The following is a 139848-nucleotide window of genomic DNA, read 5'->3' as shown; positions in this document are numbered from 1 at the left end:
TGCTGCGGCTCCTTGCTCTGGGCCCTGGGGCGTGGGTGCGGGCACGGCCCGTGCGGCGGCCTCCGGCGCTGGGCTGGGCGCTGCTTGGCACCTCCCCGGGGCCCGGGCTCGGACCGCGAGTCGGGCCGCTGCTGGTGCGGCGCGGAGAGGCCCTGCCAGTTCCCGGACCTCGGGTGCTGGAGACTCGGCCGGCGTTGCAAGGACTGTTGGGCCCAGGGACGCGGCTAGCTGTCACTGAGCTCCGTGGGCGGGCCAAACTGGGTCCGGAGACTGGAGACAGCAGCCCGCCCCCACCTCCGCCCGTGGTGTCCTCCTTCGCGGTTAACCGCACAGTCCGGCAACTCTGGGGAGTTCTGGGAGGGACTGGGGATTCACTGGGTGTAAGCCGGAGCTGCCTCCGTAGCCTGGGCCTCTTCCAGGGCGAATGGGTGTGGGTGACCCGGGCCGGGGAGTCGTCGAACACTTCCCAGCCACACTTGGCCAAGGTACAGGTCCTAGAGCCTCGCTGGGATCTCTCTGAAAGGCTGGGACCTGGCTCTGGGCAGCCAGGAGAGCCCCTCGCTGACGGACTGGCCCTGGTGCCTGCCACTCTGGCTTTTAATCTCGGCTGTGATCCCCTGGAAGTGGGAGAGCTCAGAATTCAGGTAGGATACAGGACTGAGGTCAGGAATGTTTCCACCCCCTTATTCCCTCTTCCTTACCTCAACTGAATTGGAAGAAAAGAGCTGTAGAATTTAGGTCCCTTACTCCTTAGATCCTAATGTCTCTTAGTCTCATTTATCTGTTCTCTGTAATCAAAATATAACTCTCCATGGTGTGGTGGTGCATGGGAAGGGATTTCCTCTATTCAGGGGAAAGAAGAGAGGCATAGCAAATTACCAGGTGTTTACAGTATGTTAATCTACTCAATTATTTGTTGAATTGCTGCAGTGTGTCCAGAATTGTACTGAATAATATGGAGGATGATACCTCGTTGTTTTTGCTCATGCTTATCCTTGACTTCAAGTTCCTTCCTGTTCTTGTAGCCTCATCTGTTAAAATCCTACCATCCTTTCCTTTTAAAGACCATCTAAAGATGCCACCTTCTCAAAGCCTTACATAATCTTACCACACATTTAACATGAATTCTTCCTCCTGTAGCATTTTGTATCTTCCTTAGGGTATTTATTTTCTGCCCTGTTATGATTATGTACTCTAATTCTCAGTTGTATATTGTAAATTCCTTGAAGGGGAGGGCTCTTTATTATCTTTAGTGCCTGGGGTTGAATTTTAATATTTTTTAAAAATGTACCTAAGAGAAGTTTTTGGTTTAGATTACTTCGAGAAGATTGTTGTATTTGGGGGAACAAATACAGTCTAATATTTAATGAGGCACCTAGATGTGTGGTTTAGGCCTGCACTGTCCCATATGGAAGCCACTAGCCACATTGTGGCTTTTTCAATTAATTAAAACTAAATAAAATTTAAAACTCAGTTCTTTGATTGCTTTAGTCTCATCTCAAGTGCTCGATAGCACATGTAGATAACATCTCTTAGCACTGTGGAAAGTTCTGTTAGATCATGCTGGCATAGCCAATTAGTGCTATGAGATGTCAAGAAGGATATAAGATATGCATGAATAGGAGTCTGGTGTGGGTTTCCTTTTGAATGGAGGAAAAACTCTGGAGTCCTCAGACTGAAGCTCATTCAGCTGAACCAATCCTGTCAGCTTTCCTGAGATCATATCCGTTTCTCACAGCCTGAATTCAGAGTGTCCCCACTAATGTCCAATTAATATCAATCCCAGTTTTTGCCTGGTGGCTACTCAAAGGGCTTGTGGGAATGAAGTGTCTTTACCACTTTACTGACTCAGGGCCAACTTAAAGGTATCACAGAAAGATTATTTTTAGTGGGGAACTGTTTGGAGCCAGAGTCAGAAATCTCTTCCTGGTGCCCGTTAGGAGGAGAGGTTTCTGTTTCCAGGGAAGAGATACAGGTATTCAGTTCTGCTGCCTTAGGCCTCCCCTCCCACGGGCCTTGTGGATAGAGGATGCAAATAGAAATATGGGCTGCTAACGTTAAGGTAGGGCAGAGCCTGACTCCTTGGAAGAAGGTTATAAGGTGGTGGTTATTTCTCTAATAGAGGTACTTGGAAGGCTCCAGCATCCCTGAAGACAAAGGAAGCTGCTCAGTGCTGCCTGGGCCTCTGTTTGCCAAAGAGTTACACATCGAAATTGTGTCCTCTCCCCACTACAGCACGAATGGAAATTATGACCATGTTCTTTACCGGCACTTTCAGACACCCAGGTTAGCTGCTTCCCCCTTTCAAGAAGATAGCATCTCACCCTTGTTGCTCTCCTCCTATCCCATGCCTTAGATTCAGGTCCCACAGAGCCTTTAACTTTACAAAGCCACATTTTAAGCAGTATTGCGGCTAGATGCCTCTTGGTGTAGCAGGCGGTCCATAGAAGAGAAATTGGTACCGTGAGGTGAATCTGGACATTCTAAACTGAGGAACCTATGAATTGAGAGGGCCCCCAAAGAGCCAGGACTCAGCTTCGCCCCCTCACTGCTCTCTGATCCTCCTTTCTAGCCTCTCTGCCATCTCCCGCCCCCCCCCCCCGCCCCGGTCCCCTGCCCTGGTTCATTCTAGGTCAGACTTGTTCTCTGAACAACTGCTTGGGATCTCTGGGTGGGCAGTAGGTCCCTATGGTCTGCAGGTTGGGAATGGACATGTGGGGATATGTCAGGCCCATGTTCTTGACTCTCATTGTGAGCTGACCAGGGCCACTGCTGTGTTGCAGGGCAGTCCAGGAAGGGGATGTTCTGTGTGTGCCAACAGTTGGGCAAGTAGAGGTCCTGGAAGGAAGCCCAGAGAAACTGCCCAGGTATGCAGCTGCCTCCTGTCCTACAGTTGGGATTCTTAACCTGGGTGCAAGAGTTCTACGATCCCCTCCCCGCAAGTTGTGTGGAATAATTTTGTATATAAGAAAATTCTGCTGTTGTTGTCATGTACATTTTTCTAGAGAAAAGGTACATGCTTTCTTCGGGTTCTCACATGGGTGCAGGACTGAAAAAAGATGAAGAACCACTGCCTACTGCCTGTGGGAGGTGTTTTATCCTCAACTTGTTGGGTGGTCATAGGTAATGTAAAGCATTAAGAAGTTTAAGAGCCTAGACCAACATGAGACTCCTTGCTTTTCCTTCTCAACCACAGTGTTGTTTGCACCAGGTTTCGGGCCACGCTTCCCATATACTCAACATAAAGAGACCCAAGCTTCGATTTCTGCCCTAATCGATAGTGTGTGCACGTGGAGCTTTTTGATCCTGTCTCCCAAAATGGGGGAAAGAGAGATTGCTGCTGTTATTGAGGGGCCTTCTCTTTTTCTTTATCCTCAATAAAGAGAAATATAAGCATGACTGAGCCAAGCACCCAAAACAGGGAGTCCATCCTTTTGCCACCCTGTCGACTGATCACAGGGGTTCCGTGTAAAATGGTGAGGCAGAGAATTCAGAGACTGCTTTGTGAAAGGGGAGAATGTGTAGCCTGATACCCCAGGACTGATTTCCTATAGTGATGTCCTAGAAGGAGAACACAACTGATTGACACGCTAAGCCAATGTTCAGGGGATTTCAGTGAGGTGATGGGACCAGCCTGAAGGAACTGAGGTTTAAGAGTGGGCATGCCCAAGGTCTCTGGCCTAGTCAGCTTGGGTCCTCTGCCAAGGCAGATGCCTTGTTCAGACATCTGATTCATCCTTGGTCAACGTTCAGAGCTTGGTTCACTCAGAGTTGTGGTACTCAGATGAAGCACCTGGTAGTGCACGTTGTAATCCCACTTGGTGCTCACGGCGCCTCTTTGAGCTTTCCCAAATCAAATCTACAACTGGGGCCTCGTAGAAAGTGCCAGGCCTGTATTAGTCACTTCTGTCTCCCATCTTAAATATAGCAAACATCTGTGAGCTAGCTTTCTGTAGGAAACCTACAGAATGCCCACCCTTTGTACCTTCAGAGGAAAGTAGGCACTGGACCCTTCTGAGATAGACCAGCAAGCCTGTTCTGTTCCTGGATGTCTGCTGTTCTGGCCCTTTAGCAGCCTGCCTTTCTCTGGCTGCTGAGCACACAGTAGGTCCTGGAAAGCAGGGTTGGGGTCAGCAGTTTGGCCTAAGGACAGATAGAGATGAGTGCTTTAGCCCTCCTCCCCCAGACCTGGCAAGGAAAGCCCTGCTAGGAGGCTCCTGAGATCCCTGGAACAGAATTCCAGTGTCGGTAGTGTAGCTTCTTCAGGCTCTTCCACGGTTCCACCTCCCCAAAGCAGGCCAGCGGGATCCAGCTGCACTGTCTCCTGTCTGGCTCTTAATAACACACAGCATTCCCCAGAAATATCCAGATGTGTTCTAGAAGTCTGCTCCTTGCACTCACTGAGATGGTCCTACTGCTGTCCATGGAAGGGAAGTTTCCCCCTAACCCTCCACAGTGCTGTTCCTCCTTGGATTCCACTGCTTACCACGTGCAGTGGCTCAGGATTGAGATTCCAGGTTATAGACCCACCCACTGTTCATGTATACTGAATAGTAGTAAGACACAGTCTTCCTTAGGTTCTAGTTTTTAACCACAATAACTGCCCACCCTAATAGTTGCAAGAGTTCACAATACCAGTCTGGTATGCCTCTCCCCTCCGCCTTGAGTTATTCCCACCAGTCCACTTTGCTGCCGGAGTAAACAGTTTTATGACTGCGAGACACGGTGAACAGCAATTTGCACCGATTGGAACTTCGAGAGGCCCAAGTCTGGGCCAAGTCATTGCCTTTCTACCTGAGGATTAAAGAGGAGGGTGGTTCATCATTTTTATATGGAAATTGGGCTAGTAACTACTACCCGCTCCCCCACTCTGCACCCTTAGGACGCTGAAGAGCCCTAATTCACTCTGACACTAGCAGTGACTTGCACAGTCTTGGTTATGGCTGGGGGAGCTTTTGAAAAATACAGATGCTTGAGCCCCCTCAGACCTATTGGAGCAGAATCAAGGTGAAGCTGGGGCCTGTGAAGTTTTTTAACTTTTTCCAAAGGAGAGAAAAATGCTAACATGGGGCACCTGGCTGGCTCAGTCTGTAGAACATGCAATTCTTAATCTCGGAGTCGTGAGTTCAAGCCCCACATGGGTTTAGAGATCACTTAAAAAAAATTGAGATATAATTCATATGCCATGAAATCCACGTTTGAGGTGTACAATTCAGTGGCTTTTAGTAGATTCACAAGGTTATGCAACCAACACCACTATCTAATTGCAGAATATTTTCATCACCCCAAAACCCTACCCATTAACAGTCATGCTGTACTCCCTCCATCCCTCAGCCCCCAGCAATTACCATCTGCTGAATGGAATCATACAACATGTGGCAGATACTGATTTTCAGAAGTTTTACAGACCATTCTAATGTGCAGCCAAAATAGAGAATCATTAATCATTAGTTGTCTTTAGGAAGGTATCTGCAATTTGATTTTGTGGATTGTTGAATAAGAACCAAGGAGCCCTTCCTGCTGAGGCTTTGGAAGGCCTTGGGAGGTATGAATTTGAGGGGAAGACAGTAGTCTGAAGCCAGTGAAAATGGCCAGATGATCATTGCTTAGTGCAGCTGTGTCTTCTGCCATCGGAGTGGGTGGGTAGGCCATTCACCCAGAGAATCACGCCCCCATGGCTCCCTGATGGTTGTCATGAGGGATGTGGAGGACAGTTATAGCTCCTGCCCTCAAAAATGTACATGGGCCAGCCTGGAAGATGAGGAAGACCATTTGCTTTCTTCTACCCTACTCCTCTCCCCTTCCCCACCCCCCACCATGCCATAACTCTCATGTCCGTTACTCATGCTGCTCTTGAGTTTGTCCCTGCTGGGGACCTCTATGATTGAGACAGCCGCCTTGTCCTCAGGGAGGGGTGTATGTGGGCTCTGGGTCTGGGATTCATGGGGCTTCTTTCCTTCAGGTGGCGGGAGATGTTTTTTAAAGTGAAGAAAACCCTTGGGGAAGCTCCGGATGGGCCAACGAGCGCCTTCTTGGCAGACACTGCCCATACCTCCTTGTACTTGGTGAGGCCCTGGGGATGGGAGTAGACCTGGGGAAAGAAGCAGAAACAACTCCCAGACACTAAAGCTTCCTGCCACCTTTCACAGGTGGGTTCTACCCTGAGCCCTGTTCCAAGGCTCACTTCAGGAGAATCCACTCCCTGGAACAGCTTGTCTCCTCCGGGCCTGGAGGCCTTAGTGACCGAGCTCTGTGCTGCCCTGAAGCCTCGCCTCCAACCAGGGTGAGTGAGGCTGTGGCCTCAGGGTATGAGGAAAGCCTGCTCAGAACATCTCTGGAGGGGCAGGGGGCTGGACAAGTAGTTCCTAATGTGCTGGCCGGAGTCGGATTGGGTGGACCTCCCTCAAACTAGTATGCCCAGGCCACTCGCCCATGTCCTTTCTGTAAGCAAATTCCTAGGCTCCTTTCTGGGGATAATCTCCATCCTCCAGGGTCGGCTGGGGAGGAAGAATCTCTACCAGAGACAGCTGTCTCTGAGACCGCCCTTCCCCTTGGGGAGCCCACTAGCCATTCTGTCCTTCACCACCCTGGCCCCAAAAGATGCAGTTCCTCATACCACTGGCCTAAGTGTAGACACAGACCCTTCCCTAATTCCTCGTGATTCCAGACGAGACATAACAGTCAAGGCTTTACTGAAGGCCGTGACGACAAGGGAGTTGTCCTGGCTGGTGGATATACTCCATGCCCCCGCCAGAGCACCACGGGTGGTATGGGAAATACAGCCTCACCATATGCAAACAGCCCTGGAGGAAGGGGGATGCCTCAAGAAAAGAGAAACAGGCTATCTGCTTTCTAGATCCAAGGACCCCTGCTACTGAGGGCTCTTAACTTTGAGAGAATGGAGGAGACAAGTGTCTGTTCTCTGGTTGCAGAGGTGCCCTCTTGACAGGAACCAGCAGTGTCCTTCTCCATGGTCCCCCAGGCAGTGGGAAGACCACAGCTGTCACTGCAGCCTGCAGCCGCCTTGGCCTCCACCTACTGAAGGTGAGGGTACCTGGAGAGTAGAACCCCAACCACATTTCCCCAGCCCAGATTCTCCTTCTCCCCTCCTCCCTGGCCTGGCCCTAATGCCTCGGCCCAGTGGGCCAGTTGGTCAGGCAGATTCCCATGATTCTCAGCTACTAAGAGAGACTTTAAAAAAGGAAGGAATTTGGGGGCACCTGGGTGGCACAGTCGGTTAAGCGTCCGACTTCAGCCAGGTCACGATCTCGCGGTCCGTGAGTTCGAGCCCCGCGTCAGGCTCTGGGCTGATGGCTCGGAGCCTGGAGCCTGTTTCCGATTCTGTGTCTCCCTCTCTCTCTGCCCCTCCCCCGTTCATGCTCTGTCTCTCTCTGTCCCAAAAATAAATAAACATTGAAAAAAAAATTAAAAAAAATAAAAGGAAGGGATTTGAAGATTTTGTTGGACAGTCCAGGGAATGAAGTTAGAGTAAAGAAGAGGTAGGACTTGGCCAGTGTTACCTTCTCCCCCATCCCTGCTCTCTAAAAAGAAGATGGCTGGCATCTTCTGGCTACTCTCCCCGCCATTCCTGCCTCAGTCACACCTGCCCCTTGCTCACAGACCATCGGGGTCTCCTCCCCAGGTGCCCTGCTCCAACCTCTGTGCAGACAGTAGCGGAGCTGTGGAGGCAAAACTGCAGGCCATCTTCTCCCGGGCCCGGCGCTGCCGGCCTGTGGTTCTATTGCTGACAGCCGTGGACCTTCTGGGTCGGGACCGTGATGGGCTCGGTGAGGACGCCCGTGTGGTGGCCACGCTGCGTCACCTCCTCCTCGATGAGGACCCCCTCACCAGGTATTATACAGAGCTGGGTCTGTAAAGGGGCAGGGCCAAGCCACCCTCATCTCTCTTCAGCCTTTTGCCCTCTCTTCCTCAAATGGCTTCTCAGACATCCCACCCATTTGGCCATTCTCCAGACGGCCCTGAGCAGAGGAGCTTGGGGTATTCAGAGGGAGGAGGATGTGCTCCCTCGTGTTTTGTGGGGAGCACTAGAGAAAAAGCACAGGCTCTACCCTCAGGGAGCTCCCTGTGTGAGGGGGGAAGCATAGGTCCCCCTCTCAAGGTATGCCCATGGAGCCCCATCCAGGAAGCTGTGGGGTGCTCACCTCTCCCATCCCAGCACCCACCCACCTCCCTGCCCTATGGCACCAGCCTCCTGACAGGACAGGGCTCAGGGGCTGCCAGCCACATTCTCGCCCTCAGTGCCCACTCCGTGTCTGCAGCTACCCGCCGCTGATCACTGTGGCCACCACAAGCAAGGCCCAGGACCTGCCTGTCGACGTCCAGACAGCATTTCCTCACCAGCTGGAGGTGCCCGTGCTGTCAGAGGGGCAGCGGCTCAGTGTCCTGCGGGCCCTCACTGCCCATCTCCCGCTGGGCCAAGAGGTGAAGCTGCCACAGCTGGCACGGCGGTGCGCAGTGAGTACTGAGGCGGGCACAGGCCTCCCCGCACTCTGAGCCGCGGTGGTACGATCCAGCTGCCCTGCGAGTGAGGGTAGAAAACCCCGAGGCTTCAACAACACTGGGGCCTCTGCGCCAGCTGGGGGACTAGCCTCCTGAGGGCTCTTGCCAACTGTGCCCTGCTCATGTGTCCTTTCCTGTGGTTCCCAGGGCTTTGTGGTAGGGGATCTCTATGCCCTTTTGACCCACAGCAGCCGGGCAGCCTGTGCCAGGATCAAGAACTTGGGGTAAGGAAACTGGGCACAGAAGGGAAAGGAGGCAAGAGGAATTGTGGGTGGGTGGATGGGTGAGGGCTGGGGGGGCGCGGGGAGGAGAAAACAGGACCCTGATGTACGTCAGGGTACGTACGTCAGGTCCTCCAGAGGCCTTCCTGGGTTTCTCTTTGCAGTTTGGCAGGCGGCTTGAGTGAGGAGGATGAGGGGGAGCTGTGTGCTGCTGGCTTTCCCCTCCTGGCTGAGGATTTCGGGCAGGCACTGGAGCAGCTGCAGACAGCTCACTCTCGGGCCATTGGAGCCCCCAAGGTAGAGACTCCAGGTCCTTGGAGGTAGGACTGCAGCTCTCTTCACCACCATATCCCCAACCATGCACTTTCCGTCTCCTAGATCCCCTCGGTGTCCTGGCATGATGTGGGCGGGCTGCAGGAGGTGAAGAAGGAGATTCTGGAGACCATTCAGCTCCCTCTAGAGCACCCAGAGCTTCTGAGCCTGGGCCTGAGGCGCTCGGGCCTTCTGCTCCATGGTCCCCCTGGCACTGGCAAGACCCTCCTGGCCAAGGCAGTAGCCACTGAATGCAGCCTTACCTTCCTCAGGTGGCGAGGGGGTGTGGAAGGGATGGTGGGCAAATTGGGGGCCGCAACAGGCTGGGGAGCAGGAGGGGCTGGCTGAGAGGTCACTTGTGTGTTTAGGCATCTGACAAATCTCATCCTCTCCTTCAGCGTGAAGGGGCCCGAGCTTATCAACATGTATGTGGGCCAAAGTGAGGAGAATGTGCGGGAAGGTGAGTGGGTGAGGAGGGGCCCAGGTTCTAGCCCTTCCCAAACCCCGATGGCCCTTGTGCAGCCTACCAACACCCCCAGGCTGCTCCTGGTCTTTCTAAGGTCTCACGGTCCTTTCCACAAAGGACATGCCCAGGGTGGCCTAGTACCTGGAGGGATGAGTTGTCACACCTGGCTCTTCCTCCCCTATCTCCTGACTTTAGACCCCCCTGAGCTTCCCCCTCCTGTGTGTCCCTTTCTCTCCTCAGTGTTTGCCAGGGCCAGGGCTGCGGCTCCATGCATTATCTTCTTTGATGAACTGGACTCCCTGGCTCCAAGCCGGGGGCGAAGTGGAGACTCTGGAGGTGTGATGGACAGGTGGGGGTCTGAGCCAGAATGGAGTCTGGGGTCCAAGACGGAGGGATGGGAGACAGGTTGCAACATTGTTCAGCACCCAGAGTACCTGTCATTCCAGTTCTGAAATAGGGGCCTTGGAGTTGGGTGGGGGATGTTGAATGGAATGGGGGGCCTGCCTGGAGGGGTGTACAGGGCACAGCAGAGCAGGTGGCCCTGTGGAGAAGACCTGTAAGGACAGGCACTGCTGGTAGGGCAGGGGCCGAGGAAGGGCCAAGGACTCTCTTGCCTTCATGTCCTGATTTGTAGGGTGGTGTCTCAGCTCCTGGCCGAGCTGGATGGGCTTCACAGCACTCGAGATGTGTTTGTGATTGGGGCTACCAACAGACCAGACCTCCTGGACCCTGCCCTTCTGCGGCCTGGCAGGTGTGCACCCCATACCTCTCACCTCTACCAGGCCCACTGGGGCCTCTCCCCTGACCCCCATCCTATGCCTCCTCCACCCCCATGCTGGGCTCCCTGACCCTTATGCCCGCCTATTTCCCTAAAGATTTGACAAGCTGGTGTTTGTGGGGGTGAGCGAGGACCGCGCCTCCCAGCTACGCGTTCTGAGTGCCATCACGCGCAAGTATGCCCTGTTAGGGGGAGACTCCCAAAGGGCTTGGGCCTTGGGCCTTGGGATGGTCCGGGGATAAATGCAACATGCAGAATAAGCTGGTCAGGGATGCCTCTTGACAAAGTAGGGGATGCCAGGTAAAACTGTTTCTCTCCTTTCCTGTATCTGCACAACAGATTCAAGCTAGAGCCCTCCGTGAGCTTGGTGAACGTGCTGGACCGCTGCCCTCCCCAGCTGACGGGGGCAGACCTCTACTCCCTCTGCTCTGATGCCATGACAGCTGCCCTCAAACGCAGGGTTCAGGACCTGGAGGAAGGTGAGTCACTTGCCAGCCCCAGAGGTCAACCAAAAAGCTAATGGGAACCAGGCCTGGTCCTAGATTTCAGAGGAGGGACTGTTGACTTTTAGGGGACTCTTGGCAAGAAGATGCCTACCCAGGGCTCTGCCCTCCTCGGACATAGACCACAGCCTCTGTTGCCCCCTATCACCCCCTCCCAGGGCTGGAGCCCGGAAGCTCAGCACTGCTGCTCACCATGGAGGACCTGCTGCAGGCCGCTGCCCGGCTGCAGCCCTCGGTCAGTGAGCAGGAGCTGCTCCGGTACAAGCGCATCCAGCGCAAGTTTGCCGCCTGCTAGGAGCCTCCTGCAAGCCGGGACCCTGCCCACAGTGGCTAAAGGTACTCAGATGTCCCCACAGAGACCTGAGAGAGCAAGGGGCCCTTTCTCAGTGTGCTGCTATTGCACCCAAAGTTGGCCTACCTTCCTGAGAACCCCGAGGTGCCGAGTAGCCCCACAAGAGCTCAGAGGCATCATCCCCTGCCTACCTGTTCGTCCTCCCAGGCCAGCTCCAGCTCCAACACCAAAGACCCTCTGCTCAGAAGGAGGGGCTTGGGCCTGGAGTTCTGGGGTGGGGCACTGAGGGAGTCCAGTCTTGGCTGAAAATAAAATGTATGCTGCCCCCTGCTGGTTGTGGTCTGAAAGGGTGCAGTGGGAAAGAGCAAGATTGTGGAAGGAGTGAGCCACAGGGGAGGGCAAGGCGGGCACCACAGGAGCCTGATCCTTCTGATATAAACACCAAGTGTGCAGGAACTGAAAAAGGCACAGACTATATTGCTCACACTTCCATTTGCCTGAACCCAAATCCCCGTACCCCCAGCAGCAGTCTGCCCCTCCCCACACCCCAAGGGTCTGCACCAGGGGTTAGGCTTGGTATGGGGCTGCCAGTCCCCACCTCCCCAGATGGATCTGGCAGTGCCTGGGCAGAGGCCATGCTCAGCACTCAGTCCGTCCTCTTGAGCACATGGATGAAATAGCAAGGGATGTAGGCCTGGCCAGGCTTGTAAGGCTTGAAGTCCCCCAGGACACTGTGCTGGCACTTGCCCCCGAAGGCTGCTCGGAGCAACTCCGTGAAGGAAGCCAAACGGTGCGGGTAGTAGGAGAGCCGGAACTTACTGCAACAGAGCCCCCAACCAACCATGAGGGCTGGTGGCCTCAGCACCACCCCTCCTCACCCCTACCTAGCCGAGTGGGTACCTCAAACCAGGAGAACCATCCTGGCCAGCGCCCGGCACCTGCACCGTGTAGTCCAGGGTCACCATGTGGGCCTTGTTGTTCACCATCAGCACTGATGTCGTGATATCCTTGGTCAAGTCACTCTGTAGGTGGTGGTGCAGGCTGCATTAGCCTCTGCAACCATTGTGGGGCCTGGACCGCAGGATCACGTCCCCCATCCCCCACTCTGGGCCTCCCCCCCCCCCAGGGGCCCCACCTTATAGTAGATGTTCTTTCCTGGGGGTGCACAGCCTGTGCTGAGGATGTGGTCGTAGTTGCGATGATCGATGACCAACAGGCCCCCAGACCGCACCATGCTCGCGATGTTCCTCAGTGCCAGCCGGTGCTCACTCTGGTCTCCTGAGCTCCGGGCAGGGGCAGAGAGGCTCCATCTGCTCAGGGCTCCGAGCACCAGTCTCCCTCCCATCTTTCTCCTCCCCAGGGATACAGATGCCAAGGCACAGAGGAGCAGAAAACAGTCTGCTCTGTCAGGAGAGCAGGCACCCAGGGGTCTGTGGAAAGAGGTACAGCTCAAAGCAGGGGCCATGCTCAAGGCCACGCCCTCTCTCACCTCTGCAGTCTGGCAAGTGGGCAAAACTATTGCCAAGGCAGATGACCGCATCGAAGCCGCCCCCTGGTGGCTGGGGCACATCTTTGTCCAGAGTCATCCAGTTGGCTTCTTCAATGACTGGGACCAGGAAGGGGAAGAGGGATCAGGGTGGCACCATGGCACCAGCAGCACTCACCTCCACCAAGTGCAACCCAGCCTCAGTTTCCCCTTCAAGACACACAGGGATTCCCCATCCGGTTAGAAGGAGGAGCTCACCATGGACATGGAGGGGGAAGGGAGAAGGGGTCAAGGGAGGAGGAAACCAGGGATGGGAAGCATGGCTCCGTGCTTCTGTGTTTTTATTTGGGAGGAGGGAGAAGACTCATCACCAGATACCTCATTCTGGTGCATAAGCCTCCCTTTCCAGGGAAATGAAAGTAATTTTGCTGTCCCCCTTAAGGAAAACAAAGCACACCAGCACAGGAGCTGAAGGAGCCCAGGGCAGAGAGTACCGAGTCCCTGGCGGCTGGGTGGGGAGGGCCTGACTGGACCTGCATACCCCACTTGTCAAAGGCCGGTTCGTGCCGCCGGTTCCAGCGCTCTTTAAGCGCGTATTTCAGCATCTTGTCACTGGCATCCACACTGGTCACGGTGAAGCCCTCTTCCACCAGCATGATGGAGTCCACCCTGGGCAGGGTCAGAGATGAGAGGCCAAGAGGGGCAGTCAGGGGGTCTGGGAAGGCAAGGAGGAGGCTCTGTGCTGGGCACTTCTGTCTCCTCCACTCTTGAGACCATTCCTCTGCTTCCTCTCCTTAGGCCTTCTCCACTGACCTCAAATGACCTGGCAAATCGGTTTATCACCAGGTAGCAAATTCTGGGTTTGGTTTTTTAGCACCTCTTCAGAGCCGGGCGCTCTATAAATGTGCATTAATTCTCATGGCAACCCTGTGAGGTAGACAATGTTATCCCCACTTGAGGGACGGGGCAAACTGAGGCTCCTGGAATTTAGGAACCTGTGCAGGGGAGGTAGTGCAGCACGGTGTCTTGTCTGAATGTCCTCTCCACTAGGTAGAAGGCTTTCGCTCCTCTGAGGCGGGATTTCCACAACTGTAAGTGGGGTATCACTCCTTACCTCATGAGGTTATGTGAGGATCTTAAAAACGGATGTGCCAAAAGCTCCTGGCACCGCGCGTGGCGGCACGGGCAAATATTGAACAAATGTTAACTGTTAACACTGCCCAAGGCCATCACTTCGGGACCAGTGCTGCAGCCAGGACCCGAGCTTACGTCGGTCTGGCGCCAAAGCCCGGCCGCCGCCCTCCCCGGCGAACCGGCAGGCCCCACCCTGCGGTGCTTACACGCCCCCTCTGCCCCCGGGTGTCTTCAGCCCCTCCTCCCGCCCGCTCTGCCCCCCTCGTCCCGCCCCGGGCCGGCTGCGGCTCGCAGGTGGAGGCTGCCGGACCAACCAGGCCGAGGTCCCACACCCCCCGCCCCCCCACGCCGAGCCAGCGGCTCCCTGGCCCCCGCCCCGGCTCACCCGGTGCCGCAGGCCACGTCGAGCACCCGCTGGCAGCCGTGCTGGCGCAGCAGCCCGAGCAGCCAGGCCTTGTACTCGGCCGTGCGGCTGCGGGTGTCCCCGATGTAGAGCTGCCACACGCGTGCCGCCTCTCCGTCCGCGTACTGGTCCGGGAGTCCTTCGGCCGCCACCCCCAGGGAGCGGGTGCGGTACACACTGTCCACCATCGTGCAGCGCGCCTGGCTCCGCGGCGGGCGGCTCCGCATTTATAGTACGGCTCGGCCGCCCCACCTGTCCAATGGCAGGTGAGCGCGGGGACACGCCCCTGCTGGGCTCCCAGCCTCGGGGAGGGCGCTGCCCGGCGTTTTGCACCAGCCCTTCTCGCCGGCGGGAAGATCCAGCCCTCTGGGCGACCCCGTGGCGGGAAAGGGCCCTCCCAGCCCCCTACCCTCTTAAGCCAGGTATCAGGAGGACTGGGGAGGGGTCAGAAGAGGTGGCAACTGTGAGATCGCCCACTCCACCCCTACCCAAGCTGGGAAAAAAGGAAACTCCCCAGTCCACACAGAGATCAGCGCCTAGGACTGGACCGTCCCTAGAGGAGGAAAGTATTAGCATATTTAAAGGAGGATCGTCTAGCTGAAAGAGGGCCTGGTCGGCCAGGAAAGGGATGAATAGCGAATATCTGGGGATAATGCAAGTCTGGCCACCCAAGTCCAGGAGCAGTTCTGGCTCAGGGGATCGTCTGCCTACCCGGGGGCAGGTGCTCCTCTGTCCTGGAGGTGACGCATCAAGCTTTTCCCTGAGCCGCGTGAGGCGGAGTCCGGCCTTTCCTCCCAATTCTTCACCGACTGACACGCTTCTAAAGCGCTATCTGCTGTTTGAGACCCTGTTCGATCTCCAGCGTCTCCACAAAAAAAAAAAAAAAAAAAATTAAAATTTTGTTTTTAAGTAATCTCTACACCCAACAGTGGGCTCTAAGTCACAACCCGTGATCAAGAGTCACATACTCTAGAGGCGCCCGGCTGGCTCAGTCCCTGGAGTATGCTACTCTTGACCTCCCGGTTGTAAGTTCGAGCCCCAGTTGGGTGGAGAGATTACTTAAAAGAAAAAAAAAGAAAAAAGAAAAAAGAAAGAAAGAAAAATAAATCTTAAAAAAAAAAAAAGTCACGTGCTCTCTCAACTGAGCCACCTAGGTGCCCCTAAAATTTTTACTTTTTTAAACACTATGTGCTTTCCATGGAGGTGACCACAGGGTAGGAAGTCAAGGGTTAAGGGTGGAAGTGCTTGGTGCCCTTGCTGTTATATTGTTCACTGTCACTTCATAAATTGGCCCTTTGGTTTGGTTATACATCCACCCTTCCTCCCCAAAGCAGAAGGTCTTTTCCTAGGACACCACCCTGGACTGAGATGGATTCAGCAAGATGATACCACCCAGTGAAGCTCAAGACAGGGAGAACAGCCTTCCCTATCTATCTTGGTTTGTCTGGCTTCAGAAAGAGCTATGTATAGAGTTTAGAATGAAGGAGGCTCTCCTCCCCCTCCCCCTTTTATTAGCTGTAGAATCTGGGAGCTGGAGGAACCCCAAAGACCATATAATCTTTTTTCAAAAGTTTATATATATATATTTTTGAGAGAGGCAGGGGCAGGAGCACAGAGTGAAGGAGAGAGAGAATCCCAAGCAAGCTCCATGGTGTCAGTGCAGAGCCCGACTCCATCCTGAATCTTATGAACAAACCTCAGGACTGTGAGCTGAGCCGAAATCAAGAGTTGGATGCTTGACTGAGCCACCCAAGTGCCCCCATTTTTTTAAAGTTTTATTTATTTAAGTAATTGCTACACCTGACACGGGGCTCAAACTCATTACCCTGAGATCAAGAGTCACATGCTCCTCCGACTGAGCCACGTAGATGCCCCCATATAATCATTCTCAGCTTCCTATTTGTAGCACACAGATTGCCTCAAATGAGCCTGTCCTGCCCAAGTAATAGAGTCTTGTGCTCATGTTGACCCTACAGACAGGTTTTTGGCAACAGGCTTAGAAGGGCACAGAACTGGGAGTTATAAATACATAGATAAGTGGCCTAAGGCAGTTTATTATTTTTTTCCTTACTATTGATTTCTTTTCCATTTACTTTTTTTTTAGTTATTTTTTTAACGTTTATTTTTAATTGAGAGACACAGAGCGTGTGCCTGGGAGGAGCAGAGAGAGAGGGAGACACAGAATCTGAAGCAGCCTCCAGGCCGTGAGCTGTCAGCACAGAGTTGGATGCAGGGCTCGAACCCATGAACTGTGAGATCATGACATGAACCGAAGTTGGACGCTTAACCCACTGAGCCACCCAGATGTCCTCTTTTCCATTTACTTTTTGCCTCTTAACCCTCTCTGAATACATCTGAGGTAAGCCTGGGATTTTCTCAGGGCTCAAAATGCTGCTGGGAAATGTCCCCTTTAGGGATGCCTGGGTGGCTCAGAGGTTAAGCTTTTGACTCTTGTTCCCAGCTCAGGTTTGATCTCGGCTCAGGTCTTGACATCAGGGTAGTGAATTCAAGCCCCACATTGGACTTTAGAAAGACCAGGATAATCATTTCAATAGATCACAAGGTTTACCCAACTCTTTGGGTCTCAATATTTAAAGACAAGTATTCTTGTGATTTGGAATACTTTCTTCTCCTGATATTTACATAAATAATAGTACATCCTGAATGAAGGGCATTGATTTGTAAATTTAGATATCTTTGCACACCCTTTCATTTAGAAACTGCCATAAAGACACTGATTCCAGAATCATTCCATAAAACTAGTCCCCAAAAACAGCATTTTGATTTTGTTCTTACCTAGGAGGAAAAAAAGGAAAAAAAAATTACCTAGAACAACTATTTAAGAATCTTGCTTTTGGGGGCACCTGGGTGGCTCAGTCAGTTAAGTGCCCAACTCTTGGTTTCAGCTCAGGTTATGATCTCACAGTTTTGTGGGTTTGAGCCTGGCATCGGGCTCAGCACTGGCAGCCTAGAGCCTGCTTGGTATTCTCTCTCTCTCTCTCTCTCTCTCTATTCTCTCTCTCTCTCTCTCTCTCTCTCTCTCTCTCTCTGTCTCTGCCCCTCCCCCACTAGTGCGCGCATTCTCTCTCTCTCTGAAAATAAACTTAAAATTTTTAAATAATAATAAAAAGAATCTTTCCTTTTGTTTTAGTGTTACATGATCCCCCACTCCCTCTTCCCCAGGAACTTTTTCTTGTACAGCATTTTTGTTTGTATAACATTTTTGTGATGGGTTTGCAGCCTTTGGAGGCTAAAAGCTGTACTCTCCATACTGATAAGGAATTTTATTTAAATATTTGGTTTTTATTTACATACTGATACTTAACGATTTTTGAGAAACATAGCCTTTTACCCAAAGACCTATAATACGATTTTTTAAAAATAATATGAATACTGGTAGTAACTTTGGATTAAAAAAGTATAGGTTGTGAGTCACTTATAGATGTACTTTCCATTTGAAAACAAGATTTTTGGTGTGAAGTTAATAATGATTTGATTTCTTTCTCATCCAGAGGCATTTAAAAAAATGTCAACATCATAAAGCACATGAAATTTCATGGACCTTTTTACTTCTTTTCTTTCTTTTATTTTTTTTTAAACTTTTAACTATCACAATCTTGTTTTCTTCTCTTGACCTTAAATTACTTGGCATTAAGCATGCTTTCAATGGCTACATTGAATAGATGTGTTATGACTTGTTTAATCATTCCCCAAGTTCTGAGTGTTTAAAATGCTCTCACAATTTTTCAACAGAGTGAACAGTTGGATAATTATGATCAAATCATATCCCAAATGGAATTTTTCTATTAATTGATATTGTCACCCAAAACAAATACTTGTTTCAATTCTTCTCTATGCGAAGATGTTATTCCTTGATATTTTACTAGTTAGAAAATTATATCTAATTGTTGTAGTCTTCTTTATTTGCCACCAAAATGTACCAAGTAGTTTCACTCCTTCATCTCTAAATTGTCCACGTCCTCTACCCACCGAAATATATTGAAACTGCCTTTTGTTTTACTTGTTAGTTCTGGTGAGTTTTAGAGAAACAGATGTGAGGCCCTGGGCCATGCAAGAGAAGATCCCAGAATATGAATCAATTTACAATTTGACTTAACTGAAAACAAGAATAGAGGATATTTTTATTTTTAAATGTTTATTTTTGAGAGAGAGAGCGCGCGTGCAAGTGGGGGAGGGGCAGAGAAGGGGACAGGGATCTGAAGTGGGCTCTGTGCTGACAGCAGCAAGCCCAATGTGGGGCTCGAACTCACAAACTGTGAGATCATAACCTGAGCCAAATTTGGACGCTCAACTGACTGAGCCACCCAGGTGCCTGTGATATTTTTAATATGTGGTGCTTATTTGACATTAGCTGAAAAGAGTAAATTCTTCATCCCCAAATGTGTGATGTTTGCAAAAAGACTTTAGCTTGGGAATATGGCTGCAACCAGACAAACTCTCAAGCTATTCCAATTTGAGGACACATTAAAATTCTAGAATGGTGAACTATGCATGTACAGTAAGTACAAATGGAGGACATCCTGTTTTTGTTTAGATTCAGAACAGGTAAAATTAATTTTTCAGATGATGGACGCTAATTTCCAAATTCCAGTCCAAGGTGCTGAAAAAAACTCTTGTCTATGGGGCACCTGCGTGGCTCAGTCTGACTCTTGATCTCAGCTCACGTCACAAACTCATGGTGCATGAATTTGAGCCTCTTGTCAGACTCAGTGCAGACAGTGCAGAGCCTGCTTGCGATTCTCTCTCTCCCTTTCTCTCTCTGCCCCTCCCCTGCTTGCACGTGTGTGCACATACGCACATGTGCCAGTGCACTCGCTCTCGCTCTCTCTCTCTCTCTCTCATCTGCTGACCACGTCTACCCAGATGGAACACTGGAATGTTGGGGGGAGAGGAGGGAAGCCACCCACCCACATGGACTCTGTTAGCAGATATATCACAATGGATCCCTTTTTGGACTCTTTAATATACCATATAAGACTTAATCTGCTTTTTTTTTAAAAAAATTTTTTAACGTTTATTTATTTTTGAGACAGAGAGAGATAGAGCATGAACGGGGGAGGGTCAGAGAGAGGGAGACACAGAATCTGAAACAGGTTCCAGGCTCCGAGCTGTCAGCACAGAGCCCGACGTGGGGCTCGAACTCACAGACCACGAGATCATGACCCGAGCCGAAGTCGGCTGCTTAACCGACTGAGCCACCCAGGCGCCCCTCATGTGGCATTTAAGATACAAAACAGGTGAGGGGCGCCTGGGTGGCGCAGTCGGTTGAGCGTCCGACTTCAGCCAGGTCACGATCTCGCGGTCCGTGAGTTCGAGCCCCGCGTCAGGCTCTGGGCTGATGGCTTGGAGCCTGGAGCCTGTTTCCAATTCTGTGTCTCCCTCTCTCTCTGCCCCTCCCCCGTTCATGCTCTGTCTCTCTCTGTCCCAAAAATAAATAAAAACGTTGAAAAGAAAAAAAATTAAAAAAAAAAAGATACAAAACAGGTGAACATAAGGGAAGGGAAGCAAATATAATATAAAAACAGGGAGGGGGAAAAACATAAGAGACTTAAATACAGAGAACAAGCTGAGGGTTACTGCAGGGGTTTTGGGTGGGTGGGGGGATGGGCTAAATGGGCAAGGGGCATTGAGGAGGGCACTTGTTGGGATAAGCACTGGGTGTTAAACATAGGTGCTGAATCATTGGATTCTATTCCTGAAATCATTATTGCATTATATGTTAACTTGAGTGTAAATTAAACAAAACAGAACAAAACAAAAACAACATGAATAAACCTTGAAGACATTGTGCCGCGTGAAATAAGCCATTAATAAAAAAGGTAAGTACTGTATGATTCCACTTGTATGAGATATCTGGGGTAGTCAAAGTCATGGAGACAGAAAGTGGGACAGTGGTGAGGAGAGCCTGGAGGAGGGGAGAAGGAGGAGTTTTCAGTGGGTACAGAGTATCTGTTTTGTAAGATATGAAGAGTCTGGAGAATGGTTGCACAGCAATGTGACTGTGCTTCATGCTACTGGATTCTACACTAAGATTAATACGGTAAATTTTATATTTATGGGTAGTTTACCACAGTCTTTTTAAAAATTAAAAAAATGCTTTAAGTACATAAAAAAAAAAAAAAAGTCCTGTTAAGTGAGTGTAGAATTGGTCCCTACATCAGTGGATTGCAGCACTAACTAATGGTGTAAGAATTCCACCAATGTGTAAGAAGAGAGGCTTCCTTTGATCATTTCATACTATTAAAAGCCGTTGTAAGGTGTGCTCATGCTCAGTAAGATCTCTTCTGTGTATACCAATCTGCTCACTGAGCTGTACTCTTCCACAGGAAAATGATATACTATTTGAGCCCTGGCAACATGCTAACTAAGCACTGCTCAGACAGGCGATTTACACATGCCATCATGTCTGGATGAGACGAATGGTAAAACACCAAGACACTTTGGTGCGTAATTCTGAACAACATAAAAATCTAGCTTTTTGAGTGTCTTTTTGTTTTCTTCCCCTTTTTGGGCTGAGAACCTTTTATCTTTTGGGGTGATTGGTGGTGGGAGGAGGTGTTGCTGCCCTTGGAACTGGTGACGGAGTCAGCCTGCTTCTCTCTCCTCTCAATGGGCAACACTTCCTTACAAACAGTCATGATCGTGTTAAAGGAAGCTTAAGTTCTCTTGGCCTGTACAACCTTAGTAGATGGAGAGCACAATTTTAAAGAAAGAATGAGTAACGTTGGATTCCTCTTCAAGAAATTGTAAACAGCAGGGGCCCCTGAGCTGCTCAGTCGGTTAAGTGTCTGACTTCAACTCAGGTCATGATCTTGTGGTTCACAAGTCGAAACCCTACGTCTGGCTCTGTGCTGACGGCTCAGAGCCTGGAGCCTGCTTCGGATTCTGTTTCTCCCTCTCTCTCTGCCCCTCCCCGTTCATACTCTGTCTGTCTGTCTCTCTCTCAAAAATAAATAAAACATTAAAAATTTTTTGGGGGCGCCTGGGTGGCTCAGTCGGTTGAGCGTCCGACTTTAGCTTGGGTCATGATCTCACAGTCTGTGAGTTCGAGCCCCGTGTCGGGCTCTGTGCTGACAGCTCAGAGCCCGGGGCCTGCTTCAGATTCTGTGTCTCCCTCTCTCTGACCCTCCCCCGTTCATGCTCTGTCTCTCTCTATCTCAAAAATAAATAAACGTAAAAAAAAAAAATAAATAAAAATAAAAAAAACAACATTAAAAATTTTTGGAAAAAAAAAAGAAAGACATTGTAAACAGGAGCCAGCCCTTGAGGGGTGCATGGCTGGCTCAATGGGTGGAACATGTGATTCTCGATTTTGGGGTTGTGAGTTTGAACTCCATGTTGGGTGTAGAGATTACTGAAAAAAAAAAAAAATCCAGCCCTTGAGGGCAGCATAAGGGTCAAGCTGGCTTTCACCTATATGCAACAGTAAACTCTGAAAAGGGAGAGACTTGAAAGTTGTCTTGCTCCTAATTGCATTCCCCATGTTGAACTTGGAAGACATAGACTAGCAGACTGCATAGCTGGGCTGCCTTCTAGAAGAGAGCCATGTAAGAGACGGGTGGTGCCCTAAGCCAACCCATAGCTCCAGGGTACTGTGGCCTCATGGCTCTGCCTCAGGACACTGAAGCCATTCCGCCTGTGCTCATAACCTGCTAGGGCCACTCGTGTGTGACCTTGGGCAAGTTATTTAACCTTTCATTCAATGGGTATTTATTAAGCAGCTATTCTGTGCCATCCACTATACTAAGTGCTGGGGATACAACAGTAAACAAAATAGATGACATTCCCTGTGTGTGTGTGTGTGTGTGTGTAGGGGGCAATGGTATGAGCTGGGTGCAAATGACTTGGGTTTTCAGTTTGTAAAAACTCATTGAGCTGTAAGCACTTTTCTGTACTTTGAGTTTTTAGAAATCCATGGCCTTGAGATCATAGTAGTGTTAAATAATTATGTAAAGCATGTACAACTGTGTCACATAGTAAGCACTCAAAAAATAGTGGTTACTATTATTCCAGTGAAACTCCTTACTAGAGCAAACTAGGCCATCAGAGGATGTTTAAGAGAGATTCAGCTGGCTCTGCTGCTAGGATTAGTACACAGAGCCCTCCTATAAACCACTTAGGTTTGGACCATGCATCTGTAGCAAAAAGCATGCCTTAAGATTAAAAACAAATAATAATAATCGGGCTCCTGGGTGGCTCAGTTGGTTGAGCATCAGACTCGGTTTCAGCTTAACTCATGATCCCAGGGTCGGGGGATCGGGCCCTGCATTGGGCTCCGGTGCTGAGTGTGGAGACTGCTTAAGATTCTCTCTCTCTAAAATAATATGATTAAAAACTTGAGATTAAAAAAAAAAAAAAGAAGAGGCATTTGCTCACACTTGTGAACAGAAATGATGCGGGGCAGTTGGATACCACACAAAGGTTCCATATTTAAGGGACTGCCATTCATGGGTTTGTAAATTTATTATTTTCTGGCAGGATCCTGGTAGTCAGTCTCTTATTCTAACAAAACTGACATTAAGACAACTTTCTGACAGACGGAAGTCAAAGGTGTGAAGAGCACCATTTTCTAACCTGCAAAAAGATGCTGCATGGAAATACCACCCAGGAACTGGGAAGTTGAAGAAACTTCCTAGCGATTGTCCTCTAGAATAAATACAGAGTCCTTGTGCAGCCGCCCCTGAGACTACAGAGCCCCAAACCCTGAGACTCCACTACCAGGGCCTGTGGTTCTTTTAATCATGGAAGTGAAAGAAATGCTTTCTGGTTTGCCCATCGGCCTTTGTGGTTCTGGATGATGGCTGAGAGACAGATCCTTTCTGGGGTTCCGACAAGTTGTGTTTCTGAGGGCAAGACACTGACCTTGTGATTTCATTGAGGCCCTCTCCCCTCTTAGCAAGACACCCTGTTTCTCCTGGTATAGTGGGGTCCAGCTGGCCTCATCTTGAGAACCATGAGAGAGGCTTGTTAAGCATGCAGACTTCTAGGTCTCCAACCCAGCAAATCAGGTGGGCCCAGACATCTGTATGTTTAACCACCATTCCATGTGACTTTTCATGTTCGGGTGAGTTTAGGAAACCCTGTTTTAACAGGATTTCTAATTAAGGGACTAAAATCAGATTAACTCCAGCTCAGCCAGTACCCTCATCTTATGGAGAGAAGGGGTGTGGGAGAGTGGAAAGCATAGTCAAGTTCAGAAAGGCTTGTAGGTGTGGTAGGGAGAGAAAAAGAAAAACCTGGAAAGCTGGATCTTGCCTCTGGCTCTTCCAGGCTGGGGGCGGGGTGGGGGTGGGGGGGAGGGAGAGGCTGCTTACTGGGGTGGGTGGGTGGAGAGCTAGTGTGTGCAACCTGCTTGGCCTTGTGGGTGGTGGTGGGGGAGGAACAAGGTGCTATTCATGCAGCAGCCACAGGTCAAAGAGCAAAGCAGTCACAGCACTGTCTGCCCTCTGGTCTGGGACTGGGTCTGGATTGGGCCACTGGATCAACACCCCAGTAAGGGGACAGGTCTTGTCTCATCCTACTTTAAGGACCAATGAAGCTCTAGGGACTGATGTAAGGCAGGCACGGAGGTGCTGTGGGTCAGTGACATAATGGGGGAATCAGAGACTAGCCATGAAATCCTGGACAGTCCAGGGGGGCTGCAAACAGTTCCCCAGCCCTGGGCTCCAGCCCTTGAACAAAGTCCCGGGTGGGACCTGAGTCTCGACTGGACTCTCACTGCCCACAGCCCCTTCAACAGGGGGCAGTACTGGTCCTGGAGATGGGTGGGGGCAGAGGGGCTGACCCAAAAAAGCATCGTTCTCCAAGGACCTGTTGGAAGCCTCACCAGCCGGAAGAAAATTTTTCCGTTTCCTCCACCCTCTATGACCTTGGCTGCCCCAACTCAGGGGAGAAGTGGGCCTGAGCCCAGGCTACGAGGGGCCCCACACCCCCAGTTCAGGCCCTGGAACATTTCACCAGAGCCAGAGTCTGCGGCACTTCGGCAGTGCATCTCCCCCGGCCCAGCAGGCCCAGGCCAGAAGCACAGAGTCTGTGCGGGGACCCACAGGGCACCTGGTGGGGGTGCCACGCTGGCAGGACATTCTGCCATCGTCTCCTCCTAAGAAGCCTCCTCCTTTCCTTTGAAAAGAGGCATGCTGGTAAGGGTGGAGTTCTGGCTAAGAAACCAAACCAGTTCAGTGTGGACCACACTGCCAGTGCCAGGTGTTGGGTGAAGGAGCTGGCAGCTTCAGGGTAGGGGAAATACAATGGACCCAGAGTCGTGCCAGCTGCACACTTACTAACGGCAGGACCTTGGGCACGTCACTTAATTTGAGCCTCAGTTTTACCTTCTACAAAATGAGGCTAATGGCACCCACCCCCAAGAGTTGTTAGGGTTCAAGTTAAAGCCCTGGGAGTGCGTGCCGCTGTCCTCACTATCGCTACTGAGGGCCTGATCCCTGCCCTCAGGACAGAATGCGGAGGTGCCTGGGCCTCCCACCCCTTCTCCCTAGGGGCCAGCCTTCCTGTTCTTCCCCTGCACCCAGAGAACGTTGTGTAACCAGCTGTTGTTGGGGGGCTGGGGTGTCCTCCCCTCCAGACTCCAGGCACAACAGCTAGGAAGAGCAGAGTGACCAGCTGTGGTCATCAGGGAACAAGGTTCAAGACCAACAAGTAGGGCAGATGAGGTGGGAAGGAGGGGTGGGATCTGGCGGGGTCACCAGTAAACAGTTTACACAACAAAGGGGAAGGCCTTGCGCGAGAGAGGAGAGGCAGCCAGCGGGAGCCCAGCCAGGTGGCCAGGGCACAAGTGAGGCCCCTCCTGGCCTGGGGAGCTTAGGGAGTCCAAAGGCAGCTGAGGGGCAGGGCCAAAGCCCAGTCCTGAGCCTCACCCCAAAACAACCTGGGCCCTCCTGGCACTTGCTGCCCCCCACAGCTGGCAGGCCCAGCCTCAATAATGGGGGATGGGAGCCGCCTCTCCACCCTTGGCCCCCCTGGGCTGGAAGGGGAGAGGGAGGAGAGCAACTGGGACTCCAGGCCCCTCTGAGGAGCTGGAGGGGACTCAAAAATCAGAACAAAAAAGGCCAAAAGGTTTTTACTCTGTGAGCCCTGGGGAGGGCCGGGCAGAGTGCAAGGTGTCCACAGGAGGGGATAAGCAGGGGTGGGGAGGCCTGTAGTCTTGCTTCCCTGCTGGGAAGGAGTGAGGGGAGGTGAAGGCCGGGTGCCCTCTCCACACCTGCCCCTCCGGAGTTCATACTGGAGTCCTTGGCAGGCGTGAAATCGCATGGCCTGCCTGAAGCCTGGGTCAGGACAGCCGCTTGGCAGAGGGAGGAGGTCGGTAGGCTGACGGCAGCTGATCTGAGCTCTTCCCTGGCCCTGTGTCTTTCCCGGCAGGAAGCCAGCATGGCAGGGAGGACTTGGAGAGGGACAGCCATCTGCCTGCCAGAGCTGTGCCCCAGATTCTTCAGCTTCCAGGTCAGGGGTCACAATACAGGGGGCACTGGGTTAGGCTCAAAGCTCATCCGGGGGGCTGTGTGTAAGGGGGGATGCCTTCTGGATGCCCTCATCCTCATCGGGGCTGGGGTCTTCTTCAAGGCCACCTAGCTCCTTCCTCTGTTTGCTGCCGCTGCCCGAGGCCTTGACCTTGCCGCTCTTCTTTTTAGACTTCTTCCCTCCCAGGGCGGCTGTGTCCCCCTTCTTGCCGGACCACTGCTCTGCGAGGCAACCTGGGGAGAGGAGAGACACCCTCAACAGACTGGTTTGCTGGGTGAGGAGCACTGACTGGGCGGCCCCGGAAGCGGCAACTGGAAGTGGTGTCAGGTCCCCTCCTCCTGCCTCTCTGGGGCCTCCAGGCCCCTCTGGGGGCATCTGAGTTACCGCCATGTTATTCTGCACCTGGTTTCAGTACCTCTTACTCCACGCTGTCCCATCAAGCTCCTTGAGGGTATGGTGCTTTCTAGGTCTTATCTCTTCTCTGTCCCCTCCCTACCCACCTCCCCTGTGGGGGGGGGGGGGGCAAGCAGTAAAGCTGAGGGCCCACCCACCTTGCCCTCTCCCTCCCTCAGACTCACTGGTGTCCTTGCCCTTCAGCACGTGGTTGGCGCAGAGGAACTGAGTCAGGTCTTCCTCCTGGTGGTTCCTGTACCAGTCCTCGATCACCTCCTCAAACTCTTCCACCAACACGTCGCACTATGAATCAGAATACATTGCGTTGGCAAAGCCCCAGCACTGACTCGCTCCCGGGGGAGCTCAGCTGAGCCTCACAACCCACTGCAGGGCAGGCAGGTGGCTGTGATTCTCCTGAGGAAACTGAAGGCAGAGAGGTGAGATGACTTGATCAAAGCCTCCCAGCTCTTGGTGGCCTTCCTCAGCCCCAGACCCAGTCCCCACCCACCCCCGTGGGGCACGGTAGGCTCTGAGGGCCAAAAGGCCCATACCTGCTTCTTAAGGTCAGCCACCTCTGCAGAGGTCTCATTCCACAGCTCATAGGGGATATCCATCACCACCTTGACCCCTTTGTGGACCAGGTTGTGCAGTGTCTCAAAGGTCTCAGACATGCCCTGGAAGAGGCAACCAGGCATGAGAAGCGGAGCTTTCCCTACCTCCCACCCTCCTCTCCAGGTGGTGCTGGAGGCCCAAGGACCCAGCTCTGAGAAGCCAGGACTCTCAAGGCTTCTCACACTGGACCTCACTTTCCTCTCCCCTCTTTCAGGCCTACTCCACAACCCCTACGCACCTACACACCTACACACACACAATCACACACAACCTATCCTGCCTCCCCACACCTCCCCCTTTCAAAAGGGGCTGCTGTGTGGGCGCCTGGGTGGCTCAGTAGGTTAAGTATCTGACTCTTGACTTTGACCCAGGTCATGAACTCACAGTTGTGGGATCAAGCCCCGCGTCAGGCTCTGTGCTGAGCATGGAGCCTGCTTAAGAGTCTCTCCCTCTCGCTCTGCCCGTCACTCTCTCTTCCCCTCTCGCTATTAAAATCATCATCATAATAATAACTTAAAGAAACAAACAAAAATCCCCAAAAGGGCTGCTGTTGCCTTCTGGCCCTTTGAATAGATACTCCTTTCCCAGGAATTAAGTGTGCCTTTGCTCTTTCCCCTCACTGTGGCCAGGAACACTCGCGCCCCCACGTCTAGACCCGCTCACTGCTCTAATTCTTCCTAGGGCTTGTGCCTTTCCTGGGTTGGAAGTGGGCACGAGTGAGGCAGGGAGGACCCAGTTCTATAAAAATATTTCTGCCAGCTACCTAGGTCCTCTCCCTGGAGACTACACCTACACATCATCTACTTCCTCTATCTTTCCAGAGGTAATGCATGCAAATACAAACAAATATACATACAAATCCATCCTGCCCTCCTCACCCCCATTTTTTACACAAGCAATAGTATACAGCAGACACACTCTTCTGCACCTGGCCTTATTAACAGACTTTGGAGATAATTTTAATTCACGCCACAAAGAGCTACCTCATTCTTTGTTTTGTCCACTGAATGGCCACATCAATTTATTTAACCCCTGGTGAATGGTTAGGTTGTTTCTAATTTTACTGCTACGGAAAATAATCTTAAACTTTTTTTTTTTTTTAGGTTTATTTATTTAGGGGCACCTGGGTGGCTCAGTCAGTTAAGTGTCCGACTTTGACTCAGGTCATGATCTCGTGGTTCATGGGTTTGAGCTCCATGTCAGGCTCTGTGCTGACAGCTCGTAGCCTGAAGCCTGCTTTGGATTCTGTGTCTCCCTCTCCCTCTGCCCCTCCCCTGCTCATGCTCTGTCTCTCTCAAAAATAAATACAAACATTAAAAAAAATTTAAGTGTATTTATTTATTTTGAGAGAGAGAAAGCACAAGTAGGGGAGGGGCAGACAGAAAGGGAGAGAGAGAATCCCAAGCAGGCTCCACGACATCAGCGTGGAGCCCAACGCAGGGCTTGAGCTCATGAACTGTGAGATCCTGACCTGAGCCAGTCAGATGCTTAACCAACTGAGCCCCCAGGGGCCCCATAAACATTTTTATATTAAAGCAAAACATGGTTTTATTACTGAGTAGAATACAAAATTCATACAAACTTAAAAAATTTAAGACTTCTGTTGCTTAAGACTATCTCTCTAGGTTTCCCAGGGGTTTCTCACTAACCGACTTCACTGGAAGGGTAGGTGGATGGAGAAATGTGGGAGGCAAGTCTCTTACCATGTGCCAGGCACTGAAGACGTAGAAACAAAGAACTATGGGCCTTGTTGTGAGAAACTCCTTGTTCAGGGACAGAGCCATTCACACATACAGTAAGTGCACTGAATGTTACACAGGCACCCTGACAGCAGTCCAGGTGCGTGCCCAGTGGGCCCAGGGGAATGAGGTATTAACCCCACCCCCACCCTGCCATGTCTTCTGACATCTCTAAAGCCCACAGGTCTGTACTGCCTGAGCTCTCACTGAGCAAGTGATCAGGCCTCCACGGGGATTGCCACCCTGCATTTCAGTCTGAGGCTGAGACAGGGCCCTGATGGGCAGGCCCAGGCCATGAAGAATGTGCCTATCGCCACTGAAAAGCCAGGCCACTCAGAAGGGGAGAAATGCACACCGTGGCCGATGAAGAATGGGAAGAGGCCAAGGAGAGAAGCTCCCCAAGCATGATCTCCAAATCACACCCACACCAGCAGACCACTTAGACACCTCCAGGCCTGGCCCCAGTGGGGATGAAGGACAGCACAAATCCAACCTTGGCAAACCGGTTGCTGCCAGTCCTCTCCTTGTGCAGGCTATAGTCCAGGAGCCTCTTGCAAATGGTCTCAGTGACTTCGATTAACCGTAAGTCCCTGCAGAGACAGCAGCACGAGAGGGGCTGAACTCCTCTCCTAGCCCCAGTGGATCAGTGGTCCGTCCCTCCAGCCCTGCTACCCCAACACCTGCGCATCTCACCAAAGGGAAGTCAGAGCTGGAAGGAAGATAGGTCATCTGGTCTGGGGGCTCTGAAATGCTGGAACACAGACCAGAGAGACAAAATTGTAACAGCTCTACGGGAAGGCATTTTTTATAAAGCTAAATGATTCAGTATTTAGATGATTTTATAAAGCAAAATGTATTAAGTTTTGATGTTAAAATATTTCTTTTTTTCTGTTTTAAGGTTTATTTTTAACTCATCTCTACACTCAACGTGGGGCTTGAATTTATAAGCCTGAGATCAAGGGTCACACACTCCATTGAATGAGCCAGCCAGGTGCTCCAACACATTTCATTTTGAAAGGACCATCATAGCTGATGAAAGTTTTTGGGGGGGGGGTTATTTTTACTTTTAATATTTATTCCTGGCAAAATTAAAGATTGGTAACCCTATATTACCAAATTTTTTTTTTTTTTTTAATTTGCACTGGTCCATGAAATCCAAGAGTCTGGGAATGAGATAAGGCCCAACAGTCTTGCTTTTACAGATGAGAAGTCCAAAGCTCAGTGGAATAAAGGGACTTATGAAGACCACACAAATAGTTGGGGGCAAAACCAGTGGGCAAACTTAGGTGTTGGTCAGAGCCGCCTCCCTTTGGTGGGTCTGCCTAGCTGGAAGGGAGAAGGGAACTCCAAACCTCTAAAGCCGTTACGAACAAAGCAGGCCAGGCTGGTGGGTACCCTCTTTCACTTACGACTTGGTGTATTTGACTCCAGAAGCCTTCCGATCCAGGATGCCATAGCCTGTGTCGATCACCTCCTTGGTCTTGCCGGTTTCCTCAAAAGCTGATTTCAGCTCCACGGCAACGTATTTACACACTGGGGGAGGGAGACACAGCCCAGCCAACTGAGTGCACGTGAGTCTGATAGAAGCCAGCTCCCAGCAAACCACACCAACGTGGATGCCTCTCCCAGACGGAGTCAACACCCCAGGCAGGGAAGGAGTTAGTCCCAGACCACCCCATGGAGGTCACTGGGGGGAAACTTGGCTCCAAGATTCACTGCCCCATGTCCAGTCCTGGCTGACTCCATTTCTCCCAGCTCCCTCCTGCCCCCCACTCCCACCACCCTCTGTAATCATTTTACTTTAAAATTTTCAAACATATAAAAAAGCTGAATGAGTATAATGAATAACTATATACATTCCGCTCATGTCAACAGTTAGTGATCTGCTACATTCTCTCTCCAATATGTAACATAAAATAATATGATAATATAGTAATATATCTCAACAATATATACATTGTTTCTGCTAAACCATTAAAAAATTGTTTTTAATGTTTATTTTTTTTTCAGAGACAGAGCACAAGCAGGGGAGGAGCAGAAAGAGATGGAGACCCAGAATCTGAAGCAGGCTCCAGGTTCTGAGCTGTCAGCACAGAGCCCGATGCAGGGTTCAAACTCACGAACCAGGAGACTATGACCTGAGTTGAAGTCAGATGCTTAACCAACTGAGCCACCAAGTCACCCCTTTGCTAAACCATTAAAAAAAAAATTTTTTTTTAACGTTTATTTATTATTGAGAGACAGAGAGACAGAGCATGAGCAGGGGAGGGGCAGAGAGAGGAGGAGACACAGAACCCGAAGCAGGCTCCAGGCTCCGAGCTGTCAGCACAGAGCCCGACGCGGGGCTCAAACTCACAAACCGCGAGATCACAACCTGAGCCGAAGTCGGGCGCTCGTTTAGCAGGCGCCCCTGCTAAACCATTTTAAAAGTAAGTTGCAGGGACACCTGGGTGGTTCAGTCAGTTAGGCGTCCGACTTCAGGTCAGGTCATGTTCTCACGGTTCAGGTTTCGAGCCCCACATCGGGCTCTGTGCTGACAGCTCGGAGCCTGGAGCTTGCTTCCAGTTCTCTCTCTCTCTCTCTCTCTGGCCCTCCCCTGCTCACGCTCTCACTCTCTCAAAAATAAAATAAACATTAAAAAAAAAAAGATATAAAATAAAATAAAAAGTAAGTTGCAGATATCATGACCTTTCACCCCTAAAAATGTCCTCATGCATCTCTGGAGAATAAGGACGTTCTTCTACCCAACCATACAACCATACTGATACTCGGAAAATTAACAATTCTAATACCACCTAACAGTCCACATTCAAATTTCCCCAATTGTCCCAAATTTCCCTAACTGTCTTGTATGCCTCTTTTATTACTTGATTTCGTATGTTGTTCCACTACCAGCTCTCTGTTCCTACCAAGGTAATTTGCTCCATCCCTTCCAGAGGCCTTATTTCTACTGTTTCTGTACATTCACCTTCTCGTTTCCTCTTACTTTTCCTCAGTTATTAAGCAACTCCTAGGTGTCAGGCACTGCCGGGGATTCACAGATGAAAACAAGGTTCCAGATCCAGTCTAATGGAGTAGAAAGAAGTGTAAACAGATAATTACTACTGCATAAGGAGTACTACCACTAAAAGCGTGACCTGTCCGAGGCCCTGGGAGAGCACTTAATGCCCTCTAGGGGCTTTTCTGCCCATTCTCCCAGCTTCATTTTATTTATTTATTTATTTATTTATTTAAAAAAAATTTTTTTTAACATTTATTTATATTTGAGACAGAGAGAGACAGAGCATGAACGGGGGAGGGGCAGAGAGAGGGGGAGACACAGAATCTGAAACAGGCTCCAGGCTCTGAGCCATCAGCACAGAGCCCGATGCGGGGCTCGAACTCACGGACCACGAGATCATGACCTGAGCCGAAGTCGGACGCTCAACCGACTGAGCCACCCAGGCACCCCTCCCAGCTTCATTTTAAAAGCCTCCTCCTACTGGGAAGTTCTTCTGGACCAATCCCACCTGCTCCTGATTTTATCTGGGTCTCTGCAGGATCCAGGACCCATGCTCTCACTGAGGGCCTTTGGCCATTTTGTGTCTCCCCAGTTAGACCATAAGGGTACCCAAAGTGAGTTACCATGTATTGGATTTTTTTCTGTATTCCTCTAGTCAAGGACTGTGTGTGTGTTGGATACTTAATAAATATTGCTGACAGACTGTGTTTGTGGTCGAGCAGCTTCTGATGCCTCTGAATGAATATGATCTATAGGCTAAACACCATCAGAGTGACTGTAACACTGACAGCAGACTTTGGTAGGAGACCAATTCACCACCAAAACAAATACCTCCCCTGAAGGCTTGCTTGGTAAAATTTTATAACGTACACATTAATAGATGGCTTGGAGAATCTGGAACACATGAAAATTCCAAAACATAGGCTGGGATCTCAGAGTCTGCAATGAATCGAGGTGGCTCACCTCCCAGGCTCTCTATTCAGGACACCTGTCCCCCTCCCCTCTCTGTTCTGTACTCTGTGTGAGCTCATCGCTTTTCTGGCTCTTTTGCTCCTTTCTCCCACGCCCTCAACGTTTAGGATTCCAGGCCCTGGGGACCTGGAACCTCCTTTCTCTCTTGTGCCCATCAACCACAACCTTGCTTCCCAACTCTTCCAAATCTTACCTCTTCAAGACCCCCTCTGGGGATCCCACCCAGAATCAGACTTGGAGGAGGCTCATGGCACAGGCCCCAGACTCTCCTGGACACCCACCTACTCTTTTTCCAGGCAGGCTCTCCTTCCTCTGTGCCAAGGCCTATTCCACTGAGGCTACTGAGCCAGGAGGCAGGCTTTGTGGGCCAGACACAATCAGCATTTAACAACAAAGGTGCAACAATGATAAATAAAAGCAAATACACTATTAAGAGGAGCCTAAGAGTTTGCCAAGCCATCCTGTGACTGAAAATCCATTTTTTTCAAGTTTTATGTATTTATTTTGAGTCAGAGAGGGCACCCATGTGCGCTCAAGACTGTGCAATGGGGGAGGGGCAGAGAGAGAGAGGCGGACAGGGAGAATCCAAAGCAGGCTCCACGCTGTCAGCACACAGCCCAACGTGGGGGCTCAAACTCACAAACCGTGAGATCATGACCTGAGCCACAATCAAGAGTCAGATGCTTAACAGACTCAGCCACCCAGGTGCCCCTGAAAATGCCTTTTAATCTTTATCCATTACCTACAAAATGGGGTTGGACTAGAATGATCTCTTAAAATCTTTGCCAGCTCTCTGCTTCTGAGTCTGTGAATGCCTCCTAATGGAAAGAAATGTGAGCTTCTTAGACGATGAGGATAATCAGAGACACAGTGGAGGCTAAGATTGAAAACAAAGAGAGGAAATGAACTCCGCAAAAGAGTTCTCGAGAAAGAGTGAAAGGAAAGCATTGCAACCCTCTGCCTATTTATAGGGCTGAGGGACAAGGTACAGGCTAGCACCCATACTGGGAGCCCTACTGGTGAAGTCAGGTCGTGTCTGAAGCATCTTATCTTTCATCTCGAAAATGAAAGGATTATGTGTCCCAAACCACCTACCCCACCCCCACTTCCCAGGACTTAGGGAACATCTGGCCTGCTGTATGCTTTGAATTGGGATGAAATGGATTTATAGCCAACTTGCTGAGGGGTTTGGGTTACAGAGATGGGAAGAAAGGAGTGGCTGCGAAGGTCCGGGGAGAAAACAGAGATGGGGGGAGGAAGAATGGCCCTTCATAGTCCCAGATCACTGGCTTGGGTGCTGGTGCTCTTTCTCTCTCTGAAGTTCCACACCTCCACTTCTATACCTTTGGGATTCATTTTCTCCTTATTCCTAAAATCCTCTTCCCTCACCAAATTCCCCCAGGCTCTACTCTTGTCCCAAAGTGGCCCTGTATTCTTCTCCCCTTAGGCCTCAGACCCTTCTCCTTCCTCCACCCACACCCACAGTCCCTGTTTATTCCTATTTATTCCAAAAATATTCACTGGGTGCGTACCAGGCATTGTGTGAATAAATATCTGAGAAAAGGTCCTGTCCTCAAGGAGCTCAGAGCTAGTGGGGGAGTCCATCAATTGCACAGATTAGGTTGTGGTGAGGGCCAAAAGGGGAAAGGACTTTCTCAGGCTCTTCTTCCCCTAAGAACAGTCATACATACTTTCTCAGTTCCTCAAACTTGTCTGTCCTTTGCTTCTTAGCCTATGGGCCTCTGCATCTGTGGCTTCCTAAGACATTCTCTCTTTTCACTTCTCTTCACCCAGCTAAGTCCTAATTATTGTTTGGGCTTCCTGTACGAAGCCTTTCCTGACTCTCCTCTACACACAGCCTTTCCCCCATCCCTAGGCTAAATTAGATGCTCCTCACTCGGCAGAGCCTGTTATCTATCATGGCATCTACCACCCTGGATTATAACTGCTTCTTTTGTACCGATTTGATCGCTCCAGGTGCACCGAGACCTGATCCCTTGCCCGCCCCTGTGTCCTCAGCATCCAGCACAGAGCCAGGCACACAGTAGCTTCAATGAATGAAGAGACTCTAGCTCAGGAGGCAAGGATCTTGCATCCCCCTCACCCCCTTCTCTGCACGCCCCGCCCCTCTGGCAGGATACTCCCCGCCGGCCCCGCCCCCTCACCTTCGCATTTGCTGGGGAGTCGAACCCAGTCGGTCTCCTCGGCTTGCGCCTGGCTCGGGCCCAGCTCCGGGGCCGGCAGTAGCAGCAGCAGCAACAGTAGCAGGGAGAGAAGCAGAAGACAGCGGGGTCCGGGCCGGGGCGCGGGCTCAGGCAACGGCTCCATGGCCCAGCCGGACCCGACCCCAGCGGACCGGGCTGCGCTTCCTCCGACTGCGCGCGCTGGGCAGCTTCCCGGAGCCGCTTCCGGGACTGCACACGTGCCTCGGCGTAACCAGGGCAACAGGGAGCCCCCGGCCCGCTCCCTCCTCTGGCTGCCTCGGCCCGCCCTCAGAGCCGACGAAGGCCCGCGGACTACGCAGCCAATGGGTTTTCCGGGGCTTGCACCCCAGCGAATGGGAGGGCGATCTTTTTTCGGCCTCGACCAATGAGGAAACAGATGGTGTCCTCAGTGTCCTATGGCAGCATCTTACCCCACCCACTAACGGTGGCTCTGGAGCGGCTGGAGGACCAGCACGCCAAGAGGGGAAGCTGTGGGCTAGGCCTGAAAGGGACGAGGTTGGGCTCGTCGGTCCTGCAAGAGGTGCAGAAGGCTGTCTTGACGGCCTTCGCCGCCGCCTTTTTACGCGTCACTTCCCTCCTGGGGTTGTAATGCAGCAAACACTTAAGTGAGCACCTGTTTTAAAATTTTATTATTATTATAGTTGTTGTTATTGTTGTAATTGCTAATCATTGGTAGGCTGTGTAGGTGAGACCATGGCGACTCAGTCCCCAGCCTTCAAGCAGCTTTTTTAATGCCCAGTAATCCCAGCTTTGTCCCCGGAGAGCTAGAACAAATTACCTCCTCTCCAAGCCTTTCTTTCTTCCTTCCTTCCTTCCTTCTCCTTCCCTCCTTCTCCACGCCCTTCCTTCCTTCTTTCCCTCCCTTCCCTCCCCCTTTCCCCTCTCTCTTTCTTTTTCTTTCTCTTTCTTTCCCTCCCTCCCTTCCTTTCTTTCTCTTGCCTCTTGCTTTTTTTCCTTCCTTCCCTCTCTCCCTTTTTTCTTTCTTTTTTCTCTTTTTTCCCCTTCCTTCCTGCCTTCCCTCCCTCCCTCCTTTTCTTTCTTCCTTTTTTTAATTTTTAAAGTAATCCCTACACCCAGCGTGGGGCTCGAACTCACAATCGCAAATTCAAGAGTTGGGTGCTCCATGGACTGAGCCAGCCAGGCACCCTGAGCCTCAGTTTCTATCTTTATGATGACCAAGGATGCTCCTAGCTGCTGTTAAAGACTTGCCTGTGGCTGGCAACCTCAAATAGGTTTGTGGAATTAAAGCTTATTAACAGATTGTAAAAAATTCACACTTTTTTTTTATTAGTATGTAACCTTAGTTCTCTTTTCTACTCTATTATTTATTTCTTGGATTCTGAGCTCCTACAAAGCAGGGACTTGGCTAATGAACAATTGTATTTCCCTTCTGCCTCCCCAGCAACGACAGGGTACCCCACATAAGGAGATGCTCAGTGGGTTCCCATCTCCTCATCAAGAGGAGGACTTTCTGGGTCTTTGGGGCTGCTTCAGACTGCCCCTGAGCTCAGTGTCCTGTGGACACACACACATACCAAGGCTGCTTTTCTGGGAAGTTGTCTGCAAATTACACTTTTGTCTGCAAGGCTCTGTTCCCCAGTGCCCTATGTTTCCTTCCTAGATATTGGATATTTATATTATTTTATGAAGTCTTAGGACTGATACTCAGCCTTTTGACTTGTTATTTCCTGATTTTAGCTTCTTGCTAAAAACAATTGTGCAAGTGACAAGGCACTTTAGATACGAAGGGGCTGTGGTATGTATAATTCTATAGCACACAGGATCAGGACACCCTTCTGCAATGTTGCATCTTCTGTAGGCTTCTTAAGACTTGGGGAGACTCAGAGCCTGGCCAAGTCCAGTGATTTACCTAGGCCCAGGAACCCTCCTGGGAAATAATGTTAAGCCAGCCACAGTAGGCAACTGAGCCCGGGACATTTACTGAGGCACAAATCAGTTTGGCAGGAGCTCAGGGCCGGAAATGGACAGTGGCCGGAGAAAGTCTGAGGTTATGGCCAGACATGCCCTTGCCCCAACCCAGCCTAGCTTATACTTCTTCTCAGTCTGTGTGTTGGGGAAGGAGCAAGCCATGTAGGGATGGTGGACGGATTTGTCCCCAGAAGTTGTGGGATACCCCTCCTTGAAGAATCCAAAAAGAGGCGGGAGTATCTCCTTACCGGCTGGTGAGAGATGAGCTGTGAGGCAGATAGTGAGGGTTTTCATGGAACAGTAGCTGAGAGGGCACAGAGGCTCAGGAAAGATGGAAATGTCACTGACACCATGTGTGTGTGTGGTGGTGGGGGGTGATGTTAGAGCATTTGCTAATACCACCTTGGGGGAAGAAAGACAAAGGTAGCACCACTTGTCCAGCAGACTGTCCTGTGCTGCCTAGGGGACACCTGGATTCACATGAAAGCACCCAGAGATTCCTGCGGGTGATTACTGGAGAGGAACCCCTGGAAAGACTGGATTTCCTGCCAGTGCTGGAGAAACAGAGGCCAGACACTCTACTGTGGGGGCCTCATATACTATCAGTGTAAGAACGCTCTTTAGGAAACAAAAAGACTCTTTAGTGCCTGGCTCAGGGTTGATGCTCAATGAATATTTGTTAAATGAATAATGACCCTTAACTGATTAATAAGGTGTAAGTTTGTAATTAATATCCATGCTCTTGGCATTGTATATGATCCTGTTACCCTGGGATCCTGGCCCTGTTCATTTCTGTCAAGTCTGTACAAAACTTCACATCAGGCCCAGCACCCCACCTTCCTGGCTTCCTGGGCTCCTCGTCCTGACCTCTTGCAAAGGCTGGGTCAGGATGGGGAGACAGAGAGGGAGCCTCACCCCATGCCTGCCTGCGGAGAAGGAGACAGAGGTAGGACAGCATCTTCCCCAAACCCTGGCATCACTCTACAGTTCCCAGAGTCTCACCCTCAGGAAGCCCTCTTCTTCAAGGGAGCCCTCCCAGATTTCTGCTTCTTAAAAATCTGCCAAATCCCCTCCTCCCAGGGCAGACGTGAATTAAAATATGTTTCATTTGTTTATGTCATTTAAGTTCCCCTTTAATTGTTCTCAGTTCTCTGCTCCTCAAGGGTCCCTGTACCTGTGGATCCCCGCCCTCAAGCGGCTCCGGTCTGATGGGAGAGATACAGCCTTCTCCCTCAGAAGGCCCTCAATCCGAGGCGGGAGACAAACCCCAGCGCCGGAAATTTCCATCTGCAATAGGAGGCAGGTCACACACAAAGATTGCAAGGCTTGAGGCAGGAATTCAGGGTGACTCACGAGCACCAGGCCCAGGCTCGGTGGGTAGGGAGCGTCCCCTCCTCCCACACCGGGCTCCTGGACTCCCAGCCGAGAAGGCGGGGCTGCAGCGACAGGGTGAGCCCCGGGCCTGCCGTCCCGCCAGCACTGCAGCGAATCCAGGTGGCTGGAGCTGAAGGCTCTGCTGCGGGGGGAGGCTGCGGGAGACGGCGGGGCTCCAGGGGGGCCCTGGGGGGCGCGGGGAGCCCGGAGTCCCCCAGCGTGGAGGGCAGGGCACGGAGGCGGCTGCAGGTCAGGAGCACGTCAAACAGCAGCAGCTTGAAAAGCAGCAGTCGCAGCGCCCCCAGCCGCAGCGCCTGGCCCCGCGTCCCTGCGGGAGAGAGAAAAGCAGTTAGAGACCTGGAGGCCAGCGTCAGCCCCACCCGCAGGAGGGCGTTCTCTGGGGAAGAGGGGCCTTGTCCTCTGCCCTTGCCGTTCCTCCTCCCCGCCGTTCCCCAAAGCCAGGGCAAGTCCTCCCTGGTGTCTGACCTGAGCTCTAACTGGTAATAATAACGCACACCTTCCCAGCCTTCATTTTATCTTATTCCCCCCAAACCAGGGGGATGTAGGCCAGGCAGAAATTAGCATCTGATGCAGAGGCAAATAACCAGCTCCAAATGCTCTATGTGGTGAGGAAGTAGAACCTGACTCATGACTCTCTCTGCCTGTTGGGTGGTGGGACTATCACCCAGTCTCCCAAGGCTCTGACGCTGACACCATCCATCTGGGCTGCCCAAGGAGAGCTTTAAGGAGCCTCCCGTTAACTCTCACCTACACCTTCCAACTGGTGTCCAGGGAGCACTCTGGGGTCAGAGGACCCACTCCCATTTACCCACAAGTAGACTCAAGCCCAGGCTTGCCAGTGCCCCAACCCAGCAAGGCAGCCTCTTCAGGGAACACCACTAACCCCCCGCCCCGGCAGAGTGGAACCATCAGGCCAGACCCTAACAGAGCCCAAGATCCCCAGTACTCACCCCTGAGAGGCTCCCAGAGGCAGGTTCTGGCTGAGGAAGTCTCTCCTGCCAGTCAAGGAGAAGAGAATGAGTCTTTGGGGATGGGCTCTGCCCTCCACCCAAGCACTATGCTCCCAGCCTGGCACAGGGCAGCCATTCACGGCATGTTGGACAAATGAACCAGCAGTAGGAACCTGGGGCCCATTTGCTACGACTCCTCTCAGGGGCCCAGATCTCTCTCACTCCCCACGGTTGACTGTTCTGTGCCCAGGGGAGGCTGAGGTGCCTCAGCACTTTCAGACAAGAAATGGGTTTTCTTAGCACCCTTCTTTGAAAGGCGGGACCTTTAGTCCACATTCCCGTTTGGAAGGTGACAAAACTGCCATAATCCAAAAAGAGGAAGTAAGTCACCTAGTAAAAATAATAGCTAGCTTTGGACATGTCACTTAGCTTCTCTGTGCCTGTAAGATTGGGAAAATAATATGGCCTAGTTTATGAATGTAAAGTGTTTGTAACAGTGCCTGTTGCAGGGTAAACAATAAGTAGATGAAAACATTTTGTTATTTAATTATTGTTTGGTCCTTATAGGTAGGGTGTCATATATAGGGCGATACAGATATTAACCCTAGGTAATAGGAGGGAGGAGGTATTACCTCTTGGAAGTCATGCATCAGAGTCTGGATTTGAAGGAGATATTTGAAGCCTGGATATTTGAAGGAGTTGCAAATCCAGGACTCAGGGCCCTGAGGTCACCCTGCTCTGATCCTACCCATCGTCACCTCATTCAGATGGTTGGCATGTGGACACCCTCCATGCCCCCATGGCCCGGAGCCTGCCCTGTCTCCCACCATATCCTGTTTCCAGGGTGTGTAGGGGAGGGGCAGGGAGCATCCACAGGGGCCCAGATGCCGTCCCTACCTGACAGCTGGAGGGGCCGTGTGCTCTGGCTGTGGTTGCTGGCCCCGGGCCCAGTGTGGCAAACCAAGTTTTCCCAGGCTGCCAGCTCCTCAGAGGGCAGGGAGAGCTGGGCCAAGCTAGTCCAGGTGCCATCAGCCTCTGGGGAAGGGCCGTAGGTGAAGGCGTCCAGCGAGCTGCCATTGCCAGCTGAGAACCAGATGGGGCTGTCAAGGCCAGGGGGTGCAACATCGAGGACCAGGCAGACCACCAGCGTCTGCTGCTTCCCATCTACCAGCAGCGTGATTGGTGGGGCCAGAGAGGGGAAGGGTGTGCCGCCCACACCTGTAAGAGAGCATGCACCTGTGGGGGGCTTGATCTGTCTGTGCCCTCCCAGGCCAGCACCTCATAATAGACTTCTGTCCTTCCATCTGGGTTTGCTTCCACCATCCATCTATCTTTCCACCCACTCATCCATCCCTCTCTTCTTGCATCTACCCATCGATTCATCCATGTTTTCCCCATCATCCGTCTTTCCTATACCTCTTCTACCGTCCATCTGTAGATCTGTCCATGCATCCGTGCATCCATGTATCCATCCTTCCCTCACCCAATATCTGGCATACTCTGTGCCAGGAACTGGGGATAAAACACTGGTGAAGACATTGTCCCTGCCCTCAAGGAACCTTTCCTATGGGAAAGATAGCAGGTGCATAAACACATTCTTATAATACCTTGTTGTGCCAGCCTCAGGAGAGTGGTTACCGCTGGGGAGGAAGGGAAGGAAATAAGATCTGGAATGAGATCAAAGAGGGCTCCGAATGTATCTGTAACTTTTTGTTTCTTTTATCTGATTCAAATATGGCAAAATTTTAACTATTTGTTAATCTCAGTGGAATATGCAGAGGTGTTTGTTGCCCTATTCTCTGTTCTTTTCTGTAGGTCTGTAGTATTAAAAATATTTTTTAATGTTTATTTATTTTTGAGAGAGAGAGACAGACAGACAGGCAGCATGAGCAGGGGAAGGGTGGAGAGAGAGGAAGACACAGAATCCTAAGCAGGCTCCAGGCTCTGAGCTGTCAGCGCAGAGCCCGATGCGGGGCTCGAACTCACAAACCATGAGATCATGACCTTAAGCTGAAGTTGGACACTTAACTGACTGAGCCACCCTGGCGCTCCAGTCTGTTGTATTTTTTAGAAAGATTTTATTTTTAAGTAATCTCTACCTACAACGTGGGGTGGGACTCAAACTCACAACCCTGAGACCAAGAGTCGCATGCTCTAGCAACCCAGCCAGCCAGGTGCCCCTATAATATTTTTTAAAGAGCTTGGTCAGACATAATTTATGTATTATACAATTCACCTATTTCAAGTGTCTGTATTATTTCATAGTTAAAAAATCAAAAATAGGGGTGCCTGGGTGTCTCAGTTGGTTTAAGCATCCAACTCTTGATTTTGGCTCAGGTCATGATCCCAAGGTCGTAGGATTGAGCCCCGAGTCGGACTCCACACAGACTATGGAGTCTGCTTAAGATTCTCTCTCTCTCTCTCTCTCTCTCTCTCTCTCTCTCAATCTTCCCCTCTGCCCCTCCCCCACTTGCTCATGCAAGTTTTTTTTTCTCTCAAAAAAAAAAAGTCACATGGGTACTGCAAACATCTGTCCTATATTTTCTGGGATAGTCTTGATTTTCTACAATCTTATATTTTTCAGTGAATGTGACAATATATATAACGACCAAAATGTTATTCTTGAATAGTTGGATATCTTTTCATATAAATAAAATCTCAAACGTTAAAACCCACAAATTTACCCCATGAGTTAAATGCAGCCAAGCTAAAGAAATTCCCCAGGGCACAGGAAAAGACACCAGAGAATCTTGTGGGGAGGTCAGAGTGGGGGGGGGTGCTCAGGGAAGGTTTCTTAAAGGTCAAAGAACTGATCTGGAAGCATGTGGAAGGTAAGTAGCCTACTCAGGATTGGAACTCAGGTCTCTTTGACTCCTGCTCCCATAGACCCACCCCACTTGGAAGCGTGACTAAGATTTTGCTACATGGCACAGTGGATCAAGCCTGGGACATGGCCTCAGACAGAGTTGGTTTGACTCTTGGCTGGTCCACTTAATTTACTGAGTCTTGAATGCTGCACCAATATAATAAACTTAAAAACACCAGCCCAGTAAAATTGTTGTGAAGAATAAAGGTCATGAATGTCAAACACCTTGGCAGAAAAGTATTAGTATTATTTTATCAATACTAATATTAATAAGGCATGGCAAACAAAAGGAACAGAGAAAGCCGAAAGTGAGCTCCTGAGCCTGTCCAGTTGTACAGATAGAGACACTCCCCCAGGTTGAGTTTAGCATGTGCCTCCTCCATGAAGCTGCCCAGGATTGCTCCTCCTCAGCCTGGCTGCTTCCTTCCCAGACCTTTTGCCATGGGCTCTCCCTGCTTCACATGGATATGGTTAATCTCCCTAGCAAGAGACAGCTTATGAAAATACTAGAAGCCAGCTTTAGATCAAGAAGATGCGGGGGCACCTGGGTGGCTTGGTTGGGTAAGTGTCTGACCCTTGATTTTAGCTCAGGTCATAATCTCACGGTTCTTGAGATCGAGCCCAGCATCAGGCTCCTTGCTGATGTTGTGGAGCCTGTTTGGGATTGTCTCTGTCTTCCGCTCTCTGCCCCTCCCCTGCCTGCTAGCGCATGCTCTCTCTCAAAATAAATAAATAAAACTTTTTTAAAAATTTTAAAAAGAAGATGCCCTGACTCAGAGATCAAGGCCTTTCCCCACCACATAACATGTAAACATGCACATACTTCTATATGGGATTCTATCCCCTAAGTTTGTTTGTTTGTTTGTTTCTTTGTTTAGAGAGGAGGGGCAGAGAGAGTGGGAGAGAGAGAATCCCAAGCAGGCTCTGCACTGTCAACATGGAGCCTGACTCGGGTCTCCAATGCATGAAACGTGAGATCATGATCTGAGCCAAAATCAAGAGTTGGACACTTAACCAAATGAGCCTCCCAGGCGCCCCAGAATTCTCTCCTCTAAACACAAGTCCTTTGGCTCCATTCTTGATCTTTGAGGAACTGAGGGTAATACCCTTGGGAAGTCACTGGGGTCTTGGGATCTCTCCTGAGAACTCACAAAGAAGGGGGAGCAGGGATGAACCTGAGGCATTCTGAGTCCTTTTGGAATAGGGTACTGTTGAGGGCAGGAGTCCAGGACAGGAAGGACAGGAGGGGATCTCACAATGCCGCCCATGTCCCAGCCCTGGCTACCCCATCCCCACCCTCCCTGGATGCCCATCCAGCTTGTTCTTATTATCTACTTCCAAGAAGTGACTGCCCTACTACCAACACTGTGGACTCCAGGGAACAGGAGTTGGAGTCCCAGAGAGAGGTAGCTGGAAGGTGAATACTGTGGGGAAGGGAGTGGTGGGCTTATGGTGAGACCCTTCCCAGGGACCCCACATAGGTCTGTCCTGCCTCCCCACATCTCACCCACACCCAAGGAGGTCAGGAGCTAGGGAGTGGGCTTGGGCAAACGAATGGGGCCCAGAGAGGGATGCAGGGAGGGGGCTCACCTATGGGCAGAGCTGGACACCCGAAGGCCAGGAGAAGCAGCAGCCAAGTCCTGGCCATGGCCCACCTGAGAAGAGGCAGGACTCAGCTGCAGACTGTGGGCTGCGGGAGGAGGTGCCCGCAAGACTGCCTCCCAGGCCACAGGCCCAGCTGCACCTCAGCTGCTCCACCACGGAGCCGTTTCCCCAGTGAGGGCCCCTCCCACTGCCACCCTGGCCCCCAAACCCAATCCCCTCTCAGGCGCCAGGGAACTCAAGGTGCCTCTCCCACAGCCTACTCCCTCCCATCTGAAGAGCACCTCACGGTCTGCAAAGTCTTTTCCCACTCACTGGCCCTGCCATCTACAGGATACAGAGCACCAGGCAGTATTCAAGGCCTTGCATTCAACACTTCATTCTGTCCAGCCAACCGCTCTAAGTTCCATTTCACAGGTGAGGCAGCTGAGGCTCAGAGAGGTTGAGTGACCTGCTCAAGGTCACACAGCTGGCAGGTGGCAGAGCCGGGGCTTGGACAGTTTCCTGATGGCTGACCCCACTGTAGCCAAAAAGCCCAATATACTTATTTCAGTGTTGTTACAACATCCCACCCCCACCACGTTTAAAAATAGAATTTAGTTTTTAGAACAGTTTCAGATTCACAGTGATATTGAGGGGAAATTTCAGAGATTTCATGAATATTCCCTGCCTGTTACATCGACTACCTTAAAAAAAATTTTTTTTTTTTAATGTTTGAGAGAGAGAGAGAGAGAGTGCAAGTGGGGGAGGTACAGAGAGAGAGGAAGACCCAGAACCCCAAGCAGGCCTCAGGGTCCAAGCTGTCAGCACATAGGCCGACGCAGGGCTCAAACTCACAGACCATGAGATCATGACCTGAGCCATAGTCGGCTGTCCAACCGACTGAGCCACCCAGGCACCACTCATCGAATCTGTTTTAAGAATAAACTCTTGGGGCGCCTGGGTGGCGCGGTCGGTTAAGCGTCCGACTTCAGCCAGGTCACGATCTCGCGGTCCGTGAGTTCGAGCCCCGCGTCAGGCTCTGGGCTGATGGCTCAGAGCCTGGAGCCTGTTTCAGAGTCTGTGTCTCCCTCTCTCTCTGCCCCTCCCCCATTCATGCTCTGTCTCTCTCTGTCCCAAAAATAAATAAACGTTGAAAAAAAAAAAAAAAGAATAAACTCTTTAGGGGCACCTGGGTGGCTCAGTCTGTTAAGCGTCCAACTTCTGCTCAGATCATGACCTCAGGGTTCATGGGTTCTGGTCCCATGTCAGTCTCTGTGCTGACAGCTCAGAGCCTGGAGCCTGCTTCAGATTCTGTCTCTGTCTCTCTCTGCCCCTCCCCAACTTGTGCTCTGTCTCTCTCTCAACAATAAATAAACATTAAAAAAGAAGAAGAAACTCTTTTGGGGCACCTGACTGGCCCAGTCAGTAGAGCAGTGACTCTTCATCTCCTTGATCTCCGGGCTGTAAATTCAAGCCCAGGTTGGGTGTAGAGATTATTTAAAATGAAATCTTAAAAAACAAAACAAAACAAAACAAAAAACCCTCTTCATAAATGCCATTTTCAGTGACTCTACTAAATTTTAGCTATAGCTGTCATTTTGACCCCGAAACTTCACATCTAGGTATATACCCTAATGAAATAATAAGGAGTCAGTCATTATAAGACAAAGATTTATGCACAAAAATTTTCTTTGAAGTAGTAGTATATGTAAAAAGCAAGAGAAATTGGAAACAGTGTAATTGTTCAACGCTACGCTAGGGGAAGGGCCAAATGAATTAATGTTTGGTGTACCTGTATTAGTGAATATTATGCAGCAGCTTTTTTTTTTTTTTTTATGTTTTATTTTTTATTTATTTTTGAGGGAGAGCAGGCACGCGCAAGAGAGACAGGGGAGAAGGGGCAGAGAGATGGGGGAGGGGCAGAGTGCCAGAGGGAGAGAATCCAAGCAAGGTCCACACAGGAACCCAACTCGAGGCTGGATCTCATGAACTGTGAGATAATGACCTGAGTGGAAGTCAGAGGCTTAACTGGCTGAGCCATCCAGACGCCCCCAACACATCTGTCTTTCCTAATGGGATTTATCTCACGGTTGTTGTTGTTTTTTTTTTAATGTTTATTTACGTATTTTGAGAGAGTGAGAACACTAGCAGGGGAGGAACAGAGAGAGAGAGAGAGAGAGAGAGAGAATCCCAAGAAGGCTCCCCACTATCATTGCGATGTGGACATGGGGTTGTCTCCCACAAACCATGAGATCATGACCTGAACACAAATCAAGGGTACCCCGCTCAACCCAACCCACTCAGCCACCCAGGCGCCTTCCTCATCCCTTTTAAGCCTAGAAAGTCCTCGCCCTTCTACAGAACGGATACATTCTCCCTTCTACTGTCTTTTTGTGCGTGTGTAGTTTAATCCCCAATCCCCCATCACCATTTAACTCTATCAGGAATTAATTTCGGTGTATGATAGAAGACATGCATCTAAATTTCATCCCCCCCCCCCCCCCCCAGCGCTAATGGGTTATCCCAGGATATCGATTACTTGCGAGGATATCGATTACTATCCCAGGATATGGATTATCCCTATTACTTGCGAGACATTCTCTATGTTAATATCTTTTATGTTGGAGGGTTTATTTCTTCTTGGTTCTCAGGATTCTTTATTCTGGTTCCAGCCTCACCCCATTTCCGTCGGGATGGTTGCTTTAATAGTCCTGTCTATTGCACCCTCCGACGTCCCGCCCCCTTCCCTCAGGGAGGCCTGGAGGCCAGGGGCGCCAATTGTTCCCAGGCGCAGCCCGCGCCCAGGTGCCCAAGGTCTGCGCGGGCTCCCGCTGGGAGGGGGAGGGGGCGAGGGCGGGGAGGAGGCAGGTGTCCCTAACGACTCTCCTGCCTTCCAGCCTGGGGAGGTGCTGGCCCGGGCTCCGTTACCACATTACAGATGGGGAAGGAGCCCTCTGGCCTCTTTAGGGTTTTAAGACCTTCCCAGGAAGGGGGAGGCAGAAGACCCCTTGTGCCAGCCGCCTACCTTGCCGGCTGGAACCATCTCCTGCTGCTCAGCTACCCTCCCACCGGCCCACTCCCAGCTCCGGGCTACAGGTCTCATCCCCAAAGCACTGCAAGCTTTCCTTGCCCGCTGTCACATAGGTAGGTATCCTCCTTCCAGAAGCGCCAAGAATCTCCCTCTGCGGGCACAGTCTTGCGGGTCCTAAAGACGCCCTTGCCCAGGGCTGTGAGGATGTCCTGACATGCTGGGGTTGGATCTCAGAGCTCCTCTGAGAGAAATCCTTCTCTGAGCTCCTCACTTGGGATTAAACTTGGCCATTTGCTGACCTGCCTACTAAGAGCCAGGTCCTATTCACAGACCTCTCCTTAAATCCCCACAATCACCCCATCAGGTGTTCTCATCCCTGTTTCCAGCTGGGGAAACTGCGACTCTGAAAAACGAAGTTCCGAGGATCCCCTAGCAGCAAGTGGTGGAACTGGGATTTCACTCTAGGGATGTGTTCACAAGAGTCTCTCCAGGGCTCTTCATCCAAGGTTGTCCGATAGGAGTACCCATCTGAGTGCCTGGCACAGCAGATGATCTCTCCCTCTCTCCCCTTTTTTTCATATATACACATAGAAAACCAAGGGCTCTTCTAAACTGGGATGAGCCACATAGGCTATGAAAAAGAAAATGAAGGAAAAGCAGCAGTGCTTATTAGACAAAGACCGCCGCGATTCACCAAGCGGTTACCGATTGTAAATCTGACATATCCACTTAGAAGGCTGCAGTCAGAGGGCCAGATCAGGATGTGTGTGTGCTGAAGTAGCAAGTAGAAGTGTCTTCCAGTTAATACTGACAGGGGCACCTATTTCATTGATCAAATAAAAAGTCCTACAGTGATAGGTATAATACAAAATAAAAATCACCTGAAAGTTCAATAACAAGGAAGGAGCTAAATAAACCAGAGTGGCTCTCTAGGATGAAATACTATGCAGTCCTCAGAATATCCTCGTATTGCAAACCACTTCTTGGTGTCTGTTTGATGCCAGGAATTGGGGCTGGGGATGAGACAAAAAGAGCTACTCCCACCAGTCAAGGAAGGAGACAGGCTCATAAACAGACAAGGGACTTGGAGTGTAACAGATGTCACGACTGGTGTGTGCGTGTGTGTGTGTGGGGTCCCGGGAGAGGGAGATTATCCTTTCTGGAGCTGATGTGAGCCTTAGGAAGAATGATTTAGAAGATACTTGAGCTAAGTCTTGATTCTTTCCGAAGAGGTTGTAATGACACGGGGAAATGTTTCAGTTATTATTTTAATTAAAAAAATTTTTTTAATGTTTATTTATTTTTGAGAGAGAGAGAGAGAGGAAGGGCCAGAGAGAGAGGGAGACACAGAATCCGAAGCAGGCTCCAGGCCCCGAGCTGTCAGCACAGAGCCAGATGCGGGGCTCGAACTCACGGACCGCGAGATCATGACCCTGAGCTGAAGTTGGCCGCTTAACGGACTGAGCCACCCAGGCACCCCTATGGTGTTAATTTAAAGAGGATTAAAAGATGCACAGGTAGCACGATCTGACGTTCGTGGAGCCATCACACCAGCTTTGGCTTGCTTGACACCAAGTTTAATTTATAGGAGAAAGAGCTTAGAAACGTTTATCATGTGTAAACTATTGTTATTTTGGTTTTTCTGCTGCTCGCTGCCCAGACAATTCTAACTAAAATATGTACTTTATATCCCAGGGTCCTAGCAGGAACACAGATGGGTATTTTGAAGATGTTAGCTACCTCCAGTGTTCTTTACATAAGTTAGCAGGGGAAATTGGGGGGTACAAGGCCTAAGTTGAAATCACACCTGCCTGCTTTCACTCCAATGACACATTCTTCTTATCCTTTTTGCCAGCACCAGGTTCCTTACCTGGTGGGTGACTCAAACCTTTACTCCTATAGGGTCTGAGTCCTTGGTGGTCTTGACTTTGTTGGGTTGCTGAAGTTTTCGGGACCACTGGTTGGGAGGATTTAAAAAAAAATTTTTTTTTAATGTTTATTTATTTTTGAGAGAGACAGAGACAGAGACAGAATGCAAGTGCGTTAAGGGCAGAGGGAGAGGGAGACATGGAATCCGAAGCAGGCTCCAGGCTCTGAGCTGTCAGCACAGAGCCTGATGCAGGGCTCGAACTCACAGACCGTGAGATCATGACCTGAGCCGAAGTCAGGCACTCAACCGACTAAGCCACCCAGACGCCCCGGGAGGGTTATTAAGAGACACCTCAGTGACTCCTCTGGGCTCCAGATCTAGCCCCATCTCTATTATGCAGTAGCAACCTAATTTTCTCTAGTAATTGGGCTTCACCAACCGAGACATTACAGAGGCGCCTTTCTCTGCCTATTGGATCAGTAGCAGGAGAAACCAAAATGGCCAGGGCCATCTCAGCTTTCAAGTCATCAGTTCTATGATTGTCATATGGTGGGAAGTGTTTCTCTCTGGGGTTCTAGAATCACCACGCCCTCTGAGTCCATTCCATTATTGGAATGGGAAGCAAAAATTCTTCTGGTAGGTTATAGACTTTAGGTGTAATAGTGAGGAGGCTCTGACTACCCCTACCTCTTGGTTATATATGACCATGTATGGTTATGGTTTAAGGAAACACTGCATCGGGTAGGATAGCCCCTGCACCTTGCAAAGTGTGGTTTCTCAGCTATGCTCCAAATGAGCCTTCAGCAGGCCAATCCACCATTCTCTCTTGCCTGCTGCTTTGAGGTCATGGGGCACACGGTAAGATCAGTGAATTCCTTGGGAGTGAGCTCATTTATACATTTCCTTGGCAATGAAATGTGAGCCCTGGTTGGAGGCGATTTTGTGTGGAATGCCATGGTGATGGGTAAGGTATTCTGTCCATCAGAATACCTGATGCTGACAGAATAGTGGTGCTGACAGAAGACTGTAGGCAGAGGAGGTGAATTCATACCTGGAATATGTGTCTGTTCTCATGAGGATAAAGCACATGGAGTCCTTCCATGCTAGGAGGGCCCAGTCAAATCAGCCTATAAACAGGTGAGAATGGTACCCAGTCAGGGACTCAGCATGCGGTTGTAAGTAGGATGGGCATTCAGCTCTGGTCACAGCCAGATTAGCCTCAGAGAAGGGAAGACTATTACTGAACCAAAGCATAGCTTCCATCCCTGCCACCATGAGTCCACTGAACAAGGCCTAAAGTGCCTGGGGAAAGAGGGTCCACAGGACTGTCATTATGTCCAACGGGAAGACCATTCTTTCCCATGTCTTAATGTGGGGTATTATGGCTACCTTTCCTTTGGCTGTTAAACATTGCCACCTGGCCTTTACGCTACCAGGATACCATTGTTTCCACTGAGATCATGGAATCCAGTTCTACTGATTCATCCAGCACCCCCCACTAGCATCTCCAGCCTACAGAGGACAGCCATTAGAGCAAGTCAAGGATGTGGGTGACTCTCACCAATGCATTTATCTCCCTCTTCCTTTCCTTCCTTCCTTCCTTCCTTCCTTCCTTCCTTCCTTCCTTCCTTCCTTCCCTTCCTTCTTTCTTCTTTCTCTTCCTTCCTTCCTTCCTTCCTTCCTTCCTTCCTTCCTTCCTTCCGAGTAAACTCTGTGCCCAACACGGTGCTCAAATTCTTGACTCCGACATCAAGAGTTGCATGCTCTACTGACTGAGCCAGCCAGGCACCCCTCACCAATGAATTTCTTAATGCTTTGGCAAAGAGGTGTTTTCTAGACCCCCTTAAAATATGTCTTGAGGGGTGGCTAAGCAGGTTGCACATAATAAATCCAATCTGGCATGCCCACCTCTCTGAGATTTTGGATTCTTTCCTTTACATTATGCCAGGGAAATTCTGGCATTTCAAGTTTACTAACTATAGGCTACCATTAAATCCAGGCTTTAATTAACCAACCTCATTGACTATTTATGCCTCTCCCAGGTGCTTGAGCCAACACATTAAATCCCAAATCCTGGATGAGCATCCATGGACTTGAGTTTGGGCAAACTGAACCTGACATTCCACCCTCCTGGGTCTATTTCCCTTAGAACCCATTCCCACACATATTGCTGTGGCTCCTGCCAAGACAGTTTAGCAAGATCTGTAATTCCTTCTGTCTGGGCGTCCTCCTCTCAGCGTGGGCCTTGTGCTTCTCTGCCCAGGCTCTTCTGGGATCTGATTTGACAAGGCCCAGGGAAGACTGGAGGTGGGGAGAGTCCTGAAGCTGATGTCTGGGGAGACGGAAGCCAGTGTCTGCCCAAATGTCCCCATTTCATCTCAGAGTCCCTCGGTGCCCTTATGTTAGCATATTCTTATGCTGCCCTAGAGGGCTGAGCACTTAATTAGCACCACAACTTGGCAACCCCTACAATGACATCCCGGTGCCCATCCTCAGCCATGTGGGCTCATTTTGCCTATAGGGGATGAGGGACCCCTCCAAGGTGCCATCAAGGTGTCCTGATTCCACACTCGCATTTCCTGTCAGACATTGATAATTTCCAGTTTTCTCCCTGTGGCCATGAGAAGCCACACGAGGCCACACCATAGTGAAGAAGAGCCACAGCTATTTGTTCTGCCATCTCCCTCCCTCAACAATGCAGTATTATCCACTTCACCCCTGCCACCCCCCACCCCTGCCCAAGGATAATTTGAGTAATGGTGACACCTGTGCATGCAGTGAATCATCTGGGTGTTCTTCCCCCGCTGCAAAGAGGCTTCCCCTGTGCTCTGAATTTATGATCAGTCCAATCTATCTGAGGCTGTTCCTGGAGCCAGTTCCTTTATTGGTGAGTGTGGACAGGAAACAGAGGACACACATGTATTGGATAATTTGAGGAGAATTTAATAAAGGGACTATTTATAGAGGGTGGAAGGGTGAAGGGAAATCCCAAGTGATAATGCAGTGCCTGGAACTGGTAACAGGCCTGAAGAGGTGAGGAGAGCAATGGCAGGGCCATAAAACCAGAAACCAGGACCCTGCAGCCAGTGGGAATCCTGGAGGGAGAGAAACTGAGGAATAAATACCCTGGCCTCCTTCTCCTTCTCCTTCTTTCTTCTCCTGCTCACTCCCACCCCTCCACCCCCCCCCCCACCCCGCATTCGCCAAACCCCAAAGCCTATTGCAATGTCTGTAGATGTCAGTGTGATGGAAGCTGGGTGGACAAGGGTGGAGAGAGGACCTGGAGGGGCCACAGAAGAGAGTCAGCATAGCCACCCACCTAGTTAGAATATTAATAACCATCTTTGTGGGCATCACAGAGACATTTATGATGTTGCCATTTATAAAGCATCCAGGCAGTCATTTGCAGAATGTCTCTCACTTTGCTTTGCTCATTTCTTCAAGATTAGATTCAGAGTGAACCTTTTGGGTAGGAATACTACAGAAGAGATGTATTATTCCTACACCCATAGTGTCCTTCTCAGTGCATCACATCAGGAGATACATGGCACCAGCTTGTTCTATTAGTAGTTAGACTTTGATTACATGATGAAGACAGTGTTTGCCAGATCAGGCTAGCTTTCGATAAACTTACAAACCTGAGAATTGTTTGTACTAACTTTCTGAGCAGCCAGAGGGACTGTAGCACACCTGACCTGCCTTCATCTTCTCTCATCCCCTCTGGGAACACCAGGAATAGAGTCTTGATGGTAGGAAATGGGGAGAGAGTGTCAAGACTTTCTAGTGCTGTCACTTGTTCCCAGTTCTCCTGAGGTCACTGGAAATCTGTCCACAGCTATTTTCTGTCTGGAGCTGCGGAGTCGGTGTGGAGAAGATCCCCCTTGCCACAGGTCTCTACAGGTGTAGGTGCGCATTTCTGCGCATGTGTGAAAATAAGTTTGAACTCCAGGGTCCGGCGGGCTCAGTCGGAGGACCATGTGACATTTGATCTCGAGCCCCAAGAGATTACTTAAGAAAAATAAAAAGAAAAAAAGGAAACAGGTATGTGCACCTTCCTATGCATGTGTGCCAAATTGGGTCTTTTTGTCCGCATCAGCGTGTCTACATGCACGGCCCATTCTGTGCAAGCCTTCAAGTTCCTTCTAAAGCATTCATTGCACGTTGCAGGCTCTGGTGTGGGCTAAGGGTGTGTGTGTGTGTGTGTGTGTGTGCGCGCGCGCGTGCGCGAAGTGTTTCTGCGCGGAGCAGGTCGCAATTCTCAAGTGCTCCCCCCTTTCTGGGCCGGCTTGGTATGGTCTGCGAGCTCCTCTACATTTCCTCCGACGGTGGTTGCACCCACCTCACCCGGAAGTGCTTGCCCGCACGCATGTCAGGCTTGCCCCCCCGGCATGGAGCAGCACAGCGGTCGGGTCTGCCCTGACCCGGGCCCGCCGCCCGCGGAGTCGGCCCCCGCCTCGGTGACCCTGGAGCAGCTCCTGCAGCTGGTCCAGGAGGGCCGGGAGCTCCCGGGCCTGGAGAGGCGCTGCATCACGGCGACCCACGGCGAGCCCACGGCGCCCCGGCTCCCGCGGAGGCCCAAGCCCTGGGAGGCCTCGGGGTCGGCTGAGGCCCCCGCGCCGCCGCCGTAGCCCCGGGAACCCAGATCCCGTCGACCTCGGGTCCCGGTAGAAGAACGCCTGGAGGGGCCCGGCTCGGCGGAGTCAACGACTGCGCCTTCCTGACGGCACGTAGTGGGTTCCTGAGGCTCGTAGTCCTTTGCCTTTTAGACCTGGAGAGCGTGACTCTGTTCTGCATAAATTCGGACCTTGGATGCTGGCCACGGTTATTTATCTTTTATGCATTCGCCCCCGACCTGTCTCAGCTGAACTTAAGCCTCCTGGGAGAGTCATTGGAGTTGTCTTGTATCCGAGTATTTCTGGACCAAGATCCTCATTTTAAAAATCCGGTTTCGGCCCTTACAGATGATTGAAACAGATCTCATACTTTTTACTCTCTGCGATGCATAGATGTGCCTTCATTTTTAAAATGCTACTGAGGACTCACTAACGGGGTCTGACCCACTGAGAACAATTTCGTTAGTAATGTAGGAAAACGTCAGTGCTTATCTCCCGGTTCAGCTAATTCTTGTGAGTTGGGCAAATGAACTTGGGATTCAAGAGGTGTTGATCTTAGCCATTCTCCAGGTCAGCAGCTAATAAAAGGTTTAATGATTAAACTTGGCCCTGGAATGACTTCAAAGATACATTAGACCAACAAAATCCTAAAGCGTTAAAAGAAAAGCCAGTCAACAAAAAACTAGAACCTTTGGCTCTGGGAACCAGTTGGGTCACGATAGAAGCTTAGAACAGAGGGAGAGCTCCTACAACTACTTTCTGAAGTCTCTAAGTAGGCGGGCCACGTGGCTTACTGCTCCTACTCTTGCTTACTGAAACTAAGGTTTTTGTTTTCCCTACATCTAGAACATATATGTGGTGTATGTTGATAGTTTTGTATGTTGACAGCCATGAACAATTCACAGTTAGCATACGCTATCTACAAATCATACGACTAATTTTTCCCAGAAATGATAGTTCCACAACTTGTTCAGGGAATGGTAGATCATAGTGCACGATACAGCAGTACATTAATTTTTTTGTAAACGTTTATTTTTGAGAGAGCGTGCGAGCGGGAGAGGGGCAGAGAGGGAGACACAGAATCCAAAGCAGGCTCCGGGCTCTGAGCTGTCAGCACAGACCCAGATGCAGGGCTCCAACTCACCAAGGGCGAGATGGTGACCTGAGCCAAAGTTGGATGGTTAATCGACTGAGCCACCCAGGCACCCCAGCAGTACGTTTTTTATAACTTATTTATATACATAGAATTCCGAGTTAATGGTTATTTTGCTTAACCTTTTGAACAACTGTGTGAGGCACACATGCTACATTAGTTCCATTTTGCAGGCAAGAATGGAAACGTTTTTCTTGTATTTAGCTTTTTTTTTCCTCCCAGAGAAAGGGGAGTGGGGTAGAGAGCATGGGAGAGGGGCAGACAGAGAATCTTAAGCAGTTTCCACACTCAGCGTGGATCCTGAAGTGGGGCTCAATCCCATGACCCTGGAATCATGACCTAAGTAGAAATCAGGACACAAAGGTGTCCCCTTCCTGTATTTATTATAAAACGTACCTGCAGTAGAAACCCTGGGCATCCACATTCACAAATGCTCTTTTCCCATGGCTTTTGATACGTCATCTTAAAGTAATTTGATTTCACAATGCTTTAAAATATGAGTAAGCTCTAACATCTATTCCTGGCAGGTTAACTCTTGAGCCAACCAACCTAATTAATTACCTCATAACCTGGCGCATTTTAAGGCATTGTTCTAACTCAACCTCACAGCTATGTTTGAGGGCCCCATGAGCCAAAAGTGCAGCAAAGCTGATCATAAGGGACCAGGGGACACAGTGGTTAAACATTTTCAAGTCTTAACCTATTCCTGGCACACTCACCAACTTCTTACATGGCAATTGAGGCAATGACGTGACAGGAACAGAGGAAGGCCCACCTAGGAGGGGGGCACTGATGATAAAACACAAGCAGGATCAGATTCCCTTTCTAGGTCTATGTCCCCAGGAGCCCTAGTGGTGGTCTATACATGGTTACCAGCAGGGTAGAGAGCAATACTTTTGGAGTCTAGACTATGCAAGGAGAGGGTTCAATAAAGGCTGCCTGGGGCCTAAAAGACCTAATAGTACTAATTTCATCCATGCCAAACCAAGAACAACATCCCATCTTGAAGCCCAGCAGAAATAAATGGGGAGTATTTCCCTGAGGCAGATGGTACAGAGGGCTCCGGGATCCACTACTGTGACCCTAATAGGAAATACCCAATTGGCTCCAAGGGAAAAAGCTATCTTGGTAAGCTTTGGTCTTCCACAGGACATGGGACCAGAGGAGACTAACAAGGTCAGGGCCCAGGTGGTCAATCCAGATAGTGCAGGACTTCCTCACAAAAGGTGCATGGTCCCTAAGAGAAATCTATGAACATAAAAATTTCCAAGCAATAATTTGAGTGTACGTATTTTCCTGGGAAAAGGGTCCTTCCCTTCTCATAGACCCAAGAAAAGGTTAAAATCCTGAGCTAGAGAAAAGGACTAAATCGACCGCAGGCTATGATAAGGAAGCCACCAGATACACTTCAGGCCAGCCAAGTCTGAGAGCTCACAAAGCGGTCACTGAAAAGTCAGAACAGACTCACAGCAGAGACAACTGAGAACCGTGTTTGTGCTCTTCTTTGTAACTATATTTTAAATTCCTTCCAAAACAAAGCCCCAAGAACCCCCAGGTTCAAGTATGTCCCTGAGCGTGGCCCACTGCTATCTTGTATTCATGCTTGGATACTCGTTTACTAACATTAAACCCCAGAATGGAAGATGTGACGTAGCAGGATTCTCTCTTCCATGGCATGAGTCCTCTGCTGACTTATGGGGTGACAGTGTAGTCAACGTGGAAAACACACTGGAATTTTTTCTTGGAACTGGGCTGTGATGAGACATGCCTGCCAAGAACGTCATCATCTTTTCCTTGACTCCCCCCCCTCTAGTTTCTGAAGGTATAGCAGAAAATATCTTCTTTGAAGATACTGATAACAATTCCAAAAGACAAAACACACCTCCAATGTGCTGTGCTTTCAGATATTCTGAGGAAGAAAAACATAACTTCATTAATAGAAATTTAATGACAGTTGGCACCTAAGATTAAGCAATTTCAAAAAATTAAGATACCGTCCACAAAATAGATGGTTTGTATCTTCAAATCCTTTCTGAAATTAGTTAATATTCTCTCCCCATTGCCAGGTAAATGACCACAGCAATACAGAAGATTTTTTTTTTGTTACTCAACATTTTCTAGCCTCTGATTGTTGGAATACACACGGGAATGCCCCATGTCCTAACCAGGCATTCACTGTTTCAAACATATTTCCATCTGTTAGACTTGTAGATACCAGTCTCTCCCTGCCCTCTACCACTCAAACGCCAAAGTTACTCTCAGATACTGGTAAATGCAAAAAGAATTTTTAAGTGGCAAAGAATGGACCATCACATCAGCCCAAGGCCAGTTTTCAGCCCTGCCTCACCTGGGTTTAATTCAGCTGCCGAATGAGCTGATTGATGCGTTCGCCTCGATAGCCTGGTAAGCCCACCTCCTTGAGAAAGCCCACTCTATTCTTGGTAGCATGACGGGCCACTGAGAGATGGAAAGGACGTAAGAAGTCACAAATGGCCTGGAAATTCTTCCCCGGAAAGGCAATTTCATGAATGAGGTCTTCCAAGCAAATAACACCGTACTTCCCTGGGAAACATAAGGATACAGATTCCTTTATTCAACATTTCCCCAGTATATACTATGAGGCTGTTATATGCTCAGAGCTGGGCACTCTGGTAGGTTCTTGGGACTCCAAAAAAACCAGTACCTAAATCCCACATCAAGACCACCAGAGATCCTTGCTTTCTGCCCAACTGACCCCTAAGATGCAACACTCACCCAGGTGCTCCTCAATCACTGTGTTGTCTGTCAAAGGGATGGTTTTATTCTTGACCTTGGCTTGTCCACGTTTCAAGATGAGTTCCCGGACAGACTTCAGATTTGGAAATCTATGTGAGGCAGAATAAAGTACAGCCTTATCAGCCCCTGGCACACTGCATACACTGGTCACTCAGTCCTGCAGCCTGGCTGAGGAGGGATTCTCCTACTACCCCTTCTCCCCACCAAGAAGTGCAATCATGCTGCAGCTGGGATGCCTGCAAGTACACAAGCAAGGAAAAAACCAGAGTGGCCCTATGGAATTAAAAATTACAATTTATGGATAGAAATGTTCATTGTGCAAAAAAAAAAAAAAACAACAAAACTTTTCGAGGCAAAAATAAAACAAACACTGGCTTACAATCCAGGACTTTGGCCTTATAGAATCCTCTACTCAAGATGGCTAAATCCAAGCGCTTGCTGGGTTTTAATGTTTGAAAGAAGACTACTTGAACTCATGACCCCAAGATCAAGAGTCACACGCTCTTCTGACTGAGCCTGCCAGGCGCCCATGAAAGAACACACTACTCTTACACAAGCACTGCCCCCAGCTCTGCCCCAAGACCCCCAAGAATTAACTTCTCTTCTACCCATCTTACTCAGCCTTAGCTTACAAGCGAACAAGCCCTGCCATGGTACTTTTCTTGTCACGTCAGCAGCAGCACCACCTCCTGCTCTGTCTGCCCCATGTTCCAAAGTTCTATGGCTGGCAGCTGATTTCTGGGAACTGTGGTCACCACAAAATGTTTCTTCAGCACAGCAACACGAGCCCTGGAGGATAACACTCGCATGCTAATGTTCTCATCAGGCTCACATACAATCTAATATGAATCCACACACACAAAAACCTTACTCACCCCCAGGCCACATACGGTTCCACTATACGCAGCGTTTTTATGGTCTGGGGGGTCACTCTGAAAAAGACACCACTGAAAATCTTCTTCAGGCGAAGCCTTGCAATGGTCCTCTGCACCAGCGAACTCACCCCATTAATCCTGAAATGAACGACAGAGGAAGTCAGGTCCTATTCAGTTTTTGTCAGTCCGACAAGGACCTATGAAATGACTGCCACTACAGGGCATCCAGAGAGCAAGACACAGACTGTGCCTCACAGGTGAGGTCAGAAGGTGGCAGCTATGTAAACAGGTCATTCTCACATGATGTGGGGCAATGCTATAGGAACAGAATGGGCCCTGATTTCTTGTGGGTGTGTATGAGTTGAGTGTGGAGGGCTATGCATGTCAAGCAAAGGAAGCTGGACTCTGCGGGCAGTAAAAGCACGAAAAGATTTTAGGTACAAGAGACACAATCAACTTCCTGATTGACAATCACTGAGGAGAGCATATCAGACGGATCTGAAAGCATGATACCAGAGGCAGGGAAACCCAGTTAGCTAATCCGATGGTCCAGGAGAGATTATGGGAAATGGTAGGGAGGTTAATAAAGAGGGCTCAAAGATATTTAAAGCCCACAGGTTTCTGGTTTGGATGACTGGGTAGGGGAAATAGGAAGAGGCAGTTGTATATGCAGACAGACTGGGTAAAGTACGCCTCAATGAGGAAAAAGCTTAATGAGCTCTCCCCAGCACTGAATATGCTCCATCCACTTGACCTTGGTTAGGTTCCTAGAAGGATGCCTTGATTCCCACAGTTCAGGACTTTCTGCATCTATGCCTGGAAAGTCTTCCCCAACACTCGTGAATTCCTCCCACGTCTGCACGTCTCAGCTTCAAGTTCCTGCTTTAGAGGGTCCACAACCAGTACTGCCCTTGCAGCAGTTGACCCTCATTGCACTTGGTATATTTTCATGTGTATTTGCTCACATCAGTCTCCTTAACCTTAAAGAGAAAAACCCCAAGTTCCTAGCACAACTTGTCTTAGTGGCTTAAAGCCTATTATAAATCTCATCTCCCTAGAAAGGGGCCTAAAGCTGAACCAGTAGTTTGCCCCAGCCTACGGAATCTGGTAAGTTCCTCACCTTTGGATGCGTACAACAAAGGCCAAGGAATGTTTATCCGGCACTTCCAAACCGTGAGGTTTCACTTCTAGTCGTCTGAGGCGCACCCTGTCGCGTTGCTGCCGCCAGGAATCATGTAGGAACCATTCCAGTCGCTTAAACTTGACCTCTTTTCCTTTCTTCTGCTACAGAAAAGGCAGACCACCATCACCATTCTGTGCCCCTAGTTTTACTTCCACAACAGTAATTCATTGGTCACTATCCATAGAGTGTATTTCCCACTATGTTCCGCAAAAAGAAGCAACTATCTTCTATTCTAGATAAGGCAAAAACGAGATACCCAAGGAGTTTTGAAAACGCAGAAACTACAAAAAAAAAAAAAGTCTCTGATTAATAAACAAGTTAGTTTACATGCTATTAGCCAACGCTACCAACAAACATTTATGGAACCTAACACTGTGTTAAGGATCATAAAGTACAGAATAAGCATGAGCTTGTTTCATCTTCCAGACTCCAAAATAAGTATCTTCTCAAAACGTTTAGCAAGTAGCAAAAATTGTTTGGCACATTACAAAAAAAAAAAGTTTTCTTCAAGTAAAGAGAATGTTTGGTTTTCAAATCACTTGGTGTGAACCCAAATAGTACAACGTCTCCTCCACTTTTCCTTAACAAACTACTCAAACATTTTATCCGCAGAAAATTAGAAATATTTGTTAAATGAAGACATGAACTGTATACCTGCTGTAATAGAATCGACGGGGAAAGGGACTGTCCATACCAAATCTAGTTCAACACATGCTAGATATAACTCACCAAATACATTCTAATTCCCTTCTCTTGGTGCCCGCCCCATCATTACCTCCTTCTTGTCCAAAAGTGCCTGCTTCGCTTGAGTGGCTTTAAGGGCCTGATATGCCTTCCTCTTTTTCAGGAGATTTTCTGGAACCAAAGGAATCTTTTTTCTTTGCCTGATACGGAAAATTGCAATCAGAGATCATGTTTAAAGAACATATATATTTTCAATGAGCTTCTAAACCATCTCTTGGGCTTTGAGAAACATTACTCTCTTCAAATTCCGAAAGACAGACTTCCCTGCAAACTGTGGTGTCTGACGCCAGTCCTCAAAACGGACCCCTTAACATTCACTCTTTTCTAAGCAGTAAGAAGTCACGAACCCCTTGGCCACTAGTCCTCCTCTGCCTCCATGAAGCTTTTACTGTCACAGCCTTTTAAAGACACTAACAGCTACACGTTCCTAGTAAAACTCCGTGGGGCTGGGGCGGGTACAGACCTATCTGCACGGGCAATACTCAAGTCAAGCTGGGTGAACCCAAGACTAGCACTCTCCAGCCTGCCCCCAAGGTTAGTAACCCGAATTTGACGGCGGCTTCCCTCCACCTGAGCGGCAGGCCGAATCCTACGGCTCCTTGCTCTTCACCCCACTCTCTGTAATCTGGAGTCTTTTCTATTCTCTTCCTTCAGTCCACAAGTATCCTTATTTTCCGCCACTGAGGAATAAACACCGTGGATGGCACCGGATGCTCAAGACCCCACTGGAGAGACTCAAACCCCAAACACTCACTCTTGCTCCGCCATGTTTCCAAAGCTGTGGCTACCGGCTACTGCTCATGCGCAGCCCCACCACGTGGGGAAGAAAGGACCGCTCTATGTGTACTTGACCATAGAGATGTGTCTTCTAGCTCAAGGTTTATAACACGGGTAGTCCTGCCAGTTAGCTGCAGTGAACCGCTGAGGTCTCGCTAACACAGATTCCTTGCCGAAAATTACACAAAGCTTCCTTCGCACTGCTTTCGAGCACTCTAGGGTCTGTGTCATCTTCGAAATCCCGCCCCCTTCCTTTACGCTAATGCCGTTGGCTGGGCTGTAAATAAACACTTCCCACTTCCTACGACTTCCGGTGTGGAGGGCGCGCCTCTCCTTCCGCTTCCCCTCGGCTGCTCGTGTGCGGGAAGGGAGACCGTCGGGCGGGAGAGGCTTTTTGCTGGATGGCGAGAGCTGGGGCCCCTGTGACTTTGGTTCTCACGTGTGGGTGGAGGTGTTTGTGGACGATTTCGGATGGTAAGGAGTGCAGCTTCCGTTCTGTCAGCCTGGCTCCGTCAGCAGGACCCAGAGCAAGTTATTTAACCCCTCTGTACAGTGGTTTGCTTTACCCATAAAGTGGACCTACGCGATAGCGTTGTGAGGATTATGTGAAATGTTCCATGTAAAGCGCTTAGCACAGTGTCTGAGTGTAGGACACGCAGCAGGAGACACTAGGTTAGTTATCAGTGCTGAATCGAAAACTAGAAATTCCTCTTTGTCATGTCAGAATCTTCTCTCTTACAGCTCTCACCACCTGGAATTTGCTTCCTTTTTTCCTGGTCTTCATGAAACAAAAATAACCGACGTCCTGTATTCTGGAAACCTCTAGTGCAGTGCCTCTAGCACTAATATGCATAGTAGTCACCTGGTGGTCTTGTTAAAATGCAGATTAAAGAAATTTTTTTTTTTAATGTTTATTTGGCGGGGGGCGGGGGGGGGGGCACAGAAAGACAGAGAGGGAGACAGAATCCGAAGCAGGATCTAGGCTCTGAGCTGTCAGCACAGCGCCTGACTTGGGGCTCAAACCCACAAACCCTGAGAACATGAACAGAGCTGAAGTCTGATGCTTAACAGACTGAGCCACCCAGGCGCCCCTAAAATGCAGATTTTAAATTCAGTTTGTGGGGGAGGGGGGAGTTGATATTCACTTTTTTAACATGCTTCAAAGTGATGTCATCCTTCAGGTCTATGGATTGCACTTTAGCAAGACTAGTCTCTTTCCTTTTTTCTAAATTCCTTCATCCCATTATATTTTTAAGATTTCTTCATGATACTAGGAGGGCAGGGACCATGGCTGCCTTGCTCATGGCGGTTCCTAAAGGTCTAGCGTAGGTTTCTCAATCTCGACACTACTGGCTTTTGGGGCCAGATCATTCTCTATCATGGCGGGCTTTGTGGGACGTTTAGCAGCATCTCCCTACATGCCAGTAGCACCTCTGCCCCAGATGTGACAAACAAAAATGTCTTCAGGCATTGCCACATGTTTAGTACAGTATATATATTTATCCCAACGTCATTATTTGACCCTCGGCACTTACAGGCATCACCGCAGACTTTATCCTGTACTGTTTGGCTTATTGTGTCCCTAATTAGATTGGGTGTTCTGAAGGCAGGGAACTTATCTCATACTTCTCCATCTGCTACAGCTCCTGTCACAATAGTGGGCACCTGCAGGTGCTTTTTAGCTAACCTCAAAGCATCATATTGGTACGTGCTTTGTAACTAATCCAACCAGAGAGAGAGAGTGCCATACACAGAGCTCATTACCTGATGAATAAATGTCGAAGGACAACATAGTCTTTGGAATCAAAGACTGGTGTGAGACTCCTTCTCACTAACATAGCACTTCACATGTGTCTTTGTAAAAAGGCAAAAACAAGGGTCACCAAAGTGTAAAACGTTTATTAGATAGTAATCAAAGAACAAAAATAGGTCAATATTTTGTAACTCTCTATCTACAGATAAGAGGTAGGTCCTCTGGTACTGAGGGTAGTAGGAGAGAAGGAATTTCAGGGCTATTAACAGTGGCTGAAAGAGACTTGGAGGCCACAATTCAGGATAGGTTTTCCGAAGCCAGCAGATGGCGCTAAGAGAGTACTTATTCTCAGTGCCAAAGCCATCATTCCACAAGATGCAGAGGAAAAGTGATAGAGGCCTCCTCAATCCAAAATTATTCACTAAGTGAATACATGTTTACTGAGCATTGACCCAGCGTGAGGCAAGATACAAGACTTTTTATTTCGAAGTGAGGATATCGAATGAGAATGGGGAATGGCCTGTTGTCACAGGCCCCTTTTGGGAATGATTAAGACTATGCAACTATACGCAATGAGGTAGGTTTTCATGTCCTGAAATCTTAATGTTTTTCTTCTTTGTTGACTTGCTGATGACCATTTCCATTTCCTAACAGCATCCCATTTCTCTTGTGGACTGGTCTCTACTTCGTCGTGTACAATCATGGAGTAGGGTAGGGTATCAAATCTAAATGTTTGTCCTCCCAACACATAAGTTGAAGGGGTGTCTCTGAAGATCTTTTAAACTCCTTCCATCTCCCTAGTGGGAGGGGGCATGAGACACTAAACTTCTTTGGGTTTTGAATCTTGAGCAGAGTGATAATGGAAGAAACATAGGTTTGGGGCAAGACTTTAAGGATTTCCACCTACTAAGATCTGGAGTTTCCTTGTTCCTGTCTTTCTCAAGCCTAATGGTTCTTCAGTCTTTTCTTCAATCTTTGTCTTTCCTGGGGTGCCTGGGCGGCTCAGTTGGTTAAGCACCCAACTCTTGATTTCAGCTCAGGTCATGATTTCATGGTTCGTGGGATTCAGCCCCGCTGTCAGTGCAGAGCCTGCTTGGGATTTTCTCTCTTCTTTCTGCCCTTTACCCTTGCACGTGCCCTTTCTCACTCTCTCTCAAAAGAGACTGGGTGGCTGACTGGGTGGCTTAGTGGGTTGGGCGTTTGACTTCAGCTTGGTCATGATCTCACGGTTCGTGAATTTGAGCCCCACATTGGGCTCTGTGCTGACGGCTCCGAGCCTGGAGCCTGCTTCGGATTCTGTGTCTCCCTCTCTCTGTGCCCCTCCTCCGCTCACACTCTATCTCACTCTTTCTCAAAAATAAACATTAAAAAGAAAAAAAAAGTCCTTTCAGGGCAAACCTTTGCTGGCTCTCTGAATTGACTCCAGGGTTCTTTTCCCAGCATATTCCACAATAGGTTACTTTTGTATTGTCTGCACTCTGGGATTATTTGGACAGTTGAGGGACAGTTATGAGACTTCAGGAAGTTGACTTTTGTTATGTTTCCAGCTTTCCTTGTTGCTTCCTCAGAGAGTGACATGAGGTTACCAGGACACAGGTGAGAAAGAGATCAGATGAGCCTGGAGTTGGGGAAGACAACGTGGCCAACAGATTTTGATCCTGATGAAAAACAAGCATAAGGAAGCAAAAGTGTGAAGGAAAAAGGAGAGAACATGTGAAGGCCAGCAGTCTTTGAGGGTCCAGGATAGACACAGGCAAGCTAGAGTAGGAAGTACATAGTGTGCAGGAGGGTAAGACCAAAAACAAAACAGAAAAACCGAACCTTTTCTGAATTATTTCAGGGACAGTGGCTCTTAGCTTCTCCCACCTTCCATACTTCTTCAGTAACACCTCATTTTACACCTCAGGAAGTAGAGGACCAGGACAAATCTGCCCAGTTCATAGGCAAGGAAGTTGAGGCTGAAAGTTGCACTAAGAGATCTAATTATGTGTTAGACGAGGTACTAGAACCCATTTCTAGATTCTGCTGCCCAAAGCACTTTCTGCCCACTCTGTGGTACTGCTTTCTCAGACCTTCACACAAGTGATTTTTTCCGAGGATCTTCATGCCTTTCCAAGTGTTTTCAAAGGCTAGGCTCCAGCATATGCCCGTGAGAAATGCAGATTAGGGCTTCTTATAATGGCCTTTCATGGGCAGCAACATAGACGATTCATATTACAGAATCCACTTTATACTATGACAATGCTCCTGATTTCTCCATAATATTTAACCCTATAATTACAAAATGCCTTTATCTTCATTCCCGCACAAAGTATCACACCTTTTTCTCAAATGTAACTAAGGATGAACTAAGAAGCAGGGCACTGGAATACAGATTGCAACTTTACCGAGGTGGTAGGTCGGGAAGAATTTTAGCCCCGGTTTCTTCTCTCCCGAACTCCAGTCACTTCCCAAATGTAATGCAATTATTTGTGTGCTTGTTTCCTCTCTAGACTGTGAGCTCTTTGAGAGTAGAGGTCATACCTGAATTATCCATCTAGCCTGGTGCCTGTAAACTGCTCAAAAAATGTATGGTGGCAAATGCTGTCCACCTTCAGCTGGGTACTCAGGAGCCCTCACTCTGTCTCCGAGAGCATAGAGGCAAGGCTGAAGCAGAGTCAGAGCCCGGACCCAGGGCCTAGCCCCTTGAGGACAGCACAGCCAGAGTGTTGTCTGAGCGATCTGTTTCAGTGCCCCCAGATTGTTTCCTTCCTTTTCTCTTTGCCCCCAGTAATCCACTGGCCCCTTTCCTGGAACACAGCCCCCCGCCCCCCATAAACAGGACCAAGGGCTTTAACCATCCTTAGAGAAGATGCCTGGTCTTTCCTCCGGGCAAGCCCCTGGGGAACAGAGTCTGATCCGAACCAAGCAGCCAGATCATCCTTCCTTCTTCATTCATGGGACACTCCCATTGCAAATGGTCTGAAGAGGGGAAAGAACATCATGTCGGGCACACATTTGTCCTTAGCAAGAGAATCTTGGCATCAGAGCAACAGTGCGTAAAAGACATGAAGGGATCCATCCAGTGATGCAATTATTCTAGCAGTAATTATTCTTATTACGTCCTGCTTCTATGTGGATTACTGCAGAATCTTGATTTCCTGACTGCTGCTTTAGGGGTGGGGGTGGGAGTGCGGGTGGGGCACAATTCAAGCATAAGGGATCCTAGGCCCCAAAGAAAAATGTAAGGAGTCTTATACCTTCACCCCAGAAATACATTTCACCCTATGGTAGTTTCTCTAACAATTTGGGTAGCATCCCTCTTGTGAGGGCAAGAACTCAGAAGCGCCTCGGAATTTACAGTTAAGGTTACAGAGGTATTTCTCAGTGTAGTTTGGTCAAATGTGTGCGAAGAGAAACATGTTAAGTCTGAAACATTAAAAAAAAAAAAAAGTTGGCGCTTGGGTGGCTCAGTTAAGCGTCCGACTTCGGCTCAGGTCATGATCTCCTGGTTTGTGGGTTCCAGCCCTGTGTCGGGCCCTGTGCTGACAGCTTAGAGCCTGGAGCCTGCTTTAGATTCTGTCTTCCTCTCTCTCTCTGCTCCTCCCCTGCTCATGCTCTCTGTCCAAAATAAATAAATATGTGAAAAATGTTAAGAAACATGTTAATTCTGGAGTAAGTCTTGTGTAAAACAGTTTTCTGTACCTATGCCTTAGCCTTCTTGTCCTTAACTGAAACAAAATAAATACAGTGAAGAAAACCTTCTGCAGATTCAGGCTCATTTATCTAACTTCTCAAATGGCCCCATTTTTACTTCTTTCCTAAAGGTCCCACGTGACATCCTTAAGGACCCACGTGACAAGAATAGGGCTGGAGGCCTGACAAGTACATGACTAAACTTTCTCACCGACCAACTCTGTTGAATCTGGAACCGTTTGGAAAGGCCAGTCAATGAAAACCCTATCCCCTCACTAGTTAGGCTCCTGTTTGGGAACAGTAAATCTATTTCAGTAGAACTCCTACTGAACGCTTACTTACCTTTTTCTTCTGGGAAAAGAGCCATTCCTATTTGCAAAATCAAGACAATCACAGTTGCGCGTTTTCCCAAATCTTTGGCTGTATTGCAATGGTTGTTTCATTTTGTAATCTCCAACTAAACATTTCCTAACCATGGATTAACAATATAGTTACTGACTGGTTTCTTTTAACAGTATTTATCCAACATAACAAAATAAACTGCGATTTGTTATACTTTTTTTTACAAAACATTTTATAAATATTTTTACAAAATGTATACAAAGCAATTTCAAGTGAGACATACTATACAAATGAAGGTATTTAAGCAAATAAAGCCCACACCACACTGACAGTGAGTGACGCATCCTCTATAAGTCAAGTCAGTCTGTAAGGCCTCCCTAATCTAACAAAATCTACTAAATTCTTCAGAGCTAAAATAGTTCTTTTTCGTAATTGCCAGTTTAAAATTTGCTTTATCTTTAGGCAGTACTTAAGGACACAGAAAATCAAATGCTTAATAACAAATGCACACTTTTCCACAACAGAAAAAAAAAAAAAAGATGATTTTTGTTACTGAGTACAAGTAGTTCTAAAAAATTAACCTTGACTAATGAACCTGAACAACTCAAAGCTGGCCGTCCGAGGCGGAGCCCTCTGGCCCTTAGCCAGAGGGGGCTCCACATGCGAGTTATGACCCATGTGCGCAAAACCTAATCACAGGAGTAAAATACATTTCGTAATCTTCATTTGTCATTATCTAGAATCTTTCCTCCATAGAAAGTAAACTTACATACAAGGACACAAAAATTTACAAGTTTCATTTTGGTAAATTAGGCTCTCCATTTGCTAGACAAGTGTTAGGGCTCAAAAGACCCTTTGAGATGGTATACAGAAAGGCTGGGATTGGGGTAGCAGGGCAGGATGGGGAAGAAAGGGAGGTGATGAATGTACATGAAGCTTATCTTTTAAGAATTCCACTGATTGGCAATAATTAACGTAACTCATCAGTAGCCTACGTGAAGGCTTCCGGGTAGAAAGTTCCACCATGAGAAGAATTTGATTAGGAGGGACCACCTTTAAGTCTTGCTAGGAATGAGGGGAGCATGAGTCCTAAGAGAAGAAGAGCCTATAAAATCATGGGGTTCAGGGCAGGGTGTTACCCCAGGCGGCCCAAACAGAAAGTTCCAACTGGCAATACCAACTTATCCTTCTAATATGTTACAATACAGGAAAAAAGGGGAAATCTGCAATTTGGACGTTGGCACAAATAAGGAAAACATGGGAACCCTAAAATGGCCCAGATTTTCCAAGTTCTATTGGCCGGCGGGTGGGGGTGGGGAGAAGGAACTTCGCTTTTATGAAGGCTGGCTGGCTGAGAGAGGTTTCTTTGAGTGCAGGGACAGAGGGGCAGGGAGAGAGTCTGGGTCTTCTGTTGCCGTGTTTTCCAATAATCAGAAGCCTTCCTTTCCAACGCAGGCCAATCTGGAAAAGAAGCGTCCAACATGATGACAATGGGGTCATCCCCATTCTGGCAACAGCCAGAAACAGGTGCTGGCAATGTGTCAGAGTGGAGACCAGTGGGTGCAACCCCTCAAGCCAGAGAGATCAACAGGATAAATGAGAGAGTGCGTGCACATGGGAGGAAGAATGGGTGGGTCCACACTGTCACCAGAATGACCTGATCTCAATAGCTCAGATACATGCACGTGCACGTGGGGCAGAGTGCACACGAAATACCGTTACGTCGCTTTCCCAATGACAGGAGAGAAGGGCTGGTTACAATGACACTGGGAATGAAGGTAACAGCCGAGATGGGATGAACTGGGGGCACGAACACAAGGAAGGAAAACGGGGAAAGCTCCCTGAAAAGAAATATAAATAAATAAAGCAGTAAGTCATGTTCACTAATAGGAACACGGGCCACACACAGACCGTGACAGGGCGTGTCCTTTGGCTCTCAAGTGGGAATCCCGTGTCTCAGCTCTTTTCTTTCAGTGGGGGGCTGGCTGGTAACTTTGGTTTGTCTGTGTTTTGGTAATGATTGCTGCCGGGGGGTGACTACTGTTCTCAGACAAGAAGCATAAACAAGGCCAAAGTCCCCTTAGAGTTTAAACTGAAGTATTACAACACAGTTTTCAAATGAAAGTGCTTTGGACGCTTGGCTATTTGTGGGAGAGGGTGCGGAGAGGTTACATGAAAGGAAACCCAGCAACAAAAACGTACAGCATACGTTGACTATATCCAATTACAAAATGCAAAACGCTTGTTTTTTTTTCTCAATAGTTAACATATATATGCTTTTACATATATACATAGTATACTCCTCAAGGCTCTCTCCCGGCCTCCCCTGTACACTGTGCCACTTAACTGGTTTCCATTTTCCTTTATTTCAGCCTGGTGAAAATTTTCTCAAGTCGTGCCGTTGCAACTAAGAACAGAGCATTCCCTAGATGAAACTCAACACGCGTATGCCGAAAAGCATGAGGTTTTGCTCCAGGAGCATCGGAAAAGCGCTCAGATGATGAACAAGGAAGCCCTGCGAATGCCCTGCTTGTGTGCTACTGGCTGCTTCCTCGGGGCTGTGGGGTCCCTGGCGGAGCAGCCGGCAACTTACTGCTCAGAGGTGGCCCGGGGTGGGGCGCGGGGGGTGGGGTGGGGGGGACAACCGTGCGGTCTCCCCTCCAACAACAACAACAACAACAAACCCAAAACAACGAAATTTGGAGATGCAGTGGGACATTCTTTCACAAAGTAGCTTCTATCAGTCCTGTTTGATTTTCTTTAATAAGTCTGTTCTTTTCAAATGACTTAATGATTGTCAGAATTTTACCGAGGGCCAAGTGTACTGTGATCTCAGTGAGTTATGGTGTTTTTTTTAAAAAAAAAAAAAATAGTAATAATAAAACAAGTAAACAAACACACAAAGAAAATGACTATAAGCACTTTCGTAACACTTGAAATGTGTAGGGCCTATCAGACTGCTTTCTAACAAGGATTAATTTCACGAAAGGATCTCCCTGTAACCACCACGAGTATTGCTCTTAAACAAAGAATGGGATTGAAGATCAGAAAGAATAACCTGTGATGAAAGGTCAAGCAGGCTGGAGACAGGAGAACACTTCCATTTGCTTTTGCCAGGAAAGAATGTAACTTGTCCGGGGCGGGGTGTCGGGGCGGGGTGGGGGAGGGCTGCTGCTATTAACACTCTAAGATACTATTTACAGCTGCTTCTAAAATGGAGTCGGTTTCTACAATGCCTTCACTGTGGTCCGGGATGAACTTTTCCAGGCAGTTTTCCTGCGAAGCCATTGGAGAAAAGTTGGGGAAATCTAACTCAACAGAGCCGCTAACCGTGGGGTCACTCTGGGGCTGCCGCCCAGCCTTTTTGAGTTCCAAGATGTTCTTAAATGTTGTTTCTAAACTCTTAGTGAGCTGGAGGTCTGGCTGGGGCTCGCCCGACCCTTTCATGATGTCTGTGTGTAAAACTTCATTCTTTGGAGAATTCCTCAGAGTTTTGTCCTGGAAGGAATTGTTACACGTCATCTCCAAGTGAGAATCTACTAGGATGCTTGAGAGTTTGCTCTCAGTACCGTGATCTGGTCTGGATGAGGTTTTCCGGTGCCCTTCGGGGCCGGGAGAGCACTCGCTGGCCTTCGTGGACTCTCTCCGGCTTGTTTTCTCTTCGGATGCACTCCGGTACTGTGCTAAGCCCACTTTGTCAAATTTCAGTGCTCTGCTGAGGCATTCAGTTTTTTTAGAAACGTTTCCTTCTGCGGAGACCACGATGTGATTAGGCACTAGATGAAACTGGTCATGATTCGTCGGTTCTCGGCTTTGGGCCTTGGCTGTCAGGTGCAGAGAGCTGGGCGCTTTACTGCCATGCTGGTCACTCCGGCCAAACTGTGTCTCATGAGCAGCTTTATCAGGTTTGAAGGAACAACAGAAATCAGCCTGAAAACCCTCTGGGAATGGGAGCAAAAAGAACACTAATGAGTGAATGAGACAGGAAGAACTATATGGCAGACCCCCAGTGGGTCAAGTGCAAATCCAGCCGAGCCCAGCAAACCAGTCTTTCGTGTCCAGGAACACGCAGAAGCACCGCACTTGAGGGGGCTTCCTGTGAAAGTAACCATGGCTTCCAGACAAGAAGCTTAAACCTCTTTGAAAAAGTAGCTGCTTGGTGGGTGACAAATGGGAAAACCAAACAGGCAAAACCTCCACTTTGTCTTGATATCTTAGTGTTCTCTCTCTCTCTCTCTTTTTAAAGTTTATTTACTTATGTATGTAAGTAATCTCTATACCCAACTTGGGGCTCAAACTCACAACCCCAAGATCAAGAGTGTTCTGATCCAGCCAGGCACCCCTCTTAGTGTTATCTTTAGCTAGTTTTTTAATTACTGCTCTGAAATAGTCTGAAAACAGAAATTAGATGCTAGTATCAGCTTGGTTTCTCCCTTGGAGCAGAGGGCTGTGGAATGAGGCTTTAGGGCAGGGTGGGAGTAGATACAACTACTTCTGTCTTTGGGTGATGGCATTTCGGTCCCTATAGACACATGTAAGGGGACCTGGAGTTATAGCTGCACTTTGCCAGGACCACAAAACAAATGGTCAACACGATTCCAAAATGACACCTGCTTGGAAGGACAATGATGTATGGAAGAACCAGGTCTATGAGTGACACTGGACTGTGCCAGGCTTGAAGAGCCCAGGATGACACGAGAAATTTATGAGGATTTAGGAGGTTGAGGGCACGGAAGCAGACTGCTGTTACAGAAGAGGAGAAAAAGTGAAATAGGGCTTTAATGACATCTGTAGAATCAAAATGTGAATTTCTTCATCAAATCACAAAATACGAGATGTAGGGGATACAGCCTTGAAATGTACAAAGAAGACTCCAGGGGTGCCTGGTGGCTCACCTGATGGAGTGTCCAACTTTGATTTTGGCTCAGGTCATGATCCTAGGGTCGTGGGATTGAGCCCCGTGCTGTGTGTGAAGCCTGCTTAAGATTCTCTCTTTCTCTCCCTCTTCCCCTCTCCCCTGCTTGTACTCTCTCTCTCTCTCTAAAAAAGTTTAAAAATAATATTTAAAAGGAAGACTCCAGGGGCGCCTGGGTGGCTCAGTCGGTTAAGCATTGACTTTGGCTCAGGTCATGATCTCACAGTTTGTGAGTTCGAGCCCTACATCGGGCTCTGTGCTGACAGCTCGGAGCCTGGAGCCTGCTTCGGATTCTGTGTCTCCTTCTCTCTCTGCCCCTCCCCTGCTTGTGCTCTGTCTCTTTCTCTCTCTCTCAAAAATAAATAAACATTAAAAATAAATAAATAATAAAAAAAGAAGACTCCATCTGACAAACACTGGCTGTGCAGGCACAATACAGAGGGGGGTGAAGGTGACATGCAGGTCTGGGGGGCTGTGACGAAGTAGGAAGATTTATCCATAAGCCCAACTCATCAAAAGGCAATAGGAGATTTCAAGTTCTAAGAAAAAGAGATAGAATTATATCCTACATCATTCTTTTCCTTTTTGGAAAGATTTGAGGATTCTCCTAAGTACACAGCATTTCTTTCAGATGCTCCCTTCAGACTGAGTGTAAGGATCATTTATTCTCTTTAGAAATTTCATGAGCCACGTCAGACACAAGGCAGAACCTTAATCTTTAACAACTGGAAAAGAAGTTAGGGGAATGGAAATAAAGCCACTGGAAAATAATAGTCCAACAGTAGGGGAATGGAGTAGCTAAATTCTCAAATTAAAGTTACAAAAAATTTATTAGATATTATTTTGAAGACTCTAGCAAATGATAAGGACTTCAGATGTGTTAAATGGAAGCCAATTAGAATAACAAAATCATATTTAGCATATGACATATGGTTATAACTATACATAAATGATGCATGCAAATAGGAACCGGAGCTGGAAGGAAACTTGGAGAAATAAAAACTTTTCTTCTATAGGATGGTGCAAGTATGGGTAAAATTTATATTCCATGAACTGTGATAATGATATTTGATTTAAAACATTTCAGGAGCGCCTGGGTGGCTCAGTCGGTTGGGCGTCCGACTTTGGTTCAGGTCACCATCTCACAGTTCATGGGCTCAGGCCCCGCGTCGGGCTCTGTGCTGACAGCTCAGAGCCTGGAGCCTGCTTCGGATTCTGTGTCTCCCTCTCTCTCTGCCCCTCTCCTGCTTGCACTCTGTCTCTCTGTCTCCCCAAAATAAAAAAAACATTAAATAAAAAAAAAACATTTTAGAGCCCAGGGGCACCTGAGTGGCTCAGTCTGTTAAGTGTCCAACTTCAGCTCAGGTTGTGATCTCACAGTTCATGAGTTCGAGACCCACATCGGGCTCTGTGCTGACAGCTCAGAGCCTGGGGCCTACTCTGGAATCTGTGTCTCCCTCTCTCTCTGCCCCCCTTCCCCTTGCACTCTCTCTCAAAAATAAACATTAAAAAAATTAAAAAAAATTTTTTTAGAGGCCAGAGAAAAGTAAGGAGATTCTTATTTATTTGGAGGATTCTTTGTTTGTTTTCCTAAGATTTTATTCTTAAGTAATTTCCACACCCAACATGGGGCTTGAACTCACAACACTGAGATCAAGAGTCACGCTCCACTGACTGAGCCAACCAGGCGCCCTGGGAGGATTCATTTTTATTTCATTAAGAAAAATTTTTTTAAATGTTTATTTTTGAGAGAGAGAGTGAGAGAGCGCAAGCACATGCGAGCTGAGGTGGGGCAGGGACAGAGAGGGACAGAAGATCCAAAGCGGGCTCCATGTTGACAACAGAGAGCCCCATGTGGGGTTCCAACTCATGCAGTGAGATCATGACCTGAGCTGAAGTCAGATGCTTAACCAACCAAGCCACCCAGGTGCCCGGGAGGATTCATTTTTAAAAGGCAGATTGTGGGTCAAATCTAATGGCATTCTGTAGGGACCAAGGGCAGGCCACCCCAATAACACAATGGCATACTGATTATTTTGGATTAAAACTACTTAAAAAAACAGCTTGTACAAGGATACTCTGACCCTCCTTGGCTCCCTGAGAGCAGGAAATAAATCCCCCGTGTGAAAGGTGCCCTCCCTGTACCAAGAGGCAGAGAGATATCCTCATCACCAGAAACATGGAATTCAGGGCCAAGAAGGATGTATGAACAACCCTTGTTACTTTTCACTAATTTACCATTCCAGTCCAAATTCTGTTTTGAATTCCTTACTAAGTGAAGTCCCAGAGTTAAGTCTCTTTATTGTATCAATTCCTCAGAGATTTATTGTCTCTTTGTCTAAAAAGTAGAAAAACTGCCTGCCTTGGTTACTCTTTGAGTCTCAACTTCATTATTGGACCTTTGTACACATGTAATAAAACTTTTTTGGGGGCGCCTGGGTGGCTCAGTCAGTTGAGACTCTGACTTTGGCTCAGGTCATGATCTCACAGTTGGAGCCCCGCGTTGGGCTCTGTACTGACAGCCAGGAGCCTGGAGCCTGCTTTGGATGCTATGTCTTCTTCTCTTTCTGCCCCTCCCCACTTTGTGCTCTGTTTCTCAAAAATAAATGTTAAAAAAAATAAAATAAAACTTTTGCTTCCTCCTATTAATAGGTCTTATGTAAATTTAATTCTTAGCCCAGCTAGAAAAACTTTGGACAGAGGGAAATCTCTTCCTCCCCTTCAACGAAATTAGTGGGAAACTGACAGAGTGAGAGAAAGGTACTTAAATGGAGTATCTCAATTTACAAGCTTGTGGGCAGGGACCCTACAATGCCTTGCAAATAGTAAGACAACTCAGTAATTTGCTGAGGCTTAAATGCTTTGGGGAAGGCTTCTGACTTAATTTTGTTCTCAAAAACTAGAAAAAGAATGAGAATTTTACGTTTATAATGGGGGAAAATAATCACGTAACAAATGTCAAATTCCAGGTTGGATTTTCTAGGCTATAGGCCTTCTTACAGTATGCCTACACTGCTCTCATTCTGTTTTTTTTTTCTCCCCAGAATTCATTTTATTTATTGTACTGTATTATATAATATTTTAAAGTTTAAAAATTTTTTAAAGTTTAAATTAATTTATTTTGAGAGAGAGGGAGGGTCGGCAGGGGAGGGGCAGAGAGAGAGGGAGGGAGAGAGAGAATCCCAAGCAGGCTCCACACTGTAAACTTGGACCTTGATGTGGGGCTTGAACTCAGGAACCATGAGATGATGACCGGAGGTGAAATCAAGAGTTGGGTGCTTAACCACTGAGCCACCCAGGCATCCCCTCCAGAATTCATTTTGTACCTTCAGGTTTTGTAACCAGAGGTGGTTCAGACAGACTCCCCAAAGGCCCATGGCCCGGACCCCATAAGTCCGTCCCTCTCCTCTACTTTCCCTCTGACGTTTCTTACCAGGGTCTACAAGTGCCAGACGCTTGTCTCGGGACAGAGAAGCTCTTTCCTCCTGGTTGAACATTCTATCGATCATCACCATCTCAGCAGAGGGATTGATCCGCTAAAAACGAGAGAGTCCGGTCATTTCAGATGCCTTTTAACAAGTGCAAACATCCCACTGTGTCTTTGAAACAAACGAAGCAACCAGACATGAGGATTTGGTGTTTAGGTTCTAGTCATGTGCCATTTAGTCACATTTTTTTTAAAGAAATCTTTTTCTTTCAATGTTTATTTATTTATTTTGAGAGAGAGAGAGAGTGCACGCACATGCGAGCTCAGGGGGAGGGGGTGGGGAGGGCAGAGAGAGATGAGAGAGAGAATGCCAAGCAGGGCTCCGTGCTAACAGCACGGGGCTAGATCCCATGAATTATGAGGTCATGACCTGAGCCAAAATCAAGAGTCAGACACTTAACTGCCTGAGCCACCCAGGTGCACCTCTGTTTAGTCACATTTATCCTTATCATGTAGGAATGCATTTTTTTAAATTGTATTTTGGGGGAAAAGATGATTTACACATTGATACAAACTTCAAAAGGTACTAAAGAGGATGTGAAAAATAAGCCTGCTTCTTGGCTTTCCCTGCCTTTCCCTGGGAGCACCTGCACCTACCAGTGTTACTAGACTCTTCTAGACTGATTTTATGCACACACATGCATTGACATTCTTATTTCTGCACACAAATGGTAGCAACTACACACATTGTTCTGTATCTTTCTTATTTCCTTCTCTGCTTACTAATATGTTAAAAGTCTTTTCATTGCATGCCCTTTTTTTTAATAGAAGATAATTTGACCAAATAGGTGGGCCTTTCCTCAAAAATGGTACTCTTTTTTGACATCTCAGCATTTTGTTTCTGAAATGGTCGTTAAAATGAGAACAACTATTTCAGGCTTTGGAGGCACAAATTTAAGTAAATATAAGTAAGTAAATATATATATATATATATATATATATATATATATATATATATCTTAAAAAAAATTTTTTTAACGTTTATTCATTTTTGAGAGAGAGACAGAGTGCAAGCAAGGGTGGGGCAGAGAGAGAGGGAGACAGAATCCGAAACAGGCTTCAGGCTCCAATCTGTCAGTACAGAGCCTGGCGCAGGGCTCGAACCCACGAACTGTGAGGTCGTAATCTGAGCCAAAGTTGGACACTTAACCCCCCAGGCGCCCCAATGTGTGTGTGTGTGTGTGTGTGTGTGTGTGTGTGTGTGTGTGTATACACACATATATGTACATATATACATATATATGTATATATATGTACATATATGTGTGTGCGTGTGTGTATATATATATATATATATAGTTAAGTAAACATAAACACACATGTATTTACACTGTACTGTCTATGTGCATAATGTAGTTCAACTAAGTTCCCAAGGGACATTTTCAGAGTTGATTTTAAATTTAAGACTGCTTGTAAGAGGCCAATTTATAGGTTAAGGCTGATACAATTTTAGAATTGTTTCTAAAATCTCAGAAGAGGTTTGGTCTTTCTACCATTTCCTGAGGTATCTTACATTTTTCTCTAATTAACGGATGCTTTAAAACTAATTTTAGTGTCTATTTAGGGAGATGAAAAGACTCTGGAATTAGACAATGGTGATTGTTGCACAACCCTACAAATATACTGAAAACCATCAAGTTGTACATTTATATTTATTTTTGTCCACATTTATGTTTTTTAGTAGGCTTCATGTCCAGCATGGAGCCCAGCATGAGGCTTGAACTCAAGACTGTCAGGTCAAGACCTGAACTGAGATCAAGTGTCGGACGCTAAACTGACTGAGCCACCCAGGCGCCCCCAAGGTGTACGTTTTTAAATCGTGCAGGGATTTTATGGCATGTTCATGACCACTCCGTTAAAAACAAGATAAAACCAATTTTAACATCTGTTGTCACCTCGTCTTTTCAGATGTCACTCTGAACAACCTTCGCCACATCTCTGGGCTGGTGAGAGGTGGCTGGCAGCATCAGAGTGTGGATGGCGGCTGGGGGGTGCCCAGCCAGACCAGATGGTCCCGGTCTACCTTCTAGCTCTGTTAGTTACTCTGCAAGCTCACTGGCTGTGGAATGTTAGGCAAATGACTTAGCCAAAGCACTGGTTTCCTCGTTTGGGGCCAGGAAAGCCACAGCACTCACTAGGTGTGATCGCGCGTGGAAAGCGCACCAGATGCCAAGTGCTGTAGTATCTGTGCTGGGAAACTATGCTGGGAAAATGTAATTCCCTGAGGTTTTTTTCTCTCTGAATTAGTAGCTGTGACCTGTAGAGTTTTAAAAAAACAACTATGCGTGGTAGCAGCATTTTTACCATGGCATCTTCTAGAAGCAGGCATCTGTATTTGTTAAGCATCGCTTGGGTCCTTTTTAGGAGCTGAGTGGCAACTGTTTCAAATTCGTTGTCGACTTAAAAAAAAAAAAAAAAAAAAAGGAGAGAAAGAGAGAAAATGGTAAGACGGTGCAAATCACCACTAGGGCTTTTCTTTCTTAGGCCCGAAATGCATTACTCTTCCATTGCTCAAACCTGTCTTGTCTGTGACAGTTTTCTCTTCCTAGATTAGCTTTCCTTGTTTAAACAAGCTTCTGCGCTGCTTTTCTCACGGTCCATTGTTATGTGATCAAGCAAGTCATTTCAATACTAGCTTATGTTAACTTAAATCAGGAAGCCAAAAGCATAACGCTTTTAACATCACCTATAAAGGAAAACCATGTAACACAGACGTGCAATAAATATCAATGAACAGAGAATGATCTGCTGGTCTACGTGGCCGTACCCCCTCTCCCTTCAATGGTATGAAAGACGAAAACAGTTGAAACAACACAGTCCTGCTGTCTGGGGTGGGCCGACTGGTTTTTATGTGAGGACACAAACTAGTTCATGATATCCTGCAGGTCATGGTGCAGTGGCTCTGGCCTTTGCCTGCCGGTCTCCAAAGGTTTCACATTTTCTAATCACTCCGAGTCTTCACATCCCTGTATAATGCGGGATCTGGACCCTATTCCCGGGAACTCCCAGGGAAGCTCCCAGGGGACTGACAGGGACACCACTGTACTCAGATCAGAGACCCCAGCCAGGGAAGCAAGACCAGTGGCAGCCAAGGGAGGGATTCAAGCAGTGGAAGGGAACTACCAGAGTCCAGGCTTGGGGACGGTGGTGGGAAGGGTGGCGGGGAGGGCGGGTCCGACTCCGTTGTGCATCTGTGAGAGGCATCGTAATGGCGGGGTTCCAGGTTGGTAATGGGGCTCCCAGCCTTAATCTTTTTTGCCAGTTTCTTGACATACAGCAATGCCCTAGACTCACTTTGGAACCTTGAAGAATGCTTGTGAGGGCTAAAGTATCTCTCTAATTCATAAAACTGGTAGTAGCAGCTAAGGGTATGCAATCTGCCTCAATACAAGAAATCACTGGCTAGAGTACCTGCTTCCGAGGCATCCCGCCTGCAGCCAGTAGTCCAGACAATGCTTTGGACTCCCTGCCCCCAAATCTGTCAATAAAATACTCTGACATCTGCATATCCCTTCACAGAATATTGAGAAGAGTAAGTCACATAACCCTAAACATGGACCGGGAGATTGAGTAAATTGGGAACAAGTTAGGTCTGTGATTAAAAACACTAACGTGCCTACTGTATGGGAGCTACGTGGCTCTCGCTCTTCTGTGGGGCATCCATAGGATGGTGTCTGGTGTCACAGTGGCACTCTGGGGTTATAGCCTGTTTACCTTTCTTCAAGTCTTCCTCGGTGGGCATGGAGCCCTGGCACACGTGGTAGGAGAGTAGCCTCTGCACCGCATCACTTAGTGATCGGAACTGACTTTTATCAGGTGTCACAGCGTGGGCTTGGTCCCTCTGTAACTGCTGGAGAATGCTTTAAAAGAGAATTGCCCATGTCAGTGGAGATCCGTGGTAGGAAACCTAATTGTGATTTGCATGCAAAGAAATTAAGACCTACAGGAATGTTATTATTCACAGTATGGCAGCTCTGTTTTTTTACTTCATAGGCGTTTACCAAACCATGCTTCTCCCAGAGACCCTTCAGCCAATCGAAGGGTATGTGGCATGCTGGAAAGACCAAGAACTATTCTTCTTAAGAACAAAAGAGCCAACAGTAGACTCAAACTATATATGATACACAGCTGACCCTTCAGCAACATGGGAGGCTGGGGGCACTGACTCCCCGCAGAGTCAGAAGCCCACAGAGAACTTGACTTTCCTCAAACTTTACTAATGGCCTCCTGTGGACTGGAAGCCTTACTGATTACACAGTCCACTAATATATAGTTTTTATATTATATGCATTATACAGAGAAAAGAAAACGTTATTAAGAAAATCGTAAGGAACAGAAAATACATTGATAGAAAATACATTTTCTGTATTTATCAGAAAAAAATCTGCGTATAAGTGGACCTGCACAGTTCAAATCCGTGATGTTCAAGGGTCACTGCATTTATAGGTCCTAATAGAAACAAACTATAGGAAATTATTTTCAAAGTACATTAAAAAATATTATATACATTACATACACACACACACACACACACACACACACACACACACATACATTATAACCTGACTTCTGTTGTATATTTATTGAAGGTTAGGAACCTAGAGAAATGATCAAAATGAGTCATTTCCAAGGGTCACTTACAAAGCTCCTTTAGTTAGTTGTTTTGTAGCAGGCCGCTTTTGTCCTCCTGAATGACTATCCACCTAAAGACAAAACATACCTCTTATTACTCCCTTTTGTAGAAACAATAAGCAGAATGTAGTTACACATAGTTATGTTACAGATATTTTCAATTCCCTATCCAGAGCATATTCTTTTTTAAGTTTTTTAAGTTTATTCATTTATTTTGAGAGAGAGAGAGAGAGAGCGCGCACAAGCATGAGAGATGGAGAGAGAATCCCAAGCAGGCTGTGCACTGTCAGCACAGAGCCAACGTGGGGCTCGAACTCACAGACCGTGAGATCATGACCTGAGCTGAAATCAAGAGCTGGATGCTTAACCAACTGAGCCACCCAAACACCCCTTTGTTTCGATTTTAACTAAAAACCTTTGTTTTAATTTTTTATTTTACAGAGAAAGAGTGTGTGAGTTGGGGAGAGGGGCAGAGGGAGAGACAGAGTCTTAAGCAGACTCCATGTTCAGTGCAGAGCCCGATGTGGGACTCAGTCCCAACACCCTAGGATCATGACCTGAGCTGAAATCAAGAGTCTAATGCTCAACTGCCTGAGCCACCAGGTGCCCCTCAAGAGCATATTCTAAGAATGGGGACTGTACCCTGCTAAAAAAATAAAACAAGCCAGTCCACAGACCCATGTAGCAAAGTCACACCGTGTCAAGATTATGGAAAGTTGTACTATCAGTTCCCTGGAAGGGACTGTATTTAAAGCCTGAATCTCCAACTCTATAAATGCATCGTTAGATTTTTGAAGTATATTTGTGGGTACCAACTCCATGAACATCTGAAAATCCATTAGCTATTACAGTCAAGGTATATGATTTAGTAGGGAATTTCTCTTTTTCCTTTAAGTAAACTACACCCCAACATGGGCTCAAACTTATGACCCTAGATCAAGAGTTGTATGCTCTACTGACTGAGCCAGCCAGGTGCCCACACTAGGGCATTTCTTATGTCAATGTTAAGGGAACAAACATGACTTATGTCAGAATCTGAGAATTGAACCAGATCCTTCATGGAGTATTCCAGGCGGGCCCAGACTATAACAAGTTTCATTAAACTATGAATTGGGGTTTGATTGAGAAGAAACTAAGGGCTCAGCAAGCTGAAAACAAAAATATTTTTCCTTCCTTTTTAGATCAGTGGTTGGGTTAAAAGACCACAGAAACGGACTATTTCATATATTCCTGGTTGCTACAGCAGAAAAATAAAAAACTCTTTGTATAACTAAGAGGAACAGATCTACTTCAGTTATGATGAGTGATACCACTGAATAGTAAACTACATGTTTTTAGTGCCTACTATGTATTGGCTACTAGTATATTATTATGGTTATCATTATTGTTTTAATGTTTATTTTTGAGAGAAGGAGAACGCAAGCGGGGAAGGGGCAGAGAGAGGGGGACAGAGGATCCGAGGGTCCCCATTGACAGCAGTGAGCCCAGTGCGGGGCTCGAACTCACAAACCGTGAGATCACGACCTGAGCCAAAGTCGGATGCTCAACCGACTGAGCCGCCCAGGAGCCCCAGCTTCTAGTCTATTATTAATTCATGAGGAAATGACAGTGCTGTAATGTGAGAAATAGAATAGACACATGAATCCCATAAACATTAACAGAAATCAGCCTGGCCTGTCGGGAAGGTCTTCAGTGAACAAGTACACTTTTGTGTGTAGATGATACCAGGCGGGAACCACCAAGCTGGAGATGACACAACTACATTTCCTCACAATTATGCTCAACCTTAGGAAGAAGCTATGCAAATTGTCCTCTACCTGCACAGCTGGCTGGCCAGGAGATGATCCAACTACCTTTTCCTGCTGTGGCTGTGCGGTTCCTAAGGACACCGGTATAACTTTGCTTCCAGAATCCTGCCCTATTAGAATGAACACATAAGACAACAGAAACAGTCAATCGGGCCCCTTATATCACCCCTAGAGGCCAATGGATGTGGGTTACTGAATGTTCTGAGAAGGATTTCTTTATCACGAATGCTTGCTCTGAGGAAGAACGGTGGGAAGTACATTTATCTACAGAAGCCCTAGCGGCAGATGTCAGGATTAGTAAAGCCTACGTGGTAATAAATAGAAAGTGGATACATAAATCAATGGGAATAAATAAAAGCTGCCAGTGCTACAGTTTCGAATTATCGAAGGTCTGAGGAACAGGCCTCGAGCCAGTCACTACGGCAGTATTACTGGACAGCCAGCCAGGATTACAACACCCCAAAATGCTCACGAACGATGTAAGGGATGGGAGGCCCAAGCAAGAGGCTGATTACAAGTGTTCCTGCTTTTGTCTTTTTCAGTATTTACTGAGCAGTGCAGGTATTCAAAGCTTTAGAAGGAACGGAAGACATAGCCCACAATATTTTTAGTCTTGGCGGGGGGGGGGGATTCCAAATATATATAAATAAAGTGACATGAAGATAGTTACAGAGTCCCTTGTGCCATAGGACACTGGATTTTGTTGTTTCTAAGCGGCACATTTCCCCCCAAATTAAGTGCGTCATAATTTAATTAGAAGTGCGTTTTGTTTTTCTTTCTTAGTAGTGTATAAAATGAAAGTGGGGATTGCAACATGGTTTATCATTCGGGGGGAAAGGAGGCAGAAGGAACGGTCAGGGTGGGGAGGAGGCTGAATGGGAAGGGCTACATGCAGGGTGAGGATGGGAAGAGAGTGTCCTTTGGATTTGGGGAGACAGGGGACGGCTGAGGGGAGATTACTGTGAAGGCTCCTGACCTGGCAGTGCGGTGTTCAGGAGGCCAGGGATCTGTGCTTGCCTCAGGCCATCTGTGGTCTTGGAAGCGGATATGGGGGAAGTCTGATTCAAACCTTTTTTCTGAGCCTGCGAAAAATATTGCCAAGAGGAAAAGTTAATTTCGTGACTAAAGGCTGTAACAGATTCCTCAAAACACCAATTAGGCCAGTTAATGCCTACCCGGCATCACCGTCAGGTTCTAGATTACAAAACAAAAGCAGAGTTTTCCGTCACTCTCCACCACGCTGGGAGGACCGCAAGCAGCGCCCTTTAAAAGGCTACAGGCGAGCCGAATTTTCTCAGTGCCATTCACGGGGATGCTGAGTTGATGCCAGACTGCTTTCTTGCCCCAGGACTGTGGTGCCCAGACACAAAGGCAGAGCCAGAAGCTCCCTTTCTATCCGCGGCAATTTTCTAGCCTGCAGGGACTATGATCCCAACTACCAGAACCTATGGGGGCGGGGTGCTGCACGGACTCTGAGCACCTGGTCAGGGCCCAAGCGCCAGCCCCAAACCTACTGCGAGCACGCACTGCTGTGTAGATGATCTAGAGTACGTGCCACCCCTGCCACCACCGGTATGGCTCCCGTTCGCATCATGTCAACATCAGGTGTAACTGGGAAATGTAAATTCAACTGAATATTAGCCTGAGGAAAATATTATTCGGAAAATTAATCTGATGTTTTAAATGGGTGAGTGAGTGCTTCTTTTGTATAAATGAGGACATGAACTGGATGAAGTTTAGGGACTGACAAGTTCCTTTTAGCTCTAAAAAGATCTGTTATCTCTATGATCCATTTAAAGGAAGATGATAAAGGGCTTTTAAATTACTCTCAATTTTTAACCTTCTGTGTCATTACTGCTTCATAGTGCAGTAAGTTTTCAGAGTTTTTTCTTCAGTTTTATACTTTCTATTCTATCAGTGGATTGAGAATTTAGTGCAGTCATCCCCACGGGGGACTTAAACTATGACCTTGGCCTGATTAAAATGTTCCCACCAACCATTCATGTGTGGGCACTCACACAGTCTTTAGCAATGCCTGACCATTGGCCAAGTAAGTTCATGCTGACATTTCTATTCTAAGCGATCAATTATCTATTTGGTTCTCTCTTCTAATATAAAAATGGAGAGGGATTTCTTTTTAGAGCTATACATCCTTTTTGTGTCCTTAATGTTTATTTATTTATTTTTGGGAGACAGAGAGAGAGAGGGAGGGAGGGAGGGAGGGAAGGAGGGGCAGAGAGAGAGGGAGAGAGAGAGAGAGACAGAGAGAGAGAGAATCCCAAGCAGGCTCTGCACTGTCAGCACAGAGCCCGACGCAGGGCTTGAACTCACGAACACTGAGATCATGACCTGAGCTGAAGTCAGATGCTTAACTGACTGAGCCACCCAGGTGCCCTGAGAGGGATGTGACATCACCCCAGAAGGAAGAGGTCACTACAAAGTTGGAAACGGTCACCTTGCTCATCCTTCCGTTAGCAGGGAAGGTCAGACCTACACCATTCTACGCAGACAGATAATACATTTTTAGTAACAAAACCCGGAGGGGAAATTTTCCAGTGTTCACAGCATTTCACCTAGAACATAACTCTGCTCTCCTAGTGTTGGTAGCTGTCCACACGGAGGACACTGGGGTTGCGGGGAGGTCTGGGGAAAACAGTGAGCACCCTCTCAGATATTTCCAGGGGATGAACACTAAGGGCCACCTTGAATAAAAAACAAACAGATAAAAGTTGGGAAAATGTGGCTTCACAGGGCAAAGCTATATACTACGTGGAACTCTGAACTAACCAGACCACCAAGAATAGATGGATCAGAGTGAATATGTTCCTGTGACCGCAGTCCTTACGGTAGTGCTGTTAATACACAGTTTTGGAATTTTTCCCAATGTGCCTAGTTCGCACGAAACAGAAGAATGTCAGTCATCCTTACTGCTTTAGAGTATACAACTTTTTTTTTTTTTTTTAATAAAAATGGCATTACCCAGCCTGATCTTCCACCTTACTTATCAGACATGACCTAAAATGATTCACAGTTACTAAACAGATGAACAAAACAAAATTCCTACAGCAGCACCTGGGCGGCTCAGTGGGTTAAACATCTGACTCTCGACTTCCGCTCAGGTCCTGATCTCATGGTTCGTGAGATCGAGCCCTGCGTCGGGCTCTGCACTGGCAGCTTGGAGCCTGCTTGGGATTCTCTCTTTCTGCCCCTCCTCTGCTCATGTGCTCTCTCTCAAAATAAATAAATACACATTAAAAAATAAACAAACAACCCCCCTGCATACATAAGCGATAAAACTATACAGCAAAGCAAGAAAGAGATCACCAGGAAAGTCAGGAGAAGGGCTGTGGTTCGGAAGGCATATAGAGGGGGCTGGTTTCTGGGGCTACGTGGCAATATTCTATTTTATTTCTTGAGTGGTTACGTGGATGGGAATTTGCTTTTGAATTCTTTGTTAACTGTTCGATCATATCTTCCACATTTTTTTCTAAATGTGTGCTCTTTCACAACACAGAAGAGTGAAAGGGAAAAAAACCCAGAACAACCTCATGTCCAAGCCTGAAAATGTAAGTACTGTTGTGTCTAAAAACAAGGAAACTGGGGCACCTGGGTGGCTCAGTCGGTTAAGCGGCTGACTTTGACTCAGGTCACGATCTCACGGTCCGTGAGTTCGAGCCCCGCGTTGGGCTCTGTGCTGACAGCTCAGAGCCTGGAGCCTGTTTCAGATTCTGTGTCTCCCTCTCTCTGACCCTCCCCCGTTCATGCTCTGTCTCTCTGTCTCAAAAATAAATAGACGTTAAAAAAAAATTAAAAAAAAACAAACAAAAACAAGGAAACTGTCTGAAGGGGACCCTCTCGTTTGAGCACATGTTGGAGTGCTTTGTGGTCCCCTTGCCCACCTGTGTGGGTGCCAAGCATTGGCATCAGTGTGTTTTCATCTTACCCCTGCCTGTGTCCTCAAGTACGCCTTCCCTCGGGAGGAGGATGGTCACTCCAGTTGTCCCACTGTGGGGTAATTGCACAGGTTGGGCTGGGGTGGGTAGGGCCAGGGTGGTGTTAGAGTCAGAATGCATGGGGGGAGCCTAGCCTGGACCCTGCAGTGGCATAACCTCAGTCCAGCTGGTCTGTATGTTCGGAAAGCTCCGTGTCTTAGGGACCAATCTGTCTCCAGAAGTTCGCCGCTCTACATATTTTCAGGGCTGGACTTTGGTCTGTCTGGGTCACTGCTGTATTCCCGGCACCAGAACGGGGCCGGCACCACAGTGAGCGCACAGCAAACAGTTACTCAGTAAAGTGTGTGAATGAATTCCACTGCAGTGTATGTCACGGGGGTCCGTCCCTCCTCCCAGCCCACCCCCCCAACCCCTCAGGATCCATCACCTCTCTCCTGGTCCCCAAAACTTCAGGTTGCCCACAACTGACCATCTTTTCCAGAAGTGAAATTTACCATCTGTCCTGTTTCCTGAACTCTTAGAGAAGCCTTGCTCTTTAAATACATTTTCTTGACAAACAGACTGTTTAAGGATACTTTGTTGAGAACTTGGCTCTAAGAAATCTGCTAACATCAGTATACATTTTAATGCTTTAGATCCTATGGATTATCTTTGATATCATGTAAACATACAAAGAACCCCAACAAATCAAAATATTTGATATGTCAACCTCCCCTTCTGGGGTATACTTTGAAAGAAACCAATTACAGCCTAGCAAGACAATATTCACCTAACAACCTAAAATATTCCCTCATTTACTGAATGAGGGAGACCACTGGGGGGCTCTGTCCAGCCACACTCCCCTCTGGGAATTGTCCTATTGCCACAGAAACGGGTTGGAGCCAGGAAGGTTGGAGAAGACACAAAGGTGTGTTACCTGCCAGAGGCATTGAGGGTTAAACTTTAGGAAAGGAAGGAGCACTTTTTCTCCCATCTAAAAGTGCCAAGCTTGGGGCCCCTGGGTGGCTTAGTTGGTTGAGCACCCAACTCTTTTGATTTGGGCTCAGGTCATGATTCCAGGGTTGCGGGATTGAGCCCCATGTCGATCCCATGCTCAGCATGGAGCCTGCTTAAGATTCTTTCTCTCTCCCTCTGCCCCTCCCCTGCTCTTTCTGTAATAAAAATTTTTTAAATAAAATAAAAGTGCCAATCCTGCCAATGGAGCAGTTTATCCACCCAGAGGGGTACCTTTTTCTATTTTGGCTCAGAGGGGCACTTTTTCTTAATTTGAACAAAGGTCCTGTTATACAGCAGTAGAGGCTCTGTATGGTCACTTCGTGTCACCCTGCTCCTCTGGCTATGGCTTACTTAATGACCCACGGTGGGTCATTAAGCTTCTCCTGGGAATTTTGAGTGGTGGTGGGGAATGGATACCCGAAGGCAGTGGCTCTCAAATGCAGGTTTATAGACTAGCTGCATCAAGATCACCTGGGGAGCTTCTGAAATACCAAGTTTCTGGGTTCTAGCCACAAGATTCAGAAATCCAATGTGGGCTTAAGAATTTAAAATTCTTCTCTGTCTCAAAAATAAATAAACGTTAAAAAAAAAAAGGGGGCGCCTGGGTGGCTCAGTCGGTTAAGCGTCTGACTTCGGCTCAGGTCACGATCTCACAGTTCGTGAGTTCGAGCCCCACGTCGGGCTCTGTGCTGACAGCTCAGAGCCTGGAGCCTGTTTCAGATTCTGTGTCTCCCTCTCTCTGTCCCTCCCCCGTTCATGCTCTGTCTCTCTCTGTCTCAAAAATAAATAAACGTTAAAAAAAAAAAAAAGAATTTAAAATTCTTTTATTTATTTATTTATTTATTTATTTATTTAATGTTTATTCATTTTTGAGAGAGAGAGACACAGAGGATGAGTGGGGAGGGGCAGAGAGAGAGAGGGAGACACAGAAGCCGAAGCAGGCTCCAGGCTCCGAGCTGTCAGCACAGAGCCCGACGCGGGGCTTGAACTCACAAACTGTGAGATCATGACCTGAGCCAAAGCCGGAGGCTCAAGTGACTGGGCCACCCAGGCACCCCAGGAATTTAAAATTCCAAAAAGCTCTCCACTTGATTCTTATGCACTGCTAAGTTTTGGAAACCACTGCATTTGCATAGGAAGCCGGCCTGAGGTGGCCATTTTGGTGGAGAAGAGTGAGAGAGAACAATGAAGGACAGATAAAAGGCCACGCTATCTTGAACAGGCTGAGGGAACAGCAGAAAGCCTGATTTCTGACCTTATAAGGAGCTGCACTGGACTTCCTGAACGTTCTCCTTTTTTGCTAAATGTGTCAGGGCGAGTTTGTTTGTTTTTTAGAAAAATTTTTAATGTTTTTAATGAGAGAGAGAGAGAGGGAGACAGTGCTTGAGCGGGGGAGGGGTAGAGAGAGGTGGGGAGACACAGAATCCGAAGCAGGCTCCAAGCTGTCAGCACAGAGCCCGACGTGGGGCTCGAACCCACAGACCGTGAGATCATGACCTGAGCTGAAGTCGGACGCTCAGCCGACTGAGCCACCCAGGCATACGGTGAGTTTCTGAGAGTTGCAACCCAAAGTACCTCGATGAAGGCACCTGGGTGTCGGCTGTGTACAGGGCACCATGGTCAACCACAGAGAAGGCGGCCGAAGGACACCAACACGGTCTCTGACTTCTGGGAAGTTCACCATCCAGAACTAACCCAGGCCGACCCCAACACGGCTCATCAGCATACTGTAATTATGGCCTCTATCCTCACCTGGGCCCTCACGCCTGTGTGGTCCTTTCTTTCTCCCAGCCAGCACCTTTGCTCATTTTCCACTGAACGCTACTTCACTGTCTTCAAACCCGTAAGCCAGGTGCAATGCGTTCAACTCTACCACCACAGCCACACCCTTCCCTGCAGCCCCACTCGACCTTTCCTTGCTTCTGTTGTTAAAATGGCACAGGCATCCCTCCTCTTTTCTACAAAGAATCCCACCAGTGCCCTGGAATTCATGTCCATCTCCTTCCCATCCAGCTTTGAGAAAAAAAGCTCAAGCCTTCCCCGTATCCTAAAAAACGAATTCCCTCGGCCCTACATCCTGTAGCTATCAGTTACCTTCATTTTTCTGAATGTTGTGTGTGCTCATGACCACACCTTCCAGTCTCTCCCTGGTCTACTTCAATCTTTCTGGCTTCCACACCTGACACTCCATGGAAACAAGTCTTACCAAGGTCAGCAGCTGCCTCCTCATTGCTAAAGCTGTCAGAAACATCCCAATCCTTACCTCCACTGGCTTCTCAAGGGATGCTTCACTCTGTGGACCTCTGTCCTCCTGCCTGTAACATGCTCTTTTCTTAGCGTCCAGAATGCTGGACCCTATTGGTTCCTCCTCTCTGGAACCTTCTGAGTCTCATCTGTGGACTCTTCTTTCTCCTAATCTAAATAGCAAGGTGCCATGGGGTTCTCTTCTGGCCACTTTTTCTTTATTCACACACTCACCCTGATCCATTTCATCCATTTCTACCACTTCAGTTACAATGGATATGGTGGTCAGTCTCATTTTCGTCCACATTTTGGTCCTGTGCTTTGGTAGCTGTATATCATACACTTTGGTTGTCCTACAGGTTTTCAGGCTTGGCAAACATACCCTACACTGAACTCATAATTTCCCTTCAAACCACAACTCCTTCTCATGCTCTCTATCTCAGTGAACCTGGTGTCACTGTCCAGAGTGTCATTCTTATCTCTCTGCTATAGCCAGTCAATCAGAAGGTCTAACCTAATTGTCTTCAAACCACTCCATTCCCACAATCTCTAGCGCCACCAGGCTAGTGTAGGTCTTCAGTCTTTCATGCTTAGATTATGACACCAGCTCCTTAACGTGCCAGATCAAGGTCCTTGTATGATTTGGTCCTTGCTCACCTTTCCTGCCTAAATCTGCTGTTATCTCATCTGAACTTGCTTTGCTGTCTCCTCAGTATCACGGTCTCTTCTCTCCCTAGGCTTTTGCACTGCTGTTTCCACTGCTGGAACATTCTTCACTCAGGCCCTGGCTACCTGGGTAACTCTTCCTTCCCTTAGTAGGTCTCCGTCAGAAGTCACTATCTCAAGGAAACCTTCCCCAACCATTCCATCTGGGTTAGAGGTGTCTTTCTTGAGCCTGGAGCTCTGGATTACTTACTTTTTAAAAAAATTTTTAAATTTTTTTTTTTTTTTTTTAATGAAAGAGAGAGACAGAGCATAAGCAGGGGAGGAGCAGAGAGAGAGGGAGACACAGAATCAAAAGCAGGCTCCAGGCTCTGAGCTGTCAGCACAGAGCCAGCATGGGGCTCGAACTCATGAACCGTGAGATCATGGCCTGAACTGAAGTTGGACACTCAACCAACTGAGCCATCCAGGCAGTCTGGTAGACTGGTAATCTGGTATATTACTTCTACCGGAGTGTCTAAAACAGTGCTCTGTGGCTGTCAGCTTATCTGTCTGCCTCCTGCTCTGCAACTGACTGGTGTAGCCCTGGGAGGTTCTAAAATACTGTTGAAGGCAGGAATGAAGGAAGGAAGGGAGGAAGGAAGGAAGGAAACATTTAACACAGTAAGTGATTATGCACCTGTTGAGCAGTATGAACGAAAAGTGCAGAGAAGAGATCTGGGGACACTGGAAAAAGGCTTCACTCTTTTAGGGGCTTTGGGTGGGGGCCTGAAGGACAGGAGGCATTTCTACCTGTTAGGAAAGCGTGTGTAATGAATGCCCATGTCAGTAAAGACATGGGGCTCACAATGAGTCTGGCCAGTCAGGGAGGTGTGGAGGAGGGGTCAGCCTCACTAAAATGGAGGGTTTTCGACTAGAGAAGCTTAACTAATGGCCAGGGGTTGTATTTTCTCCTGTGGCGATGGGGAGTCTCAGGTCACCAAGCAAACGTTTTAGGAAGATTACTGTGGTGGAAATCTGCCTTTAGGAAGAGGCAGAAGGCAAATCAATCACCCAGATAATTGCTACATTTGTCCACATATTAGGGTCAGATTGGGCCTTGGAAATCATCTAAACTCAGTGGTTCTCCACCCTGGTTGCTCTTTAGAATCACTTGCGGAGCTTTTGAAAAATGCTGATGCTTAGAGTCCTTTCTCCAGACCGTTTAAACCAGAATTTATGGAGGAGAGGCCCGGGCATCCATATTTTTAAAAAGCTCCCCAGGTGATTTGATTGCATAGCTAGGGTTCCTCATTTTAGAGAAGAGAAAATTAGGGCTCAGAGAGTTTAAGACGCAAACTTAGTTCACAAAACCCATCCCTGGCAGAGAAGGACCTACAAGCAAGCTCTGACTGCTTGCCAACTCTTGTTTTCCCCATTACATTGAAGTCCCTCTTAAAGTCTAGTTCAGGGCAAGGATGCAGAAAAGGAGAGAAACAGAAAAGAGTACAGTATAGCCAGCTAGCAGGTACAGTCTGCTTCGCTAAGCAATTTGGCCATGCTCTGAACCTCTATCTCCTAGACTGTGAAGTGGAAACAGTATCTACTTGTAGCCCCAAGGTAAGGATTAGCAGTAATATGGATAGCCCCTGGCATGTACCAGTTGTCAACAATATGATCGTTATTTTTGTTACTATTGGAAAGAATAGATGTGAGACTTTCAAAGACCAATCTGTCGGATTTAGTCATTAAAAGTATAGAAGGAGAGGAAAAAACACCTAGATTTTGAAGTCTGGGTGTCTGAAAACCCAGTGGTTCCACAGTAAGGTTGTCAGGCTGAGCTGGAGGGAAAGGAAAGCAGGGAGGGGCAGGGAGGGATGGGGGGGGGGGGGGCGCTGGGTGGTCACTATGGCAACCAACACCTGCAAGCATGGTGGGTGCTGCCCTGGAAGAATTTACAAGCTACTAAATCTGCTAGTGATCTGCAGAGATTTGGACTTAAATTAACATGTTTTCTTGTGTTTGGCAGGTTAAACTGTTGTAAACTGCCTCCTTTAATCACCGACTTTTGAATATTAATCTGTTTACAAGAAAGTTTAAATCCTGTAAATTATTCTGTGCATTCAGGGACTTCAGTTGACAGGACTCTTTGGAGAAATGGCTGATTCTAGGTCTGAGGTAATAGGTTTAGGTAATAGGAAGACATGCCCACAGCATCTTGGGCCACGAAATTCTCAAAGTAGATGTGGCCGTGTCAAAAGTATAGAAGCGTCTTTAGCAGGCCTCCACTGACCACATTTGGGACATTTTAGCCATCAAAAAGAAAAATAATGAAAGCAACAGAATGCAACATTAACTACAAAAAGAATGCATGATCTTTTAGAGACAGGCACTAAACTATCACAGATGAACTTCTATGTCTGGATTAGCCTCACAATGATGTCGGGCAGGGGGTGGGGGAATTTAGCTGGGGATGGATGAACAAGCACAGCCATGAGTTGGTAAGCACTGAAGCTAATTGTGCACAGGGGCTCACTGCACTATTTTGTTTACTTTTGTTCATGTTTAAAATCCCCCATAATAAAATGTTTAAAAATGAAAGCAACTCCCCCCGCCCCAGACAAACTGAGTTCATAGTGTTATTCAGAAAAAGAGAGAGAGAGAGAGAGAGAGAAGGAAAGAAAAAGTTCTTCTTTCTGGAAAAGTCCCAGCCAATAATTATAGATAGGAGAATACCATTAGAAAATCCCCATTTTGCAACCACCGATGTAATTAATATTCCGGTGAGGCTCAGAGTCTCAAATCACTGGATGAGAGACTGGGAAAGAGGATAGTCACAAGGTCCCAAAGCACCATCCTGGAGATCATTTCTGCTTTACAAAGGGAAAAAATGTACCTTTGAATACCTGGAGGAGAAAAATCCTAGCAGAAGCCACCTTAGCCAAGTAAGTGATCACACCAATAATAGGACAGCTCAACATTCTGTGTCTTGCTGAAACTGTTTAGCCTGACTCTGATTGTGAAGTCACAATCAGAGACCGCCACACTGAGGCCACTCTACAAGACAAATGATCTGGGTTGCTGTGGACTAGAGATGTGACAACAGATGATGTCAGTGCTCTCTGGATTCTGGAATGAAACACTGTTGTAAAGGAAATTATTGGGTCAACTGGAAAAAATCTGATACGACTGCAGTGTATTAATGTTAACTTTTTTGGTTGTGATATTGTGGCTGCGTTGAAGGCGGCCCTTTGTTCTTATTAAATAGCTGGTGAAGTATTCAGGGGTAAGGGGTCATGACATTTGAAACTTATTTCAAGATGGTTCAGAGACAAAAGTGTGTGTGTGTGTGTGTGTGTGTGTGTGTGTGTGTGTGTGTATGTGGGTGGTTGTGGGTGTGTGAGTGTGTATGTAGAGACAGAGAAACACAAGACACACACAGGTGAAGCAAATATTACAAAATATAAACAACAGATGAATCTAGGTGAATGGGTTCACTGTACTCTTCCAAGTTTTCTGTGGGTTTGGGAAGTTTTCACAATACAAAAGGTGGGGTGGGGACTTAAGTTCACCCTACAAGAAACTGGTTACATTGGTTGCCTGCAGGGAACTGGATGGCTGGGGACAGAAGGAGGGAAATTTTCACTACAGTAGATACCTTTCTGTACTTTTTGGATTTTAAACCAAATACATGTATTTTCTATGCCAAAACCAAATAAAATTTATATTTAGAAACTTACTCCTCTGTAGAGTTAACTCTTCCAGGATCAAAACTTGCTGAATTAAATTTCCCTAAATAGACAAACATGGAAGGTCCCTGGGAATGGTGTTGTTATTGTTGTTGCTGTTTTTAATATTTATTTATTTAAGTAATTTCTACACCCAACGTGGGGCTCGAACTGACGACCCTGAGATCGAGAGTTGCATGCTCTTCTGACTGAGTCAGCCAGGCGCCCGGTGTTTTTGTTTATTACAACATTCTATAAAGTAATTTATACAGAAATTTTACATGGAAATTGTAAAGTAAAAAAGAGAGTCACTGTTAAGTGTTCCTGGATGTTCTGGGGGTTTAAAATTGAGATAACACCTCAACATTACTTTTCTAACTATGCGGTCTCCAAGGCTGTGTCCTCCTTACTCCAATATGCCTGATGCAACTGACCTAGTTCCCAATACTTTTTGGCATTAAAGGTCACAAAAAATTACTCTGGAGCTGCCAGTGGAGGCTTCTTGTTACCTCTGGATAACTGAAACTTTTGGGACTCAGACAGACTTTTTTTTTTTCCTTATCAAGGCATTATTTGTTACACAGGGGTTAAAGAGAGATCATGCCGTAGCTGATTATATATCATTAATAACAGCAAACATAAAACAGATCAACACATACTGATATGAAAACAATCCTCAAGTTATGGAATTAAGTAAAAACACCCATGGCGTGTTGCAGAGTTAAGCAGACGTCTGCAGTTATTTGTGCCCGTCCGTATGCATAGAGGCTCTCTCAGGGAGAATACAGAGAAAGAACCTAGACGCGGTGGCAGGCTTTCGGAGAGAAACTTGGGAACTGGCAGGAAGACTTACTTTTCACTCTCAACTCTCTTGGAACTGTTTTTAAGTTTTTACCAGTTGCACATTTTACTTATTTTTTTTTTAAACATTTATTCATTTTTGAGAGACAGAGACAGAGCGTGAGTGGGGGAGAGGCAGAGAGAGAGGGAGACACAGAATCTGAGGCAGGCTCCAGGCTCTGAGCTGTCAGCATAGAGTCCGATGTGGGGCTCAAACTCATGAACTGTGTGTGAGATCATGACCTGAGCCGAAGTCGGGTGCTTAACCAACTGAGCCACCCAGATGCCCTGCACATTTTACTTATTTTTAAAAATGCATAAATGTTTTGATAAATGCTGTCCAGATATCATGTCTCCTGTGTGGGGCAAGTTTTTAAAACTAGAAGAAAGTGAGAATAATCTATAAATCTACTATCCAGAGAACTGCTGTTAATGTTATATTCTGGGTGTTTTATCAGCAAGTGTTTTCTGTTTTCTAATTCAACATATTGTCTCTCCCCATCATTTTTCTAAGAGTGAAAACAAATTATTTATTCAATCTTATACATTTATTTAAAAAAATTTTTTTTAAGTAAGCTCTACACCCAATGTGGGGCTTTAACTAATGACCCTGAGATCAAGTTTCGTACGCTCTACTGACTGAGCTAGCCAGGTGCCCCTCTTTATTATACATTTAAATGTACGTTTTATTATTTTATTTTATTTTATTTTATTTATTTTATTTTTTTTTCAACGTTTATTTATTTTTGGGACAGAGAGAGACAGAGCATGAACGGGGGAGGGGCAGAGAGAGAGGGAGACACAGAATCGGAAACAGGCTCCAGGCTCCGAGCCATCAGCCCAGAGCCTGACGCGGGGCTCGAACTCACGGACCGCGAGATCGTGACCTGGTTGAAGTCGGATGCTTAACCGACTGCGCCACCCAGGCGCCCCTAAATGCACGTTTTAAATATTTCAAATTTAAATGTACACTTAAAAGATTATTTTGTAAGTCTTTCCCCAAATCTTTAAGTTGTTTTTTGAAAATATTTTATTTTATTTTTTTAAAGATTTTCTTTTTTGGGGGGCGCCTGGGTGGCTCAGTCGGTTAAGCATTCGACTTTGGCTCCGGTCAAGATCTGATGGTCCATGGGTTCAAGCTCCGCATCGGGCTCTGGGCTGACAGCACAGAGCCTGGAGCCTGTTTCAAAATCTGTGTGCCTCCTCCTTTCTGTTCCTCCCCCACTCAAGCTCTGTCTCTCTCTCTCTCTCTCTCTCTCTCTCTCTCTCTCTCTCTTTCTCATAAATAAATAAACATTAAAAAATTTTTCTTAAAAAGATTTTTTCTTTTTTTTAAAGTAATCTCTACACCCAATGTGGGGCTCAAATCTACAACCCTGAGATCAAGAGTCACAAACTCCACCAACTAAGCCAGGCAGGTTCCCCTCGGAAACATTTTAAATAGCTGCATAGTTTTCATCACAGCCGATCATTCTTCTATTATTAGACATTTTTTATTTTATTTTTATTTATTTTTGAGAGAGAGACAACACGAGCAGGGGAGGGGCAGAGGTGGGGGGATAGAGGATCCAAAGCTGACTCTATGCTGACTGCAGGAAGCTCGATATGGGGCTCGAACTCACGAACCCTGAGATCATGACCTGAGCCGAAGTCGGACACTTAACTGACTGAGCCACCCAGGTGCCCCTAGACATTTGGGTTTTTAGAAAACTTTTTAGCAACCAAAGTATAGAAGAGTATCTACAGCATGCTATAATTGAATAAGAAGGGAAGGGTGGCGGGCACCTGGGTGGCTCAGTTGGTTGAATGTCTGACTTTGGCTCAGGTCATGATCTCCCAGTTGGTGAGTTTGAGCCCCACATCGGGCTTGCTGCTGTCAGTGTAGAGCCTGCTTTGGATCCTCTGTCTCCCTCTCTCTGCCCCTCCCTTGCTTGCACTCTCTCTCTCAAAAATAAATAAAAACATCTAAAAAAAGGAAGGGAAATTAGACATAACACATTACATATATCAGCTCATTTGTGTAAAAATAAACGTAGGATAAATAACTAGAAACGAATGAGATCAGTGAATACAGAGGGGGCCGAGAACTGGCAGGAGAGGATGGAGGGGTGGGAGAAGGGTGGAGTGAGGTGCTCAAGGTATACTTTCTGCAGAGCCCTGACTTTTGGGGCCATGCTAATGGGTCACACTTTCAAAAGAAATGAAATAGATATAATCAATAAGGGTGGTGGGGAAAGACTCCTACAATTAATAAGCAGGACTATATTTCAAATGAATAGCATAAATACACCAAGGGAGGAGGGAAAAGCACTAACCCAAGTAATTTAGAACACAGTATTTTGACCATATGCCTTTAGGCTAAAGACAGAACTGTAGACTGATGCTGAAGTCTCATTAGTAGGTTTGTTTTTTCATGGTGGTATGGGGTAGCAATTCTGAAACCATTTTCTATGTACTCTAGGATTGAGCAAATAGATATACCTATATCTATATATCTATATCTATATACCTATATCGATATATCTGTATCTATATATCTATATCGATCTATCTATATATCTATACCTACATATCTATATCTATATCTATATATCTGTATAGATATATCTATACCTATATATACACCTATATATCTATATAGATATATTGTGGAGTTGCCTTTCTCACTGTTAGAAAAGAGGAAACATGGGAGATGTTTGGAAATGGAAAAGAAAGAGAATTGAATAATGAACCCAGTGGTCCTGGATTAGAATAGGAAGTATCAATAGGAGCTCATTGCTTTTAATACAGATTGATATATAAATAGCTACAGATGTTGGGGGTGTGTAAATATATATAAGTCCCAGGTCAGTAGCAATGAACGTGTAGTGCTCAGGTCATAGTTTCTAAATACTGCTCTCCACTAGAAGGAATGAGCCTCCTTAAGTAAATGATTGGTTCCAGGGCAGAGTCAGGAAAATAAAAGATAAACACGGAACATCTTGTTTTGCCAGAAATTAAAGAAAGTGCTCAAGGCACAATGGAAATGTGTCAGAAGGACCAGCAGCCAATTTGGAGGGGTGCCCAGTGGCCATCAAAGTAACTTGAGCATCAAGATAAGTGACTACAACAATATATAACCCCCTGAGTAAAATAAGAACCTCTGAGTCCATACTGATATAAACAAACATGTAAGTAAAAGAAGAAAAGGAAATGCTTTCTCAGAGAAGAATGCCAACAATTAATGTAGAACATATGATGGAATCAGAAAATCTCTATTTGGTGGCCATCACAGCAATAGCAGATTCCATAATAATGGATTTGGTCAGGAATTATCAATGGAAACTTAACATATGTGCAAGTTTGATGAGTGACTGGATACTGACATGGTGTCAAAGTATCTCCTAGAAGAAACTTATTAAGAAGCATCGGACACCATCTTAAGCAAGCGTTCAAAGTTTACACCACCGGGAATGGGACAAATCCACATGATGATGATGTATCATTTCTGCGACAGTCCTATCAAAAATGTATGACCTGGATCTAATCATGAGGAAACGGCAGAGAAATGTGAATTGAGGGACATTCTACATAAAAATTGGTTTGCACTCTTCAAAAATATCAGGGTCCTAAAGGACCAAAAAAGATGGAGGAAATGTTCCAGATTTAAAGACATTATGACACAATTAGACAGTGACCCTGGGCCATAAAAACAAAACAATACAAGTTTTCCCCCTTTCGTTGTAATGGGCATTCTTGGGAAAATCAACTAAATCTGGATAAGGTCTGTAGATTAGGTAAAAATGCTGTACTAATGCTAATTTCCTGGTTTTGATAACTGTACTACCTATGGTTATGTGGGAAAATGTTTCCATTTTTTTCTTTCTTTTTTCTAAAATATTTATTTTTGAGAGAGAGTGTGTGAGTGGGGGAGGAGCAGAGAGCGAGGCAGACACAGAATCTGAAGCAGGCTCCAGGCTCTGAGCTGTCAGCATAGAGCCCGATGCAGGGCTCAAACTCACCAACTGTGAGATCATGACCTGAGCTGAAGTCGGACGCTTAACCGACTGAGCCACCCAGGCGTCCCAAATGTTTCCGTTTTTAGACTGAAGTCCAAAGTATTTAGGGCTAAAGAGGCATTGTGCCTACAATTTACTCTCAAAATTGTGTGTGTGTGTGTGTGTGTGTGTGTGTGTGTGTGTATGGGGGGGCAAGGGGAGAGAGAGAGAGGAGGATAAAACAAATGTAGTAAAAAGTTAACATTTGGGGAATCTTGGTGAAGGGTATATGACAATTCTTTATACTCTTCTTGCAACTTTGACTTTTCTAGAAGTCTGACATTATTTCAAAACACACCCACACACAACCTCTGACACTGAAAGTAATACACTGAATGTCCTTGATCATAAATAATCTTTGTTTCCCTAGGACTCTTAGTGGAATGACTAAGTCAAAGGTATACAGTTTGAAAACTATCGATGTACCCAGCACGGAGAGGTTTTTGAGTACATCTAAATATGGAGGAGGGGCACCTGGGTGGCTCAGTCGGTTAAGCGTCCGACGTCGGCTCAGGTCTGATCTCACTGTTCGTGAGTTTGAGCCCCACATCGGACACTGTGTTGATAGCTTGGAGTGTGGAGCCTGCTTCGGATTCTGTGTTCCCCTCTCTCTCTGACTCTCTCCTGCTCATGCTCTGTGTCTCTCTCTCTCTCTCAAACATAAATAAACATTAATAAATAAATAAATAAACATGGAGGAGCAAGGCAGTGGAAATGGAGGACGAAACAGGGTCGACCACAGAGGTGAAGGCGGGGTGTGGAGCTGGAACTACGGACAGTGTTCAGGATGAGTGTGAATTAGAAGCTAGAGGAGGAATTCAAGGATCCACAGATAGGGGTTCAGGACCAAAGCTGATGACATTTGAGACGATTTTTAGAAACATAATCCTTCTGTGGGTTTACCAACTGCCCACGGTAATTTTGGATCCCTCCCTCTGTATACATCCCTCCCGCGCAGGGCAGTTACCCACTGATGAATCGTACTGAATCCCTGAGCCTTTCTGACTGACACCCAAGAAGCAGTCACAACGTCTCCACCCAGTCCATAGTTACATGACCTAGCGGCTTACTATATGATGTAAGTAAATAATCTACCATAAGCTTTCATTTTAAATGCCTGTCATACGTTTCATCAAGTATATGTATTAATTGGCTCTCATCGAGTATTTGCTATTTGCTGTTAGGGACTACGTTAAGTGCTTTGTGTGGATTATCTCATTTAATCCCCCCAATAACCCCATGGGAATATATGTCCATTTCGCTGATGAAGAAAAGTAAGTCTAGAGAGGTAAGTTAAAGTAAGACTTGCTCTATGTCATAAAGCTTAGATTCAAATCCATAAGACTGACTCTAGAGCCCCACTCCAAACCACAATGCTATGATGGATGAAAAATATTAATTAAGGGGGTGTCTGGGTGGCTCAGTCAGTTGAGTGTTCGACTCTTGATTTCGGCTCAGGTCATGATCCCAGGGTCGTGAGATCGAGCCCTGCGTCGGGCTCCTTGCTGAGTGTGGAGCCTGCTTAAGATTCTCTCTCTCCCTCTGTGCCTCCCCTCCCCCCTGCTCGCACACACACACTCTCTCTCTCTCTAAACTAAAAAAATAAAATAAAAAGTAAAAAACAAATCTTTTTAATTAGGAAGAAAAAAGGCAATCAATCACAAGTTGAAAATTGTTAATGAAAAAAAGAATCGTTAGTGAGGGGCGCCTGGGTGGCTCAGCCGGTTAAGCTCAGCTCAGGTCATGATCTCACGCACAGTTTGTGAGTTCGAGCCTCACATCGGGTCCCTCGCTGATAGCGTGAAGCCTGCTTGGGATTCTGTCTCTCCTTCTCATTGCCCCTCTCCTGCTCTCTCTCTCTCAAAATAAATACATAAACTTAAGAAAAAGAAAAAGAGAGTTGTTAATGAATAAATTGGGAGTTTAGGATGAAAATTATATTCTGTGAAATACACATTCCATTTTCGTTTTCTGGAATCCTCCCAACATTTGTGCGATAAAGCAAATGTACCTGACAGAAGAACTGCTGCTGGGTTCCCGCTCCAGGGGTGTTACTGAAGGTGCTGGTAGATTTGGAAGAAGAAACTGGAAGACGATGAGACGCACTGACCGGTACTGGAGTCCTGTTCGGCTGGGTCAGCTGATCTCCCGTGAAGTTTGATCCTGATGCACCCGACTGAACCGCAGACCCAAGACTAGGATGGGCAGTGCTGGATGAGCTGACGACAGGGAACCGACTAGGTCCTGACATGTTGGTCACCGAGGGCATGGTGGTGAAGCCAGGTCTCCCTTGGGACACGCTGCTCTGCCCAGGTGACAGGTGTAATACGGTTGGTGACGCTTGCTGCAAGGGCATCTGTCCACCAACAATCTGAGGAGAGGCATGATTGACAATCACTGGGCTTCCAGAGGCGGCAAACGTTTGCCCAGACACCAACTGGACGGCGGCATTCTGGTTGTTCAGCATCTGTCCAGAATAGGCTTGGTTGGTCCTGAGCATGTTGGAAGAGTTTCTGTTCAACATGACATGCTCCGAGGCCACTTGGCCGGAGATGAGCTGAGAAGGTTGAGTCTGAAGCAGTTGCCCATTTATGGTCTGGACATGATGTACCGAGTTGGAACTGACAGAAAGGCTTGTGGGTATGAGGAACTGACTTTGGGGTGTGTGAGGCTGGCCCATGGGAGAATGAATAACGATACTACCCCCAGCGCTGCTCACTGCCTGTGAGGTGACTGGCTTCCTTGTGTTCTGTTGGTTTACGATGTTCACGGACATGTGCGGACCAACTACGGAGCCCTGGGGTGAGCTGGCGGAGGCAAAGGAGATCCCTTGTTGAACGTGGTGCTGCTGTATTCCCAAATTGTTCACATTGTACGTATTCTGCTGACCCATCTGGATAGGCTTTGGCTGGATATTGATCGGGACTTTATTTGAATTTGGTGCAAGACCCCTCTGTATGATGATGTTATGCACAGGTAGAGACGTCTGAAAATTTGTGCTGTTAAATGGAACGGTAACAGGCTGTGCTACGGGACTGGAACTGGAGCTCCCAAACAAGGAGTTGCCATTGGGAGTCTGTCTGTGAACCAGGAGTCCTCCACTCACATTTGATGGGGCTTGCTGCCCGCTGCCCTTCAATATGATTTGAGATCCGTCTAGGTTATTAATAGTCATCATGGAGGGTTGATTACCAAATGAGCCAATTAGCTGTATCTGACCCGAACTGCTAATCTGACCGCTATTAGACAGATGCTGGCTGGGCACACTGATCCCCACGTGTTGCATAAAGCCATGTTGCACCCCCACCGTATTGCTTGCAAATGATGCTCCAACAGGCACGTGAGTCACCCCTATAGGCTGCAGCGTCTGACCTGAGTAATTCGAAACATTAGAAGCCTGAGTAAACGATGCTGATGAAGAAGGATGAAGCTGGGCTTGTGCAAACTGTTGGCTTGAACCTATACTGGCGTCCAAATATGCCTCTTCTGCCAATGTCTGTTCAGTGATATTGGCCTCCTGCAGGGATTTCTGAAGAATGTCGAAAGGTTGGTCCTCACTGAGATCGGGAAGAGGAGAAGACTCAAGTTCATCTTCAAGAAACTGAAGGCTACTTGAAAGTGGCAGTCCATCACTGGGCCCTTCTCCAAGCTGGTTGCTTACGGCTTTGAGGGATGACTTAGGATCAGCATTCTAAAAAACATACACAAGTATGTTACCTGGCATATCCAACCTTTGAAAGAAGCTCTTAAAACAACACAACACAAACCTCACTTTTGAATAGAATAAAGCCTAACAGGCACAGCTCTTCAAAGTGCTCAGCTTATTCTGATACTGAATTTCCTTCGTGATGATGTTTAACATTATTCCTGTAAGCGTACACATTCAGCACTCTAGTAAATTAGTTCATAGAAAATAGATACATAACAGGATCATACTGATGACTACCTGGAGTTTAGCTCCATTTTTTCAGATACTGACAAAGGCTTTATTTTTCAGGACTACTCCCAGTCCAGGGCTTGAGTGAGACTCGGCCCAGGGTGTGTAAGAATCCAAGAAATAGCCATGTCTAGTCCTTTGCACGACAGGAATCTAAGTGAATTTTGGGAGTTCTGGGTACTATTCTGTTAGAGGTCCAGAAGGTATCCTAGATTCAGCCCTGTCATTCCGGGCTTCTCAGAACATGTCTAGTTCTATCCCTACCACCCCAGGCAAGACCAGTCCAGACGAAAACAAGCTTCCCACATGAGTGAGCGGTCATTCGATTTCTTAGAAGGAATCCGCTTATTACGCCGCTTTCAAAACGATTTCAGTGTCCTATTCAAAAGTAAAAGTCCATCAACATTTTAGTCATCAAGCACCCACTTGTGTGTTAGTTTCTGTCCTTAAGGAATCCTTAGGAATGGGCATTCCAACTAGAGACGACACAGGCATACGAAGAGAAACGAACGTGATAAATAAGATATACTCCACTGTCTACCAGTTTTTCTTGGGACATGTCAAAATTTATAAAAGAAAAGATACGGAATCCACAGGTAGGGATAACACAAATGTACTTCACACTACTGAACTTAAAAATGGTTAAGATGGTAAATTTCATAAGTATTTTAATGCCACTGAACATTCAAAAAAAAAGATGAAGAAAAAAAATTAAAAACAGGTCAATGCAACCTTGCAAAAGTGTAGAGATTTTCATAGATGATGGGAAGAACTAGGTAGAAAACCGAAGACTACATCATTTGACCCTCAACCCTCAACAGTTGAAGCAGGACCAATGCGGTAGGACTTGAGGAGTCCTCCGAAAGGAAATGGGGAAAGCAAATGGAAGCAAGGAGATGTTTTTTTTTTGCGGAACAATATCTAGACAACAATGGATATCTCCTGAATGGTCATACACAGTTTAATGTTTTTACAATGTACAAATTAACAGGCCATAAGTTTAAACAGCCATCCTTGAAAAATATTTCTGCTGAAAAAAAAAATTTCTACCTCACCTCCCATGATGTAATAGAAATTCCCAATAAATACATACTGGCAGTCTGAAAAGTCAGAAGTCATACTCACACGGAAGGGGGAGAGTTGGTAAATAAAAATCATTCACGTCAAGGGACAGGCTAAATATCTACCTTATGTGCTTAATGGCACCACATAAAATTATTACTCGTTCAGAATGAATTTCAAAAGTGCTACTGATTCACAAGCCTTACAGGAGATCAGTGTTGTAACTTCAAAGCCACCTGTAGCATGTGGATGTGTCATACATCCTATGATCTGACACAACTCACACACACTCAAATACGTGAAAGAACTCTGCACTCCCAAGGGCTTTCTGAATACCATTCCATGTCATAGATGAAGGAAATAAAGGCCCTGATGATAACTTAATCTTTATTGAGCACTGTACCAAGTAATTTCCCTGGACTAGTCAATTAATGTTAACCAACCTAGGAAGTAGTTCTGTTATTCTCCTGGTTTCATAAATAAGGAAACTGAACTCTATAGAGATTTAGTGACATATCCAAGGTGACAGGGCTAGGAGGTGGCAGAGTGAGGATTCACACTTGGGGCAGTCTGACTCTGGGCTATCATCCATGATGGAAGAAGGCACTTGATTAAGATAGGCTTGAATGTAGTCATCTGGACATAGTCTGTAGGCAGGACTTCCCTATCCCCCAGGTCAGGTTTCTTGTCTGGACACTCCTAGAGCTTGAGAATATGGAATCCAGAATTGGTGATCTGAGGGAGAATCCTAGCTCTCCAACTCCTGGCTGTATAATTTTGAGCAAGTACTAACCTCTCTGTGCTTTAGTTTCCTCATCCATAAAATAGAGATCATAATAGAACCTACTTCTTGGAGTTATCATGTGTAGTAATGAGGTTAATCATGCTAAACAGTTGGTGCCAAGAACATACTAAATGCTCAGTAATTTTCAGTCATTAATTTTTTTTTCTCGTTTTAAGATGAAAATGTTTGTAATGAAGAGTAATTTCTTTAAAGCTATGTAACAAGTCCCTAAACATCCTAATATGGCTTTCTTAGGTTATAAGTCAGGAAAATGGCAAAGTAAATCTCATATAGTTTATCTTAATTGACTAAGTTAAAAGGAGACAATGTCAACACCATTCGGTAGATTTCCTTCCATGCCAATTATAAGAGACAAGGTAATAACTCCCATCAGGATCCAAAGGCGACTGAAGCCTCCGGACACAAGGCAGCAAGGAGGGAGAAACACTTGACCACTGAATTCAGCTTCCAATACTCACACTGGAGTTGGCGAAAATTGAATTTGAATTGGCTGCAGAATATCCTGTGCTAGTTGAGTCATCATTGCTCTGCAAAGGTACAAATTCAATAAGGTGATTACTTTAACTGTAAAGAAGGAACAAAATTTATATCTGTGATGTTCTAAGTATTACTTACAGATTTATTACTAGGTCCGTGTAGAAAATAGTTCAATGCTTGTGGGTCTCTGGAAAACAACAACAAGGAAAGGAAATCAGCAAATAAGTACATAACCTGTATTTAGGATTCATTCTCACGAGGGTCAAAAGAAAATGACATAGCCTGAGTAAAATTCTCTCCCTGTTTTTAAACGATTTTATTAGTTTTTTTGTTTTGTGGGTGTTTTTTTTTTTTTAGTTTATTTATTTATTTATTTGGAGAGAGAGAGAGAGAGGCAGAGAGAGAGAGAGAGAAAGAGAGAGAGAGAGAATCCCAAGCAGGCTCCATGCTATCAGCACAGAGCCTGATGTGGGGCTCAATCTCATAAACCATGAGATCATGGCCTGAGCCAAAATCAAGGAGTTGGATGCTTAACTGACTGAACCACCAAGGTGCCCTTATTAGTTTTTTGGTTTTATTATTGATTTTCCTGATGTTGTTCCATTTCCTATTATCACTTATTTCTGTCTCTGGGATTTGTTAGAAAGTAAATTTAATAAAGGATAACCTAAGTATGAACCCTATCATATCCAAATATCTTTGTTAATCTATGTTGATTTTTTATTTATTTATTTATTTATTTATTTATTTATTTATTTATTTAAATGTTTATTTTTGAGAGAGAGAGAGAGATAGAGAGAGCATGCACGTGAGAGCCAGGGAGGGGCAGAGAGAGACAGAGATCTGAAGTGGGATCTGTGCAGACAACAGAGAGCCTAATGCAAGGCTTGAATTTGCAACCTGTGAGATCATAACCTGAGCTGAAGTCAGATGCTTAACCAACTGAGCCACCCAGGTGCCCCTTGATTTTTATTTTAAAAACCCACCCAGCTTTTTTATTTTTATTTTTTTTAATATGAAATTTATTGTCAGATTGGTTTCCATACAACTCCCAGTGCTCATCCCAACAGGTGCCCTCCTCAATGCCCATCACCGACTTTCCCCTCCCTCCTACCCCCCATCAACCCTCAGGTTTTTTTTTAATTTTTTTTTTTTTTACATTTATTTATTTCTGAGAGACAGAGAGAGACAGAGCACAAGTAGGGGAGGAGCAGAGAGAGAGGGAGACACAGAATCCGAAGCAGGCTCCAGGCTCTGAGCCATCAGCACAGAGCCCAACACAGGGCTCGAACTCATGAACCGTGAAATCATGACCTGAGCTGAAGTCAGACGCTCAACCCTGAGCCACGCAGGTGTCCCTATTCTCAGTTTTTAAGAGTCTCTTATGGTTTGCCTCCTTCCCTCTCTAACTTTTTTTTCCCCTTCCCCTCCCCCATGGTCTTCTGTTAAGTTTCTCAGGATCCACATAAGAGTGAAAACATATGGTATCTGTCTTTCTCTGTATGACTTATTTCACTTAGCATCACACTCGCCAGTTCCATCCACGTTGCTACAAAAGGCCATATTTCATTCTTTCTCATTGCCAAGTAGTATTCCATTGTATATATAAACCACAACTTCTTTATCCATTCATCAGTTGATGGACATTTAGGCTCTTTCCATAATTTGGCTCTTGTTGAAAGTGCTGCTATAAACATTGGGGTATAAGTTTAAATTTTAGGTAATCTCTACTCCCAATGTAAGGCTTGAACTCATGCCCCTGAGATCAAGAGTCACACGCTCCACTGACTGAGGCAGCCAGGTGCCCCCAAAACCCACCCAGTTTTAATATGCTAGCTTAGTAGGTTGTTTTAGTACGGCAAACCTTACACATCTGATTCACCCTGGTTCTGGAATGAGCATCTTACCCAATAAGATCAAGGAGACACGAGTCGTCGTCATCATCCATGACAACTACACAAAAGGAATAAGAGAACGCTGGTTAGAAAGCAGATTAAAGCCAGTCGTGCCAACGCAACACAAAAATACACTCTATACTTTCCTAAATAACTGTGTAATTCATGGAAGCTTTTTCTTTAACTGCTTGTTTTTAATGGGAGTTTTTTTTTAATTTTGTGGTTATTCAAGAGACTAAATATTCAATTTAAGTTGTTTTTATTGAACACAAATCCTTAACTTACAAGTCATAAAGGAATCTAGATAAATCAAAGATAGTTGGCGGCAATCCTTCCCACACAGATTCCCCAAAGGGACCGTAAACCAGGAACAGGAACTTCCTCAAAACATATCGTGCAAAAGGGGAGAAAATAGTATTTGTTTTAGAGAAAAATCTCATGCATCCAAGAGGTGTTTGAGTTTTATGACTGAGTATTTCCAAACACGGTGAGCAATGTGGATTTCTTGCCATAGTTTGGCTCTCTTTACAGAAACAGAAAAGCCGGTTCTCCCTACTTTTCTGAGACAGAGGAGACACCATAGCTCCAGGCTGGACTGCTACAGGCTTTGGCTTTGGCTTTGGCTTTGCCCCGGAGGTCCCAGGTTCCTCCCCCAGGAGCAGCAGCAGCACCGCCAACCCTTCAATTCCAAACAATCTACATCCCATCACTGGAATCTTTAAAGTGGAAAATCTCAACCCTCAATTCACCCCCGGCTCCCAGCCCCCAGCAAGCTCCCTCTCTCCCCAGCCACCGCCAGCATCAAGCTCAGCCAGCGCGGTGACTGTGCTCCGGGCTGAAGTGGTAACAACCGGACAAATTCCAAGAGCAGTTCTCCCCCTTTCTCGTCCCTCCCCCGAGATCCGGTAAACTTACACTAGTGATCCGACACCTGGCAACACTGCTTCGCACCCATTTCGAGCCATGCGTGGAATAATTTACATCACGGAATGCTGGGGCCAAGAGTTCTGGAGCAGTTGGAAAGGGCAGTTGTGAACGGCAGTTGGACGGAGGAATGAAATCCTGAAGAGATGCCCAGAAGAGGGACACGCCCGAAGAAGGCAGAAGGGATCATTTCTACTCAGTGTTTTTTCCTTGGTTAAAACTGCCATCTCCTCTCCAGCTCCCCCAGACCTCCCATCCTCTCAGTCACGAGGCCAGACAAGTATAAAACTGGCTCCTGCCACATGGAAGGAAACTTGCTCTCCCCAGGAAGGGTCTGGAAGGGGTAAGTATCCCCCAATGTGAGACCTTCCCGCGGGGGGGGGGGGGGGGGAGGATTTGTTCAGGTGCTGAATGGCCTGGGGGTGACGAGCAGGTGTCTGAGTGGAACTCTGGTAGAGAGGCGAGACGGTGGGTGACACAGGAGGAAGAAGAGGGGGAAGGCTGATCCAAGGGTAACATCCAGGCTAAAGTGTGAAAAGGGTGGCAGGCAAGGTGAAATGTGCTTTGAGGCCTCAGATGTGGAGTTACTTAGGAACATGCTAGCAAGACCAGACTTTTGAGAAGTGAAAATGCCACAGCTAGGAAAAGCAGGAAAACGATCATTAAATAGACACAGAGAAATCTGTGGGAAGGGCCTCCCTTAAATCCTGATATTTTATGTGGAAGAACTGCATCAGCCACAGCTCATTACTGGGCCATGAGCTCGTCTCCCAGACATCACAATCACGTGGAATAAATTAGGCAATTAGGACATATCATGAAGCCTATGAAGTGGATATGATTTATTATTATTTATAGTGTCCATAGTTTCTGGAACAAACTAACGAAAATGTAAGGGAAAAATAGCCTATACCACAACAACCTTTCCCAACTATCCCAGCTTCCCTCATGACTTCACACCTGTACACATTCCTCTAGCGGAAGAGACACCCAAAGGTTAACAAACTGAGAAAGGATGTCAGCGCCGGTCACTCTACCAAGGTGTCACTGCCACTGGGACTTTCAAGCACCGAGAACATCTGCTACCCCAAAGTTCAAAGTGACCAGCTACTCCTTGAGTGGCGTAAACAAGAGAACACTTACACAACTTTGGATGAAAGTAAAAGCCATTGTGCATCCTCCACTATCAAACTGAAGGGGCTGCTCCAACACTTGACAGAATGCTCCCTGGGGACATCTGTCCTAGTCAGTGGCATCCATCCAACCACACAAGCCTCTGTCGCTAGCCCCCTGTGGGTAGAACTCCACAAGCCTATTTTATAGTCAGGGGTACCCGGAGAATTCCACTTTTTAAAGGGCCATCCTCTTTTCTGACTCTAAAGAGTTTCAAATTAAAAGAGATGACTCTTATCGCTATGTCCCCAGCTCTGCACACTGCCAAAGCACAGTCATCCCACGTCTAACCCAGTAGTTCCTTTCCCCAGGAGGACACATGGTCCACCAAAGGCAATTTCCCAAAGGAGAGGTGTAGAAATTGACAATTCTAGTGTGGGAAGACAACCTGAGGATCAGAAACTAATGTCTCCAAGGTAAAGAGTTTAGTTTTCTTTGGAGAGGTAGGCTCCCCCTTTCCTGCTGGACTCTTGCTGAGGCTCTTTCCTCCGTAAAGTAACAACCCTGGAATCACTAGGTGAAATTTGGAACGCTCTGTGAAAGAGGAGTCCCCCTAGGTCAATGGTTAAAAACTACTTCTTGGCCCAACACACTTGAGGGAGACATACTCCCCTCAGTAACAGCAGCTGATGACAGGAGGATTTGTCACAGAGGGAAGGGGACTGTATTTCTTACAGAATCCTGACAGGCATCCCAACAGGTCAGAAATCACTGCCTCAGACACCTGATTACACTCTTTTTATGTTTTTAAGTTTATTTTTATTTAGTCATTTTGGGGGGGGGGGCGGAGAATGTGTGCATGCGTACAAACACGGGAGGGGCAGAGAGAAGGAGAGAGAGAATCCCAAGCAGGCTCTGCACGGTCAGCACAGAACCTGACCCGGGGCTCGAACTCACAGACCGTGAGGTTATCACCTGAGCTGAAATCAAGATTTGGCCACTTAACTGACTGAGCCACCCAGGTGCTCCGGATTACCACTCTTAAAAAAATTAAAGCTAGTATTAAAATTGTCCTTATCGGAGTCAACACTTTGAATAGTGGCTTTTAATCAAGAGGACACAGTATAAAAGTGACATTTTAAATCAATGGGGGAAAGGTGTTAGCTGTATGGAGGAAAGATCGGAGATCCATACTTTACATTTATACAAAAATAAATTCTAGATGGATCAAACAATTAAATAGGGGCAGAGAGGGGAGGAGAACCTTAAAGTACTAGAAGAATACATGGGAGAAATAGTTTTTTTGTAATCTTAGAGTAGGGAAAGTCTGTCACGAGATACAGAAGTATCAAAGAAAAGATTGACAAATTTGACATCAGATTTTAAAATTCTGCATGATAAAGGAAAAAAGTAAACAAAGTCAAAGACTAAAAAAACCCAAAAAAACATTAAGTGGAAAAAATACTTCCAGTTCATATCACAAAGGGCTTTTCTCCCTAATACACAAATACCTTCTATAAACACAACAACAACAGAAGAAAAACAGGGACACTTGGGTGGCTCAGTCAGTTGAGCATCCAACTCTTGATTTCGGTTCAGATCATGATCTCATGGTCGTGAGATTGAGCTCCGTGTCTGTCTCCTTACGGAACATGGAGCCTACTTAAGATTCTCTCTTCCCCTAAAAAAAACAAAACAAACAAAACAAAACAAAAAAACAGCTACCCTGCAGAAAATCAAACATATGAACCATCAGCTCACTAAAAAAGGAAAGTAGCCCCTAAACATATAAAAATAACCTCTCTTTGAACATGAGAAATATAAATTAAAATTTCAATGAGATACTACGACTTATCAGACTGGTAAAGATAAAAGTTTGGTAAAGGACCATGATGGTGAGGAAGTGGGGAAACAGCAACTTTTATGCTTTGCCAGTAGAGTGTAAACTCCATAACCTCTAGGGAGAATAATTTAGCAATAGCTTTCAAAATTTTAGGTGCACAAATTATTCTACTTGGCAAATATTTTCAGGTATTTGTCCTACAGGTATTTTTGCACATGTGTGTAAGAATATCCAGTGCAGCGTTCTTGGTTTTAGCAAAAGACTGCAAAGACCTAGATGTCACAGGTATGGGGTTTCTTTTTGGGATGATGAAAATGTTCTGGAATTAAATCACTGAACTGTACCACCCAGGTGCCCCTGCCTGGTACATTTTTATTGGATGCCAGACATTGTTAATTTTGTGTTATTGAGTGCTGGATAGTTTTGGATCCCTGCAGATATTTTTGAACTTTGTCTAGGACAAAATTAAGTTCTTATTAAATCATTTGATCGTCTTGAGGCTTGCTTTTAAGCTCTGTCAATCCTTAGGGCTAGTTTTGCCCTATCCTGAGGCAGTACCCTTCACTTGATGGCGTACCTTGTTGATGTCTCATGGATTGCAAGGATTTTCACGCTCTCACAGGTGGGAACACAAACCATTTTCTGCCCTGTGTGAGCTCTAAGCATTGTTTCCTCTGATCCTTTTGGGTGGTTCTCTCCCAGGACTTGGGTAGTTGTCCCTCAGCCCCCATGGACTGACCAGTCATCAGCTGAGGACTCAGGTGTTTTCTGTCTGGGTAGCACTCTCCTCTCGGGTACTGTGCCTTGTGTTTGAGCCACTTTCCCCTTCCAACCACATCAGCTCATCCCTGGAAGATGATCAGACTCCATCTGGGGTCCCCTTCCCTACGCTGTGGCCTGGCAACTCTCTCCAGACAGTAAGCTGGAACAATTACAAATAGGGCTCAGGGCTCACCTTATCCGTTTGCCATTTCTCAGGAGTTGCTCTCCATGCTGCCTGATTTCCCATGTCTCAAAACCACTGTTTCATATATTTTATCCTATTTTTAACTTTTTTTAATGCAGGAAAGTAAATTCAGTCCCAGTTTCTCCATCTCAGCCCTACAACGGCTATTTTTAAGGTTTTGAAAAAAAAATCACGTTAGGAGGTAACGACAGTTTATATGAATTCATTAGCACAAATTATAAGTCAGAGTATATTAAGGAGGGGGGAAGAGGAAACTAAATCAATCGTACAGTTTTATCCCATGCCTCCTTTTGTTTTCTACCCTGCAGAATAGCTTAGGGAAGGAGGAAAGCTGCTTCTTTAATCTGTATTTTTAATAAAATTGGTCACTATTCATTATTCATTTAGTAAACATTTAGCACCTACTATGTGCCAGGTACTGTATTAAGGCTAGGGATATCAAATGAGCATGACATAAAATGTAATAATAAATGTAAGCACACTTAAAGTTAATAAATGATGATTTATTAAATAAATTAAAAATAATAAATGTAAGCACACTTAACATTTTTGTAGGACTGTAAAAACAATGCTGAAAAGTGAATGACTATGTTTTAGCGAACAATTTTCCAATGAGTGTCATGATCAAAAAATTATGCCATAAAATAACCATTTACCCAGGGCAAGTAGCTGTTTATGTCAATTAAGATATAAAATATTCTTTTTTGGCACACCTGGGTGGCTCAGTCGGTTAAGTGGCCGACTTCAGCTCAGGTCATGATCTCATGGTCTGTGTGTTCAAGCCCTGCATCAGGCTCTGTGCTGACAGCTCAGTCTGAAGCCTGTTTCCAATTCTGTGTTTCCTTCTTTCTCTGCCCCTTGCCTGCTGCTCTCTGTCTCTCCCTCAAAAATAATAAACATTAAAAAATTTTATAAAGTATGCTTTTTTTTTTTTAGTGTTTCTTTAATTTTGACACACACACACACACACACACACACACACAGCGCAAGCAGGGAAGGGACAGAGAAAGGGAGATATAGAATCTGAAGCGGGTTCCAGGCTCTTAGCTGTCAGCACAGAGCCTGATGCAGGGCTTAAACCCACAAGCTGTGAGATCAGGACCTGAGCCAAAGTAGAACGCTTAACTGACTGAGCCAACCAGGCGCTCCCTCTCTTTTTTTTTTAAGCTTATTTATTTATTTTGAAAGAGAGAGAGAGAGAGAGCGCGAGCTAGTAGGGGAGATGCAGGCAGACAGGGAGAGAGAGAATCCCAAGCAGGCTTCACACTGTCAGCACAGAGCCAGACGTGGGACTCGATCCCACAGACTGGCAGGTCATGACCTGAGCCAAAAATCAAGAGTTGTATGCTTAACTGACAGGGGTGAGCCGCCCAGGCGCCCCTAAAGTATTCTCTTTGTACTCCTTTTACTATATGGTAATAGTTATGGGCTATTAAATTTTGTAATTGCAAGACAGTGTGAAACTTTCTGCCATGGTTTCCGATTTTCAGGCACCCACTTTCTTTTGGAAGGGAGACATTCAATAATTTATCACAATGCAATGTGAGAAGTGCTGAGAGTTTTGGCAGGGATTCTCAAGCTTCTTCAGGTGAAGCTCCGGGGCTTTTTTGTGAAATAATATGACATTTTACTAGAAAAGGAAACATGACTGTATTTTCACAATTATACTCGTTTGCAATACAAAGAAGCAATCAAACTCAACACAATGGGCTCTGAGTTTTTCAGTTATTATTCAACAAAGAACTTCCTTCATTTTGATGTCTTCTAGCAGCAATGAAGAGAAGACAGAAAAGACTAAGAAATATTATTAGTGGCACAAAAACAGACACATAGACCAATGGAATAGAATAGAAACCCCAGAACTAGACCCACAAACGTATGGCCAACTCATCTTTGACAAAGCAGGAAAGAACATCCAATGGAAAAAAGACAGTCTCTTTAACAAATGGTGCTGGGAGAACTGGACAGCAACATGCAGAAGGTTGAAACTAGACCACTTTCTCACACCATTCACAAAAATAAACTCAAAATGGATAAAGGACCTGAATGTGAGACAGGAAACCATCAAAACCTTAGAGGAGAAAGCAGGAAAAGACCTCTCTGACCTCAGCCGTAGCAATCTCTTACTCGACACATCCCCAAAGGCAAGGGAATTAAAAGCAAAAGTGAATTACTGGGACCTTATGAAGATAAAAAGCTTCTGCACAGCAAAGGAAACAACCAACAAAACTAAAAGGCAACCAACGGAATGGGAAAAGATATTTGCAAATGACATATCGGACAAAGGGCTAGTATCCAAAATCTATAAAGAGCTCACCAAACTCCACACCCGAAAAGCAAATAACCCAGTGAAGAAATGGGCAGAAAACATGAATAGACACTTCTCTAAAGAAGACATCCGGATGGCCAACAGGCACATGAAAAGATGTTCAGCGTCGCTCCTTATCAGGGAAATACAAATCAAAACCACACTCAGGTATCACCTCACACCAGTCAGAGTGGCCAAAATGAACAAATCAGGAGACTGTAGATGCTGGAGAGGATGTGGAGAAACGGGAACCCTCTTGCACTGTTGGTGGGAATGCAAATTGGTGCAGCCGCTCTGGAAAGCAGTGTGGAGGTTCCTCAGAAAATTAAAAATAGACCTACCCTATGACCCAGCAATAGCACTGCTAGGAATTTATCCAAGGGACACAGGAGTACTGAGACATAGGGGCACTTGTACCCCAATGTTCATAGCAGCACTCTCAACAATAGCCAAATTATGGAAAGAGCCTAAATGTCCATCAACTGATGAATGGATAAAGAAATTGTGGTTTATATACACAATGGAATACTACGTGGCAATGAGAAAAAATGAAATATGGCCTTTTGTAGCAACGTGGATGGAACTGGAGAGTGTGATGCTAAGTGAAATAAGCCATACAGAGAAAGACAGGTACCATATGGTTTCACTCTTATGTGGATCCTGAGAAACTTAACAGGAACCCATGGGGGAGGGGAAGGAAAAAAAAAAGAGGTTAGAGTGGGAGAGAGCCAAAGCATAAGAGACTGTTAAAAACTGAGAACAAACTGAGGGTTGATGGGGGGTGGGAGGGAGGAGAGGGTGGGTGATGGGTATTGAGGAGGGCACCTTTTGGGATGAGCACTGGGTGTTATATGGAAACCAATTTGACAATAAATTTCATATATAAAAAAAAAAAAATAAAAAAATAAAAATAAAAATAAAGGTAGAAAAAAAAAATAAAATCTGTTTCCTGATCTTAAAAAAAAAAAAAGATTATAGACCTATTCTATAATACTTATAACTTGTTTGTATGTGTATGTGTATTTAGTGCATTAAATTCACAAGGAATGTAAGAAAAGAAAATAAAGTTGATAAACTAGTAAAAAAAATATTATTAGAAGAACTTGGGGATTAAAAAATTCCTCCATCAGAAAAGATGACCATTAAGTAGGCAGTATTGGGCCCTGGTTCACCTCATGAAATGTAGAGTTTGAAGGCCTTAAAAAGCTGCTTTAATTCCTATTTAGAATGAGGCAGGATGGAAATAAACCTCATTTTTAAGAAATCCAGCCGGCTAAACAATGTGCCCTAAGGTGGGGGGAAAGAGTGGCCGACCTCAGGGGGTCAGGGTAAAGTCTGGCAAGGTTTACAGAGCAAGGGACATATCGGGGAGAACACTGAATTTGGAAGGCAAAGGGCTTGTTTTGGATACCTGACATTAACTAACTGTGTGATTACCGACAAGCTCCAATCTCTCAGGGCCCATTTGTCCACCCCTAAATGAAGTTAATAGCCACAGCTATGATTTTTAAACTTTGTTCCCTGGTGACCTAGGATTCTCCAAGGTGTCCAGGAGCTTTCTTGGAGGCCTAAATATTGGTGGTGGAGACACTCTGATGTTCCACTTCTCCCCCTTCAATCTTATTTAGCTAGGAGAAAACAAGTTTGAAAACCGTTTAACTTCTCCAACTCCTAAAATGCAGTGGTGTTTGTGCGTTGTGAAAGAATGACCATCGACAGTGGTCAATCTGAAAATGAAAACCCAAGGATCATGGGGAGCCTGGGTGGCTCAGTTGGTTAAGCGTCCGACTTCGGCTTAGGTCATGATCTCACGGTTCGTGAGTTTGAGCCCCACGTCGGGCTCTGTGCTGACAGCTCGGAGCCTGGAGCCTGCTTTGGATTCTGTGTCTCCCTCTCTCTCTGCCCCTCCCCTGCTCATGCTTGCACCCTCTCTCTCTCTCTCTGTCAAAAATAAACACTAAAAAAAAAAAAAAGAAAACCCAAGGATCCATAAAAATCAAGAATCATGATTATTTTAGCAACAGAATAGTGATATTGTTTGATAAACACATCAAACTTCTTTAAGATAAATTCCAACACAGTGATAATAACCTTAAGATTACTGACTATAAAATCATTAACCACACAAATCAGTGTTTCTCAAGCTAGTGTCTGAGAAAATAACCTTGGGTGATCTGAGATCTCAAGTGTGAGAAACATTAACAGATTCTAAAATTGTCCAGAAATAGGGGCGCCTGGGTGGCGCAGTCGGTTAAGCGTCCGACTTCAGCCAGGTCATGATCTCGCGGTCCGTGAGTTCGAGCCCCGCGTCGGGCTCTGGGCTGATGGCTCAGAGCCTGGAGCCTGTTTCCGATTCTGTGTCTCCCTCTCTCTCTGCCCCTCCCCCGTTCATGCTCTGTCTCTCTCTGTCCCAAAAATAAATAAACGTTGAAAAAAAAAATTAAAAAAAAAAATTGTGCTAACCGTGTTTGCTAGCAGCCTCTCAAAATTTCAAGATCCACTTAAGAATCCACAGACAGAAGACCTGTATACACATTGACTGATGCAGAGATGGTCCCAGGGAAAAGCTTTCCAGGCCTCTCTTTGTCATATTCTTTCAGTCTCAGCTGCCAATTTTGCACCAGGCTGGGGGCCCGGGTCCCAACAAAGGAGGTTATCAAAAGAGCATTGGCTGAGTCCCAAAAGTCTTTGCTGCATCTAGATTCAGAGCTGAGGTGGTTCAAGAGATACCAAACTCAGAAAATAACAAAGCCCTCCAGCGATGAGGGGTGCTCTGAACTCATACTGCATAGCTTGTAGGAGTATTAAGTTATGGCTCAATTACAGTGTACTAACACACTAGACTGACTTCAAACTTAAATGTTACTAATAGACTATCACCTAGAAATTAACAGCATAAGACAATATCATAGAGCTATCCTCAAAAGCAGGGATCTTGTCATATTCATCTTCATATTCCCAGCAAAGAGCACATAAACAGGTATAAGAAACACTAAATAAATATTCATTCAGGGTTTAAATATAGTGTAGCTGCATTTTATGCAAAGACTGTGTTCCCAAAGACCTCGCATGATTAAAAACGCATGTAATACTAGTCAAAAAATTTTTTTTAATCTTTATTTATTTTTGAGAGAGAGAGAGAGAGAGAGAGAAAGAGAGAGAGAGAGAAAGCGGGGGAGCAACAGAGAGAGGAGACACAGGGTCCAAAGCAGGCTCCAGGCTCTGAGCTGTCAGCACAGAGCCTGAAACAGGACTCGAACTCATGATCTGTGAGTTCATGACCTGAGCTGAAGTCGGACACTTAACTGACTGAGCCACCCAGGTGCCCCAGTAAGTAGTTTTAAATAAAAATAAAGGCAGACAGAGAGAGAGAATCCCAAGCAGGCTTCGCGATGTCCATATAGAGCTGGGTGAGGGGCTCGAACTCCTGAACTGTGAGATCATGACCTAAACTGAGATCGAGTCGGATGCTTCACTGACTGAGTCACCCAGGTGCCCCCAGAAGATCTAGTATTATTTGAATACCTCATTATTATTCTTCCACAATGGATCATACTTTTCTAGACTAACTGAGCAGCTCAAGCACCCCAACATAATTCTAGTTTAATTCTAACAAACTGACAAATTCCTAGAGAATACCAACATTGAAATTTTGTAATTCCTGGTGGGACTTACAGATATATTACATTCTGTTAAGATTTTTTAGATAGAATAATGAAATTGGGGTTATATTTTAAAAAATCATCCTTTAGAGATCCATATTGAAGCAGGTGTGAGTTCAATTACTATGATGTCTAGGATTTGCTTCAAAATAATATAGACTAAAGTTGGTTATTATTTTTTGTCATGTTTATTTATTTTTCAGAGAGAGAGAGAGAGAGAGAGAGAGAGAGCGAGAATGAGCAGGAGAGGAGCAGAGAGAGAGGGAGACACAGAAGCTGAAGCAGGCTCCAGGCTCTGAGCTGTCGGCGGACAGCCCGATGTGGGGCTCAAACCCATGGACCATGAGATCATGACCTGAGCTGAAGTCGGATGCTCAACTGACTGAGCCACCCAGGCGCCCCTAGAGTTGGTTACTGAAAACATTGGGGGGCGCCTAGGCGGCTCAGTTGGTTGTGTCCGACTCTTGATTTCGACTTTTGATGGTCTCACAGTTGATGGGTTCGAGCCCCATGTCAGACTCCATGCCGAAGGGGAGGAGCCTGCTTGGGATTCTTGCTCCCTCTCTCTGCCCTTCCCTCTCCCCTCAAAATAAACAAACATTAAAAAAAAAAAACCCATGGAGTCCTCGTACACTAAAACTAACATAACGCCATATGTTAACTACACTGGAATTAAAATTTTTAAAAGACATACGAAAAAAAACCTAAAAGGAAATATAGTACACCCAAAAAAAAAAGAAAAAAAAAAAAAGAAAAAAAATCAAACGTGGAATCCTGTTCCTCCAGCTCCCGCAGAGATTCACCAGGAATCGGGGGTTACTATGGAGTTTTCTCCTTGACCCTCTGAGGTTGGTCACTCTTTCCCTCATGTTGTAACACATACTCAGGCAAATTTCAGGCAACCTGGGGAACCTGTCCCCAACTACAGTCAGGTAGGACCTGCAAACAAGGGCCTCTGGTCAGCTCAGAGACACAAATTGAGGCTGCTTACTCTCCAAACTCGGAGAAAGGGTTCAGTTTTTTGGTAGTTTGACTGAAGGGAAATGCTGTAGGTGAAATCTTACTTGGGAGCGTATGACTTAAACCACTTTCAGTATCATTCCTTCCACTCCTTCCCATCAAATACAGGTAATTCCTGTATTTCTCCATACCCCTCTTTCCCGTATTTACTCATATTTACATTGGAATGTCAGCTCTATCAGGGCAGAGGTTTGCGTCTATTCACCAATGAACCTCAGCATCCAGAATAGCACCTGGCATACGTATTACAAAGCCTCAATAGACTTTTTCTTTCTTACCCCTGGCTTTATTGACATATAGTTGACAAATAAGACAGTATAGGTTTATGGTATACAGTGTGATGATTTGATACATGTGTATATTGTGAAATGATGACCACAATAAGGTTAGTTAATATCTCCATCACCTCACATACTTGCCAATTTTTTTGTGTGGTAAGAATATTTAAAATCTACTCTCAACAAATTTCAAGTATATAATACACTGCAATCATCATGCTATGCATGAGATCCCTCAAACTTATTCATCTTATTTTTTCTAAGTTTATTTATTTATTTTGAGAGAGAGAGAGAGAGAAGAATAGAGAGAGAATCCCAAGCAGGCTCCACACTATCAGCGCAGAGCCCAATGCGGAGCTCGAGCTCATGAACTGCGAGATCATGACCTGAGCCTAAATCAAGAGCTGGTTGCTCAACCAACTGAGCCATCCAGGCACTCCCTTCCCCCAACCCCCCTTTTTTAAAGAACTTATTCATCTTATAACAGGAAGTTTGTGCCCTTTGACCAACATCTCCCCATTTCCTAAACCCAGCCTCTGGCAACCAATCACTAACTGAGTATGCTTCTGCAAGTTCAACTTTTTTACATTCTACATATAAGTGAGATCATATAGTACTTGTCTATGTTTGTGTGACTTATTTCACTTAGTTTATGCTATGCTTTCAATGTTCATCCATGCTGTCACAAATGGCAGGGTGTCTTTCTTTCTTATGGTTGAACAATATTCCAGTGTAGGTATATGGGCATGTGTGTGTATAAAACAACTCTTTATCGATGTATCCATCGGCAGATACTTAGGTTGTTTCCATATCTTGGCTATTGCGAATAATGGCGCTGTGAACAGGGGGTGCAGATATCTCTTTGGGACAGTGATTTCATTTCCTTCAGCTATATATCTGAAAGTGGGATTCCTGGCTCATATGGTGGTTCTATTTTTAATTTTTTTAGTAACCTGCATACTGTTTTCCATATTGGCCGCACCAATTTACGTTTCCACCAACAGTGCACTAGGGTTCCATTTTGTCCACATCCTTGCTGACATCTCTTGTTTTTCTGCCATTCTAGCAGGTGTGAAGTGATATCTCCTTGTTGTTAGTGAACATTTTTCGAAATGAACCTATCATCCTTTCCAGTATGTTGGCCACAAGATGGCAAAAGCTCCAACAGGATCAGGCACCCCAGGCCCTTCTCCTTGAAACCTACTTTAGTTTTCCAAGAAAGTGTATTTTTTTGAAGACAAGGTTATTCCTATGGGAGAACAATCTAAAGTGGAAAATAATTCTACTTAAGCCTAGAATGCACAATGGGGCTAAAGTCATTTCCTGCTCTCCCCCTACATGCTATTCTAGCCAAACTGCCACTCTCCTGCCCCCAAACACAACGTGCACTCCCCCCACCCTTGTCCAGGTGATAATTTTCTTACCTGGAATGCTCTTCCTGGTAGCTTGAACCTCTGCGAATCCTTCTCTGACAACCTTAGGATTCTCTACCTAGAATTCTAAAAGCAACCACCATGTCTTTCGACACTGATCAGACATTACTCTCTGTGGTTATCCTCGCTACGCCTATCTTCTATTCTCAACTAAAGCACAGCCCAATTAAGTAAAATGAGTCTAGAGTGCTTTGAGAAGACTGATGAAGAGCAGCTAAGACACCCATCCCGAAGCTGAGCAACTTTTAGACTGCGTCGTGTTTTTTGGCGTCAGTGAACTGGAAACACTGGCTCATTACAGTAGATTCTAGCCGCTTTCTTTTTAAGCATAAATTTCCCCACAAAGGGAATTTTATTGAGGGCACTAGTTTACCTGCCTCTCAAAAGACCAACTGCAACCAAATGAAGGGTACATAACCTCAAGGTTTTATTGTCTTCATGATGTAGCAAAAAATAAGAAGCTTAGAACTGGATCCCTTGGCCCTTTCTCTTATCACCTCCCTGTTCAAAATGCTTGCATCTCTTCATAGCCAGCATTCTCTTAGATCTGGGTTGGGTTCAACACATCCAAGCCTCCGCACAATCTTCTTTTGTAGTTTGAGCCTTTTTCTGGAAAATCGGCTTAGTTTGCCCACTGTAGCCACTGTTTCCTGTCATAACGCCACTTTCCCTGGGCATAAAGAGGATCTTTGCCTTTCTTGTACTGGTTCATTTTGTGGGGTTGGTGCTCACCCCACTTCTTGCATAAAGTGTGGTGGGTTTTAGGAACGTTCACCATGGCTGCAAGAACGCTATTGGCACGGAAAGAAAAAGCTCTAGCCTCATTTTGAATCCCTGCCCACCCTACCCTCCATGTAATGAAGGGACCCTTGGTTCTTTGCCATCTTGACCATGTCCCCCAAACTATCACATCACTTTTTAAATTCTTTGGCTTTGCACTTATCTTTCTGAGAAGACAGACCTTCCTACCCACCTCCAAGTGGCCAACTGACAATGCCTGCCTATTTTTTAAGGCTTTGAGTAAAATTATACTATTTTTTTTAAACCCCCAAGCAAAATTAATTGTTTACTTATTTGTATCCCCAGAGCACATCTGACATGTTACTAGCATCTGACAGGTGTGTTGACAAAACTTTGTTTTTCTGGTCCCCTTGTTAATTTACAAGTTCCATGAAAGCTGGGGCAGTTTCTTTCCATCTTTGTATTATCTGAGTTTTGGACAATGCCTGATATAAACGTGCCTAGTAAATGTCTTTTACTTTATTGAATAACTTTACTAAGATTTTGGTCTAAAAAACTAACTTTTCAACGGGTGATGTCAGTTCCTTATTATTTAGTTGCCAAAAATATACAGCTAGGCTACCCATGAGCACTTTCTCGCATCACAAAGCACAGGATTTGGGATGCAGTGTGGAGCGTCCAATGCCCAGGATCTACTGGCTTATGCTGGGCCCTTACGTGTCTAGACAGCCATTCCTGCTGCGTAGAAAAAGTCATGAGAAGTCAACTGCCTCCCCATCTCTGCTCCAGATCAGATGACTCTATCTCTGAGGCATAAGGAAGTGTCATTTTTTAAGATTCATAGGACAAAAGGATTGTGTATCCTTCCATAAAAATCTATTTAGTATTAAATAAACTTCCCTAAAACAGGGATTTGTGTACTAAACATAAACAGAAAAATTCCTTGGAGTTCCCAAATCTTTAGCACAGTCATTTATCATATTAATAATAGTTGTGTTCCTTAAAAGACTCACAAGTAAAAGTCTAACTTGAAGAATTTCTGGCACAGCCTTGCATGGCTTTTGAGAGTACCAACACTAGACCTTACAGGGAAGAAAAACAACTCAATAATATGGGAAAAAAACAGATGCCCTGCCAAAAAATGTTGTTATAATTTACTATGTTTTAAAAGAGATTGAACATTTTAACGACTATGGAAAATAAATATACAGGAAATTATTGAGAAATGATACAAAGAAATGCTGCTAGGGGCGTCTGGGTGGCTCAGTCAGTTAAGCGTCCCACTTGTGATTTTGGCTCAGGTCATGATCTCATGGTTCGTGGGATCAAGCCTGGGTCGGGAATCTCTCTCTCCCTCTCTCTCTGTGTCTCCTCCCCACCCCTGCTCATGTGCATGCTCAATCTCTCAAAATAAACAAACATTAAAAAAAAAAAAAAAAGAAATGCTGCTAGCCTGATTGCTATTAAATATTAAGTAAAGTGAAATTGAAACTATCTTTATGATAAATCCCGATACTTCAGTATATAGAATAATACATATTAAAAAGATAAGTCAGTTCTCTTCAGTTATACTACTGTTTCAGTTAAAGAATTCTTGTATTTTACTTCCAAATAAAAGGCAAATTTCTGTTTTAATCATTGACTGCCACATTTATTACTTTCTTCCACTAAAAACAGTCATTTAGAGCCTTTAGCTCCAACAACAAGCTGACTTAGCAAAAGGAAGCAATGCCAACATTGAAACTAACCACCCAGAAAGATGAACGAGTATCAACCAAAAACACATTAGCAAAAATTTCAGGAACAGGCATTAAAAAGGAGAAGAGCCAAAGGTAAGTCTTACTTACATCCTCAGATTCTCTGTCTCTCTCTCTCTCTGCCCCTCCCCTGCTTGTGCACGCACTCTCTCTCTCCCTCTCTTTCTCAAGATAAATAAACTTAAAATTTTTTAAAGTTTTATTTATGTAAGTAATTTCTATGCCCAATGTGGGGCTCAAACTCATGACCCTGAGATCGAGTCGCATGCTCTTCCCACTGAGCCAGCCAGGCACCCATCTTTCAGAGAACAGCTTAATGAAATAAAAGTAAAAACCCTACCAATGTGACTTTTTATACTTTTAATAACAACGGGTATTACTGTGCAGTACCAGTCACAACAAATAGTAAAAAAGACTGCTTTTTGCATTCCAATCCTACAGTCAAGAATTCACTGAAATACAGCATGGTAATAATTAAGCTATTAAAGTAAAAAATGCTGAATCTTTTTCTGTATTTCCTCAAAATAATACGATGCCATTGTTATCCATTAGTGTAGTTTGTAGGTACTGTTGTCCCTATGTGTGGAACTGCTTTTAAAAGATACTTTGAAACGGTAGTAATTATAAGCAAAAAACATTTTTTATTAGCATTCTGGTTAAAGTTATTTTGCAAACTCTTGAGTCTCACTGCTCTCTCTCAATGAGTAACATTCAAAATATTTTGGTTTTATGGTATGTTCCAAGAAAAACAAGCCCTATAAAAACAGCTAACAATATTTAACAAACAAAATTCCATTTTACCAAGTCAATGATGTTAACCAAGGAAGAGATGTCCAGGGTGCCCTTTAGTAAAAGTAGATTCACAAGGACGACGTGTACACAAAATAAATTTTTTAAGGGGAAGAAAATGAGAGAAATTTTTTTAAACTTAAAAATGATTTAAGGGGCAACTGGCTGGCTCAGTCGGCAGAGCACGAGACTCTTGATCTCAGGGTTGTGAGTTCAAGTCCCATGCTGGGTGTGGAGCCTACTTAAAAAAAAAAAAAAAAACACCCAAAATGAACAAATATTTTTAAAGAAGGATTTAAGAAAGAATATGAAGAAATATACTGTATTGCTCCAAGCAAAATTTCAGTTTCTACAAAAACTTTTAGAGGCTGAATTAGGGGCGCGTTGGTGGCTCAGTCAGTTAAGGTGTCTGACTTCAGCTCAGGTCATGATCTCCTGGTTCCTTAGTTTGAGCCCCACATAGGGCTCTCTGTTGTCAGAGCAGATCCTGCTCTAGGATCCTCTGTCTCCCTCTCTCTCTGCCCTTCCCCCACTCACGCTCTCCCTCCCTCTCTCAAAAATAAACATTACGAAAATAATTTTTTTTTCAACGTTTATCTATTTTTGGGACAGAGAGAGACAGAGCATGAACGGGGGAGGGGCAGAGAGAGAGGGAGACACAGAATCGGAAACAGGCTCCAGGCCCTGAGCCATCAGCCCAGAGCCCGACGCGGGGCTCGAACTCCCGGACCGCGAGATCGTGACCTGGCTGAAGTCGGACGCTTAACCGACTGCGCCACCCAGGTGCCCCTACGAAAATAATTTTTTTAAGAAGCTAAATTAATCTCATTTTTCTACACTCCATTTAAAAGACATAAACTTCTATCTACTGTAAAGTCTTTTATAAACCTTAAGAAATGCCATGTGAAGGGAATTTGTATTTATTTCTATCAAAAGACTACAAGGAACAGAGTTTCAGTTGGAGAAGATGAGAAAGTTCTGGAGAAGGATGGTGGGGATGGCTGCACAACAGTGTGAATGTACTTAATGCCACAGAACTATACGTGAAATGGTTAAAATGGAAAATTTTATGTTATGAAAAAAATTTTTGAAATAAAAAATAACAATAAAAAATAAAGCATCCATGAATATTCTTACTAAAAAAAACAAGGCCATAACTAGTGGTCCATAACTAGTTGGAGATCTATCATCAAAAAATCTTTTTTTTTTAAAAAATGTTTGTTTATTTTTGAGAGAGAGACAGAGCATGAATGGGAGAGGGGCAGAGAGAGGAAGAGACAGAATCCAAAGCAGGCTCCAGGCTCCGAGCTGTCAGCACAGAGCCTGACATGGGGCTCGAACTCACGAACAGTGAGATCATGACCTGAGCCGAAGTCTGACACTTAAATCTCACTGAAGGGAGATGAAGGACCCAGGGCTCATCGGTTAAAATTAACCCTAGAAGCAGTGGTGTGAAAGAAGTTGAGGCACTTCACCCCACAACTACTGACAGGCACCAGATAGGGCTGTGGGAGGAAATCCCCCAAAGGAGGGAGGAGGTTTCTTGACCCTTTGTGGGCCTTTTGGCTGTCTGGTGAAGGCTATGGATCCCTTGCCAGAGTAATACTTCAAAGTTCATAATATATGTAGGACTTTAAAAAAAAATGCATTCATTTAAAAAATAAAAATAAAAAACACATTTATAAAAATATTTAAAAATTGTGATACAGTTATATATGTGATTCTTCATCACACATTCTTACAAGATTTAGTGGTGAGTCTAGTAACTCCTACCTTTTGGAAGATTGTAATTTTTTCAGGTTATCTGCAAATGTAATGGGACAAAAAAATATTTCTAATAGTAACAAATTCCCAGGCATTGTTAATTCAGGGTTTGGGCTGCCTTCATTCATAGATTTAGGAAATGATAAATTTCAACTGGAGTCTAATGAAAGTAACATGCAATGTTCTTCATATCCAAGTTCATGGTCTCCCCTCCCCACACTTCTATCCACAGATCCTTTAGGGGTCGGTCCATAGAGCCTGTGCACTGCTAGGGCCCAGGGCACTTGTTCAACATGTGAAGTGAATAAACTCAATGCAGTAACAAACACAGTGGGATTCTAAACATCTGAATATCATCCACAAGCTATTTTTATACTTGCTAAGCACAGTCTGGTCATTTCTAAACACTGTTTGATGTAATTTTTGCAAAGATGTTGAAGATGCTGCCAGATACACAGGATGGTAGCAGGAAGCTGGCAATTCCAACTGTGCAGAAAGGACACTCTCCAGCATCACCAAAGTTATCAAAAAATTCCCTGAGTAAGGAAGTCAAGTAAAGCTAATATTTTGTATGCTTAGTGGAGAGCAACAGAAACACATTTTACAACTTACAAGCACAAGACTGCAGTGGAAAAGCTCATCAAAATTCTCAACCTTGGACCAGTGTAAAACACAAAGGCAAATTTCATGATAAACATGCAACAGTCTTTTCTGGTAAGCTTAGTCAAAATCCATATCTTCATTCTCCTGAACATCTGAAGTGGAAAACAGTTACATAAATAAATCACGTACTTTTCTAGTTTTTATATGAGTGCTTAGAATTGAATGGACCTCTGAATTAACACCCTTTTGTGTACTCACCTTTTTTTTTTTTTTTTTTTAAGAGAGAGAGAGCTCGAGTGGGGGAGAGGGGCAGAGGGAGAGAGAGCGAGAATCTTAAGCAGGCTCCATGCTCAGCTCGGAGCCCAAAGTGGGGCTCAACCCCACAACCCTGGGGTCATGAGCCAAAATCAAGAGTCAGAAGCTCAACCAACTGAGCCACCCAGGTGCCCCCAAAATATATGTATATTCTTTTTTTTTTTTTTTTTTTTGGAGAGAGAGAGTGCTTGTGAGTAAAAGTGGGGGAGAGGTAAGAGAGAGAGGGAGAGAGAATCCTAAGAGGTTCCATGCCAAGTGTGGAGCCCAAAGTGGGGCTCAAACCCACAACCATGAGATCACAACCTGAGCTGAAATCAAGGATCAGATGCTCAACCAACTGCACCATCCAGGCACCCCTTACTCACTTCTGGGCTATTCTACTATAGATTACTGTACCCTCAAATAAGGGAGTCAAGTAACTTATGGACAGCCTCCAGTGGTCTAAGAACAAAATACTAAATTTATTTTTAAGGCCAACTCACTGTGCGTTTTTTTTCTTTAATTTAAAACCACTTCATTCTCAAAGTAGCAGTCACATGTACTAGAATTGAATGATGTTAGGGGAAACTGTATAACTGATTTAGCACACAGTCCCATCTTCTAAGACATTGGTGCCTACAATACAACCCTTTTCCTTAGGGAAAACATAAAAACTTTTCATTTGGCTTGACCCTATCTTATATTACTTTTGGGTTATTTAAAATAGGACAGACCTGGGGTGTCTGGGGGGCTCAGTCGGTTAGGTGTCTGACTTCGGCCCAGGTCATGATCCCACGCTTCATGGGTTCGAGCCCCGCCGTTGGGCTCTGTGCTGACAGCTCGGAGCCTGGAGTCTGCTTCGGATTCTGTGTCTTCCTCTCTCTCTGTCCCTCCCCTGCTTGCACCCTTTCTCTCAGTCTCCCAAAAAAAAATATTAAAAAAATGTTTTTTTAATAATAAAAAATAAAATAGGACAGACCCGCCCGAATAGACATTTTTCCAAAGAAGACATATGGATGGTCAATGGACACATGGAAAGATGCTCAACATCACTCATCACCAGGGAAATGCAAATCATAATCACAATGAGATATTACTCCACACAAGTCAGAATGCTGGCATCAAAAAAGACAAGAAATAATAAGTGTTGGCAAGGTGGAAAAAAGGGAACCCTCACAAACTGTTTGTAGGAATGTGAATTGGTACAACCACTAAGAAAAACAGTATGCAGTTTCCTCAAAAAAGTAAAAATAGAAATACCATATGATCCAGTAATTCCACTACTGGGTATTTACCTAAAGAAAATGAAAACACTAATTGGAAAAGATATATGCACCCCTATGTGTATTTCAACAATATCTGCAATGGCCAAGATAAGGCAGCAACCTAAGTGCTCACTGATAGATGAAGATGTGAGATATATATATATATATATATGTGTATATATGTGTGTATATATATATATATACGTATATATATACACATATATATATACGTGTGTATATATATATATATATATATATATTATTTTTGAGAGATCAAGAATCAGAGCATGAGCAGGGGAAGGGCAGTGAGAGAGGGAGACACAGAATCTGAAGCAGGCTCCAGGCTCTAAACTGTCAGCACAGAGCCCAATGCAGGGTTCAAACCCACGAACCGTGAGATCATGACCTGAGCCGAAGTCAGATGCTTAACCGACTGAGCCATCCAGGCGCCCCAAAGATGTGAAATATAAACAGACACACACAACACACACACTGGAATATTACTCAGCCATAAAAGAATTAAAAAAGAGATCCTGCCATTTGTGACAACATGGATGGACCTAGAGGGTATTATGCTAAGTGAAACACGTCAGACAAAGAAAAATACATGATTTCACTTATATGTGGAATCTAAAAAAACAAACAATAAACCAGAAACAGATCCATGAATACAGAGAACAAAGTGGTGGCTGCCAGAGGGGCAGGGGTTGGGTGGAAAGACAAAATGCGTGAAGGAGGGTGGGAGACATAAGCTTCCAGATTATATAATGAATAAGTCATGGGGGGTAAAATATACAGCATAGGGAATATAGTCAATGGTACTGTGATAGTGTTAGTGACAAATAGTAGCTAAGCTGTGGTGGGCATAGCATAATGAATAGAGTTGTGGAATCATGACGTTGTACACCTGCAACATTGTGTATCAATTATACATCAATTAAAAAAGGTAAGATAGACCCGTAGTTCTATTCTTGACATTATTCAGTATCATTCTTTTGGACAAATTAGAATAATTTTTTCCTTGAGGATGCAAGCTGGTGCAGCCACTCTGGAAAGCAGTTTGGAGGTTCCTCAAAAAACTGAAAATAGAACACCCTACGACCCAGCAACTGCACTACTAGGCATTTATCCACGGGATACAGGTGTGCTGTTTCAAAGGGACACATGCACCCCAATGTTTATAGCAGCACTATCGACAATAGCCAAAGTATGGAAAGAGCCCAAATGTCCATCAACGGATGAATGGATAAAGAAGATGTGGTTGGTATACACACACACACACACACACACACACACACACACACACACACACAATGGAGTATTACTCGGCAATCAGAAAGAATGAAATCTTGCCATTTGCAACTACGTGGATGGAACTGGAGGGTATTATGCTAAGTGAAATTAGAGAAAGACAAATATCATATGACTTCATTCATATGAGGACTTTAAGGGACAAAACAGATGAACATAAGGGAAGGGAAACAAAAAGAATATAAAAACGGAGGGGGACAAAACAGAAGAGACTCATAAATATGGAGAACAAACAGGGTTACGGGAGGGGTTGTGGGAGGGGGGATGGGCTAAATGGGTAAGGGGCACTAAGGAATCTACTCCTGAAATCATTGTTGCACTAGATGCTAATTTGGATGTAAATTAAAAAAAAAAAAAATTAAAAAAAAGACACAAATTAACTTGCCCAAGATTAAAAAAAAAAGAATAATTTTTTCTTGCTTCATTATGTCTTCAAAGTTGTGCCTAAAGAACACCCTACTTCCCTCTCTAAATATTTAAATTATTAGATTTTGCCTCACTGAGTAAAATTATTCCCCTATGAAGATTTGTCATTATTTAACTTTTCCTTAAACTTTTTTTTTATTATTATTATTTTTTAACATTTATTTATTTTTCAGACAGGGAGAGACAGAGCATGAACGGAGGAGGGTCAGAGAGAGAGGGAGACACAGAATCTGAAACAGGCTCCAGGCTCCGAGCTGTCAGCACAGAGCCCGATGCAGGGCTCGAACTCACAGACTGCCAGATCATGACCTGGGCCGAAGTCGGACGCTTAACCGACTGAGCCACCCAGGCGCTCTGACTTTTCCTTAAGCTTCTAATGATAGTTTGCAACTTTTGTTAAAGATTCCCTTAACATCCATATGTTTTTTCTTTAAGAAAGCACGTTAAGGTAGCATGATATATTAAGCAGTACCATTATAATTACTATACTAATGATAATGAGCACTGTATTCAACGATTACTTATTTATTAGGTAAGTCTGTCCTGCAGGGCTAAACAAACATAATAATATGTCCCAGCTTGCGAGTAGCTGGTAATCTTATTAGAAAGGCAAGAGCTACATCTGAAATAATTTTCCAAATTACAGAAAGCATTATCAATAAGCAAGAAAATAAACATACTAGCATGGGTATTTACAGTAAAATTAAGTCCCTTTTATTATTAGTTGATATACCAAGACACATGAGATAATAAAAACTGTAATAGCAGCTAACATTTACTACTGGCCTTCCCTCTGCTAGGCGTTTCACACAGTTCTAACCCTTCTAACACAGTCCTGCCAGGTACGCACTATTATCTCTATTTTTACAGAGAATATAAGATGCTTGCCCAACACTGCAGAGTTTGTAAGTAGCAAGACAGAGGTTTGAACTCAAATCTCTAATTCCCAAGAGATACTGCTTCTCATCTCTGTGGGTGGAAACATGATTTTTGGAAGGTTCAATTTCTAGAAATGTTTCCCATACCAAAAGATAGCAGTCGAGAATCTTAACATTTTCTCCCACGGCAAAAAAACCTCACTATTCCATCAATGAAAATTCTACAATTAAAAAAAATTTTTCATATATATACAGTATATGTATATATACAATTTCATATATATACTGCAAATACCCATGTATGTGTGTTTATATATACACATACACAGACTTCCCGGTAATTCATCATGCATATCAGACCTCTTGTTTTTTAAAAGTCAATGTTTCATATGTTACCATTGCCACAGAGCCCTCCTTTCTTACCCAACTCCACCCCCAACACCTGGAAGGTCTAGAGGAGCTCAGCTATCAAACAGAAATATGAGTCACAAGTGAGAGCCACATATGATTTAAAATTTACTAGTAGCCATATTTTTAAGTATAATTAATTTTAATATATTTAGTCCATAATATCAAAAAATATTTTGACTAAATGGCAAATATTAATATAAATACATTAATAAAATATTTTAATTTTTAACCATTCAAGATGTAATTAATATAAAACAAATTAGATATTCTACGTCATTTTTTTCAGACAAAGTCTTTAAATCTTTTTTTTCAACATTTATTTATTTTTGGGACAGAGAGAGACAGAGCATGAACGGGGGAGGGGCAGAGTGAGAGGGAGACACAGAATCGGAAACAGGCTCCAGGCTCTGAGGCATCAGCCCAGAGCCCGACGCGGGGCTCGAACTCACGGACCGCGAGATCGTGACCTGGCTGAAGTCGGACGCTCAACCGACTGCGCCACCCAGGCGCCCCGACAAAGTCTTTAAATCTTACAGTACATCACAACTGGTGCCAGTCATGGCTCAAGGGTTAATAGCCATATATGGCTAGTGGTCACCATATTGGACAGTCCCAATCTACAGACTTCTGTAGAATTTAGTTAAGGTAAAACACTTGCTTACAGGGCCATTTTCCCCTTGTTAGCTCTTGTGGATAGCCACAAAGTGGAACTTTTAAGAACAGCTATAGTGATAGGAATAATATTTACCCTAATTATTTACATAGGGTTTCCTGGAGGTTTTGCCAATTTTTTTTTATGCAACAGGTGAAGGGAAGGGAGTTGCCACAGCCCTTATTTTCACCAGAATATAACCCTGCCCACCATACATACATGTGCAGATTTAATTTGAAACAGGAAAAAAGTTGATCATTAAATATCAGTTCCAAAGATAACCCTAGTCTAGCCATTGAGCTGAAATAATCCTAATCTTCTAAGAAACAAAGTTAAATTTTACATGCTTCTCACATATTTAAATACCTTAATATATGTTTCTAAAAATAAGTTATTTCTGGCTCAGTGGGTAGAGCATGCAACTCTTGATCTCAGGGGTTGTGAGTTCAAGCCCCACGTAGAGCTTACTAAAAAAATAAATAAAATAAAAATAAGTTATTTCTGTTTGTGTCAAATGACCATAATTATTACATGGGGAAAAAAATCCAAAAATTATGTGAGAATAAAAGCAAGCAATTTGCTAAAAGGAAACTAAAGCTGATGCTGAGAGCTTCTGGATCAGGTATCCTCACAGAAGCCTCACATCTGGCTCACATGCCCATTTTTATAAACCAGGAACCAAGACTTGCTCTTGGCCCGTGGTTCTCTAGCACCTGGGAGGTTGTTAAAAGTGTGAATTCTTGGGCCCATTCCAGACCTACTGGATCGGGAACCCAGGGGGCGTTAAGCCGTCTGGGTAATTCTAATGCACACTCAAGTTTGAGAACCACTAGATCAACATGGAACTGGTACTTAAACCATCTGTTTAACTCCAAAAGTTGTGTACTTTTTAGAAGTTTTTTGTTTTTGTTTCTGGTGGGAAGGGGTTGGGAATATCTGCGTGTGTGTGTGCATGTGTGTAGTAAAATACACATAACATAAAATTTACCATGTTAACTATTTAAAAAATATTTTTTTAATGTTTCTATTTATTTTTGAGACAGAGAGAGACAGAGCATGAGCAGGGGAGGGAGAGAGGGGGGAGACACAGAATCTGAAGCAGGCTCCAGGCTCTGAGCTGTCAGCACAGAGCCTGATGCGGGGCTCCAACTCACGGAGTGTGAGATCATGACCTGAGCTGAAGTCGGACGCTCAACCGACTGAGCCACTCAGGTGCCTCCCGCATGTTAACTATTTTTAAGTGTATCGTTCAGTAGTATCAAGTCCATTCACATTGTTGTGCAACCATCTCCACCACCCATCTCCAGAAGTCTTCACCTGGAAAACCAGAAACTCTGTCACCCATTTGACACTAATTCTTCATTCCGCTTTCCCTCCAGCCCCAGGCAACCACCACTGTCCTCTCTGTCCCTATGAATTAGACTCCTCTAGGCATCTCATAAAAATGGAATCTAGAAGTAGAATCTAATTTCACTCAACCCCTACAGCCGCAGAAAAGTTTGGAAAGTACAGAAATTTCTAAAGAGGAAAATGAAAATCACTTATGATACCACTGCCTAGAGGTGACTGCTAGGGACTGAACTGTTGTCTCTTGCCAAGCTGGTGTTTGAAACCCTAACCCTCTGTATGACTGTGTTTGTATGAGGTAACTGAGGTTAAATGAGGTCATAATGGTAGGGCCTTAATCTGATAAGGCTGGTGTTTTTATAAGAGGAAGAGATACTGGAGCTCCCATGAAGACGCAGTGAGAAAACAGCAGTCTGCAAGCCAGGGAGAGGGCCCTGCCCAGCGATCAAATTGGCCGGCACCCAGATAGATGCTGGACTACCCAGCCTCCAGGACTGTGAGAAAATAAACTTCGGTTGTTTAAGCCACCCATCAGCCTATGGTATTTTGTTACGGGCTCTGGAGCTGACTAATGCCGTGGAACATGGTTTTTCAGTCTTTTTCTTTAGTACATTTTTATTTTTTAGGTATATTTTTATACTTAAATGAAATCAAAGCCCATATGCCTTTTTTCACTTTCCCAGCATTTTCTAAATCTTGTGTTCTGCAGAATTGTGTTCAGCAGGACCTTAATTTTTGGAAACTGGGTTTTAAAGTGACGTCAGGTTTCTGCTGCTAAATTCTCAGAGGATCTTCTATACTAAACTGGGAATGTCAAGATGGGCATCTGTTAGATTTGGGGAGGGAAGGAGGAAATTCTGTATTATATCTCCTGCTGTTCTGATCAAAGTATACTACTGGACAGCTAATAGGAATTTCAAGGGGGCAATGCCCAGTTTTGGAAGGAAATACTGGCTGACAGGAGCAATTCACTTCAGGGAAAAAGTTCATTTCATTTCCTAAAGGGACCATTCATTTATTCATTGTTAGCAGATTAGTCTAATGAAACACTGCTTTAATATTACTTTTTATAATAACTTTTATTATTTTTTCAATTTTTAAAAGTTTATTTAGAGAGAGAGAGGCAGAGAGGGAGAGAAAGAATCCCAAGCAGACTCCATGCTGTCAGTGAAGAGCCCTGCGTGGGGCTCAATCTCATGAACTGTGAGATCATGACCTGAGCCGAAACTGTCTGACGCTTAACTGACTGAGCCACCCAGGCAGGCGCCCCTATAATAATTTTAAAAAGCAGTGATAGCTGACACCCAAATGGGTTAGGCACTATATAAATCTTTATACGATGATCTCACTTTATCCTTACAAACTTCCTCTGAAAGGTAAATTCTCAATCCAGAGGGAGAAACTGGGCACATTCCCTCAGAGAGGTTATATAATTTACTCAAGACAGCACAGAAAGGGGGCGCCTGGGTGGCTCAGCCGGTTAAGCGACTTTGGCTCAGGTGAAGTCGCCTGTGAGTTCAAGCCCCGAGTCGGGCTCTGTGCTGACAGCTCAGAGCCTGGAGCCTGCTTAGAATTCTGTGTCTCCCTCTCTGCCCCTCCCCCACTCATTCTCTGTCTTCCTCTCTCTCTCTCTCTCTCTGTCAAACATAAATAAACATTAAAAAAGAAAAAAAAAGCACAGAAAGGAGAAGAGCAAGGGTTGGAACTCCAATCTGTCTGGTTCCAAAGCTATTATTTATCACAATAGTCTTTTCTTTTTAGGTCTTGTTTGAAAACCTTTATGATTTTGAATATGTAAAGGAAAAATTCATCTACTTTGACCTTGCATTTAGTGCCTTTCACAAACTGATCCCAAAGTCCCTTCCCAGCTGTCCTTTTTTTTTCTTTTACAGACTTCTAACTTCATCAGAGAACTTTCCTGTCCTGCCCCTTTCTTACACTCCTCACCTAATTTAGTTCTTTCCCACCTAAATTTCTCTGCTTATGCCATCTTTCATGGTCAACAAATCCCTTTAGGCTCCAGTTCAAATTCCATTTCCTATCTGTAAACCTTGACTGCTCTTTCTTATGCTCCACATCCATCAAGAAAGCCCCTTGGTTATACTTCCAAAATAGATCCAGAATCCTCCACTGTCTACCTCCACTGTCATCCCCCTAATACAAATCATCATCATATCCCATCTGGTCTCTCTGCTTTCACTCTTTTACTCCCTCCAATCTATTCTCATCCCAACCTCCTGAGTAGTCCTTTTAAAACATAAGCCGAAACCCTCCAATGAATCCTCATTTTCCTCACTATAAAAAACGAAATCCTTTTCTGTGCTCAGCTGTGAAAACCTGCAATGCCCTACACGATGGCTCTCCCTGTCTCCACCCCTCACCCCCAATTCTATCCTTTGCTGACTTGCCATGCCTTGAACTCACCAGGCATGCTCATGTCTCGGCCCTTTGCGCTGGCTGCTCTCTGCCTGGAATGCTGTGCCTTTGGATATCCTCAGGCTTGCCTCTTCCTTCAAGTTTCTGCTCAGTTGATCATGACCTACCATGACCACCTTCCCATCCCCCAGCACTCTACACTTTCCTTAACTTGCTTTATCCCTGCCTCCCCGCCCCCCCTCCCCCCATTACTTACTACAGTGCTTATCTAGGTTTATAGTCTGTTTTCTCACCAGAGCAGGGCCTTGGTCTTTTGCTCATTGAGGGATCTGGGAGTCTAGAATGGCACCCGGCACAAATTAGATGCTCAGTTGATTGCTGAATGAATGAATGGATGGATGTTCTCACACACTTTAATCAAAGGCTCTCTTTTGCTCTCACTTGTGCTACTCACTTGGTACTTACCATATACTGTTGTGTATTTTTCTGGGTGCCCCTATTATCCAACTAGCTAGATTATGTATTCCTATAACCTCCAAGTGCTCTGTATGAAATTAGCATTTAACAAATATTTGATGATGAAATATCAGTGTAGTGCCTTTTTCTTTCAGAGTAGACACAGTAATATTTTTAAAAATATTCATTTTTGACATTCTGCTTAGAAAAGAAACACTCTAGGAGGAAATTTTAGAAGAAAAATAGAAGAAAAATTTAGAATATATAATTTTTAATTAATTTAATTTTTTTAAATGTTTATTTATTGTTGAGAAAGAGAGAGTGAGAGAGCACGCAGGCACAAGTGGGGGAGGGGCAGAGACAGAGAGGGAGACACGGAATCGGAAACAGGCTCCAGGCTCTGAGCTGTCAGCACAGAGAGCCCGATGCGGGACCCGAACTCAGGAACAGCGAGATCATGACCTGAGCTAAAGTCAGACGTTCAACTGACTAAGCCACCCAGGCGCCCCTAAATTAATTTTAAAAGGATGAAGTATTTTCTACACACACACACACACACACACACACACACACACACACCCCAAATCCATGTCATGCTCTGAAAAGAAAATATTTGCTTAGTGACTTTCATCTTTCATGGCATCTTATAACCTGAAGACATTCTTGAGAGTCAAGCACAAGGTAATGTTTTGATAGTTAGGTAATATGAAACACAGAACATATTTAAAAAAATTTTTTTAACGTTTATTTATTTTTGAGACAGAGAAAGACAGAGCATGAACGGGGGAGGGTCAGAGAGAGGGAGACACAGAATCTGAAACAGGCTACAGGCTCTAAGCTGTCAGCACAGAGCCCGATGCGGGGCTCAAACTCACAGACCGCGAAATCATGACCCAAGCCGAAGTCGGCCGCTTAACCGACTGAGCCACCCAGGCACCCCCAGAACATATTTTAAATGATAGTTACGAGTTGGGAATTTATGCAACATGTGACAAAAATAAAAGGTTAATGTCACGTAGGTTTTATGTCACAATTTTTGATCTAATAATAGAAAGTTCTAGCTGGGGGGTATTTAACTCATGAAGAAAATGCGTTTTAAAAAACAACTTACCTATATTCACATTATGCAGGTATTTATTTATTTTTTTTTAATTTTTTTTTTCAACATTTATTTATTTTTGGGACAGAGAGAGACAGAGCATGAACTGGGAGAGGGGCAGAGAGAGAGGGAGACACAGAATCGGAAACAGGCTCCAGGCTCTGAGCCATCAGCCCAGAGCCTGACGCGGGGCTCGAACTCACGGACCGCGAGATCGTGACCTGGCTGAAGTCGGACGCTTAACCGACTGCGCCACCCAGGCGCCCCATATGCAGGTATTTAAAGTGTTCGTTTACATGAACATTTGAGCCTATCTCTCTATATTGTGCATGTTGTGTTGCATATCCAACGTGTGTACTTCTGAAAAACAGTTTAGACAGCTTTCTAAATAAGCTGCAGACGGGCGCCTGTGTGGCTCAGTCGGTTAAGCATCTGACTTTGGCTCAGGTCATGATCTCCCAGTTGGTGGTTTTAAGCCTCACGTCAGGCTCTGTGCTGGCAGCTCAGAGCCTGGAGCCTGCTTGGGATTCTGTGTCTCTCTCTCTGCCCCTCCGCTGCTCACACTCTTGTCTGTCTCTCTCAAAAATAAATAAATATTAAAAAAATTAAATTAGTTGCAGATTTTTTCCTCACCTTGACTGCTGCACATGCATAACTTCCTCCATGAGGATTGAAGGGGAAGCTCTGTAAACAGACTCCTGCACGACTTAGGGTAACTTCTTAATCGATTATTTGTCTAATTTAACCGTAAAACTTTAATATGACCATGTAAATGAAAAAAACATGTACAGTAATATATTAGTACTCAGAAGATACCATCTAAAAAAGAGAAGCACGTTTTCTTTGGTATCTATTTGGTATTTTCCATGGCATAATGTCCACTTTACATTGCTAAGTATGTAAAGGTCCTCCCCACCCCTTTTTTTCAAACAGCATGGTCACCCAAATTTCATTTCTCTTTGTATTATTCTCTCTGGACATTTACTTTCAGATTGTTTTATCTACATGATATATGCTGTAACAGAAAATAATAAGGGTATCATGTGACATATGAAGTCAGACAAACATGTAAAACAGTAAAACAAAAAAGCCATCTTGAGGTCTATGGATAAAAGCAGCCCCAAACATATCTAGTAAATATTAATCTTTTTTTTTTTTAATTTTTTTTTCAACATTTATTTATTTTTGGACAGAGAGAGACAGAGCATGAACAGGGGAGGGGCAGAGAGAGAGGGAGACACAGAATCGGAAACAGGCTCCAGGCTCCGAGCCATCAGCCCAGAGCCTGATGCGGGGCTCGAACTCCCGGACCGCGAGATTGTGACCTGGCTGAAGTCGGACGCTTAACCGACTGCGCCACCCAGGCGCCCCTAAATATTAATCTTTTAAGTGTGATCACACCCAGAGAAAAGGGCTTGGCTTCCATGGAGCTCTCCAATCCTAAGATTCTCACAGATCTGGTGAATCAGAATACAGATAGGAAGAATAAAGCGACCTATTTCTAAATATATTTCTTTGCACTTCTAGGAAATGCCAGAGTTAAATCTAAATATAGCAGCATGCATTTTTATTTTAAATCCTGGAAGAAATACTTCCAAATCAAAACCACATGAAAATAACTTTTACGCTCAGTAATCAGGAAGAAAAAAAAAATGTGATTTTTTTTTTTTGTGGGTAATAGTTGTCTATACATGGAAAGAGTTACTTCTAAGTTTTAAGACAGTTCTCACATGAAAAGAAAATCCTAGTATTCTACTTCCCAGGTTATGTCTAGTTTAAAAAACTAAAATTTCTCTAGTTTAAAAAACTGAATGAAGTTTTCTAACTTTCATTGCTGTGAATTTTAACTTTGTAACAACTTTGACAAACACAAAGATTTTTAAATTTAATCTCTCAAAATGGCATCCAGGTTTCTCCAGTTCTGTTTATTGAGAAATGATTTTTTTTAAGATTTTATTTTTAAGTAATCTCTACACCCAACGTGGGACTCAAACTCACGACCCTGAGATGACTGAGCCAGCCAGGTGCCCTGAGAAATGATTAAAAAAAAAAAAAAAAATTATAAACTACCCTATTTTATATTCACAAAACTATCAGCTATACTGCACTGAAACTAAGCTTATTCAACAACTATGGCTTTTTCTTCTTAATTCAGAGGAAATGCTTAGGGCTTGAAAACTTACTGCTAAAAATACACTGATGGGGGTGGCCATAACACTGTAAAATATTTTCTAAGGAGCACTAAAAACTCTAAACTAAAAACTGAAGAAACCAGATAAGCTGATTTACCTTTTTAAAAAGTACAAAAGGAGGGGCGGCCTGGGTGGCTCAGTCCATGAAGCATCTGACTTTGGTTTCGGCTCAGGTCGTGATTTCACAGTTAGTGAGATCAAGCCCCACGATGGGCTCTGTGAGGACAGGGTAGTGCCTGCTTGGGATTTCTCCCTCCCTCCCTCTCTCTCTCTGCCTCTACCCCACTCATGATCCCTCTCTCTCTCTAAATAAATAAACGTTAAAAAAAAAGTTCAAAAGGGGTCATTTTGAAATATACTGCAAGCAACTTTTATGGGTGGTTGATTCTAATATGTACAATAGCAGCCTTATTACTCAGTTATGGTCAAAATATTTACGGACCACATAACAAATTTTGAGATTCTCTCCAGCGTGACACTTACCACAAGATTTTGAAATTCTTCATCTCCCCAACTTAGGCTTCCCACTAATAAGCAGTGATAGAGTTGGTTCTCGATGGGCAAAGGAGGAAAATTCAAGTTAGTTCTTGCAGCCTTGCATGAAGAACTCATGTGCTACCTCAGAGTGTTCAGTAAGCAGCATGCGGCTCAAGAGCTGTAGATCTCAGCCCTGGTGAACTCAAGAACCCACAGGGCGACTGTTTCATGATCTTTTACTCCTGTTGCCTATCAGGGCTAAGCCTTTTGGAACAGTCAAAAAGGAAATAAAAATTCCTTTTGACATGTTATCTTACTGGCCACACTTAGTAAATGTGCCTTATGTTGAGCCTTACAGTATGGCCTCTTTAAAAGAATGTTTCCTTAAAGTGAATCACACTTTGAACATTTCATTTTTTAATGTTTATTTTTGAGGGAGACAGAGCGTGAGTGGGGGAGGGGCAGAGAGCGGGAGAGAGAGAGACAGAATTGGAAGCAGGCTCCAGGCTCTGAGCTGTCAGCACAGAGCCTGATGGAGGCTTGAACCCACAAACCGTGAGATCATGACCTGAGCCGAAGCCGGATGCTCGACCGACTGAGCCACCCAGGCGCTCCTGAACATTTTAAGTACTTCCACCCCAAATCTGTACTTCTAATTACTGTGCTTATATTGACATTCTAAGCACGGGTACAACTTGAGCTGCACCGTATCATGCTTAATTAAGGTCCTAAGTGTTCTCTTTCCCAATTAGGATTTTTTTTAAGTGAAAGATAGGATTCATAATCTGATTGCTACCAAATATAGAGCTAAAACGGTCCCCATGTTTGACTCACCTTACTGTGCAAATAAAAACCGAGTTATCTGCAGAAGGGGCAGAATAAGAGCTCTGACCTAGAATTGATCACCGTAAGAGACTCTGGTGTTTTTGGTCGCAGTTTTTATTTATCACCAAAAACACTACTTTTCCCTAGTCCTTCTACTGAAATCAAGGTCATCCAATTTTAATATATTAAAATGTTCAGTAGGCAGTCATCTGTCAATTAAATCTATGCACGGGCTTAATACTGATGGCAAAATGTATGATGCATGGGTCTACAGTATACATTCAAATCCCAGCTCTGACCCTTAGTAATGGAACCTTGGGTAAGTTATCTATCCTTTGTAAACCTCAGTTTCATTATCTCTACAGACAAAACCTACCTCCAGGGTTACTATGAGAATTTAATAATGTTAAAACATCAGGGTCGGAAATAAGGTTTAACAAGTATTATTTCTCTTTCCCCCCTATTTTCTTCCTTGTGAAAATATTCCAACTACAGGTGAGGACAGAAAACATAATTTCTGATGATACAAGGAAGCATCCTGGATTTTGGTTGAACTGAGATAAGCCTTTGCTAGAAAGACAATACTTTTCATACCTCATTCCCTCACATTTTCACATTCACCCTTTTTATTTCAGGTAATAGAAGTGTTTAATGTGTTTGCAAGACAGCCAAAGAACCCACAAAACCAGAAAATGTTCAATTTTACAACTTTATTAAAAATTTATCATCAAGTCACAACCATATGAATTAAAGTTGATAAAGATTAAGGGGAAGGGGAACCTGGATTTAAGATCTAGTACAGTGAGGTCTCAGGATCTTTTCCTGATTGGATGCAATGTGAGGTGAGGAAAAAAAAAATAGATCAAAGCCCCCACAGCCGCTTCCCCCCCAAGACCTCTTTCTTCTACTTTCCCATACAACATGCGGACTGCCCCGGAACTCTCCTGAACTGCACTACAAATGGGCAAGCCGTCCCCAGCAGAGAGATACATCCTGGGTGGGCTCCAACTTCCACAAAGTGAGGTACACTTACAAGGTCTCCATGTTAGGGCTTTCCTTTAAAGTCCACACCCCATTCCTTTCCTGTCAGCTCTCCCACTTCTGCACACTAATT

The 139848-nt window shown here is 45.7% G+C and overlaps 7 protein-coding genes, 1 long non-coding RNA gene and 1 pseudogene across 20 annotated transcripts in view; 3 read left to right on the top strand and 6 right to left on the bottom strand.

The window, feature by feature from the left end:
• The window catches only part of PEX6 (peroxisomal biogenesis factor 6), an 11717-nt gene extending 294 nt beyond the window's left edge, over positions 1-11423 (top strand). The window contains exons 1-17 of one of the 3 annotated variants that reach the window (XM_040473542.1): positions 1-644; positions 2123-2286; positions 2784-2867; positions 5963-6065; positions 6150-6283; positions 6933-7044; positions 7643-7851; positions 8280-8475; positions 8668-8744; positions 8906-9038; positions 9120-9325; positions 9452-9513; positions 9760-9868; positions 10154-10270; positions 10395-10472; positions 10637-10776; positions 10959-11423. The exon at positions 1-644 is cut by the window's left edge and continues 293 nt beyond it. In XM_040473542.1, coding sequence (XP_040329476.1) covers positions 1-644; positions 2123-2286; positions 2784-2867; positions 5963-6065; positions 6150-6283; positions 6933-7044; positions 7643-7851; positions 8280-8475; positions 8668-8744; positions 8906-9038; positions 9120-9325; positions 9452-9513; positions 9760-9868; positions 10154-10270; positions 10395-10472; positions 10637-10776; positions 10959-11095 — 2705 coding nt within the window. In that variant the 3' untranslated portion in view covers positions 11096-11423. Of the gene's footprint in view, positions 645-2122; positions 2287-2783; positions 2868-5962; positions 6066-6149; positions 6284-6932; positions 7045-7642; positions 7852-8279; positions 8476-8667; positions 8745-8905; positions 9062-9119; positions 9326-9451; positions 9514-9759; positions 9869-10153; positions 10271-10394; positions 10473-10636; positions 10777-10958 lie in introns of all 3 variants that reach the window. The other 2 variants (XM_040473541.1, XM_040473540.1) reach the window with 2 other exon arrangements.
• Positions 11424-11544: 121 nt separating this feature from the next.
• Positions 11545-15012, bottom strand: GNMT (glycine N-methyltransferase). Its single transcript, XM_040473543.1, has 7 exons — positions 14827-15012; positions 14098-14367; positions 13120-13247; positions 12582-12698; positions 12228-12370; positions 11993-12114; positions 11545-11910 (listed from the first exon to the last, which is right to left on the bottom strand). The coding sequence occupies exons 2-7, from the start codon at positions 14340-14342 to the stop codon at positions 11739-11741; spliced, it is 927 nt and encodes a 308-aa protein (XP_040329477.1). The 5' UTR covers positions 14343-14367; positions 14827-15012; the 3' UTR covers positions 11545-11738.
• Positions 15013-25193: 10181 nt separating this feature from the next.
• On the bottom strand, positions 25194-34824 carry CNPY3 (canopy FGF signaling regulator 3). 4 transcript variants are annotated; one of them, XM_040473544.1, is made up of 7 exons: positions 34491-34801; positions 29762-29885; positions 29046-29103; positions 28846-28968; positions 26553-26675; positions 26187-26304; positions 25194-25841 (listed from the first exon to the last, which is right to left on the bottom strand). In XM_040473544.1, exons 1-7 carry the CDS (start codon positions 34651-34653, stop codon positions 25627-25629), a joined length of 924 nt encoding a protein of 307 aa, XP_040329478.1. In that variant the 5' UTR covers positions 34654-34801; the 3' UTR covers positions 25194-25626. The 4 variants fall into 4 exon arrangements, 3 of the variants coding, with proteins under 3 accessions (XP_040329478.1, XP_040329480.1, XP_040329479.1); XM_040473546.1 differs by lacking the exon at positions 34491-34801 and adding an exon at positions 31339-31357; XM_040473545.1 differs by lacking the exon at positions 29046-29103 and having other exon boundaries at positions 28846-28942; positions 34491-34796.
• Positions 34825-37594: 2770 nt separating this feature from the next.
• PTCRA (pre T cell antigen receptor alpha) lies at positions 37595-43437 on the bottom strand. Of its 2 annotated transcripts, XM_040473533.1 has the most exons (5): positions 43281-43435; positions 40432-40491; positions 39722-40042; positions 38825-38869; positions 37595-38181 (listed from the first exon to the last, which is right to left on the bottom strand). In XM_040473533.1, exons 1-5 carry the CDS (start codon positions 43336-43338, stop codon positions 37829-37831), a joined length of 837 nt encoding a protein of 278 aa, XP_040329467.1. In that variant the 5' UTR covers positions 43339-43435; the 3' UTR covers positions 37595-37828. The 2 variants fall into 2 exon arrangements, with proteins under 2 accessions (XP_040329467.1, XP_040329469.1); XM_040473535.1 differs by lacking the exon at positions 40432-40491 and having other exon boundaries at positions 43281-43437.
• Positions 43438-52507: 9070 nt separating this feature from the next.
• Positions 52508-53390, top strand: PEX39 (peroxisomal biogenesis factor 39). Its single transcript, XM_040473539.1, has one exon. The coding sequence runs from the start codon at positions 52564-52566 to the stop codon at positions 52801-52803; it is 240 nt and encodes a 79-aa protein (XP_040329473.1). The 5' UTR covers positions 52508-52563; the 3' UTR covers positions 52804-53390.
• Positions 53391-55432: 2042 nt separating this feature from the next.
• On the bottom strand, positions 55433-60529 carry RPL7L1 (ribosomal protein L7 like 1). 3 transcript variants are annotated; one of them, XM_040473538.1, is made up of 7 exons: positions 60273-60529; positions 59550-59658; positions 58712-58875; positions 57592-57729; positions 56696-56805; positions 56289-56398; positions 55433-55850 (listed from the first exon to the last, which is right to left on the bottom strand). In XM_040473538.1, exons 1-6 carry the CDS (start codon positions 60284-60286, stop codon positions 56295-56297), a joined length of 639 nt encoding a protein of 212 aa, XP_040329472.1. In that variant the 5' UTR covers positions 60287-60529; the 3' UTR covers positions 55433-55850; positions 56289-56294. The 3 variants fall into 3 exon arrangements, with proteins under 3 accessions (XP_040329472.1, XP_040329471.1, XP_040329470.1); XM_040473537.1 differs by having other exon boundaries at positions 56289-56503; positions 58712-58872; positions 60273-60526; XM_040473536.1 differs by having other exon boundaries at positions 56289-56503; positions 60273-60524.
• Positions 60530-66119: 5590 nt separating this feature from the next.
• On the bottom strand, positions 66120-133987 carry BICRAL (BICRA like chromatin remodeling complex associated protein). Of its 4 annotated transcripts, XM_040473530.1 has the most exons (13): positions 133982-133987; positions 120564-120573; positions 105536-105582; positions 103767-103815; positions 103610-103678; positions 99359-101038; positions 81884-81989; positions 80917-81017; positions 79109-79170; positions 78182-78327; positions 76772-76866; positions 74414-74516; positions 66120-70006 (listed from the first exon to the last, which is right to left on the bottom strand). In XM_040473530.1, the coding sequence occupies exons 3-13, from the start codon at positions 105574-105576 to the stop codon at positions 69243-69245; spliced, it is 3216 nt and encodes a 1071-aa protein (XP_040329464.1). In that variant the 5' UTR covers positions 105577-105582; positions 120564-120573; positions 133982-133987; the 3' UTR covers positions 66120-69242. The 4 variants fall into 4 exon arrangements, with proteins under 4 accessions (XP_040329464.1, XP_040329465.1, XP_040329463.1 ...); XM_040473531.1 differs by lacking the exons at positions 120564-120573; positions 133982-133987 and adding an exon at positions 111084-111107 and having other exon boundaries at positions 105536-105581; XM_040473529.1 differs by lacking the exons at positions 120564-120573; positions 133982-133987 and adding an exon at positions 106439-106552 and having other exon boundaries at positions 105536-105581.
• Positions 106678-123563, top strand: LOC121029465 (uncharacterized). Of its 2 annotated transcripts, none has more exons than XR_005789736.1 (3): positions 106678-106790; positions 121490-121644; positions 123295-123563. It is a non-coding gene; the product is annotated as an uncharacterized LOC121029465 (long non-coding RNA). The 2 variants fall into 2 exon arrangements; XR_005789737.1 differs by lacking the exon at positions 123295-123563 and adding an exon at positions 122971-123018.
• LOC121029463 (60S ribosomal protein L36a-like) lies at positions 119395-121088 on the bottom strand (annotated as a pseudogene).
• Positions 133988-139848: the final 5861 nt, after the last annotated feature.

This window comes from Herpailurus yagouaroundi, unplaced genomic scaffold, assembly GCF_014898765.1.
Source record: "Herpailurus yagouaroundi ecotype Mexico unplaced genomic scaffold, PumYag 139, whole genome shotgun sequence".
NCBI classification, from domain to species: domain Eukaryota; kingdom Metazoa; phylum Chordata; class Mammalia; order Carnivora; family Felidae; genus Herpailurus; species Herpailurus yagouaroundi.
This window is presented reverse-complemented; position numbering and strand designations above follow the sequence as displayed.

Bases quoted from the DNA above. Each gene is read 5' to 3' on its own strand.
- GNMT (XM_040473543.1), bottom strand. From the start codon at position 14,342: ATGCGGAGCCGCCCGCCGCGGAGCCAGGCGCGCTGCACGATGGTGGAC. The intron at 12,371-12,581 runs GTGAGAGAGGGC...CCCGGAGCTCAG, and splicing joins CCACTTGCCAGACTGCAGAG to GAGACCAGAGTGAGCACCGG. The intron at 11,911-11,992 runs GTACCCACTCGG...GCTCTGTTGCAG, and splicing joins GATGGTTCTCCTGGTTTGAG to TAAGTTCCGGCTCTCCTACT.
- CNPY3 (XM_040473544.1), bottom strand. From the start codon at position 34,653: ATGGAGCCGTTGCCTGAGCCCGCGCCCCGGCCCGGACCCCGCTGTCTT. The intron at 29,886-34,490 runs GTGAGGGGGCGG...TCCCTCCCCCAG, and splicing joins ACTCCCCAGCAAATGCGAAG to TGTGTAAATACGTTGCCGTG. The intron at 26,305-26,552 runs GTATGGGCCTTT...TCTGATTCATAG, and splicing joins TGGCTGACCTTAAGAAGCAG to TGCGACGTGTTGGTGGAAGA.
- PTCRA (XM_040473533.1), bottom strand. From the start codon at position 43,338: ATGGCCAGGACTTGGCTGCTGCTTCTCCTGGCCTTCGGGTGTCCAGCT. The intron at 40,492-43,280 runs GTGAGCCCCCTC...ATCTCATTCCAG, and splicing joins GTGTCCAGCTCTGCCCATAG to ATCTTATTTCCTTCCCTTCC. The intron at 38,182-38,824 runs GTGAGTACTGGG...TCTCTCCCGCAG, and splicing joins CCTCTGGGAGCCTCTCAGGG to GGACGCGGGGCCAGGCGCTG.
- PEX39 (XM_040473539.1), top strand. From the start codon at position 52,564: ATGGAGCAGCACAGCGGTCGGGTCTGCCCTGACCCGGGCCCGCCGCCC.
- RPL7L1 (XM_040473536.1), bottom strand. The intron at 57,730-58,711 runs GTGAGGAACTTA...CGTTCATTTCAG, and splicing joins TTTGTTGTACGCATCCAAAG to GATTAATGGGGTGAGTTCGC. The intron at 56,806-57,591 runs GTGAGTAAGGTT...TGCCTCACATAG, and splicing joins GAACCGTATGTGGCCTGGGG to ATTTCCAAATCTGAAGTCTG.
- BICRAL (XM_040473530.1), bottom strand. From the start codon at position 105,576: ATGGATGATGACGACGACTCGTGTCTCCTTGATCTTATTGG. The intron at 101,039-103,609 runs GTGAGTATTGGA...TATGTTTTTTAG, and splicing joins CAATTTTCGCCAACTCCAGT to AATGCTGATCCTAAGTCATC. The intron at 76,867-78,181 runs GTAAACAGGCTA...TTTTTTTTTAAG, and splicing joins CGAGGAAGACTTGAAGAAAG to TCGACAACGAATTTGAAACA.